The sequence below is a fragment of the Pinus tabuliformis genome, chromosome 3_2 (genome assembly GCF_031772625.1).
Source record: "Pinus tabuliformis cultivar Carrire ecotype Pingquan chromosome 3_2, CPIR1, whole genome shotgun sequence".
NCBI classification, from domain to species: Eukaryota; Viridiplantae; Streptophyta; class Pinopsida; order Pinales; family Pinaceae; genus Pinus; species Pinus tabuliformis.
This window is the reverse complement of record NC_142302.1, coordinates 248,380,170-248,524,348: the sequence shown is the minus strand read 5'-3', so window position 1 is coordinate 248,524,348 and position 144,179 is coordinate 248,380,170. Positions and strand designations below refer to the sequence as shown.

The window sequence follows — 144,179 nt, the reverse complement described above, 5'->3', positions numbered from 1 at the left end:
AAGAAATGGGCCCTAGTTTCTTGGGATAAAATCTGTAAACCCATAAGTCATGGAGGCCTAGGCTTAGACGATTAGGAGATTCTAAGTAATGTTTTAGGAGCCAAACTCTAGTGGAGATGGGTTAAAGAACCAGGGGCGCATTGGGCTAAAACCTAGAAAGAAAAATATGCAAGCTCCTGGCAAACGAGTGATCTTAACAGAATGTCAGGAAACATAAAAGGCTCTCACATCTGGAAGAAAGCCTGGGATAACAGGAGCCTAGTACAAAACAACAGCTTCTATGAAATCAGAGCATGAGAACAAGCTCTCTTCTAGGAAGATAAATGGCAACAAGAACCAATTTTTTTAAGGGAGGACTTTATGACCATCAAGCAGGAAACTGATTTCCATGTACTAATAAAAGTTAGGGATTTTTGGAATCTTCCTCATGACACTGAGAAATGGAGAAGCTGGAGGAAACTAAAATGCAGAGAGGACGGCCCCATAAAAGCAAAAACAGAAGAACTCATGAAAATATTAGAACAGAGGAAGATCTTGGTTACAGAGGGGCAGGATTAGTTAAGATGGGGCCAAAAAAATGAATGCATCTTTAACATCAAAGAAGCAAAAACAATTACCCTTAACCTAGAACCCTGCGTTTTCGCTAAGTCCTGGAAAAACTTTGGAGCCACCAAGGATGGATGAAGATCAAACTATTTATGTGGTTAGTTCATCACAATAAAATATTAACTTGGGAGAAAATTCATAAGAGGGGGGTTATGGGACCTTCTAGATGCCAATTATGTGAGGCTCAAGAGGAGACTATGGAGCATATTCTCAACAACTGCACCTATACCATCTGGTTATGGGATTCTTTCAACATCATTTTTCAACAAACAGACAGAGACAAAGGAAGCATCATTAACACCCTGAACAAGTGGAGAAAAAACTTTTCAGAGCATGAGATCCTTAATTTAGCCTGGACCTTGACACCAAGCTTCATTATCTGGAATGTTTGGAAGGAAAGGAATAAGAGAATTTTCAAGCATGGAAAAACTACTCCTCTTTGCCTGATGGAATTGATCTTAAAGCAGATTAAGGAGAACGTTTCCACCACTGTGCATAGTTATCCCTCGAATCCTCCCACTGCACTTGAATTGAGAACTCTCAAGCAACTGGGAATGTAGGAGATCATCCTCAAGGGTCTTAGAAAAAAAGAAAGAGTGTTGGAAAGGGAAAAGGAGTACTGGCATCCTCCACCAAAAGGTTATCTGAAATGCAACATTGATGGGGCTTCAAAAAGCAACCCGAGGACTGCAGGTTATGGAGGTGTGTTAAGAGATGAAGAAGGAAAAATAATTTTCATTTTCCACTGTCATTTAGGCAAAGAAACCAACAACATGGTTGAATTAATTGCTTTTGAACAATGTCTTGAGATTCTTAAACTCAATCACAGCTCAAACGTTCTCATCGAAGCAGACTCCGAGATTTCGATAAATGCAGTTAAGAAAATCAGCTTTGGAACAGCGCCTGAAAGGGTCTCAAAACAATGGAGAATTATACAGGTGTACCATAGAATCCAAAAACATCTCCAAAGTCTACGAATGATTAGCTTCAATCATGTTCGGAGGAAGGCCAATAAACTTGCAGATCTACTGGCCAACCTAGGAGTTATCAATCCAGACTGCAGGATTGAAATGAATTGGCAGGAGTTGCCTCCAAGCAGGCTAAAAGCTCTCTGGGAGGCTCAAGCCGTAGAGGAAAAAGAAATTTTTGATTTTTGGGCAATAGGCAGGCTATGATTAAAGCTCTCTTATGCCTGTTCTTACTCTTTTCGGTGGTCGGCTCTTTGAAACAGGGCTTACTCTGCTTGGTGATAACTGCCTTGGGGGAAAGGGAACTTATCTCCTTCATGTCTGGAATGGCGACACAAGGTTTCATTTACAGTTTCAGAATGTCTCGGTGGTGAGCTCCATTTTCAGTTGCAGCAGTATCATAGGCTGGAGTGATCCCTCAAAGGAAATTCCAAGGCACCTTTCTTTCGGTTCGAAAACCAGGCGTTAAGAGGTCTTCTTTTGATCGCTAGGGTCACAAATGGTAAGTGGTTTTAGTTCGTTGAGAGCGATTCCACCCATGGCTGGGGTGGGGGTTGCCTTACCACCCTTCATCGCACCTTAAAAAGCTCACATCTTGGCTCTCCGATATCTCTCCACGCCATCCTTTTTTGCGGGGGAAATCGACGGTTAGATCTAGTTGGGCTAGTTTGTGGGGACGCGAGTTTGTTCAATATTTGAGAGTTTGGCGGACTTTCACTTTCGGTTAACTTGTAATCGCGGGGATAATTTGATCGATTAGTTTGTCCCTTAGTTTGTTTAGTGGGTCACATCCTTGATAGTACGATCTCATTGGTTTCGTAGGCCTTGATATTTTCAGGCCTTTTGTACTTATTGTAACTTTACTTTTGGGTTTTTGAAATAGAAGGAAAGTCTCTTGCTTCAAAAAACAAAACAAAACAAAAAATGTAAATTCCACTTTTGAATGTTAACAGGTCATTTTTATTTAATGCATATTCTGATCTTTCTATTTCACTAGCTTCATTTATGATTTTTTCCTATATTTGTCTACATATCTGATCCTATAAGGTTTTTGTTTTTATTTTCTCAACAGAGTCTATTTTAACACTTCTTACAGAAATTTCACAAACCTGTTTACACTTTTGCTTGAAGCGTATGCCACTTTATTTTCTTTTCCTTTAATATGTTTTATAAAAAAATCAAACTCACTTAGAAAATTCATCCATCTACCATGTCTTTCATTTTAATTAGGTTGGCTGAAAAAGTATTTCAGGCTGATACGATCAGTAATCAATGTAAATTTCCTGCCTAACAAATAATGGTGCCGCACATTTAAAACATGTATTAACATGGCCAACTCTAAATCATACACAACATAGTTATTATCATGATCTTTTAACTTCCTAGATTCATAAGCTATCACATGGTTATCCTACATCAACACCTCACCCAATATTTCTAGGAAAGAATATGTACATAATGGTGCATTCTTTATTAGGATCATTAATTTTAAGTGTTGTTGCTACAGTTAATCAATTTTTCACTTGTTCAAAACATTCTTGTCATGTCTAAGTCCACACAAAGTTGACTCCATTTTTATGTAAGGAGGTTATAGTGTAGGCCAACTTAGAAAACCCTTCAATAAAACTATGGTAATATCCTATAATTCCCATGAAAGATATGATATTTTCTACATCTTTAGGTACATGCCAATTAAGGATTGCTCTGAAATGTTTGGGGTCTACTGCAATTCCTTCTTTGAAAATTACATGTCCCAAATATTGAATCTGGTCCTGGTAGAACTCACACTTACTGATTTCGCATAAAGCTAATGTTCTCTAAGTGTCTACAACATTATTCTTAAGTGTTTTTCATGTTCTTCTAGCATCTTAGAATAAATCAAAATGTGATCTATGAAAATCATCACAAATTTATCCAAATATTGGTTGAAAATATTGTTCATTAGACACATGAATGTGGCTAGAGCATTTATGAGTCTAAATGGAAGGATAATGAGTCAGCTTTGTAACGCATGCTTACTAAATTTGGCACTGATTGAGGAGCATCCAATTAGGGAGGTGATAGATGGACAAGCTGTTAAAATTAAATTCACTTTTAGTTTAATTTTATTTTATGTTTAAAAGAAGGCTTTCATAGCCAATGTTTTCCTTTAATTTGAATAGTAGTTATATTATAAATTAGTTTTAAATAAGTTAGGAAACAAACTGCCAGAAACTGAAATGTAACTACATTGTAATTGTAGGTAGTTCCTCAACAGAATGAGGCTACCAGCAACTTAAATAAGCAACCCAAAGATAAAGGTGGGGTTGCTGCCATCCAGAAGAATAGAGACCAGAGAGCGTAGCTCTGAAATATATTTTTAAAAAGTAAATTGAAGCTTACAGGTATCTAGTATTGTTTTCCATAAATGACAAGAATTATGTACTGTGCATAGAAATTAATGACAAAATTGAATGACTATTAATCAAATTGCGCATCAAACAAAAGGAGCCAAACACAGCAGAAGAAACCATCCAGGAATTTCACAAAAGCATGTTATTGATTTAAAAGTGAAAATTTACAATATGTGTGTGTGTGTGTGTGTGTAAACATTTGTCAAAGTCCACGGTAGCACAAAAAGATAGCATTTTGTAACCCAACACAGGTCCAAGGCATAGAGCCTTCAAAAACCATCCATAATAGTCCTCATACAATTGACACAGGCCGAGGGTTCCATACAACCCAAAAAAAAAAAATTGAGCAGAGACCGAAGCATTACCAACAGCTAGAGACAGGATACATAAACTTTTTCCCAAATTCATAAACAAAAGTTACAGCAGAGAACACGGTGCACAGGAGGCCACCTATTGACAAAGCAACTAAGACCAAGAGCAGACAAAGGCATAGCCTAACTGCTACCAAAAAAATATATATGAATGCATAGTGTAAACAGGAAGGACCCTACCTGGTTTGTGTAAAGTCGGACCAGAAGGACGAAGACCCCAAAAATTTCCCAAAAGGCCAAACCCTTGCAACCACCGTGATGAGGGCCGAGTACCTGCACAGACAGATAGAGAATTAGTGAGGCAACATAACCATAAACCCATGATAAAGAACATAGAGAGGGTAGGATGAATACCCACAGTGGATACCTGAAGAGGAGGGCAGGCTCCATAGCCAAGCCACAAAACTAAGACCAACAGAGCATAACCAACGACACCAGAGCCAAGGAAAGTCGAGACACAAAAGATCGCAACCAACGGCCAGAGGGCCAGCAAATACCGATACCCAACAGAGCATAAACCATGGCTACAAAGCCACAAGATCGCCGCCTACTCACCAGGAGCAAAGCTCTCAGCGAAAGTAAAAACAAACGGAGAATTGAAACTGAAGCAAAGGAATTACCTCACGTAGAAGCTATCAAGCCATCGCCGGGAGAGTCGGGCAAAGGGCCTAGTAAAACAATGCAACCACTGAACTTTTTAAAACAATGCCATCAACCTGGTAAAATCAAATATCCGTGAACAAATACAGAGAATCCAAGGCGTACCCAGGGCGACCACAGAGCCTAAAACCTCCTCGAAAAACCATGCAAGAAGCAACCACCAGGTCCAACGAAACACCATCACATAGTTAACAAAACGACAGAGGACCATAGCCGAAGAAGGACCCAGAAGACAGCAGGAGATAGAGCGCCATCCTTTCCTTACAGACCACCCAGGTAAGAATGTAGGGGAGAAAAACCAAAATGGTGGAAACATAACCAACTCAACCACAACAGACCGTGCCATAGAGCCGTGTCACACAGACCGAGACCACCTCGGGATGGAGGATAATTAATTGCCTATTAAAACCTTACCTAAAACCCCAAGCAAATACGAGCGCGGGAAAAGTTGAACGCAGGCCAACCGCCACATAGGCTTGCCACCTCGGTGTCTCGGGGATTGTCACCAAGCATGAATCTAATGTTCTCTCAGTTCCTGAAACGCTATTATTAATTTTTGTTCATGTTCTTATGGCATCTTAGAATAAATCAAAATGTCATCAATGAAAATCAACACAAATTTATCCAGATATTGGTTGAAAGAATTATTCATTCGACACATGAATGTGGCTAGATCATTTGTGAGTCCAAATGGAAGCATAATAAACTCATAATTCCCATATTTGGTTCTAAATGTAGTTTTATGTATGTCAACATCCTTAATCTGCAGTTAATGATAACCAAACCTTAAATCTATTTTGGAAAAAAATAATGGCTTCTCTTGATCAAACAAGTAATCAATTCAGGCAATGGATATTTGTTTTTTATTTTAGCTTATTTATCTACCTATAATCAATACACATTATGAAAGAACCATAATTCTTCTTCACAGATAGTATTGGTTCTCCCCATGGTGAAACACTTGGTCTAATATATCCCTTATCCAATAGTTCTTGAAGTTGCATTTTCAGTTCCATCAATTCTGGTACACTCGTTCTATAGGGTGCCTTAGATACCATTATGGCTCTAGGTACCATCTCAATAGTGAAATCAATATATATTTTGGGTGGTAACTTGAGAATTTCATCTGGAAACACATCCTTAAATTCTGGTACCACCTCCAAATCATCTAAATTTCTTTCCTCAAGCTCTTGTGAGAAGTCTTCTAACTGTACAACAAATAATTTACAATATTTTATGGCACATATTTTTAGTTGTAACGCTGATATATTCTTGGTAGAAATTGGTTTGGATATACCCTTAATACTTGGTACCTCTCCCTCATCTGTGGTACATGTGACAATCTTGTCTAAGCAATTAATAATTGATTTGTGCTTTTCGAACCAGTCCATTCTTGCCAATACATCATAATATCCTAGGGTTAAAACATTCGGGGTCACTTTTATTTTACACCCATTCAAATTAATAGGACAGACTTTAACCTAGATGGTAACTTTCCTTTTGGTACTAGTGGCTAGTTGGACCAACTAAGAGTTTTTATATATTTTCTATGCTTAACTTACATTTTTCCACTATTTGTCGACTGATATAACTTAAACTAGGCCCTAGATCTATTAAAATGAACACAAGTTGGTTTAGGAGATTACCTTCTAATTCAATCATGGTAGACTGGTGCTCAAATTAACATTTGTACATTGATTTTAGGAATGTTTCTAGCCACATCATTCACTGTGGAGGTTTCTTGAACATTCTACGAGGTTTGACTTGATTTTACATTGTATGGAAATTCTAAAGTAGATGAGGTTCTATGCAACCCCAACACTTCAGTGGTTCCCTTTTTTCCCATTACCTCATTTATTGCTCAAATCTATTGGTCTAGACCATGTTTGAGATTGATGCCTTTGTTGTTGATTATTTTTCTTATTAAGATTTTGGTTCTAGTGATTTTTACTAGAATTTTTAAAGGAGACAAATTTATACCCTTTGCTTCTTTGCATAAATATTTCCTTTTTATTGTTTGGCTAAGATTTCAAATTTTCACTTCTTCGTTTAGATTGTTGATAGAAAATTTTGGCTTTCTGAATTGATTCATCCATGGTTTTAGGGTTGTCATACTCAATTTTTTCTTTAAATGAAAGGGGAAGGCAATTGATAAATCATTGTATGTTAAATTTCTCCTCACGGATGTAGGGTACATATCACAGAAGATGAGTAAATTTTGCAACAAGTTCATCCATGGTCATTTGACCAAGTTTTAACTCATGATTTAATTCCTTTTCTTTATCATCATAGTATCTCTCTGCCATATTTTTTTTTTTAATTTTTTTTTAAACTATTCCAACTCATAGTCTTGTCCTCTATATTATGCACAATTCTGATCTCCTCCCACCATAATTTTTTTTTTTCCTTGTAGTTGATAAGTGGCTATTATAGCTTTTAAATTGCTAGGATACTCATACACTTGAAAATATATGCTTATGTTGAGTAGCCACGCTATTTATGCTTCCTTTGACTCACAATCAAAGGTTGGAAATCTAATGTTTTTAAACTCTCCTTGCAATTCTACCATATGTTTCTTTACTTGATTGGATACTGTTGGGAGACTTTTCACTGAACTATGTTCATTTTCCTCTTCATTTCAAGTTTAACAATCTCACTCTCATCCATGTTTTTTGGATTTTTTTTGTTTATAGGACTCATGTATGTCTTCTCCCCTGTATTTAGTTCTACTATTTTCATATTTGACTTATCAGTTAAATTTTTATGACCCTTTATTTCTCATCACTAACTTTCAATAACTTTTCATTTTCTTCTCTAATACAAGCTAATCCATTAAATTCACCCCTTTAACCATATCTAACAGCTCCACTGTATGAGGTGTTGTTTCACCTCATAACTATACCCAAATTTTTTCTCCTCCAATAGGAGACCTTGCATATGGTTGTACCATCACTGATCTTAATTATATTCCTTACTGTGTAAAACAAAACATTTATTTTGTTAAACTTAAGCTATGATCTGGCTCGTAGGCCACAATGTTGTAACCTACAACTCTATTACCACATGAAATATACCCCAAAATTCAGATAAATATTTTTTATTATTATTCTACTATACACTCTTACTTGATTCCTCATCACATACGTGTACATTTATTAACTTCACTATTGAATAATTAGTTAAATGTATAGCATGCTTCGTTACTCTAACTTTAAATTGCTACCTCAAAATAATTTTTTCCTTTCACCTTAAGAGAACATAGTTTATCTTAATATCATCTCTTTTCTAAGGATATTACTTGTCTCATTGTGAAAACATATGTTTTTGGAGTAATAAGGTAGCTTACCACCATACCTTGCATCTAGGGTAATGTTGGTTCATGTAATTTTTTCATCGTTGGTTGGGTTACTTACCTAGTTTATAAAGATATTAACTCTTGACTACTTGGTTAACAGTGTGTATAAAATATGTGTAACCTATGACCTTAACTTTGTTAACGAATATACTTTTCCATTACTCTATACTAATACCTCATGTATTGAGATTAATGTGCCTCAACTATAAGGTGTTGAGCCATGTGGCAATCATTATGTGGTTTTGTTTTCCCTATTCGATGTTGACCTGCCACATGATGTTTCAGTAAGCGAACAATTTATATCTTTGAATGGGATCCAATGGTGAAGATATTACCTCAACATTGTGCTAGGGTTATTACACCCCTTTATCTTCAGTCACTTACCCTTCTTGGCTTGGTCGTCAAGCACTCTGCAACTCAATGGAGGGTTTCCTCATCTTTGATTCTCATACCCTTCGAAATTCTATATTGTTCTCTCTTTAGTTGATGTATTTATTCCTTTGATGGCAGAATGCTTCAATTATATAATATGGAGGTTCATAGCAAATTAATCACTTTCCAGACTAATATTTCCATGGAGGCGTTAACAGGTAACAACCATCCCCATAAATTTCACAGATTTTTGATCATTCATTCTTTTCTTTGAATTTTTTCTCAGGGCTTAGATGAAATTTATAACTTAAAAAGTTAAAAATTTCTTGTGCAGGTATGAGGAACTCGAAAGAAGCTCCAACCCTCCTCCCATCGATTCAAAAATTTTCCTATATCGAATAATGGGTTACTCAACATTTATGGTTAAATTTTTTCTATAGAGAATAATTTAGGTTTTGGATTTGAGGTCTAACATAACTATTTGTCATGCGAGGGTTTTTATTTAGGTAATACACAAGGGTTTTTATTCATCCCCTCATTTTATTCATGATTTCACTTAGCTTCTCTGAGGGTTCTTCAAATTGGTTTCTTTTTTACTTTTAACTCCCCCTCTCCTTATGCATACCTATGTGGAATTAAAATGGAGACTCTTGACAAAATCTCCTAGAACGAGTCTCAATAGCGAAGGTTTACAACAAACTATAGTTAATTTAGCCATGTTAGTGTTTATGCCTTTTTAAGTTTTTTTTAGAATAAGTCAACATAATTATTGTGAACCCTCTATGGTTCTTAGTTTATTGCAATGATATTATTCTCCATTTTGATCACCTAACCCTTCCTTAATTGTTACATGTTTTACTTCATTCCTACAGGTTTCCTTATGGCTAGCTCTGAAACAATCCAGCCTTAAAGGTAACAACACCATTCCTTTTTTTTTTAGAAGTCATACTCTGTTTTTAGTTACAAAGTAGGGTTAGTTATTCGCATCCTTCTCCATACCACATTACTTATGAAAAAATTCTTTTAACAAGTGTTGGAAGTCTCAACGGCTAATAAGATTCTCATCAGGTAATTAACTGAGAGTCAATTTTCGTATTTACTGTTAGGGTTTGTATAAAAATGGGTACAAATTGCTAACCAAAACTTCCTCCTTATGTTTATTCCAAGTTAGGCTTACTTCCATCTCGAAATTAATGTAAAATGAATCCATTTCTATATGTACTCTTAATACATACTAGGCATTGGAAAGTCTATTGAACTTTTTCCTTTATGTTGGAGCGTATGTCTAGCCTAAATCTTTTCATCAACCTATTAAGGCCATAGCCTCACTTTGGCATAGTTTTTATCTTAAGACATATTTTGTTATGTTAGACTAAGTTTGTCGATACTCAACTCCATTGATGTATGCTAAAGCGTTTTACACTGAGTCTTATTACTTAGATTAGACGTGTATAGATATACCTATATTCTTATAGTTTTCCACATATTCATAGTGATAAACTACCTATGTTCTATTTCACTTATAGATGCTACAATTGGTTTGTAGCTATATAAAATAAACACTAGACGTGTTATTTTTTGAGTTTTTCTACTTCTATGTTCTATAAGTGAAATGATGTAATTGCTAACAAATAATGTAAATATATTAAATTTTCAATTACTCGTATTTGAATCTCTTTTTTTTTTTATCTTTTTCCTAATATATGAGATTTGCTCAATTGTAACCTTTCTACCAAGAAAATAGGGTTTATTTCGTTCTTAGTTATTTCTTTGTCCCTATTTATTTTTTCATTCTTTCTCTCATGTAAGTCATTTGGTCACATTTAGTATGAATCTGTGCTTATATATTTGCATGATTGCCTAAGAAATAAATCTATGTTCTGTTCTACCCAAATAAAGTCTATTTCTAAGCATTTTCACTTAGTTTATCTTCATCTCAACCTTTTTCAGGTTTATTCCTAGATCTTCCTTATTAATTTTCAGCCAAGCTGAACCCAGAATTCTTGTGAATAATTTATGGTGCAGAAGGGTTAGTTATAATATTCTTGTACTAAGGGTTTCTACAAATATTTTTCAAACGGTTTTCATACATTAGGTAAGAATTGCATATGTTAAAGATTAGTTCAGAAAATATCCATTTGCACTAGCCTGCATCTATGCTAATCCTACTCATTACCTAGTTTTAGTGATATAATATCTACAAGTAAAATCATCCAGAAATTGTTTTTTGCTCTATTTAGAATATTTATGCATAACTACAATTCATATCATAGTTTCAAATATTTACAAAAACCTTTCTACATTTTGAACCACTTTATCTTCTTTTCATTTGAAAACAATCATATTCTACCAATTTCTGGCTAGCATATATTTTTTGAAAAAAAAAAAAAAACAAAACAAAACAAATTTTAAACATTTAAAAGAAAAACAATCTATTCACTTATATTAATACTTGAAAATACAATAGGAGCAAACACATTCCTCCCAACCAAATTAATTGTTTTTATAACAATTCCTCCTGAGACTCAAGCTTCCCTTAACATAGTTACTGAACAAACGAGAAAATGTACTAATTCCCATTTTTTTGGGGTAGCCAAAAATCACCCGATCTTGAAAAGTGGTGATGTAGAATACACCTTTTTTGAGCATATTTTTGGCACTCTAAATTTTCGTGTGTATCAAGTATGAACATTTTTTTTAGATGTTAGTGATTTTCATGTTGATTTTGAAAAGTGTTGATGTAGTATCAACCCTTTTTTTTAAAGGGTTGATTTTTGACATTTTAAATTTTCTAATGCCTTCTTCTTCCCGTAAGTTTTTTTTTAAGTGTATTTTTTGTGTTCGTGTGTTTTCATTTTTCTTTTCAATTTTGTTTGTAATGAAATCTTAATTATTTCGCGTAGTTAAAAATATAAAAAAATGGTCAATATTTTAAAGTTAGTATTTTCTATATGTTTATGTAATGTTAATTAATATTTCAATGGAGATCAAATAACTATCACTAAAACACAATAATTTTAAACATTTGATTAAAAAAAAAAAAAAAAAACACATTTTCTATACAAATATAATAATAAAAAATACACCTTTTCAGAATTTTTGTCAAAAATGACATGTCAAATAAATGATTTTGATGGGAAAATCCTAACAAAAAAACTTTAAAAAATAATATTTCTTTATGAATTTTATGTTAAAAATAATAGCAATCACAGGTTTTTTACGAAAAAAATGATTCACATAAAAATTAAATTGAAACTTAGATAATACAAATATTAAACATATAACAAAATCAAAACATTACAAGTAAAACTAATGAAGATCTCTCAAAATTGAGTTTGATTTGCAATCATAACTTAAATGTCATCAAGAATATCATATAATCCATGTTCATTGTCTTCTTCAGCTTCATTATTTTCTTCTTCCACAATACTTCCTACTTGTGTTTCCTCATTTTCCTCTTCTAATGGATCTTTCATCTCTGCAAATCTCCCAAAGTGTCATTTTCCAATCATTCCATATAATGGTGGTTGAGGTTCATTTGCCTTTTTTGCCACACGTAATTCATTAAAATCTCTTTTCCTCAAAGCAACTTCTTGCATTGCATATGGAATAAATTGAAGAGCATTAATTCTTTGTTGAATAAAATTGCATTGTAGTGGGTATCTTTCAATCGCAATGCAATTTCTGATTTTTTTGTAGGCAACCTAGTGGGTATCTAGTGTTGTACCTAATCATCAAGCACAAAAAAAAATAAGTAGTAAATTAATATAAACACATAAAACAAAAAAATAAAATATTAAAATTCAATTTTATATAATAAAATTTACCAAAACCTGAAAATAAATCCAAAATCCAATCTCCTTCATTTGAACATAAATCTATAATATAGTTAATCAATGTTTGTGGTTTTTGATAAATGTTAACTATCTCTCCTTTTGCATCTTTATCCTCATATGTTAACTTTTTTATGACAACATCATGAACCAGTGCTTGGCTATGACTCTTTCCATCTACTTGGTTCAGAAGAATGGACTTATAACTATCATCTTTTGCCCAACATTCAATATGGATGAACTCACAATCACTTGTAGTTGGCTGGTCTCTAGAAGAAATAAGATTTGACTTTTGCTTGTAACATGACATAGTAAAAGTTCAATCCACTTATACATTAAAAAAATAAAAATTTACATCAATCAAACATACAATTTCAATGTCTTACCATGTAAGTTGCATCCTTGAGTTTGATTTTCCCTTGAAGCTTGTTAATAACATTGCAAATTGTGTGTTACATGAAATGTCACAAATCTCCAAAGTGGTGATGTTGTGACTTTTTGAAAGCCCGTAACCACTTTATTAAAAGCTTGATAAGTGTAAGACTTACTATCATATTCAATGTTTGGGAAATTGAAACCATGAGGAATGTTTGCAATAACCAGGGCATATTTCCTTTTAGGTATGAGTTTTGCAATGTCTTCACAGTCACCTTGTATTATTTGCTATTGGATAGTGTCCAGCCCATTCCAAATGAAACGAGTAAGTGTAGGATCAAGTTCAACATTCCTAAGACGTTGTTTTCTCAGCCTTTCCAACTTAATTTTTTTAATGAAACTTTTGAAAGTATTTGGTACTCCATTTGCATCCTTCTTCAACATCTTTAATGAAATAAATAAATATAAGTATAAGTAATATAATAAAATAAAAAATTATATGAATAAAATGAATGTAAAAATAAACATTTCTTTTTGAATGCAAAATAAAAATCTTTAAGTGCTGCTATAGAACTTGAATACAACATCATTCCAACTCTCTTCATTCAACATTTTAACCATATGTTCTTGTATTTTCATATAAATCTTACGACTAAATAAATAAAGTAAAAATTGTTAATATAGTGATATGTATAACAAATAATACCCAACAACATGTTATATTTAAAAGAAAATTATAATCCAAGAAAAAGTAAAAGTAATTTGACCAACTTACTTTTGAAATTTCGAGCACATTTCCTCCAATGATAATTCACCTAACTTCACACAATAGAATATTGATTTGACTAGTTTGTCATATTTCACACCTTGCAATGTTCTCCAAGGTGTGATAGTCATATCATCTAGAAGTTCGCTTCATTTCAAGACCTATCTTATTGTTTGTACATATTATGGGTTTAGACCTTTTAACCTTCTAATTTTTTATGGCAATATTCTGCCACATTTCAAAATTGTCATCAATCAATTCCCATATCTCCCCTGTTCTAAATGCCAACTGGAAAAAGTTATCTATGCCTCTGAATAGTTCTGAGTTTACTTTGCCACCTTTTGATTTGATTATATCCCCAATTTGATAACCTATTTCTATACAACATTCCTTTCAAAAGCTTAAACTGACCTTTGTCTTATCCCCACCACAATTTTCTAAAAATTCATTATGAATAAATCTGACCCTTTGGATGAAAGCCATAGCATTCTATACTCATTATCTGCATTATGATCCCATGCCAATAACTTTGCCTATGTTTATGTTAAACCAACATAAATGATGCATTTCACTGTTTCAAAAAGATAATTTCTAGGATATTCCTCGATTAATTGTCTTTTGGCCTCTGTTGAATAGTTATTTTCAATTACATAATATCTGTAGTCAAAACATTGTGTCATATCAAATGCCTCCTTATTGGAAACATGATTTGGATCAACAAGAACCACATAATCCACCACATGTGCATATGGACTGTACCTGAAAAATGTTTTCAAATTATGAACATGTAGGTGATGTGCCTTTCTAATTTGATATTGAGATTGTCCTTCATCTAACCTATAGAATTGGGTGACATTAAGCCCAAATGTTTTGTCGCCATTAATTAATTTATTCTTCCTCAAGTGATTCTGAATGACATTTTGTTTTGTTTTCATAATGCCATCTTCTAAATCAGCGCCTGGTGTTATGATTTCTTTGTTGCATTTAGAACTTTCACTTTGTTCTTCACTGTTGCTTATGAATTTAACAGACTCGCCAATTTTTTATTTCTTCTTCTTCCTAGTTAACATATCTTCTTCTACATAAATAATCTCCTCGTCATCAAGTGGAAGAGCGACATCCATGGGAATTTTTCTTTTCAGTTTTTTATTTCTTTTCTCATTTTCAACAATAGTTCTAACCTCCTCCTCACTAATGGAAACATATTTTGAGCTTCAGCTTGAGCTACAACTGCCACATCTTCAAAATAAATATGTTTACCTTTATTAGATTGACCCACCATGTGGATTCTTTGTTGATCCCTACATGTACCATTGCAGTGTCATGGATTGTCGATTTTTGCTTCATTCTCTTTTCTTGTTATGACTCTATATGGAAAGTGTTGATCACATTCATAATATTTGGTTCCATATAATAAATACCCTCCAACATCATTGAAAGACTCTCAGAAAAATCCTATCAAAGAAAATACAATATGTCAATGATCAATCATTTATAAAAAAAATTAATGATCATTACAATAATACATTACACATAAATATAAATAAGCATACTTACAATGTTATTTGAAATGTTGGATGAGATTTCTTCACACAATGGTGTAGGATTATTCATCTCTGTCATACTTGTTCTTTAAGAAACGATATCTAACATTTTCATGTGACTTTGGCAGTTTTGCAAGAACATAAACAGTGCTTGAATTCAGCACCAAACATATGTCTCGTACTCTGCCTATCACTTCATACGGTTCGCCCATGTAAATCATACCACAGTATAGATAGAGATGTGTACTATCATCATATTTAACATCTTTAACATGCCATGTAAAATTTGTTTTATTTATTTCTCGCGAATTCATCCATTCATAAATAATCTTTGGTGCACTTGATGGGCCAGTTGGTCAACTTTTAAGTTGTTTCCCAGTTCTGGTATGTTCGACAGTCTTCAAAGCGTGTCTACCTGCAACATTAGATGATGGAATTGTTGTCTTTATTCCAAACATATTCGTAGAGACCTTCCTTGATGCCATCTTCCTGAAAAACAAATATGTTTATATATATGTGTGTGTGTGTGTGTGTTAATTAAAAAACCACGTACAGTACTTAATTTTTTTTTAAAATAAAATAAAATAATCGACACTATAATTGTTATTCAAATATAAAAATAAGTTAAATTATATGTAATTTTTAAAAACAGTTATAAAATTTATATCTAAAAATTTATAAAAAAAAATTATTATATACAAATTTTAATTATATATTTTTGAAATTATTAAAAAAAAATATTAAACATAAATTAAAAAATAAATAAAAAATAAAAAATATTTATATCTGCAATTTTTAAAAATATAATTATATATTAAATTTTTAATTATTAAAATGAACAAAGTATATATATATATAATTAAAAAAAAAAACATATATATATAATTTTCAATTATTAAAATCAACTAATTATATATAAAAATAAAAAATAAAAAATTGTATTATATATTAAATTTTAAAATATTAAAATCAACATCAATATTAAATTTTAAATTTTATATATATATATATATAATTTTTTTCTTCAAAAAAATATTAGATATTCCATTTTAAATTATTAAAATCAACATATATATATATATATATATATATATATATATATATATATATAATATATATAATTTTAAAATTATATAAAAAGAAATATTAATAAAATTGTATTAAAATTTTATATATAATTTTTTTTTATTGTTTTAAAATTTTACTATTAAAATTATATCAAAATTTTATATATAATGTCTTTTTATTATTTTAAAATTTTACAAAAATTTTGTTATAAAATTATATTAATTTTTTTTAATTAAGATTACAATTTTAATTTAGAAAAAAAAAATTAAAAAAAAAATCGGCTCGGCCTTTTGGCCGCTGTCCGGGGGCCAGGCGGACGGAGGGGCGCCACACGCAACCCCAGAATCGGCATGTGGCCCTTTGGTAGTTGTTCGGGGGCCCAGGTGAGTGGAGGGGCATTCCACGCAACCCCCTCCACCCGCAGGGCACCTGGCCAAAGGCAAATGTGCCAGACCACTTTTTTTTTTAATTAAAATTCTTATTTAAAATTAAAAAAATAAATATAATTATATATATATATATATATAATTATATATATATATATATATAATTTTAATTTTAATTTTAAACAAAACAAAATTAAAATAAAAACAAACAAAAAATTATAAAATTATAAATATAATTTTCAATAAAATAAAAACAAAACAAAGAATCATAAAATTATGATTATAATTTAGAAAAGAAAAAAAAAAAACCAAAACAAAAACAAAAAAAGCACATTTTTTTTAATTTTTTTTTATAATATTTAATAATAAAACAAAATCAAATTAAAACCAAAAACAAAAAACAGAACAAGAAAAAAAAACTAATAATTTTATTTTTATAAATTATTTTTTAATAATTAAAAAACATATTAAAAAACAAAACAAAAAAAACATAATTCTAAATATTTTTTAAAATTAAATTTAAATTAAAACTTTCGAATATTTTCAAACATATATATTTTAATTAAAAAAAATCAATTTAAAATAACAAACAAAATAAGAATAATAATATATTTATAGTGTTTAATAAATATAGTTTCAATTAAAAAAAAAAACAAACAAATAAAAATTTAAAAATTACAAATATATAACCAAAAAAAATGTATTTTTTTTTCTAATTGAATAAATTTCTTTTTCCCATGCAATAATTTTAATGCTCCCCAAACTAAATAAAAAAGGAAAAACAAAACAAAACAAAAAAACACCCATTTTTCATTACAAAAGCCTAAAATTAAAAATAAAAATAAAAATAAAATAAAATAAATAAATAAAAATAAAAATAAAATAAATTCTTAATTTTTCTCCTAAAATTCCTAAAAATTTGTGTTTTTTCCTTTTCGTCCCTATAAAAATATTATAAAAAAAAGAGAGTTTTTTATGTGGTTTTTCCCATAAAACGTAAAATTTCCCCAAATTCATTTCTAAATAGTTGAGATAGAAAGAAAAACTAACCTTTAACATGCATAAAACTCTCGTTGAATGTGTTATCTATGACAATGCAGCTCCTTCGTAGCTCCTCCACAAAATTGCTCCAAACTTTTTAACAAGACCCAGAAGACTTGATGTGATGTGATGAATAGAAACGATGAATTATATTTTATAGTGATGATTGTGGGATTGATTTATCGTTTCTTGAATTTGGGATTAAACTTAGAAAAAAAAAAAAAAAAAAACAAAACAAAAAAAACAAACAAACAAACAAAAACAAAAACAAACAAACAAACAAAAACAAAAAACAAAAAACTATAGTTAATATTATAGTTTTACGTTAGTTTTCATTCATTTTGGAATACAAAAAAAAAAATTATTAATTATAAAAAGTAATTTACTGACATAGTCAATGTTAAAGAATTTAAATAGAAAAATTATTTTGAGTTTCTATAAATATTTTGAATAGAAACTAGGGTGAAATTTTCCAAAACCAAAAGTTTAGTAATGTGTTTTCAAGTAAATTACAGATAAAAATTTTGGAGGGAAAATTTTCAACGAAAGTTTTTGGGGGCAAACTTTAGAGGGAAAATTTTCGGTGAAAATTTTTGTGAGGAAAACTTTAGAGGGAAATTCTCAAACTCTAAGTTATATATTGTCATTGGGAGAGAGTGCATTTGTATCATTTGACATCTTCTAATTGAAGGTCATGGATTCTTCTGATAGCAAAGTTCTTCTTTCTTTAGCATCGACATCTTTGTCATGCAACAACTCTATTCATTTTGATGAATGTAATAGGAATTCCTTCACTTGAATAGAGAGACAAATTTTCCACTTCGTCTTAATCCTAAGGATGATGAGAGCAACATTGATGAAGGGTAGAAAAAATAATTCCCTATGAATATAGAGTCATTTTTTCCACTTCCTCCTAATCCTAAGGATTATGACAGCACCACTAATGAAGGGGGGGATGAAGAATTTCCAGAGTCAAAATTTCCACATAGTCCTAATCATAAGGATTATGAGAGCAACACTAATGCAGGGGGTGATGAAGAATTTCCCGAGTCAAAGTTTCCACTTCCTCCTAATCATAAGGATTATGAGAGCACCACTGATGAAGGGGAGGATAAAGAATTTGCAGAGTCAAAGTTTCCACTTCCTCCTAATCCTAAGGATTATGAGAGTAGCACTGATGAAGGGAGGATGAAGAATTTGCAAATGCAAAGCTTCCACATAGTCCTAATCCTAAGGATTATGAGAGCAGCACTAATGAAGGGGGGGATGAACAATTTGTAGAGTCAAAGTCTCCACATAATATTAATCTTAAGGATTATGAGAGCAACACTAACGAAGGGGGGGCTGAAGAATTTGCAGAGTTAAAGTTTCCACATATTCCTAATCCTAAGGATTATGAGAGCACCACTGATGAAGGGGGGATGAAGAATTTACAGAGTCAAAGTTTCCACATATTCCTAATCCTAAGGAATATGAGAGCACCATTGATGAAGGGGAGGGCTAGGATGAATAATTTCAAGAAAATAGAGATTCAAAGTTTCCACTTAGTCCTAATCCTAAGGATTATGAGAGCACCACTAACGTAGGGGAGGATGAAGAATTTCCATTAAATAGAAATTCAAAGTTTCCACTTGTTCCTAATCCCAAGGATTATGAAACTACCACTAATGAAGGTGAGGATGAATAATTTCATGCAAATGATAATTTGACTATAAATAGAGATTCATATTTTCCACTTAGTCATAATCCTAAGGATTATGTGAGCACCAGTGATGAATGGGAGGATGAAGAGATTCTTGCAAATGATAATTTTAGAGGCACAAATGTCAATAATGCATTTTCTCTAAGTGAGTGTTTCAGAGGTAGTCGTGGTGATGATGAATTGAGTCCTCGAAGGGACGTTTTCAAAAGCAGGGATGAAGATGGTGAAGAATTTCATCTGAGTCAAGGTTTCAAAATTGCAGATGTTTGTAGTGAATAATTTCCTTCATGTGAGGATGGTAATGAATATTTTCCAAGCAATGATGGTGATGAATTGTCTAACTATTTTCGTCGGTATAATATTCCTCCTACTAATGATGAAAATGCTTCCACAGATAATAATGAAATGAGGGAGACGTTGCAAGAAAATATTGTATCTAGGAGTAGGAGTAGGCATTTTCATATCAATCTAAAATATTCCAGTTATACAAGGGTTAGGACAAAATATCTCACAATCAGAAATTCTGTCAATGATCTGATTTCAAGTGAATGTTGTCGAAACGATTGCTTGAAACATATGGATTTCAAGTTTGCTTTGGAGCAAAGGAAGAAATATTTGTCAATGAATAAAAGCATGCAAAATTCATTTTTAGTGGGTTGCATGCAATCTACACTGGTAGGTTATGATTATCATATTAGGAATGTATTGATCTATAGAAAATCTTTCAAAATGTTGCATTCAGTTGGTAATTTTCGTTTGTCAAGAATCCAAGAAAGACTGGAAAAATACCCTACATATTATTCAGAAGTACGTTATAAAAGAGAGGTTGGACCATCAGAATTTACTGCAATGTCATGGATGAAAGATTTTTTTTCAAAGCATGGAGAGTGTATGCCAAATAAAGACGCAATACATATTCCAGATAATTTCTCAAGACGAGAAATCTACAACTTATACAGAGAATATGCAAAAGGTGCTAAAGAAGATGGTAATTTTATTACATATTCATATTTTAGAAGGATATGGAGGAATGAATTCAACAATGTTCGTATTCCTAAGAAGACAAGGACGGGGATTTGCAACACATGTGCTTCTCTTAAATAAAAAAGATATAAATTTCAAGGGGAAGAAAGAGGTATGCATTCATAACATTATTTTTAAAAATTGGATAGTTATCAACTATGAAACTATATTTATTAATTGATTTCTTTTATTTTATGTGCAAATTCCATTGTCAAAGAACTTCAAAAGCATTACAATCAACAAAAAAGTGAAAGACAAAAATTGTATAAAGATAGAAAAAAGTGTTATGATAATCCAAATAAATATTTGGGTTTGATAATTGGTGGTATGGACCAAAAGAAAACACTTCTGCCACATTTTGTTTGCACACCAAAAAATTTACAGGAAGAAAATTAAATTCAGTTTCACTTGGTTGGTTGTATGGTCTTTAATGGGAATATGTTGCCAAGGGTTTACTTCACAACTCCAGATATTCATGATGATGCAAATATTACCATAAACAGAATCCATGATGATCTTTCTCATTGGTCTGGTATTCTTCCTGAAGTTTTGTATCTGCAATTGGACAACACAAGCCGTGAAAATAAAAATCAAGTTCTTTTTGGATATCTAAACATGCTTATTCAATTGGAAATTTTTAGAAAGGTAAAGGTTGGTTTCCTTCTTGTTGGGCACACTCATGACCATATTGATCAGATGTTTAATCATTTTTCAGTAACATTGAGGTGGAAGAATGTTGGGAGCCTTCCATCATTAATTGAATGTATTAAGAAAGCATATATTCCATAGCCTATTTTTCATGTGCTAGAAGAAACTATTCACATGAGAAGGTTTATTTTGGGATCGCATGGTGAGGATAAATGCATTGAAAAACTTAATGACATTAACTTCCAGCATCTTGTATCAAAAAAATTGATGGAAAAACACTTATATGGGGCAAGAAGTATTCAAATGTTGCAGAATGGGGGCTATCATCAGGTTTAGCATTTTTGAAGTTCATTCCAGATCATACAATATTTGCATCAAAGATAATATTATTACAATCAGTTGTTGAACTCAATAATGCACAAAGACATAAGAGAGAGATAAATTATTCTGAATGTCTGGAAGAAATAAAAATATATATATATATATATATTTTAGAGATACATACGACTACTTTGATGTTGCTAATTCAGTTTGGTGGGAGTCTTTTTTCAATGATCAAAGTGATATCATCTCAATATAAGGAAATGAATATACACTTTTGAAGACTCCATTTATTTGGCCTCAAAATATACCAAATGAACAGGAGGAAAGACACATTGTTGAACAACAACAATCTCAAGGCATTATTAATTCTCAACGGGAAGAGAAAAGAAAAATCTATATTGGCTCTAGAAGATTGTTTGCACAATGTGAAGCCATGGAAGACCTTTATAGGGATTCTATGCTAGATGTTAAGGAGAGTTACATGATAGTCGTATTAGCAGATGGATATCCACTTAGATATCCATTTTGGGTTGCAAAGGTTATAAAAGTCATTAAAGAAAATGAAGATATTACAGTTGTTGAGGTACATTGGTATGCCACAAATACCCACCCATTCAATGGTGTGTACAAGCCATAGATGGTAGTTGATAAACAAATTCGCAGAAAGAGAAAAAGAAAGGGTACAAATATAAATCGTCGCCGCACAAACCTATTAAAATTGGAGGATGTTGACATACTTGTCTATGACTTCAATTTAACAAAGAGAGGAACTCTTCACTTCAAGACCATAGATATTTTGAAGAAGTTGCTACTAGAAGGAACAGTGTTGAGATGGGAGTCTACTGAACCTAGTCGTAGATCTACAAGAATTTTGAAACTTGAAATGGTGGGCATGCATGTTGACTCGGATGGGGCTCTAGTTGATGAAAGAGAAGAATATGGGTCATCTTCATCTGCATCCTCTCATTCATATGAAGATGTCGATTTTGATGGTGTGCCAGATCCTATGGATGATTTTGAATAAATGTCTAAGACATTTTATGTAAATGAAGTTTGCATGGTAACTTGAAATAAATATTTTGACTTCCATATGATCTTACATGAAGTTATGAGTCATTTCTATGTTTGTTGGATTTAATGTTTTAATTAAAAGAAATTCATGTCTTTAGAGATGTTTGCATGGTAACTTGAAATAAATATTTTTGACTTCCATATGATCTTACATGAAGTTATGGGTCATTTCTATGTTTTTTGGATTATATGCTTTAATGTATGTGATATTCAATCTACGAAAGTTGATATTTTGATTAAAAGTAAATAAATATTAGAAATTAATATTGATTTTTTAAATTATACAGTGATATTGTCATGATATTATTTATTGTTATCATTTGGTATAAGATAGTTTTAAAATTGTTGAAATTTTAATGCCTCATTAAAAAGAACACTTCATTTTGATGGTTGATTTTTAGGTTTTTCTTACAATAGGATAAGTTGTCTTAGGCTAAAATTTGAAAAGAGCTATAGTTTTAGCCTTTGAAATAAAAATTACTCTTGGAATAATGAATCTTTCATTTACTTGTTCATTTTTAAAAATTGTTTTAGTCATATAATTTGTCCATAATTTCATGGTTGAAATGTGTTACAAACTGAAGGTTTTTAATTACAAGGTTGAAAATTTGTCAAAATGTTAAGGTGTCTCTGAATTATGATATATTTAACGTTATGGTTGAAAACAATTACAATTTCAAGGATTTTTAGAGTCAATATATTTTATCTTTAACAACATGGATGGAAATAGTTGGAATTATCAGGATTCGAGACATGATATTTTATATTTAACATCATATCCGAGAATTTTTGGAATTTTACAGTTTTCAAAGTCCAGATATTTTATCTTTAACTCCATTGCTAAAAATTACTCTTGGAATAATGAATCTTTCATTTACTTTTTCATTTTTTAAAAATGTTTTAGTCATATAATTTGTCCATAATTTCATGGTTAAAATGTGTTACAAACTGAAGGTTTTTAATTACAAGGTTGAAAATTTTTCAAAACGTTAAGGTGTTTATGAATTATGATATTTTATCTTTAATGCTATGGTTGAAAACAATTACAATTTCAAGCTTTTTTAGAGTCAAGATATTTTATCTTTAACAACATGGATGGAAATAGTGTGAATTATCAGGATTCGAGACATGATATTTTATCTTTAACATCATGTCCGAGAATTGTTGGAATTTTACAGTTTTTCAAAGTCTAGCTATTTTCTCTTTAACTCCATTGCTTTAAAATGTCAAAACTGTAACCTGATTTTTTTTTGTAATTCCAGAATAAACACTTTTTTTAAGGGTTTTTTTTCATCCATTTTTCGAAACAAAAATTGTTTTTACTTCCATTTAAAAAAAATGTTGAAAATTTACCCTAAAAGAAAACCATCATTCTGGCATAAACAATTTTCGTTTTTGGGTTTTCTTTTCATGTTTTTTTGGGGTTTTTGGGCTCGAGTACCCGTTTTGAGGTAATAGTTCCCATTTGATTGGTAACTATGTTCCTTATGTCAAAATTGATAACCAAGACATTAAGTTCTTACTCCTTAGCCCCTATCAATGTCTTGCCAATTTAGTGCCTAAAAAATTCTTAACTTTTGTTATGTTCAGTCCTTTCTACTGGAAATCCTTTTTCTTCCCATAGATTTTTCTTTCTCTCCTATAATTCATTTTCCTTCCAAGCCACATGAAATTTTTCTCTTGTCGCATAGTTGTTTGGTGGTTAGGAATCTTGGGAATGTGGGAGCTTTAGATTGTGACATCTATCACTTCAAAACTTCCCACGACTTGGATTTTAATTAATTTAACCCATTCCTAACAACAAGGTAGCCTAATCACTCACATGATCGCTCCCACTATATTTTCAAAGAAACAATATTTTATTTATAATGATATATAAATACTTGCATCTATTGCTGAGAATATCCATATTTAGTTTGGGCTCTGTGGCCAGTATTTTGTTTAACATATTTATAAGCAATGTAAAGTCATTAAGTCTGATAAAGAATAATTATGACAAATGGCACAACAAGAAACTCCTCCAAATATGTGGCAATAACCCAATTTACAATATGAATGAGATCTCAAGTGAATTCTCATCCTTGCCCATGCTAACAATCTACTACCTTAATCAACCATGAGTGATGATTAGGCTAAGATCGAACCCAAATGTGTGCTCTATTTTGCTCATGACTTGCAATTTACATTAAACTTCAAAAGTTTCACACCCCATCCACTATGCTTGTTGAGAAATGAATTTTTTTGAAATGAAAAAATAGCCATGCATTATTAGGTGGTAACAATAATTATGCACATCATGGTTAGTTCACAGTGGTATACTCTACAAGGTTTTCCCCTACCAATATATTATGCATTGGTGTACCAAAAAATATGGTGAGTTTTGGTATTTCAAGTGAGTAAGAATAATATTGTCATCACTGACTCATACTTTAATAGTATTGTATTTCCACTTCTACCAAGATTTATTGAGATGTGATGAATGACTTGAGGCTTCCACTAGGATTTATTATCTTATTACATATGTACTCATCGATGCACATAGTAAAATGAGATGATTTAAGTGATTAGAATGAATTTGACATTTGACTTTTGTAAGAAATAAAATCAAAGACAAATACGACAAATATTTCTCTCACAAGTACCCAATGTAATTATATTCCTTTCCCTATGCATTTCCCATGTTGTAGTTCTACATTTTTCTATTTGCAAATAACTCATACTGACAATGTAGAATAATGTTGTTTGTGATCTTAAGTGAAATGTTTAAAATGATGATGATTCATTTTCATAGTATCTTGACAATGTAAATAAATCATCATTGTTGTTGGGCTATTATTATGATGTAGTGTCATCATTGTCATGGTTGAACTCAAGGTCATAGGTAACACACTGACGAGCCTCAAATTAAATTTGTCTAGATTACTTCTCAAAAAACCTTTGAGACCCATTTACCTCCATTTCATCTTTCATTTCCCTATACATTATTTCTTTTCCTATAAATCTTATGATTTTAACAAAACTCGAGTGCTAAGGTGATTATATATCATTATTACACTTCTTCACTAATTTGGTCTATATTCTAAGTGTAATCGACCACACAATTACTTTGGGACATTGCAGTTTCTTTTTCCAAGTTACACGAAGGATGACCATTGGTTACCAAAATGTGATGATCTTGTGTGTCAAACAACATTTAATAGAAGCAATCATCGATGAATTTACCAAAATCATAAATGCTCAGATAGTCAGAGCTTAGCCTAGAAATTGACGCCAACAATCTGTCCAGCTAAAAACAATCTTGATTTTCGTTGTCTGTGAATCTCTCAAATACCAAGTGACTTTCTTATTTGAGAAGATAATTTTATATATGCCTTGTTAGTTTGATGGTTGCATCCTTTTATTATAATTTTGTAGTAGTTTTCTGTACAGTTACAATTGTGTATTTATTTCCTTCAACGTGAAATTTAGCCTTTTTAAACTGTATATATTTTTGTAACTAGTTGAACAAGGTTAACCATAATAACTAATCTTGAATTGTTGTTGCCACCGCTTTCTATCGTTCTAAAACTCTGTACTTTGCTTTTATATGGTTTAATATATATATATATATATATATATATATATATATATATATATAAAGACATTGTTGTTGGTTTCTATCGCCATGTAGAGTTCATTTACACCTGCAATGCTCCTAGTTAGGTAGGGCCCCCTGAGCTAGTATGGACTTATAGTTTCATAGTTGTTTGGATGTGTGAATAAGCATGAGTTTGTTTTAAGTGTTATATGTTTAAGCTCTTAATTGAATCCTTTTCCATTAGGATTGAAGACTTGTGTTGTTTATGAGTAATTCTACTGTTGCGAATTGAATTGTGTTATTGAATGGAATAAGGCCCGTTGTGTGGAAGAATCACAACTCAGGGATCCAACGGAGGTTGTGAGTGCAACTTTAAGACTCAAACTAAGATTCCTCAATTGAATGGATTGTTTTATAACAAATGTAGTGTGATTTTCTATGCATATGAGTTTGTTGCTTAAGTTATTGGATTGATTGCAAGTCCCTTTGATGCTCATGAATTAAATGAACTTTAAACTTGGATCTTTAATTCTTTCATGCGATATGTGAAGGATGAACTTGTCTTTTGTTACAATAGATTAATGTTAGAATGTTAATACCTTTGATCGAGTATTAACCAATTAAATCTATTTCTGCATATATTTTACAGGTACCTCATTAGTTTATGATTCCCTAGTTGACAATTTAATGTACAAAAATTTAAGCAATTAAATTTCCCGTAATTTTTGGAGTCATTGCCAAAGAGGTGCCAAGGAATTAGATTTTGATTGGTTTGCATGATTAGATCTCTTGGCTTACAATACCTGAGCAACCTTGAACACAGAGTGGAAGGAACTATAAGATGAGAGGTTAGAATGAGAGCATCCACTTTTTTGGGTTAGCCTACCTCACTGGATATAGGTGATGTTGGTACTATATGAGCTGAGGGAAAGGTAAGAAGGATAAGGATGACATAAATTTTAACACTCCAATTAGTGAAGTCAAAATAGAAATACCCCCCAATACTAACTTGGAAGGTAATAGCACAAATAGGAGAGGAAAAGGTGAAGCACTAGAGAATTCAGAGGAAAAGTGGTAGTTAAGAGAGTGATTCACGCTACTACTTCTTCCATTGGTCCTAAAATTGAAACATTACTCAGAGGAGGAGATGAGTCATTACTTCAAAACAACCCAACAATTGGACCCCCACTCCTAGAATCTGAGTATATCTTTTCAAAGGAGATAGAATCACTGAAGGTGAAGGTGATGTTGGGTTGTGTTATATTCTTTCTGCGACTAGCCCCAGTAGTGAAGCTAGGGAGTTAGAGGGGGGGCTAGCGGGGGGGTTACAAGGGGTTAGAAGCCCCCTCTGTCGGGGGGTTTGAGGGGGGTGGTAGCCCCCCTCTACGGGGTCCAAGGTGAACCTACCTATGGTTTTGTGCATGGATTTCACACATGATTTTGGGCATGATGGTTTTCGGTCCATAGTATTTTGTAGATCCAGTCAAGGGAACTATGGTTATGTTCTAATCCAGGGTTAATGGATTGGGGTTTATGCATGCTTTGGCGTGTATATATGTGTATTGTAGCATTGAAATGAACATAATGAAAAATAAATCTAGTAGTCTCGATTTTGGGATCCAGGGGAAAATCTCTGTGTATATATATTTTATGCGATATGCTCTCATCATTGTTTATTTTCTAGTTTTTAGAATTCGTATGCAGGTAATTTTTGTATGGGGTTAAAGCCTACAAGTGAGACCAATGAGCCAAGGAATGAGGATGAAACAACTTTAAACTTTCCAATAGTTGATTCAAATTCCAACATGCATATGAAGAATATTTCTCTTGTTGTACTCGCGTGATTTTAAGGGCTCGTAGGTGAGGATCCTGACACTTTCTTATTTTAATTTGATGTTTTATGTCATAGCATGGATTATTGGACTAACGCTCAGAAGTTGAAGCTATTTCCATCTACTCTTAAAACAATTGCCTTGCAATGGTTCATGGGACTGCTAGAGAATAACACTACAACCTAGGAGGGAAAGAGAAAGGCATTCCTTAAGAAGTATTAGGATTGTTGCAAGACTCGAGAATTGAAAGAGGATATTTTTTTGATGGTGAAAAAGGAAGAAAAAATTATGGAGGATAATTTGGAGAGATTTTTATATAATCTTCAATGTGCCAGGTAGCATAAGTTGGATCTTGACATGAAGAAAAAAAAATTTGAAGGGTGTGATGGAGGAATCAATGAATAGGCTTAATTTTATGGGAGGAGGTGATATATCTATGTTTACTTTTGATGGCATTGTTGATGTTTGCAGGAGATACTCTCGTTGGCAAGGGCCAAATGTTATGCTCTTGACCTGCGACAAATTCTAGAATACCAAATATGCGAATAAATACAACCCAAAACACAGAATAAAATGAGAAAAACAAGAAGCATTTTATTATTCATAGATGAAAGCAATGTTCACTTGCCTCTTCGATGGGGCAACCTCCAGTAGAGTAGAGCTCGATTAAAAAATAAGACTTGATATTTCTCAATGGGGAGTCTCTAGCCTTTATATAGGATTCATACATACAATACCATGGGTCATTACCATCGTTCTCTCAATACATATATCTAATACCATGGCCCGTTTGCAACTAACTGTGGTCCCTTTCTTAAATGCGGGTCAACAACTTACAATTATTAATGTGGGCTTTATTGACTCTTTAACTAACTATGACTATGACTCGACCCTATTGTGTTTATTACATAAATAAAGGGATTAGGGTCGGACCCTAACATGCCCTCCCCCATCAAAATCAACCTTGTCCTCAAGGCTGAAGCTGTGGAAACTAATGAAGAATAGTGGTAGGTTCCCAACTCGCATCTTCTGCAGAGGTGTATTTCCACTTGACGAGGACTTCCTTGATCGTGCGGTCGCGCAGATGTCTTTCGCGAATATCGAGGACCTATTCAGGTTGGAACCAGAGTGAACCTTCCTCATCCAATTCGGGTAGATTGGTTTTAATTTTGCAATTGTTCCCCACCACTTTCTTGTGGTATGATACATGGAAGACTAGATGGCTTTTTGAAGTTGGTGGCAAGGCCAGCTTGTAGGCTATTGCTCCAATTCGCCGAATTATTTGATAAGGTCCCGTAGAATTTTGGAGCTAATTTCTGGAATCCCTTTTCTATGAGCGATGTTTTCTTATATGGTTGCAGCTGCAGGAATACCTGATCCCCTTCTTGAAATGTGCGCTCTAAACGATGTTGTTCTTCATGTTGCTTCATTCGATTATGAGCTTGATGGAGATTATATTTGAGACAAGCTATCATGGTGGCACAATTCTGTAGGAGTTGATCAACTTTTTGCACCTTAAATCATCTAGGAATATAAGAAATAAGTGAAGGTGGGAGTTGGCCATACACTGCTTCATATGGAGCCATCTTGGTGGCTTCATGATAGTTAGTATTATACCACCATTCAGCTAAAGGCAGCCATTGTACCCATTGATGTTGCTTTTCTGAAGTGAAGCACTTTAGGTATGTCTCCAAAAATTTGTTGACTGTGTCAATTTGACCATTAGTTTTGGGATGATAGGTAGTACTTAGTTGGAGTTGGGTGCCTTGTAGCTTGAAAAGTTCTTGCCAAAATTTGTTGGTGAAACTTGGGTCATGATCAGACATAATGGAAGTTAGCATGCCATGAAGTTTGAAGATCTGTTCATGAAATATTGAGCCACCAATGTGGGGGTAAATGGGTGGGGTAGAGCACAAAAATTAGAATATATAGAAATTCTATCCACAACCACCATGATGATTGATTTGTTTCCCGACTTTGGTAGACCAATAATGAAATCCATAGAAACATCCATCTAGACTAAGGCAGTGATTGGCAATGGTTGTAAGGTTCCTGGTGACTTGATTGTTTCCCCTTTGTGGCATTGACACACATCACATTTAGCTACAAAGGTAAGAATTTCATTCTTCATGCCTGTCCAAAAGAAAGAACGACGAGTGTGAGCATAAGTCTTCTGAAATCTTGCATGCCTGGCAATGGGAGATGAGTGAAACTCTGCCAAAATGCAAGTTTTGAAGGTGGATGTCGGCGATATCACTACTCGATACTTGTAGTGAAGAATATCATACTTCCAAGAGTAGACAACTGAGGAATTAGGATCTTCTCTCAAGTTATTAATGAGTTGGGAGAGAGAGGATCATGAAAACCATTCCTTGTAGGCTTCTTCAATCCAATCTGGTATGGGAAGAGAGATTGATAGTAGGGTTCTTTCATCCTCAAATTGGTGAGATAAAGCATCCGCCCTTTCTTGTAAATTATCTCATAATCATATCCCAACATTTTTTCCAGCCATTTGTTTTGTTGTGGCGATGATAGACGTTGCTCCAAAAAATATTTGAGGCTTTGATGGTATGTGCAAATTTGGAAATTTCGTCCCAATAAGTATGGTTGCTAGTATCTACTGCATGTAAGATGGCCATCATCTATTTCTCATAGGTAGATTGTCCAAGATGTTTCCCACTTAGTTGTTGGCTGGTGAATGCCAAGGGTCAACCTTCCTGCATTAATACAATGCCAATACCAGTACTTGAAGATCACATTCAATCACAAAAGATTTGTTCAAGTCGAGTAGTGCCAATACTAGAGTGGAACACATGGCCTATTTGAAAGCCACAAACTCCTGTTGTGCTACATCAGTCTAGAGGAATGAATTTTTTTTTAGAAGATTAGTGAGGGGTCTAGCAATGCGACCATAATTGTGGACAAATTTGTGATAATAGCCAGTGAGACCCAAGAATCCCCTCAAAATCTTCAAGGTTTTTGGTTGGGGCCAATATTGCATTGCCTGTATATTTTTGGGATCAACCCTAACACCTTCACGACCCAAAATGTGTCCCAAATACTCAACTTATTCCACGCCAAAAGATCACTTGGACAATTTGACAAATAATTTTTGATTTCGGAGTAGTTGCAAGATCAGGTCTACATGATGGAGATGTTTTTCCCAAGTTAGGTTGTAGATGAGGATGTCATTAGAGAACAGGAGGGAAAAATTTTTTGAGATATGGTTTTAGCATGTGATTCATGAGGCTTTGAAAAGTGGATGGAGTATTATAGAGACCAAATGGCATGACCAAGAATTCATAATGGCATTCATGAGTGCGGAAAGAAGTCTTGGGAATGTCTAATTCCTTCATGCGGATTTGGTGATAGCCAAAGCGGAGATCTAGCATGGTAAAGAATTGAGCACCATGTAGTTCATCAAGTAGATCATCAACAACCAGGATAGGGAATTTTTCTTTGATAGTGAGCTTGTTGAGGGCCCAAAAGTCCGAACACATGTGCCATTCCCCATATTTCTTGAGCAGCATGACCATTGGTGATGAATAAGGGTTGATGTTAGGATGAATAACACCTGCTTCAAGGAGTTCCTTGATGATCTTTTCAATTTCATTCTTTTGGGTGAAGGGATATCGATATGGGTGCACATTAGGTGGTTGGACCCATGGGACCAAAGTGATGCTATGATCATGTTCCCCTCTAGAGGGTGGAAGCTCTTTAGGTTTGTCAAAAACTGGCTAGTGGTGGTTTAAGACCTGTTGTATCTCAGGATGAATATGAAGAGTAGTGGGTTCTATGGTCTGGATGGCATTAAACTGAGCGATAACTCCATGATGGCCCTTTTTCAACAACTTTTCCATTCAATGCGAGCTGATGATAGACAAAGCACCTGCCTGGAGTCCACGAAGGGTATGCATGTGGTCATTCTGTTTAAAGATCATATATAACTCCTAGAAATCCATTGTGGTTGGGCCTAGTGTGCGAAGCCATTCAGCACCTAAGATAATTCCATAACCACCCATGTTAATCGCAAACATGTGGTTCTTTAGGTGGTAGTCTCCCATCTGAAGTTTAATATTTTCACAGTGGCCTTCACATTTCATTGTCCCCCCATCAACAATTAAGACCTGGAAATTAAAGACTTCCCTTACAAAACAATGAATAGCTTTGGCGACTCACTGATGGATAAACTTATGAGTGATGCCACTATCAAACAATACTACTACAGGGCGATGTTTAATAAAGCCTCTGATTTTGAGAGTTTGGGGCGCAGAAATGCCCGCCAAAGCATGTAGCGAGATAACTAGTTCCTCTGGCATAGTTGTGAGCTCATTGTCCTGTTGGGTTTCCTCAACTTCATCCTCTGGTCCCCCAAGGGGTGGGGCTTCCTCAGATGAGCTGTGATCAGTAACATCAATTTGAAAGAATTTTGGTTCCTTGCATTTATGCGTCGAGAATTATTTGTCATCACAGTAGTAGCACAATCCTTGTTTTCTTCTTTCAGCCATTTCTGTTGGAGACACCTTTTGAACCTTAAGTGTTTGGGTAGGGCCCTGAGCCTAGGTGGGGCATCCCTTGGCTATGAAATTTGGATGAGGAGACTGGGCAGCTAAAGCACATTCCACTTCGATAGCCTTTGTGCAAGCGTCTATCCATGTAGGTGGGTGGTGCATCTGGACATGTGCTTGGATGGCTTCTTTGAGACCACTTATAAAACATTCCAAGTAGAATTCATCTCCTAGACCTTCTGTGTGGATGGCCAATGTCTCAAAGGCTGCAATGTATTCTTTTACTATGCTTGTCTATCGGAGCTTAGTAAGATGACCCAAAAAATTAGATTCTTTGTCAAGGCAGTCACAAAGTGATTTTGAGAACACCTACCAAGTTATGTTCCTGGGATAGCATTTTCGATGCCACTACCACCATTGCCATACCTCTTGGTCCAAGTAAAGGGCTCCCACATGTAGTTTAGTTTGATCCTTTCGCATATCATTCAGAATGAAATATTGTTCCATTTTTGCTACCCATACTGCCAGATTAGAGGCATCAAATTTATACATGTCCATCTTGGGTGGCCAAGGGTGGGAATTTTGGTGATTTCCATGGAAGTGAATATGATGGCTAGATTCTCCTTCAAGGTCCTCATTAATACCATGTGCCTCCAGATGCAACCCTGACATGCTCCTATTGAATTGTGCCATGAATTTCTACATCTGTTCCTCGAAATAAGCCAACTTTTGTTCAAGACACTCGATCTTCTCTTTGGCCATGACTTGAGCTTTGGTTTCTACCATACGTAGATCTTGGTCACTTGACATCACTTTGAAAAAAATTGGGGTCGCCCGAAAATTGAAGGTGACAAGTGAATGGTACCACTACGATCAGCTCGCCGTCTTGAATCTTATGGGCTAAGTCTCTTGTAAGCGTCCCAGGAAGGCCTCAGATTTTTATTTTTTTTACTCCAAACAAAATTTTACTCCTCGCTGATCAATACTATAGTGGCCAAAATTCTAGAAAACTTGATCTGCCCAATGTCCTGTGATAATCGGGCCCAGAATATAAGAGCCACAAGCCTCACTGCGCAAATGGTCAGATCTGCCTGCGAAACCCCAACGACTGAATGTGAGTTGGACTTTGGTGGCGACAGAACCCCAACTGCTATATCTAAATGGTACTATGGCAGTAGAATCTCAACTGGTGGATCTGATTTTTATGGTGGCAACAAAACCCCAACTGTTAGATATGAATCATACTATGACGATAGAACCCCAACTGGTGGATCTGATCTGGCAAATAAGATAATGGGAAATCTTTAGAGAGTCGAGGGAACTATGGTCTCAAAGGAGTGTCAGGTGCTACAGATCGTAATATACATAAGGGTCTAATAACAGTACTCGACCCAATCTTTCAGGGCACTAACTAAGGAGGATCAACCATACCCTTAGTCGTACTACCCAACTACCCTATCGTATGTGTGAGAAATATCCTCGAGTGTTATTCTCAGTGTACTATAACAACAAGACAGTCGACGGCTTATCTAAGGCGAGGTTTTAGATGAGCCTACGATGCTTCCGATATACCTAGAGGGTACGTGGAAGGCACTCTATGCATGGTTCTGTCTAATGCACTACTACTCAAAGGGGTACCCACAAGGGTTACAAGGGAGTCCAAAAAGCGTGACCACCTCTTGTATTTCCTGCGTGCATGCCTCCCCAAATTCGCAGGTTTATGAAGTCGACGACATATCCCATGGTTTAAAGACGTCAAAACACATCTCTAGCCTAAAAATATTTCTACCAAAAATGGAGGTACCACCAGCGCTGGAAAGTGATCTGATACCACTTGTTATGCTCTTCATTTGCGATAAATTCTAGAATATCAAATATGTAAATAAATACAACCCAGAACATAGAATAAAATGAGAAAAACAGCTAGTACTTTATTATTCAGAAATGAAAGCAATGTTCACTTGCCTCTTCAAGGGGGAAACCTCTAGCAAAGCAGAGGTCGATTACAAAATAAGACTCTATATTTCTCAATGGGGAGTCTCTAGCCTCTATATGGGATTCATACATACAATACCATGGGTCATTACCATGGTTTTCTCAATACCATATATATAATACCATGGGCCATTTGCAACTAACTATGGTCCCTTTCTTAAATGTGGGTCAACCACTTACAATTATTAATAAGGGCTTTATTGACTCTTTAACTAACTATGACTATGACTCAACCCTATTGGGTTTATTATATAAATAAAGGGGTTATGCTTGGACCTTAACACAAATAGAATATCTCTTAGGATCTCCCTAAAACTAAGAATTCAGCCTCTAACGGGGTGACTACAATAGAATTAAGGAATATCTTGGAGAATTTTAAAAAATATAAAAGTACTCTCAGTTTGCAGCTTGATACTTTTATTTTTATGAAGAAACAAGAAGAAGAATGTGTTTCCCTCACTACTTTCTGTGCAAGATGCCGAAAGAAGCACCCCATGAAAGACTGACATCTTGATAACATCGTCATTTGGCCATCTATGCAAAAGATCACTCCATGGATAGTTGTCCTTCTTTAATAGGACTTAAAGCAATGTACCATGGGGATGCGAAAACAACTAAGCAGCTATATTCATTAGCAACCAAGAATTCGTGGCAACCCAAGCCTCAAGGTACGTCTTTTGAGCCTGCTTTTGTGAGTTTTTCACATTTTCCTAATCTACAATATGCATCGTGGAATGTCACCACACCGTGGAAGATGTGGCCATAATAACCACTTCAGATCCAATCTTAGCAGCAAGTTTGATGGGGAAAATGTAATGGATCCACCCATATGCTTATCCACCACAACCTCAATAAAATCTCAGCCACTCTTGCAAAGTTACCAAATGCCAACAGCTACATAACAACAACCTCCAAATACCCAACGACAACTTTCATCCACTCAACCCTATAAACCAAACTAGCTGCCTATTCAACCTATTACTAACCCAAATAATAAAGCATCCTAGCATGTCCTACAAGCTAAGTTTTAACCCTTCCTGACCTATGTTATCAATCATGTAGAAGTACAAGATATTCATTTACGATCAAGGAAGGTGTTATGAAAATATGGCCCCATTATTGTAGAAGAATATAAAGAGGAAGAAGCTTATGAAATTTTGGCCCCATTATTTTAGAATAATAAAGAGAGGAAGAATTTTATACCCCTACTAAAAGAAAAAATAGTCCTATAACCCCTCAACAAGATAATAGTCCCTCAAAACAATAGTTATACCCACCTTATCCTAAGAGGCTAAATGAGAATGAACAGGTAAAGCCTCCTGAGTATGATGTGCTAGATGAATTAAGAAACATTTGTGTTAAGATTCCCTTACTACAATCTATCTGGGATATGCCTATTTATGCTAAAACAATGAGGGAATTGTGTCTAAAGAAGCCAAGGAGGAAACAATTAAAGGATCCATCGACTATTCATCGTTTTGGGGAGTGTATTGATGTAATCACTGGAAATAATTTAGCAAAGAAATATATTGATCCTAGAAATCCTATGATTTCAGTGCATATCAATGGAGTATGTATTCCTAATGCTCTAATTGTTAGGTTCCTATAATACTAGTGATTCCCCCATTACTATTGTCATTGTAGCCCTTATTATTATTGTTCTGCCCCTATTGTCCCCATATTGTTATTATTGTGCCCCATAGAAGCCCACTATTGTTATTATAGTGCCCTTATATTATTATTGCTATGTTGGCTTTGATTATATTGTGACCCCTTAGACTCCTATATATAGAAAGGAGGTTCTGTCATTTGTATCATCCAAGAATTGTTCATTTGTGTAATGCAAAGGAGATTGTCCCCTCGAAGAGGTTGATATCTAAGGCGTTGAACTTTCTTTTCTATCTTTTTGTGAGCTGGTTTCATAACATTTGGTATCAAAGCTTTGGATTCTAGGGTTTCACTGCACCAAACATATCATCATGGAATTTTCACTATAAATGTTTTTCTTTGATGTTTCAGAAGCTAAAAAACATACCAATTTGAGCCAAACTCGTTCTGAACCTCAAGTCCGAATTTTAGATCTTGTCTCTCTATATTTTCGGATATATGATCTAAGGAATTTAGGGTTTTTGCTTACTACCAAATCACATTCCAAACAGGTGACCTTGGGAAAAGCATCATAATTGTCTCTATGAGCATCAGATTGCAATTTCGTAAGAAGTTACAAAAAGAGGACAGACGGTAGTTTTGTGTGTATTTTTTTCAGATCCGAAGGTCGAAACAGTGACACGTGGCAAGTCATACAAGTTCGGTCTACTGAAAAACTATATAATCAATTCATCTTGGGATATTCAACATAACTCTTTCTTTGAGAATCCAATTTTGATCAGGCTAGTGGCATTGGAAAGAGGACTCAGAGGGATACCACAGGAAGTAATGTTAGACCTCAGAGATCTACAATTACAGAGATATAACATATTCAATATCAAGCTTCTGCAAATCGAAAAAGCAGGTGTGTAGTCTTTTTAAAATTTTGCATAAGTTTGGGTTGAAAAATTAGGTTGAAGTTCAAAGGGCATAGTAAAGCATAATTATCATTAATTAATGCCCCAAAGAAAGAAAATGGAAACACCTAGTAAGCAACCTAAAATCTCTAGCATGACTCATGAAGAAGAGGAAGAAATGCAACATGATATATCAAAATTACGAGACCAAATGCAACAAATTTCACTCTCACAAAAGGTAAAAGAAGTAAAGGATGAATGGAAGAATGACGAATAAGTTTGGGCACTCATTCAAAAGTTCCAACAAGATCCTAGTACATCTTATACATTTAGCTGGAAAAATGATTCGTTATGGTACAAATATCGCGTATGCCTTTGTTAGAATTCCCAACTCAAACAAAAGATTCTTATGGAATTGCACGCCTCTCCCTTAGGAGGGCACTTGGGATTTTTAAAAACTTACCACAGGGTTAAGAAGGAGTTTTTTTGGGATGGCCTTAAATTTGATATTCAAAATTTTGTGGCAGAATGTTTGGTTTTCCAACAAAATAAAGTTGAAACAATTAAGACCTCAGGTCTATTACAACCTTTATCCATTCCAAGTCAACGTTGGGAGGAGGTTTCAATGGATTTCATCATAGGTTTACCCAAGTCTGAAAGAAAGAGAGTCATCATGGTGGTAGTTGACAGAATTACCAATTATGCACACTTTTGTGCATTATCTCATCCATTTAAAGCCATTATAGTTTCTATTGCATTTATGGAAATTATTCAAAAGCTACATGGAAACCCAAAGATTATTGTAAGCGACAGAGATCCCATTCTCACTGGAAATTTTTGGATAGAATTATTTTCTTGTCTTGGTACTCAGTTAGCTCATAGCTCATCTTATCATCCTCAATCTGATGGGAAAACTAAGATAGTAAACAAATGTTTGGAAATATATCTTCGTTTCTTTGTATCTGATAAATAGACACAATGGGTCAAATGGTTGCCTTTGGCTGAATGGTGGTATAACACTTCCTTCCATACTGCAGCAAAAATGGCCCCATTTATGGCACTTTATGGATATCACCCACCATCTATCACATCATACTTAAGATAAAATTCTAAGGTTCAAGCAATGGAAGATCACATCAAGCATCAACAACAAGTTCTCCAACTCTTAAAGGATAACCTAACTTTGGCACATAATAGAATGAAACAATAGGAATTTCAACATCGCATCGAAAGAAGTTTTGATATAGGTGACTGGTTATTTCTATGGCTAAAACCATATAAACATATGTCCCTCAAGCAAGCTAAGAAGGATAATAAATTACCACCAAAGTATTATGGTTCATACAAGGTGTTGCAAAAGATTGGTACTATGGCATATAAATTGGAGCTTCCTGCAGCTTCCCGAGTGCACCCAGTTCTCCATGTTTCATGCTTAAAGAAGGTTATTGGTGACAAGCTCCCAATTCAAACAATATTTCCAGAACTTGATGAGGACGAAAAAATAATATTGGAACCTGAAGCAGTCACAAAAACAAGAACACAATAGCTGTGAAATCAATCAATTCCAGAGTATCTTGTCACGTGGAAGAACTTACCCACTGAAGATTCCACATGGGAGGATGAGAATTTTATACAAAAGCATACAAAACTACTCAAGCATTGAGGACAACACTTTTTTGGAGAGGGGCATGTTAGGTCCCTATAATACTAGTGATTCCCCCATTACTATTGTCATTGTAGCCCTTACTGTTATTGTTGTGCTCCTATTATCCCCATATTGTTATTATTGTGTCCCACAGAAGCCCACTATTGTTATTATTGTGCCCTTATATTATTAGTGTTATGTCGACTTTGATTATATTGTGACCCCTTAGACTTCTATATATAGATAGGAGTTTTTGTCATTTGTATCATACAAGAATTGTTCATTTTTGTAATGTAAAGGAGGTTGCCCCCTCGAAGAGGTTGATTTCTAAGGCGTTGATCTTTGTTTTCTATATTTTTGTGAGTTGGTTTCATAACACTAATTGACCTTGGCACGACCATTAATATTATGATTGCACATAACATGGAACTGCTTCAATTAACTAATTTCCTTTCTACCTCGAATGTCCTTGAACTGGAAGATAGGTCTAGGGTTAAGTTGGAATGAGCTTTGGACAATGTGATTGTTTGTTTGGATTCATGGAAATATCCAATTTATTTCATGGCTTTTAAAAATAAATAAACAGATGGAGGACATCTTATAATCCTAGGGAGGTCGTGGCTTGCTACTGCATATGCATTCATAGGACGCATGTCTAGTAGCATGTTTATTTTTCATGTAAGAACTGTAAAGTATATTACTTTGTACCCTCCTGTGAAGTCTTTCACAAAACTATAGGAGGTCCCCTAGTTTGATGATTCGGAAAGCAACGAGTAAGTGGTTCATCCCATGTGCATAGCCGATCAGGTACGAATTTCTTGTTAATAAATTTACCGTAGAGAGATAAATTATTACTAAGATTTACCGAGATTGACAGAGAGGAATAATAAAATAACTAACAACAATACACATAATATTTATCCATGAAACCCAAAATCCAAGGAAAAACCCAACCCAATGAGATCTCATTAGCATTAGCCAAAACCCTGGCCAATCCGTCCAAGTGACCCTTCACCACTCACCTCCAATCCTGCATTATAAGGAAGTATCCCCAAACTTTTATAGGCTCCATTATATGCAATACCATGGACCATAATGCCATGGGTACACTATACCACGTGCCCAAAACCATTTCTATTTAACCAGGTAAACCTTGACGCAAACCCTGAGTCAATTTTACCTAACAATTCCCCCCTTAAACTTGACTTGGGGTTCCTTGACTAAATCCATCCAAAACTTACTAAGTGAGACAATCCCGCTCACTCTATTTGTTACCCCCTTCAAAGGTTTTACCAAGATTTGTTAACCGACATCCCCTATTACCATGTCTAACCTAGACTTTACCGGTAATTACCCAGGGGTACGCATGCCTTACCAAGTCTTACAATAGTATGCCCATTTACATCCAAATTAAAATTTTCACTCCATTATAATAGTTCTTTTGTTTACCCTTTTTGTTGTCTTTGTACATATGACATCAATGTCTATATAAAAAGTACCCATCTACAAAACTACATGGACCACCAGCCACTGTAACTACCAGTTATCACATACATGGTTCATCAATTAATTAATCCATGTGCACATATCCTCCTCATCCACTGAATCTCTCATGACCCAATAGTGTGTAGCTTTGCTTCACAATCTATGGATTTTGATCCAAATCTGCAAGAAAAACTTAATTATCTCTCTATATACCAGGCCAATACAAACCCTTGGCAACAAAAAAACATCCTTCTGAAGCCAACTTAGCTCTGATACCAGTTGTTAAGAAATTTACCACAAAGTGGTAAATTATTACTAAGATTTACCAAGATTTACAGAGAGGAATAATAAAATAACCAGCAAAAATACACATAATATTTATCCAGGAAAACCCCAAATTTGAGGAAAAACCCAATCCAGTGAGATCTCATTAGCATTGGCCAAAACCCTGGCCAGTCTGTCCAAGTGAGCCTTCACCACTCACCTACAGACCTCCATTACAATGAAGTATCCCCAGCCTTTTATAGGCTCCATTACATGCAATACCATGGACCATAATACCATGGGTACACTATACCATGTGCCCAAAACTACTACTATTTAACGAGTGAACCTTGACTCCAACCCCGAGTCAATTTTACCTAACATTTCCAGGTTTGTTCTAAAGAAATTCAACTTAATTATTTTTTTATGTAATTTGGGTTCTTATGGTTCTGATAATCATCCATTAGATCATGTTTTAAATCATGATGTACATGAAATGGATTATGTAACACAATTTCCTTCATTATGCAATGATACTAACGTTTCATCACAAGAAATAGAACCATACTATGTTTTTTTTTAAGTTAGTCCTAGTCAATTTTTGAATATCAGTAATGAACTTACTAACAAGTAGTGAAAAGAATTGATGCATGTTCTATAGGAACAAATAAAGGCCTTCGCATGGGATTAATGGGACATGAACAGGATTGATATTGTGGTTTGTTCTCGCCATATTTATATGTACACTGACACTCATCCTATCCATAAACCTCAAAGGCGTACGAATCCAACACTTAAGGAGGTAGTCAAGGAAGAGTTACAAAATCTCCTTGATGCAAATTTAATTTACCCGATATCTGATAGAAAATGGGTTTCCCCCTTAGTTGTGGTCCCTAATTCTTTATGGAAATGGTGTGTGTTTATACTTTCGTGAGTTGAACAAAGCTACTATGAAGGATTATTTTCACCTTCCTTTCATAAATAATGTCCTAGATAGCCTAGCAAGAAATAAATCCTTCTCATTGTTGGACAGGTTCAACAAGCCCTTATCTAGATTCAGATAGCTCCAAAGGACCAAGAGAAAACCCCCTTCACTTGTCCTTGGTGAATGTTTCCTTATCGGGTTTTACCTTTTGGATTGTGTAACACCCTAAACACCTTTCAAAGATAGGTATTAGGAATTTTCTTTGATTTGATTCATGACTACATGGAAGTGTATGTGGACCATTTTATTGTTTATGGGTATTCCTTCAAAGAATATTTGGTAAATATTAAAAAAGTATTGATTAGATGTCACGAAGCACACCTCACCTTGAGTAATATAAAATTTAAAATGATGCTAACTAAGGGAGTATTGCTTGCCTATGTTGTTTTTCTTGTAGGCATCGAGGTTGATCCCGCTAAGATCAAGGTCCTATCTCAGTTACCAATTCCTACAACACAGAAAGAGGTAACTTTTTTCCTTGGTTTTGCAAGGTATTATAGATGCTTTATTGAAGGTTTTATGAATATTTCCTCACATTTGTTGAAATTGTTGTCTAAAGATATTTTTTTGTTGTGGATAAACCAATGCCAGTATGTGTTTAAGACTTTGAAAGAAAAACTCTTAGTTGCCCTTGTTTTTAGAGGGCCCAATTGGGCTTTACCCTTTCACATTTCCATGAACACCTCAGACACATCTTTGGGAAATGTCCTTGGAAAGAAAGATCACTCATGTTACTATGCCATTTATTATACTACTAAAAACTTAACCCCCGTTGAATTGAATTATATTGTGGAAAAGAATGTGTTCCTCGCGGTGGTACATTCTATAAACAAGTTCAAGAATTATGTTACAAGTTACGAGGTTTTCATTCATGTGGACCATGCAACTATCCCATACCTCATGAAAAAACCTATAACTAGCAGTTGAATCAAGAGATGAATTTTGTTACTACAAGAATTTAATGTTACAAATGTGGATTAGCTTGGTAAAGACAATTTAGCTATTGATTTCTTTTCTAGGTTGCAACATGAAGAAAATAATTTTCCTGTAAATGTGGATTTTCCAGATGAACAGTTATTTGTAGCTTCTACTCACCTGTTGTGGTTTATAGATATTGAAAATTACCTAGCTAAAGGTAAACTACTACAGAAGCTACCTTCTCGAGACAAGAACAAAATTATAAATATAATTCCTACTATTCTTCGATAAATGGTGATTTATTTTATACAAGCATAGATCTTATCATCAAAAGGTGCATTCAAGAGGATGAAGTGCCAGATATTTTAAAATCCTACCATAATGAGCCTTGCAAAGGTTATTTTTCAGATAAATGCACTTCCTATAAGGTATTTCAAGCCAAGTATTATTGGTCCAATTTGTTCAAATACGTGAAGAAATATGTGCACCAATGTGACAACTACCATAGGAGAGGGAGTCCAGTTCAATGGGACAAAATTTCCTTACAACCATAGGTATTAGTCGAACAATTTGTAAGGTGGGCCCTAGCTTTTATGGGTCTGATAACACCAATGTCCTAGAAGAAGAAATATATTATGGTGTGCATTGATTATGTTACCAAATGGGTTGAGGTCAAGGCACTGGCTCAAGAAAATGAACAGTTAGTTTCGTATTTTCTTTAGGAGATTTTTACCAAGTTTGGTGTGCCATGGGATATCGTTACTAACAAGGGAATGCAATTCATGTCCAAACTGATCCAAGATATCATGGAACAATATTGGATTAGTCACCAAAATTCTACTCCTTATCATTTGCAAGAAAATAGACAAGTCAAGTCTACCAATAAAGTGTTGGATCCCATCCTCACCAAGATTTTTCAGATTCATCATAAAGGCTAGGTGGATCGGTTAATTGAAGCTCTTTGGGCCTATAGGACAATGTGGATAAGTACTACATGATGCACAATATAAAAGTTTGTTTATGGAAAATGGCACCTTATGCTAACTGAGTTCCAAATCCATACCTTTTGGACCGCTACTCAGTTGGGATTGGATTTAAGTGAATCATAGGAACATATATTACTTCATTTGAATCAACTTGATGAAATCAAGTAAGACGTGATCCAACATACCGTATTCGTGTAGGAAAATAGAAAGAATTGGCATGATAAGTTTATTCGACAGAAACCATTCCAACAGGGGGATTGGGCTCTCCTTTTTTTTTCGAGATCTAAGGATTTTAAAAGGAAAATTCACAACCCATTGGATAGGACCATATGGAGTGGATATTATTTTGAGAATGAGTTAGTTCAAATAAAAACCATTGATGAACAATAGATATATTTTCATATGAATGGGCACAGGCTGAATTTTTATCGAAATTCGATGTCCAAGGAATAATTTGTTAATACAATGGGGTGGAGGTAGTAAAGCAAGGTGATTTTCTTCTTGCCTCTATTTTATCTTCTTAATTCTTCTCTCCTTAAAAAAAATAAAATAGGACATAATTATGAAAACCACTTTGTGGCATGGCTAGGTTGATAGGTTGTTGTTAGTGCTTTTTCTAATCACAAATATTTAAAATTTTTGTATTTTCTCGAGTTAAATGATGAGGGATTCCTTAACGCCCTCCTTATAACAGTCATTTTCCCATCGACTTCATCACACTATCTGGGATAAAAGAATAATGACTATTTAGAGTACCTTGAGTCTTGCAGACATTAGTGGCAAATTCCCTCATCAATGAATAGTGGGAATACATCAATGTCTCCTCATCACTGGATCTTACAGGTGACTTGACTTCAACACATATATTCATACCTAGCAAGATGTACTCGGGTACCTTAGTTCTCATTGAAATTAAAGGTGAGTAGCCTTGCATCGGTTAATGGTATACATTAATGACCAGTAATCTGATGATTCTCTCAGATGCTTGACTTCAACACCTTTATTCACATGATGGGAGATTGTACTAAGATGGATGGGATATAGAAGACTTGTGATTTTGTTTATGATGCAACAACTATTGGATTCATGACTAATGACAAGAATTACTAGAATTCACCATAGAATCGTAAATCAATGCCCTACTTGAAGGAAAAATAGTATATTGTGTAGAAGATGTAAGAAATAGCCAAACAAAGAATAGAAGTAGAGAACTAGAATGAATAGCCAACAAAACCTGGGAATATATTCAGAAACCATCTACTAGAGTTTTCATAGGTGTAGTGATTACTAAATGAAAGGACCTTTTTTACAGTTGCACCCTCCAGTAATCTTATAATAACATGGAACCAGAAGTGGCATTTCATTCTCGTAATTGCTGAGCACATACGAGACTGATGGGAAAAATATTTCCTTTCACGGTAATGGTTAGTACTTCATGCAAATATAGGCACGACGTTTTGGTAAGTGTGACTTATATGGTAATTATGGTAAGTTGTTTTACACTTTAATATGTGACTTATTTGTGAAAAGTGTGATAATTATACTAATCGTCGTACTCGCAGTATTTCATACCCTCTCACCACCACCCTATCAAATCATTTCATGTCACATGTTTGATCCCTCCATGCATTAATATGATTTGAAATTGGTCTCATCTGTGTAATCTCTATCATAAATCATCATAATATAATCATACTATTTTTTCTGCCATTTGAAACTTTTCTCGCCTAGCCTTGCATTGAGATAGGAAATTGAGATTTTGTTGCTCTCCCAACATTGTAGGAAGTATGACAAAACCTCTAGCTCCACGCTTTAAGCCTAGTAATGTTGAATTATTGAATGAGGAACCCCAAGGGCATAAATATTTCAAGGAGGTAGTTTGGTTTCCATTCTATGAAAATTTCTAGGGTCACATTTTTAATATCACTAGAAATATTTGTCTCTAAAGATTCAATTGCATAGTTCACAAACCTCCCTCAACCCAGGGAACATTGGTTTAAGAACACCTTAAGGGAATTTGATTGTAACCAATTCTTTGTACCTGAACAACAGAACCCTAATTGGAACAAGGGAATTCCCCATGCATGGGTGAAAGAAGAATGGCATGAGGCTCTGTACTTATTCCATAAATACATTACATGTGAGGGAAGGTGTGTCATAACCTTCAAGTATAACTTTAGGTTCTTGTTATGTTTCACGAATAAGTGCAAAATGAATATTTTGATTTATTTTTTGAGTCATCTATCTAAGATGGCTAAAAATGTCTAGGCTCTCCCTGAACATGTGGAAATAACTATGTTTCATCACGGTCTTATTAATATTTTGGTGAAAGATGAGTTGAGAAAACAAGGCAAGACATGGGATGATTTTCTTTTATGGGGAGGATTTGGCCAGACAACTCTCTCATTCATTTTTAAAAAGGGGCAAGCTTTTAGGTCTAAAAGGAGGAGGATAATTGCATAATATGAATGTTCCTATGAATATTTGATTTTTGGAGAGAATGAGAAGGGTTCTTGTGAGGTTGAACAAACCCTTGTTTATAAGAAAAATAATTTTTTGTTGAGCGAGGAAGAAACCCTAGTTGGTCAGGAAAAGAAAACCTCTGCTAAGAAGGAAAATATTGTAGTCAACGAAAGGAAGGAGAAGAAGATACAAGCTAGTAAAAATGAGAAGCCCTTACTTGTGAAGAAAAAATTTCAGATGAGGAGGAGAAAAATACTCAGAAAGAGGACCATTAGAAGAATAAAAATAATACAGTATTTGCATAGAAGAAGAAGAAGAATTAGGGAGCATAAAGAAGGTTGAAAATGAGGAAGAATCAGATGAAGTGGTGGTGATACAAAGTTTTCCTCGTCAACTGCATACTCGTTCACTAGATCGTTAAAGTGTAAGATTAGTGGGATCATTTGGATCTACCACCACTCCCTTAAGTACTTCCGTAGGACCAAATTTATTCAACGAAAATTTTGAGGTGTGGCTAAACTAGAAATGACTTTGTTGAGTCTAGTCGCAAGTTAGGATCTAGCAAAAAGCATGGTGGCTCAGGTATGTAAAGTTGTTGATGAAAATTTGTTAAATTTTCCTTATTTAGATTCAGAGTATGAAGAAGTTGAATACTTGGTTATGGAATCTAAGTCTATAAATGTTGTTAAACGTAAGAAGGAGGAGAATGACCTTGTAGCAGATGTTCCTAGATATAAGGTCATTGATGGTGTTCAAGTGGTTGATAACCCTAGAATTAAAACCACTGAGGAAACTCAGGCACCAAGTGTTCTTGAGGTTGAATCAGTGGAGAAAATACTGATGTTAAAAAACAATGGAATTGGTGTGAAAATTGTTGATAACCTTGAAGATAAGAAAATTGATGGGATGAAAGCACTACCTTCAGAGTTGGATGCTTTTAGGAAATATGTTTAAATGTTTCTTGGGGAATCAATGGTGTTGTGTGTATTGTCGCAACTCAATCAAATAGAGTTTGTAAAGGAAAGAGGATCATTAATTATTCCTGAGGGTAAAGATGAGAATCTACTAGATATTCTAAAGGAGTAACGGAATTACAAGAAGCACAACAGGCCCCTGAAACCGAGGGACTGGTAATAACTAGGGAGATAAAAAATAAGCCTAGTTCTAGAAGGTGGTCGAAAACAAAGAAGCTTTTGAACCAGGTCAAAATTTCAAAAACAAATGTGTTCAATTAAACTAGAAAATCAGGTGATCCGTAAAATTCCATGGGTATACCACTAGATAGTTCATCACAACAGATATGGTAATACTATATTAAAAATATAGGATTCTACACTATTACAGTTTTATTAAACTTTAAGATCTGTAAACTTAACTATAATTAGTGCATGCATGCGAATAGAAATTTTGTAGAAAAGTAGATAACGACAAAATAATCTCATGCACACACATAAGCCCAAAGATATGCTCTCTTGGAAACCCTTTCAGGAGAAAACCCAACTGGATCGTGAGGCTGCTTCGCTCTCTTTCTCTATCTAGAAATATGGTTGTAGGTACAAAGAAGTAATGCCTATGGAACGTGGACTTCTACAATGCACATATCCTCTCTGTTTGCTCTACCTCCTATCTCTCCTGGCTATCTTTTCTTATCTATGGAACAAAATTCTCTCGAAAGAATGCAATGTCTCTTCCTCCAAGTGGTCTGATTATAACACAACCCGATAGCCTACTAGTGGTTAATTTTGACTACTCAAATCTTAACTAGAGTTACAATATAGACTCTTCTAGAGTCTTTTACATCATAATAACATGGCTAGCCCATTTTCCATGAATAATGGGGGATGACATGGAATCCTCCCAAACTATAGTTGTGAAAACATGAAGGTCAACTTCCAAGTGGAATAACATTTTCATACGGACTCTGATTGACGTGTTTCTTACTCCGTTGGAAAGATATCTCTATGTAGAATATCATTTAATGGTTCTCCACTAAACAACAAAATATTACCCCCAAAAAACGTCATTTGACGTCTCAAAATGCTCCCGGAAGGTTTCAGACCTCATTTTGCCAAATTAGGTCTCGTCGGTAAAAATGGTCTTGTGAGATGATTCCTCCACTTTTTCTACTCAAAATGCATCAAGATGGATGAAAAACAATATAATGATATAATCTAGGTCACACCTCCCCATGTTGGGAGGCTTTAGGTCCCCAAAAGCTTCTGCTGAACGAGGTGACGAACTTTTTCCTCCACCTTCTCTTTGGTGTACCATTTAGCTTTGCCTGGAAGTTGTCCCTTCAATCCAATTTTCCAAAAGTCATATTGCCCCTGTCTTGTAGTTCTAGACCTCTTCTGCAAAATCGTATCTTCTGTCAACTCTACCTGAGCATCAGTTGCCAAATCCTCCATAGAAGGTAGGACGTGTTCCTCTTCCTAATCTAGCATGGAAGGCTCATAAAGTTTCATATTCTCTACATTCACAACTCAGTAAATGCACATATATGGTGGTAAACTGAGTCGATAGGCATTATCACCCACATTTTCCATTATCTCAAAGGGACCATACCTCAGAGCCTTGATTTTCTTACTAGGCCCCTGCAGCCCCTCCTTGTTCAAATATAATGATACTTTGTCTCCCACCTTGAATGACTTATTTGTTCTATGTTGATCATGCCTAGCGTTATACTTCTCTCATAAATTTTGCAGTGTTTCTTGTACCTGCAGATGGATCTGCCTTATCTTCTTTATAATTTTTTCAACCCTCAAAGCATGTCCTGTAAGATCTTCCCTCACTCCTCCTTGTTGCCCATATGCAATATCCAAATTTGAAGGTGGAAAATATCCAAAACAAACCTCAAATGGGAACTTTCATGTAGAAGTGTGCACTTCTATGTTGTACGAATGTTGTAAATAAATCATATTTTCATCCCAAGTCTTTGGATGCTTCTGGTTGTATCCCCTTAAAAGCTGCACCAAAGTCCTGTTAACTACTTTTGTCTTCCCATCTCTTTGTGGATTGAATGTTGTATATCTCTTCAACTTTGTGTCCATATTCTCCCACAATGTAGCCCTGAATGCACTGGGAAATATTCTATCCCTTTCTGAAATGATGCTCCTTGGTATCCCAAAGTGCACCCATACCTATCCAAAGAACAAGTTTGCTACTTCTTTCCTACTAATGGTATTTTTACCGGGCATCAAAACACACATCTTTCTGAACCTATCAAATACCACGAACATGTAGTTATGTCACTTCCTGGTTGTCATTAAACCTTTCATAAAGTCCATGGAAATGATTTCCCAAGGACAAGTAGGTACAAGTAAGGGATGATATAGACATTGTTTCTAGTTTCTATGCTTGTTGGTACAACAAAGCATGCATCATCTTATGAACCTAGGTACTTTCTCTTGCATCTTAGGCCAATACACATACCTATGAAAGTTAGCCACGGTCTTCCCTGCAACCTTGGAGGTGTGAGCCTCCATGATCAACTACAAACGCTCACCTTTAGGAACACATAACTTATCCATCCTGTAGAGTAACCCATCCTAGAGATGGTAGTCAATCATTAGGGGATTTTTGAGTTCTAAGATGGGCCTCCTAAGGAAATTATAAAATAATAGTGGAAATAATAAAATAATATTAGATTACATCATCAAATTTTAGAGGGAAAAAAAGAAAAAAACTATTTTTTCAACTCGTATTTTCAACTTATCTCCCTATGGGTTTACTCAAATTTCAAGCGGAAACACTCGTTGGATGCAAAATTTGATTCCTCATCCAAGGAGTAACCATGTTTCATACTTTCGATAGACCCTACTACATGAAAAATGAAAAATACATGAAAAACGTGATTGCAATCACATGTTTTCATGTATTTCTCATTTTTCGTGTAGCAGGGTCCATTGAAAGTATGAAACATGGTTACTCCTTGGATGAGGAATCAAATTTTGCATCCAACGAGTACTCCCACTTGAAATTTGAGTAAAACCTTAGGGAAATAAGTTAAAAATACGAGTTGAAAAAGTAGTTTTATTATTTTATTATTTTTTATTATTTTTACTTTTTTACTCCAAAAATGGTGAATCATCCCTCATGGTTGACATCATCATCTTGAATCCTATTAGTTCTTATAAAGTTTAATTTTGTTGTACATTTTTCTTAGGAGGCCCATTTTAGACCTCAAAAGTCCCCTAATGGGTGTTGTCGCCATCGTGCACATGACTCTGACTTTGCAACTATTGATGCACCTCCTTGAAGTCCTCATCTTCTGAATATGCCTCTTTGTATGTGTCATGGGTGAATGGATCCATGTGCATAAGAGTCCCCAAAGTTGTAATCTTTGATGTTGGTGGCCTTGAAAGCATGTCAGCCAACTTTTTTGTGCTTCCCTTCTTATACTTGATCACCAAATAAAATTGTTGTAAAAACCCCATCCACTTGTAATGCCTAGTATGTTTTAGGTTACTCTAGGCCTACAAGTAATATAATGGCTAGTGATCTGTGTGGATTACTGTCTCCTTTCCCATCATATAGTTCTTCCACTTCTTCGCAACTTGCACCATGGCATAGAGCTCCTTGTTGTAGGTAGGGTAGTTAAGAATTTCCCCGTGAAATACTTCATAATGGTAGCTTACAGGCCTTCCTCCTTGCATCAAGACAACTCCCATAGCATACCCACTTGCATTTGTCTCCACTCCAAAAGGTCACTGTAAGTTTGGTAATGCCAAAACAGCTGCTTGGTTGATCTTCTTCTTTAGCTCTTCAAAAGCCCTTTTCTAACCTTTCCCCCACTAGAAACTCTTGCCACTTGTTTTTATGGCATGGAGCGGTGCTGCTACCACTAAAAATGAGGCTATGAACTTCCTCAGGTATTATGCTTCCCCAATGAAACTCTTGTCCTAAAAAACATTAGTAGGCACTGACCATTTCATGATCGCCTACATCTTGGAAGGATCTATCTTCAGTTCTCCTCCACCAATCACATACCCCAGATACACCAAAGGCTGCTACACAAACTCACACTTCTTAAGATTTTATAGCAGTTGATGTTTCTTCAATGTTTCCAGCACCTACATCAAATGTTACATATGCTCCTCCCAAGTAGCACTATATACCAATATATCATCCAAATATACAATAACAAATTAATCTATAAAATGGCGCAATACATCATTAATTAATCTCATAAATGTAGTTTGTGCATTACATAGGCCATATGGCATGAATAACCACTCATACAAACCTTGTCTAGTTTTGAAGGCAGTCTTCCACGTATCTTCTTCTTTGACTCGAACTTGGTGATATCCAACTTCAAGTCCAAATTGGTGAAGTCATTTTCTTGTTGCAACTGATCTAGCATATAATCTATCCTGGGCAAGGAGCGTCTATTCTTGAGCGCGATTTTGTTCAATGCCCTGTAATCTATACACAACTGCCAAGTCCCATCTTTCTTTGGCATGATAATGATGGGTGACCTGCATGGTGATGTACTCGATTGAATGACACGCTTTTCCAATAGTTTCTGCAATTGTTTCTTCACCTCACTTGCTTCTATAGAATACTTCCTATACAACCCAATATTTGGCAATGGGGAGTTCGACAATAGCTAGATCTCATGCTCCACTCCTCTCTTAGGTGGTAACCCTTTAGGATCTCGGAACACATCCTTGTATACCTGTAACAATTCTTCCAATTGGTGTTTATGTTTCTTAGTACACCCCTCCAGGGATGTCTTTCCTCTTATTAACTCCTCTTCAGACTGACTTTTTATTAAAAACAATAAAACATACTTCTTGTTGGAACTGATCAATTTCTTGGCTTGGTTAGCACTTACTAGTGAAATTTTTTACTCTCCTTTGTGCACGTTGATGATGAATGATTTTCCATATTTGATGAGCCAATACTAGTTGGCTCTCCTTATGAATATTGCATCACACATTTACATGTATGGACTCCCAAACACGACTCCACATACATCCAGGGGAACCACATCTAGGTCTACATCAATAAAATCAACATTGATAACAAATCTAATTTTACACTATTTTGTTACCTTCAGTTCTGCATCCTTATTTACCCATCCCAATGGATATGGGTTTGGATGATCATGAACTTCCAACCCAAACTTCTTGACCAACTCTGCTTCAATGATATTCTCCTACGACTCCAAGTCAAACAAAGCATCAATCTTTGTCTTCTCAACCTATATCTTTATGTGGAGGAGTTTGATCATTTATTTCTCTTCCTGTTGTTGAAGGCTACTCATATTCACCTCCTTATGCACTGACGTGCATATGATCTTCTCATCCACATCTAAGTTGCTTTCAACTTGGTTGCTCAAATCAATGGCCGTGAGATTCTCCTTCTTGTTAGCTTTCTTCTTGTTCTTTGGGTTTAGCTCTAGATGCAACTTCCAGCACTTCTTCTCTGTATGGCCATCAATGTTGGAGTGGTTACTAAGATCTTTGCCCTGGTGTGGTGTGGCTTCCGTATTTTTATATTTTCCCCCTTTTCTCTTCTTCTTCTCCTCCTTAGAAGCATCTTGTTGCTCCTTCTGCCTTGATCCACTTCATTGCATTCTCTTTAGGCCTATGTTTTCAGGTACTATTCCTGTACACAAGCCTCGTCCACTGATTTGGGATTGAAAAACATCACTTACTCATGCAAATGGTGGTACACACCCCCCAAATACTTGAGAAGTACATCTGGATTCTTTGGAGAGTTACCCAACATTATAGCCATCTTTTTGAATTATGTGGTGTACTCCTGCATGCTTTGGCCTAGATTTTGCCTGAAGTAATGCCAATAGATGCTCTGGTCCTCCACGTACCCAATGGGATAAAACTATGACTTAATGAGGGTTTGAAATCCTCCCAATTAGCCATTGGAGGTTCTCCCTCCAACCTCAGGATTTTGATGTGGCTCTCCCACAAAGTCAGTGCATGGCCCTCTAATTTCAACCACGCAAATGAGATTTTTTCCCTTCCTCGATCTGATGGACGTTGGAACAAACTTCCAGTTGTTGCAACCAGTGGTTCAACTTCAAAGAGTCGATCTCATCATGGTACGATTTGATATCAACTTTTTCTTCCATTTTAAAAAAGGATTGATTTACAACACTCAAAATGGGTTGATATTTTCCAAGATCTTTCTTCAGCTAGTTCTTTGTTTCTTTCCCATATCCCAATCCCCCTTCTAATTTTTCCTCTATAATCGAACACCCATCTTCTCCAAATATCTCCATATTATTTCTTAGGTACGCCATGGGGAGTTTTAGATTACGGTTTATATCCGTGACGGTTTGTTCCATCTGCAAAAACCTCACCTCTGCAGGATCACAAGGTTCGTTTACAGATTCGTCAACCATGATTAGGGTTTTACGATTTTTTACCATACCGACCTAGGTCCCCTGCAAATATCCATAAATACCCAAAGAAACCTACTATGATACAAAATGATCTGTAAACTTCCATGGGTATTCCATTGGACAGTTCATCACAACATATCTGATAATATTATATTAAAAATCTAGGATTTTACACTATTACAGTTTTATTAAACTTTAATATCTATAAAATTAACTATAATTAGTGCATGCATGTGAATAGAAATTATGCAGAAAAGTAGAGAATGACAAAATAAGCTCTCACACATGCATAAGACATAAGATATGCTCTATGGGAAACCCTTTTGGGAGAAAACCCAACTGGAAGGTGATGTTGCTTCGCTCTATTTCTCAGTTTGGAAATATGGTTGTAGGTACAAAGAAGTAATGCCTGTGGCCCGTGGGCTACTACTGTGCACAAATACTTTGTGTTTGCTCTACCTCCTATCTCTCCTGGCTATATTTTCTCATCTATGGAACAAAATTACCTCGAAAGAATGGAATGCCTCTTCCTCCTAGTGGCCCAGTTATAACACAACCTGATAGTCTACTAGTGGTTAATTTTGACTACAACTCTTAACTAAAGTTACAATATATACTCTTCTAGAGTATTTTACAGCATAATAATGTGTCTATCCCTTTTTCCATGAATAATGGGGGCTGGCACAACATCTTCCCGAACTATAGTGTGAAAATAGGAAGGTCAACTTCTTAATGGCATAACTTTTGCATACAAACTCCAATTGACACGCGTCTTACATCGTTAGAAAGATATTTGTGTGTAGAATAACATGAAATTGTGCCTCACCAAAGAAGTAAACTTTTACCCCAAAAAAGTGTCATTTGATGCCTGAAAATGCTCCTGGAAGGTTTTAGACCCTGTTTTACCAAACTAGGTCGCGTCGATAAAAACGGTCCCATGCATTGATTCCTCCTCTTTTTCCACTCCAAATGTGTAGAGATGGATGACAAACAATAGAATGATCTAATCCATATCATCTATTTTTGACAAAGGATAATGAGCACTTGAGGAAACTTCGAGACTGATTGGTTGTTCAGAATCAGATTCTAGTTGAGAAAGATAAATATTGGTAAACTAAGTTGGAATGCATGATGGAGAATTATAAATAGATGAAGCTTAAGTATTCATAGGAAAAACAAGAGGGGAGTCAAGAAAATATGGATCTTCTGGTTCAATATGCAAAAGGAGTTGAGCATGAAGACATGCAATAATCTAGGCGTGGGGGAGATGACGAGTTTCAAATTCAACCTATCCAGAGTACCTCCCAAACACCCTCTGAGACCCATTTACCTCCATTTCGATTTCATTTCACTATACATTTTTTATTTACCTATAAATATTATGCTTTTAATGAAGTTCGAGTGCTAAGGTGATTATATATCATTATTATGCATTTCTTCACTAATTTGGTCTATATTCTAAGTGTAATTGACTACCTAATTACTTTGGGAAGTTGCAGTTTCTTTGTCCAAGTTACAAGTAGAATGATCATTGGTTACTAGAATGTGATGACCCAGTGCATCAAGCTCCAGTCATTGATGAAGTTACTAGAAGCATAATTGTTCAAATAGTCAGAGTTCAACCTAGACATTCGACATTCAAGCATGTAATTTGTCAAGCTAAAAGCAATCTTGATTTTCATTGTCTAGGAATATTTCAAGTACCATACAATCTTCTCATTTGAGAAGATAATTTTATATTTGTCTTGTTAGTTGGACGATTGCATCCTTTTGTTATAATATTAGTAATATTTGGTCACATAGTTACAACTGTTTATTTATTTCTTTCAACCTAAAATTTAGCTCTTTTAAACTATATATATTTTTGTAATTGGTTGAACAAGGTTAGCCGTGATAATAATATTAAATTGCTATTGAAGCCATTTTTTTTTGTTCTGGAACTCTATACTTTCCTTTCACACACACACACACACAGATATATATATATATATATATATATATATATATATATATATATATATATATATATATATATATATAAAGACATTTTTGTTGGTTTCTTTTGCCGTGTAGAGTCCATCCTGTAGTACTCCGAATCAAGAAGGCCCCCCTAAGCTAGGTTGTACTTACTATTTTCTAGTTGTTTATATGTGTGAATAAACATAAGTTTGTTTTCAGTGTTATATGTTTAAATTCTTAATTGAAATCTTTTTTGTTAGGAGAGAAGACTTATGTTGTTTATGAGTAATTATATTGTTGTGAATTGAATTGTGTTATTGAATGGAATAAGGACCCTTATGTGGAAGAATCAAGACTCAGGGATCCAACAAAGGTTATGAGTGCAACTCCAGGATTCAGACTGAGATTCTTCAATTGGCTGGATTGTTTTATAGCCAATGTAGTGTGATTTTATGTGCATGTGAGTTTGTTTCTTCAATAACTAGATTGATAACATGTCCCTTTGATTCTCATGAATTGAATGGACTTTAAATAAAGATTTTTAATCCTTTCATGTGACATGTGAGGGATGAATTCGTGTTTTGTTACAATAGATTAATGTTAGAATGTTGTTACCTTTGATTGAATGTTAACCAATTAAAACTATTTCTGCATATATTTTACAGGTACCTCACCAGTTTACGAATCCTTGGTTGACAATTTAATATACAACAATTTAAACAATTAAATTTCTTGTCACACACCTTGACATTATAAGTAGTTTTTTAGAGGGTAAAATTTAATAACTTTTTAACATCAATTCGATAGTACAATTCCCCCTTAATATTTATAAATCAATGTCTATAAATCAATTTTGTTTCCTTGCATCAATCTGACCACCTTCCTTAACATTGATATAGAAACATCTTAACCTAGTTTTGATTGCATTGGCATAGAAACTTTGACACTTACATACCTCAATAAAATGATGTTAAGCCTAAGATCCAGCTACCAACAATACGAATTAACAACTTCAAAATCCTTGAAGTTAATGACCTTATAAGCATCATTAAAATGATTTTTTTGGGAGATGAATATCGTACACCAATTAATATATTCAATTGTAGAAATGTAGATAATTGAAAATCTATATTGAGGATGTTGATCTAATCATTTTTGACAAAATGATGTCATAGTTTATATGAATTAAAATAGAACAACTTTCTTGAAAAGCTTGATTTTGACTTATTACAATGTAAAATAGAAACAACATTTGTTGTTTTTGACCCCTAAATATAATAGTGTGGAAATAGTATATATCAATCTAGTAAAGAGGCACAACTCCATCATTTGATTTTTAAATAAATTTTAAATTTACACAAATATTTTTCAATAGCACAATCTTCTAGATATAGCTTCTCATTCCCTGCAAGTGATTTGTATTGTTTCCCAACCCACTTGAATTGAAGCCTTTTAAATAAATAGATGCAAATTTATAATTGCCTTTGAGGATCAAATTAGAAAAAATATTTAAGAAAGTGGGCCTTTTGTCTTAAAAACAAGAAGATTTTATACACCAATTTAATATGTGGCTTAGCCATAACCTTAAAATTAGACTATTAGAATGCAATATTTAAGATTCCTATAAAATGTATAATTAAGTTTTATAAAATATTCTCCACAATAGTCATTCTTTCTAATATTATTAGAGATGTTAAAAATAAGCACATAATCTCTCTCTCTCTCTCTCTCTCTCTCTCTCTCTCTCTCTCTCTCTCTCTATATATATATATATATATATATAATGTATAATTAAGTTTTATAAAATATTCTCCACAATAGTCATTCTTTCTAATATTATTAGAGATGTTAAAAATAAGCACATAATATCTCTCTCTCTCTCTCTCTCTCTCTCTCTCTCTCTCTATATATATATATATATAAAGGGGTGAATGCATAAAGATGGGTTACACTTTTGGGCCAAATGTGATGATGAAATTTTCTCCCCTTTTATCGAATTGAAGCCCTCAAAATTCATATAAGCATTGTGAATTTTGATTCTGATTAAAAAGACAATATGTGAGAATTATGTTGTTGTCCTAATGATAATTTTTTGCAAAAAAAATTGTTGTTTAATCTCTTTATTTCCCATTTAATACAATACTTGTCTTTGCAAATTTTCAAACATCTTAAGAGGTGTGTGTGTGTTAATGTAGCATAACTTAGTCTAAAATATGTAATATATATATATATATATATATATATATATATATATATATATATATATATATATATATATATATATATATAAGCATGATTTGCATGGAGAGAACTAAGTTTTTCATATTAAAAAATTATTTTTTTTGTGCTAAATTTTATTTTTTTTATTATTTTTGAAGTTGGTGAAGTAATATTTCAATTGCATTTTCGAGACACATGTGTTCGCATAAGATATTTTTCAACTTTTCAAATAATTTGAAAAACCTTGTAAACAAATATAGTGGTATTTTTTAAAGTTTTTTCGTTGTGTATATTTTATGTTAATGATTTTTTATTCAACCCCTTTGAAACTGTGGAAACAAATTTCAATCATTATGTTTAAAAGAAATTAGATGAAAAATATCATATGAATTTGAAAGTGTGAAACTCATATGCCATTGGATAGAGGATTTTTTTCACTAATCCAACATGGTCAACTCCACCACTTATGGACAAATTTTGCCCTAAATCCGCTAGGGCACAAAATGGGGTTGCAAAGAAATATGCAAAAAGGGTGTTAAAGTTGTGGTTTTTAGGACCTCAAAAGCTTGATCAAGCGCTTAATTTTGAAATTCAAATAACTCGATCGAGGTTTTATGAAACCCTCAAACGAGCCCTTAACGTGGTTAAATAAACGCTTGATCTAGCTTTAAAGTTCAATCTATATTTAAGGCTAGATCTAGCCTATAGCTAGATCTAGATTTAAGGCTAGGTCTAGCCTATAGCTAGATCTAGCTTTAAGGCCCGATCTAACTTTAAGGCCAAATCTACTTTTAAGGATCGATCGAGCCACTTCTTTTAATTCCATGCGTAGGTTACATTGGCGGGAAATTTCAAAATCATGGTTCAATCGAGCTCCTAGATAACCTTAGGTTACATTGTTTAATCCTTCAAATAGCTCGATCGAGGACTCAAATATTGTTCAATCAAGCACTTAAAATGGCTCAATTAAGCTGTTGTTTTTCACCCAAAACGTGCCCTCTATTACCAAAAAGTGTAACTAATGAAAGGAGAATTTGGGGTAAGGCCAATTTCCCCTTTCATTTAGAAAATTAGATCCTGAGGCTTGTGGGTTATGACCCACAAACCTATTGGAAGCACTAATTATATGCTTTTGGCCTTAAAACCGGGACCATACACTTATTCGGATTTTTCTTTATAAATCGGGACCACAACGCTTTATCGGAAATAACACGAGAAACACAGGAAACCCCGCTCCGAACACTTAGCCAGACTTCAAATAGTATACACTTGATCCGCACTCCATCGCTATCGGTGTTGTCCTTCATTATCTCTTATTTACGATCAAGGATTAGATCGCGACCATCCATTACCTTCCCAGATCCAACGGTCAACATTCACTCTGAATATTCAAACTGGCACATCAATCCTCGACCGTCGATCTATGCTTAGTGGATCCGACGATCCACATCGATTTTGGATGGACAAGTAGCATGAGAATTAACCGCCCGAAAAGCAGTTTGCTCTCTCATCCGAGTTGCTACGTGTCCTCTGCTATATGGAATCGGTTGCTCACCTCTAATACCACTTACCACTTTTTTGTCCGCCCTAAAACCATTTCTTGTTGTGAAACTAATTTTTTTCGCGCATTAACATTCACACATCTAATCTTCGCGATGACCCTTGATCTATGAGATCGACGGCTAAGATCTACTTCCGGTTCTCTCCACCTTCCACCATTACTGTCTGTCGATCTAAACGATCTGACAGTTCTCATTCCTTCTGTCTACGCCATTGATGCTCTGCATATTGATGGATTTTGTGTTAAAACACTGGTTTCTGCCATACTCTGTTAACACACGACATTCATATAACTGACATCGTTGGATCACCATCAATCCTATAGTGATTGATGGTCGATCAATGCACTCTATAACACTAGATTCAAGCCATCGTCACATATATACACAGATAACTCAAAAAGGCCTTATTACATAAACACACACAGAAATCGACACAACACGCATCTATTGATTATGCAATATGAATACAGGCTAAGGCATTTCAGCCTTAGAAACAAGTTCCCTTTGACTACATTGTATCCTATCCCTTCTATCTATTATCTACCTATATCACTCTGTCTCCCAGAACACGTAGGTTCATCATAATTTATAAGCAAAACATTGCATCAGATCACTGGAAGGATCTGATCAAATCCTCTCCACGATTTGCTCAACAACCACTAAATCTCTCTATTCGTATACATATGTGGTAGATTACATTTAATTAGTTCTTCAAGAGACTTTATCCATTCCATCGAACTAGCTTTGTTTATAACAGAATTTCCCTTGTTTTTCTCCGATGGTCCATGTCCTCTCGTTCTTTGCTTTGGATTCCTCTTTTGATTATGAGTGCTCAGATGCTCCTGCATCAGACTCCCGAGGCACAAAAATTTATGACCTGGTCATATGCTTCTCCTTGTCCTTAGAAATTCTACCCACTTCTTAGTGGAACTGCCTTCATGATCTTCTGTGAGCTGCAACCAACCTCTGCAGTAACAGTCTTCCTCTGCTACATGATACCTCACCAAGCTTTCTCCTCTGAGCTTAGTCTTTTGGCATCCTTTTGGTTCTCTCCTCTGGAACCAATTGAGAACTCCTTGCTCTAGGTTGTTGCAAGTCTTCTCACCTTCCGCTGCCGCTATCTGTACAACAGTAAAGACCATAAACTCTCCAGCTTTAAACAATTGTACCTCCTTCTCTTGCACTCTTTCTTCCTTCTCGCAGGAAATCCTTTCCTTGCTCTGATACAAATGATGAAAGGAGAATTTGGGGTAAGGCCAATTTCCCCTTTCATTTAGAAAATCCGATCCTGAGGCCTGTGGGTTATGGCCCACAAACCTATCAGAAGCGCTAATTATATGCTTTTGGCCTTAAAACCGAGACCATTCACTTATTCGGATTTTGCTTTATAAATCGGGACCACAACACTTTATCAAAAATAACATTGGAAACACAGGAAACCTTGCTCCGAACACTTAGCTAGACTTCAAATATTATACACCCACGACTATAATTATCGGCAAGTCGGCACTCCATCGCTATTGGTGTTGTCCTTCGTTATCTCCGATTTGCGATTAGCAATTAGATCACAATCGTCCATTAACTTCCCAAATCCAACGGTCAACATTCACTCCGAGTATTCAAACTAGCGCATCAATCCTCCACTGTCGATCTGCGCTTAGTGGATCCGACAGTCCACATCGATTTCGGGAGGAAAAGTAGCATGAGGATTAACTGCCCGAAAAGCGGCTTCCTCTCTCCTCGGCGTTGCTACGTGTCCTCCGCTATATGAAATTGGGTGCTCACCTCTAATACCACTTACCACTTTTTTTTCCGCCCAAAAATTGTTTCCTATTGCGAAACTGCTTCTTTTCACACATTAACATTCACGCAACTAAGCTTCGTGATGACCATTGATCTATGAGATCGACGGCTAAGATCTACTTCCGGTTCTCTCCACTTTCCACCATTACTGTCCGTCGATCTAAACGATCTGACGGTTCTCGTTCCTTCTGTCTACGTCGTTGATCCTCTGCATATTGATGGATTCTGTGTTAAAACACCAGTTTCTGCCATACTCTATTAACACATGACATTCATATAACTGACATCGTTGGATTTCCATCGATCCTACAGTGATCGATGGTCGATCAACACACTCTATAACATTGGATTCAAGCCTTCATCGCATATATACACAGATAACTCAAAAGGGCCTTATTACATAAACACACACGGAAATCCACACAACACGCATCTATTCATAATGCAATATGAATACAGGCTAAGGCATTTCAGCCTTAGAAACAAGTTCCCTTTGACTACATTGTATCCTATCCCTTTTGCCTATTATCTACCTATATCACTCTGTCTCCCTGAACACGCAGGTTCATCATAATTTATAAGCAAACATTGGATCGGATCACTAGAAGGATCTGATCAAATCCTCTCCACGATCTTCTCAACAACCCCTAAATCTCTCTATTCGTATACATAAGTGGTAGATTACATTTAATTAAGTCTTTGAGAGACTTTATCCATTCCATCAAACTAGCTCTGTTTATAACAGAATTTCTCTTGTTTTTCTCCGATGGTCCATGTCCTCTCGTTCTTCACTTTAGATTCCTCTTTTGATTATGAGTGCTCGGATGCTCCTGCATCAGTAACTCGGCTCCATTTGCTCACCCAAAGCCAACCCATATCCATCTTAACTTTGGATCTACCAAGTATAAAGGGATCAAATCTTTCAATATGCAAACCTCTCTTTCAATGCAAAATTTGAGGGAAGGTTTTCACATGGAGAGGTTTGGTTCCTCTCGATATTTGGTATATCCTAAATTAATATGAATCTATGTTGGTTCTTAATAATATTATTTCTAATATATAAATTTCACATCTCTCTATATAAAAATAAAATAAAATTTAGCTTTATTAAAACTATGATAATATATATCGTTATATATGAGCTTGGCATTTTTCTTTGACATATTTTTTTTTTTTTAATTTAATTTTATAATATGATATGCATAGCATTGGATATATATAAATATATAACATAGAAAAAAATCATTGTAAGATACTAAGTTTTTATATGATTATTAATTAAATTTAAATATGAAAAATTGAAATATAATGGTTATGACTATAAGCCATTATTTTAATTTATACGATAATGTATCTCAATTTATATCTACTATTTATTCATTTTTATATTTTACATCTTTATATGTAGAAATATTCTTATTTCTAAATATATATTTATTAATTCTTCGCATGGGGGGTTTTACACACAAGAGGGTGAGTGGTAGGGCACGTGGCAACACACCCCCTATACATCAGCCTTACTTAGCTCGTTATATCTCGACCTAATCACTCAAGCTTCTCCCATGTAACTATACAAGCAATTTAACCTCCAAAAATGGCATTAAATGCCTTTGTCATGGTAATTCCTTAATTTTTGTTGACCAATTTGGAAAGTAGGTTACTGAGTGCATTACAGCAATTGCAAAGGAAAATCTAGTAGTCTTGATAATTCCATTCCCTCTCAAAGGTGATAGCTCATTTGCTACAAAAAATCTCACATTGGTTCATCCTTACATGCCATGCTCACAAAATTTCATTGCCTCTAGCTATCCATTTTGGATTGGAGAAAGGAAAATCCAACTTGTTAGCAAGCTTTGCATTTCCCCTCTCAGCCATAACTAGCATTTAATCGCTTCCAAGGACAAATCTCTCTATGCGCACATGGATGTCAAGCCCCAAAGTAAGCCAATGCACTCTACAACTGTGAAGCAACTATTTGTCAATCAAGTGACTTTTCCCTTGACATGTTTACCCTTCTCTCTTCCTGGTTTTGTCTCACATTTTCTTCTCATGGTCTTCATGTTTAGTCAGGTACTTCTCTCATCCACTTGACATGCTTTCCTTTTCTATTAATCTTCAACCCTTTATCTCTTTGGAGTGTTACCTCCCTCTCACAGTTTGTTTTCTCTCATTGTGTTCCCTTTTGCTAGCACTCATCTTTGTTGACCCCTCCTTAACCACTCTAGTTCGTGATTGACTCCATTCCTTTGTTCGGGATGTGGATGTGGCCTTGATCTACTTTCTCTATCCTTTTACTTGGCCCTCTTGGTCCTTTTTGGACACACTTCCACCTGCTCCTTAGCTTTGTTCCTTCCCTTGTGTAGCCACCATGCCATGACAACAACCTCGAGTTAGAAGGGGTGAAACATACTATCAAGAATAGGCCAGTCGTGGAAACACACAAATCAACCATAGATTAGGGGAAGCAACAACGCTTTTTCGAGAGCTTACACCGAGCCCCATTCAGAAAGAACTCACTAAGCTGAGAGAGAAGGAACCACCTAGAGGCACTTTCTCTCGAACACTGAGGTACTCACTGAGTTAGATGATTGGGTGATTGACACAGGGCACACACGTGGTCGCTCAATCAATATATGAACATGATTGACCCATATTGGCACATGAAATTTCTTCTTATAAAGATTCTACTAGATTGACAATAGCACATAGTGAACCTCCTCCTCTCCATGGAGCATCTACACTGATGTATGACAACCCGAATCATACACTAGAGTGAATAGAGAAACACCTCGAGATTCCCCCAGTACTGGTAACTCACTAAATAGCAATAAAGAAAAAATTTATTAAATTTTTATATGTTTATTAATTATATGCTATAAAATATTATAATTACAGATATAAATCATTATTATTTAAATTTCATACTCATATTATGAATTTTTGAGTAAACTTTATATATTATTATTATTATTGACTCTAATCTGTTATTTTACTTACACTACAACCGTGTTTTCCATTTCAATACAATAATAATGATTATCATCCATAAAAAAAACATCATTTCTTACTCTAATAAACCCTCTAAATTAATAAATAGTCCACAGCATTCACACGTGAAATAAATAATGACACGTTGATTATAAAATGTAAAATTGAACAAACCGCACTTTATAAATGCAGCTGCACCACCTTCACCTTCACGGGAGGGATGCATTTTCCATTTTAGCTTGTAACCCTCTAAATTAATAAATAGTCCACAGCATTCACACGTGAAATAAATAATGACACGTTGATTATAAAATGTAAAATTGAACAAACCGCACTTTATAAATGCAGCTGCACCACCTTCACCTTCACGGGAGGGATGCATTTTCCATTTTAGCTTGTAAACTTGTAGAACCAGCGTGTTTTCAAAAATCATTTCACTATTAGTTTTTACCTAAATTCATAATTATTCCAACTAGCTATATAGAAGGTTACAAACAACCCCTCTGCTTAGAACTAAGTTAGCTAATATACAATGATAAATGGAAACTGTGGCAATATGTTTATGGGAGAGATGCCAACGTCTTCAAATTGTAAGGAAATACAAAGGGAGGTGTTCCTCTGAAGGTTATATTGGAAATGATCTTGTGCACAAGCGATGTGGGATGATATCCATCGAAGTAGTAATAATGTGAGGAATCAGCACAAACTGAAATACCCTTGTAGCAGAGTCCGAAATTGAGTTTTCCTCCGCAGCAAGCATCATTCTCATTTACAATACCTGCACATTAAATCATTCAACTATTAATTTTTTATATTAAACCTATTCCATACATTATAAACTTTATGAATGTGGATTTAAAAAATTCTAAACTAATATAGAAACTCGAAGAAATGTGAAGTATCTGACCATAATGAGTTGGATTTTTATAAATTTTCAATGACGAATCATAGGTATTGGTGTACATAAAATGACTCTGTGAAAGTTTGGCCTGCAGTTTCTTCACTGTGGAAAATAGCTTTTTGTTGTAGGACTGCGCAGCCTCTTGAAGAAATGCGACGCATTCTCCATTCCAATTTCCATACAGTTCACGTACAAATGGTGTGCACCCCATGATTGGCAGTGAATTCACTGCAAACTTTCTGGCTCCTAGATTATACAGACTCTGCACATATTCAATTACTGTTCACTGTTTTACTTAAAATAAACAGCTATATTCATATTCTTTGGACATAGTATTTAATATATATATATATATTGATCATCCCATAAAGTAATCTCTGATACAAGGAGCATGTTAAACTGCTAATAATTAATTAAATACCTTGACGTGAGTCGTAAAAGTAGAGATGAGAAGTTCTTCGAAGTCCTCAGGGGAATGAAAAAAGTATTCAGGATTCCCTGGCGTGAAATAGTAGGTGAAATAGTCGTTGCTTCCTGTTCCTATTAAAAAAATTGCTCTGGAAATGATTGAGGACGCCATGCTCGTGCCAACTTGTACTTTCAGCTTCTTTTTCACACTTCGGAAGTTTTTAATCTGGTTCCCCAAAGAAATATGTTGTCCCTGAACTTGTCAAGAAAAATGTTAAGAAACCAAATTGATACATAAGATTTGAATTTAAATATATATATATAGTAAGAAGCCACATTGATACATAAGATAGAACAATATTAAGAAACCACATTGATACAGATCTTCTATTTTCAAATCACAATAGCCTTCTTGTACACTGCCCATCCACTAGTTTTCCATTCAGTAGATAATTATAGAGTAGAATGTTTTTAGCTGAAATATTATTAGTTATTCAAAATTCGATATGAAAGAAGGTAATAGAGAAGCTTTTAAAATTTGATATGAAAGAAGGTAATGGAGAAGCTTGGGTATGATGATAGATGAAATTAGAATTACAAAATACATTATTTTTACAAACTAAAATTATTATGATTTTTATAAAATTCACATAATAGATTACAAGTTCCAGATACATAGATACAGCAATATTTGCAAACCAAAATCTCTAAGTATATTAACATATAATCTCTCAACTGAAACTGAAATCTCATCCCATAACCAATTTAACAAGGAAATGTAGAAATATAAGTCTCTGTATCCATACAAAAAGGAATCTTAGAATGAGGTGCATGTGCATGTGAGGAAAAAAAGAAAATAGTTATTTATAAATAATAACTATATTTGAAAATTTATATAGCTTAAAATAATTGGCAAATAGGTGTACTGTTCAGACAAAAATACCGGAAGTGTTCCATCTACCAAACCATAGTCAATGTTCAAACATTCATGCTCTACACAATCCTTTTCCATAAGTGCCCGGAAATATTAGGACAGATTATTGTTTCTCGTTTCTGCTGTTAAGGGCATGTTCAGGATTGTTTTCTGCATTAACTGAGATATGAGTTAGTCTAGGACAATTTTTGGATCATTTATTCTATACAACGCAACGATCATGCAACTTTTCTTTCATGTAACTGTTCTGATTCAGTAGTTCCACTGAGCTATCACTAAGTAAAAATTTCAGTCATTAATGAATTATAATCTGCAATGGAAACTATAGAAAATTTTGGAAGAAATTGTGGATAAATCACAGCATGGGACTTACTTCGAGCTCTCCAGTAGAATCAAGGATGCCAGAGCCACCTGATGCAAAGTTCACTCCATGTTTAATATTACTTCCCATGGCCAATGCAGGTGGAGGGGATGACAGATTTAGCTGTGCAGCTGAAAATTAGAATACCAGAACATTAAGATATCCAGAAATATTGAAAAGGGTGGCTTCAAAATTAATCAAATTTGATGTCAACAAAACAAAACTCACCAAGAAAGTCTGTAGTGACAGGACCGTTGGAAAACCTTCCACCTGATGTTCCAGGCGGATAATTCCCATATGGAGGTGAAGTAGCTTTGACCATTGTAGACAGGTTATTGTTATTTCCTGTGTCCAGCAGAGAGTCCCCAAATACAAAGAGTGCAGGCACTTTACATTCGACCAACTGCACTATACCCAACGCCATAATCATAGCAGTCAAGCTTGCAAAGTAAAATCTCCAAACCATTTTCATTGGCTGGTGCAATGCCGATAACTCAAATGCTAGAAAAATACAATGGCTACCCTTTTACCCCTTTCTACCTCCTGTTGCATTGAGATTCTTACCTGCATTAACATATATATATATATATATATATACACACACACACAAGCAAGGAAAACCGTGAGGGCAATTTAAGGCTTACTTACCAAGCCATTATTTTGGAAAAGGCATGTATCTGGCCCGAGCGCTAATATTTAATGATGAAAATGACGACAATTTAATAGAGGCATGAACGCCATTCGTTCGCTGACCGACCTCTTATTTAAAGTGTGCCACCTCGAACCATAAATTTGACAGATTATTACTGTGGCGGCAACTTCAGATGGAGCATGTGACATTTGAAGATGAAAGATAAAGGATATTTAATACAAAGTCTCTGTTTTTTCAATTTATAAGTTCAAATTTGCGGTGTCTTATAATAATTATTCTGCTGCAGAGCATTAAATATTTTTGGAAAATTTGTTTCAGAAGATTAAATATTGTAAAAATTTAACGACAAAAACATCTGAAGGGATTTTAGATCAATTCTAAAGGGAATCTTTTAAAGCCCGTCAGTCCAAAGGGAATCTTCTAAAGGCCATTGGAAGAGAATTTTAGATCAACTCCAAAGGGAATTTTTTAAAGCCCATCAGTCCGAAGGGAATCTTTTAAAGGCCGTCGGCTAGACTAGCACGGCCTAACCCCAAGGCCGTCGAAGAGAGGGAATCTTTTAAAGGCCGTCGACTAGACTAGCACGGCCTAACCCCAAGGGCATCGAGGAGAATCGACCCTCTGACCTCCCGATCGATGAGGTACTTAACAAAGGGGACTCAACCAGTTGAGGTAACCCTTGGGGCTTGTTTATAAATAGATTTTGTTACAATATTATGGGTTAATACTATGAGTCAATACCATGGATTATCAATACCATGTGTCCAAAAAATAACAGTGATTTATTTGACTTCTTCCATGACATTCTAGAGATATGAAAAAGTTAAAATATTATATATTTTTTTATTTTAATTTGAGTTGTTTTCACATCTAACAATTTTTCACTTGAGAGCTCCTAGGATTAGTTCAATTGGTTGAATCCCCATTTTTAAAGCGCCTTTGTTAATGAGAGGTCATAGGTTCAATTCTCTAGACACTCTCGAGGTTAGGCTCCGTAGTTGAGCCAACAAGAAGTGAACCCTTCGGGTTGATTTGCTTGGTACAAATACTCCATGGACATAGTGGTCACTATTGAATGAAACCCTGAATGTAACATTGCAAACACATATTTGTCTTGTTTTATTCCCAACTCTCGCAAGAATTGTTGCATCCACAATATCACTTTGGAAGCTTCTGTGGTAGCTATGTATTTTGAACAGTGTTGAACTTGCAAAAATATATAAATAATAACTAGTGGAATTTCAAGTGTTCAAATATCCAACCTTATTTTCATATGTATAACCATCAAGCATAGCTTTATTATTATTGCCAAAACATTAACAATAATGACTCTGGTACCCTTGAGATATCTTAAAATCTATTGTACCACTTCCCAACATTGTTTGTCTAGATTTGCAAGGAATCTGCTCACTACTCCCACTGCATGTATAGTATCTGGTCGAGTACATACCATGGCACACATCAAGTTTCCAAATGTTGAAGTATATATGATTTTACTCATTTCCTCTTTGTCATCACAAAAACAAAAATCAACAATTATTTTAAAGTGTGATGCTAGGGGTGTACCAACTAGTTTAACATCCTTCATGTTGAACCTGTTTAACACCTTCTCAATATATTTCTGTTGTGACAACCACAATTTTGTGTTCTTTTTGTCACATATGATCCTCATGCCCAATATTTGTTGTGATGGACCCAAATCCTTCCTTGCAAACTGACTTCCCAAATCTTTCTTCATCATATTGATCATGTTGTTATCATGTCATCCACATTAATAACAATATAATATATTTTTCTTGGTCAAACCTCATGATGTAGACACAATTATTAGCCAATAGCCATATATAACCATGCTCCAATATAAATGAATCAAATTTCTTGTAACATTGGTAGTGTCTCTGTTTTAGCCCATAAAGGTTATTTTTCAACATGCAAACTAGGTCCTCTTTACCTTTTACTTTGAATCCTTCTTATTGCTCCATGTAAATATCCTCCTAGTTCTCCATGAAGGAATACTGTATTTATATCTAATTGTGCACATTAATCTAAGGTAGCAACAAGACTGAGAATAACTTTTATGGATGACATCTTAACAATAGGTGAAAATTTTTCAATAAAGTCAATACCTATTTTTTTGGACAAACCCCTTCCCCCTAGCCTTGCCTTGTATCTATATTTCTTGCCTTCATCCTCATGTTGAATCATGTATACCCATTTGTTTTGTACAAGGTATTTCTTTCTTTGGGAACCTTTATTAATTTCTAAGTTTGTTTTCCCAACAAGGAGTCCATTCTTCCTCAATTTCCTTCTTCCACTCTGTGCTAATCTCCACATTAAAATCCTCTTGAAAATAATGAGGTTCACCTTCATCAGTTAACATGATATAATTTGAGGGTGAATTAATTTGTGAGGTTTTACGAGGCTAGTAGACCTGCAAACTAATTGTGGTGGTGAGTTTTCCAATTGGATCTCTTGTAAAAGTTGTTACAATGTTTCTTCTTGTTGTTGTACACCATTTTCCACTTGTTATCCATTGTGTTCTTGAATTGGCTACCCAATTTCTGGCAATGATGGAATATTATCTTATTATTATGGAAACCTATCAACAATTTTGTTGACATCCATATCAGATATAGGCATTTTATACATCTCTAATTCATTAAATATAACATCCTTGCATCTAACAATTTTGTGTTTAACTAGATCTCATATATGATAACCAAACTCACCATTTGCATATCGATAAAATTACATTTCATTGATTTATCATCTAACTTGGTTTTATTTTCTTTGGGAATATGCGTAAATGTTTTACATCCAAAAAAAATTAGGTCGGAATAATATACCTTGTTACTAGTTCAAATGTATTCATGAATGGTACCATCCAACATTGTAGTAGGACCTCACGATTGATTTATGAGATAATGAGCTATCCTTACTGCTTCTTCCCACAGTACTTGTGCAATCTTGAATTTGAGAACATACTCCACACTTTCTCCATGATTTTGTGATTAATCATTTCTATAGTGCCATCCTTGTGAGGAGTGGCAAGGAAAGTCTTCTCATGTTTTATGTTGAACCTAATGCAATAATCTGTATATGCACTAGAGAAATAGTCTTCATCATTATCTATCCTCAAACATTTGAGTAGTTTCTTAGTCTCTCTTTCATCAACAACATCAAAATTTTGAAATATCTCAAACACCTCACCTTTAATTTTCGTGGGGTAGTTCCAAACCTTCTTAGATGCATCATCTATGAATATGACAAAATATGAGGCTCCTCCTAAAGACCTAACATTTGACTAGCCCAAACACATCGAAGTGTATAAATTTGAATAATGTTTTTTTCTTCATGACCACCTCTCATAAATGAAAGTCTTCCTTTCCTACCATATATATAATGCTCACAAAGGTCAAGTTCATAGGATTCAAACTTGGAAGCATATTTTTGCAAAAAACATTTTTTAAGCACTTTTTGTTCATGTGACCTAAGAACGTATGCCATAAATCAAGCAAGTTTCCTTCTTTTGCAACAACACCCACATACAATATTTGGTTATTTCCCTCAATGTGTACAAGATTCCTTACTTGAATACTCTACCCATGACCAATGGCCCTTTATTAATTTTCTAGCCACCTTTACCAAAGCTTGTCGAGCAACCTTCATCATCTAGTTGTCCCACAAAGATCAAGCCCATATGCATGTCTAGAATATACTTAACCTATTTCAACAAGATATTTTGTGCATCCTTTGTCTTGATTTGGACATCTCCCACTCCAATAATATTATAGAAGTTATTGTTTCTCAAATGTACTCTACGATAATCACTGGCTTCATATGCAGATTTTCTTTTTTGCATGGATTTACATGGTGAGGTGCCCCAAAGTCTAGTGCAAATCAATGTTATTGATAGAAGTATATAAACATGCTTCTTTTATTGAAACAGTAAATAAAATATCACTTTCTGAAGCTACAATAGTGGTCTCGCCTTCATTTTTGTTGCTTGATTTTTTATTTGTATCAGTTGCTCTTTGTTCCTTTTTCTTATTTCTTCAAGACCCAATAATTTTTTTTCTTGTGTCCTAATGTTCCACAATGAAAACAAGTCTTCCTTTCCTTGATTTCGATTTGTCTCTTGATCTTGAATGCCCTTGTCTATTACATTCAATTTTTCTTCCACGATCAACTAAGGCTTGATCTTCTCCTCCCTAGTGTTCTACAATTGATTTGTGTTACAACTTCTCATTCATTAAATTGTTGCTAACGTCATCAAAACTCAAGGTCCCTACAAGTATTGAAGTTCTCATAACTACTATCTATTTGTCATAGTTGTTTAACATCGAGTACATAAATAGGATGGCTTCAATTTCATCATCCATAAGAATTTTTATAGAAACGAGCTAACTTATAATTATATTAAATTCATTTAAATTCTCTACAACTAAAGCACCCTCCTAGCCTTAGATTACACAGTTTCTTCTCAAGGAAAACTTTATTTGATGCCATGTTTTTCTCATAGAAATTGTGCAATTTTTTCTACATACTCCCTTATGGTAGCAAAGGCCTCTTTGTTTAGTAATTTCTCATCTTCATTTGTCATGAATAAGTTTTCTTCCTTAATTAGAAGATATTGATCCTTTAAAATCAATTTATCTTCTATCCATGAGTAAAATTGGCCCCATTCAACTTCTCCATTTCAATCACTCTAATTGTCTCCTTCCTTAATTAGCAAATATTAATCCTTTACAATCAATATATCTTCTATCCATGAGTAAAATTGACCCCATTCAACTTCTCCATATCAATCACTCTAATTGTCGCTTAACAAAACTCCCTTACACCAATAGAAACAAGAACATGTAGCTTTAATACTAGTAGTTAATGATAAAAACAACAAAGACATAAAAAAAACAAAAAACATAGCAAATGATAAAAATTACCAATAGTAAACTAGATTTATGTGGAAAACCCGAAAGTATTAGTAGTAGTAGCTTTAATTTATTATCAAAGTTAAATATGTAAGCTTGAGTTCAACTTCAACTCAACCATACTTCCATATGTGAGTCTTCTCACTCACTCATTTTCACACATTCCCTTATTTCTTGGTCATACTTCCATATGTGAGTCTTCTCACCCACTCATTTTCACACATTCCCTTATTTCTTGGTCATATACTTTGACTATGGAGGATTCCGTAAAGAGATCTTGTCACAATAACTTTGTTACAATATCATGGACTAATACCATGAATTATGTATATCATGTGCCTTAACAATCAACAAGAACTCATTTGACTTTTTGGTAACATTCCAAAAACATAATATATATATATATATATATATAGATATATATTTGAATGGGTTTGGTCTCACATCTAAAATAACACAAAAATATATATATATATATAATTTATTTTTTATGTTATTTAATTTTTTTAAATAAATTTTTACTCTACTAATTTAAATTTTTAATTAAACTTAAAACTATAATTTTTTTATGAGAATATAATTTTTATTATTTAAATTATATTTTTAAATACACAAATAAATTTAGCACTTTAAAAAAAAATTAAAACATTTTAATTATACATATTTAACAACTTAAATATACTATTTTAACAAATTTCTAAATTTTAAATAAAAATAATATATTAAATATATCATTTTAACAAAATTCTAAATTTTAAATAAATCAAAAAATATACAAAACCAGAACCAGAACATAGTTTTTTAAATTTAAATTATTTAAAATACATTTGTCTTTTATTTTTAATAAAATTATAACTTTTTATAATATAATATTATTAAAAAAAAAAAAAAAAACAAATAAAATTATTAAGCATATTCTTTTACACATAAAGATATTATTAATATCTTCTAAACGTACACACTTTAAAATGTAAGAAAACTATAATTTTTTTAAAAGTTAATTTTGTTTATTTATTTAAAAAAACTAAAACGATCCCTTTTATTTATTAAAGAAAAACTTCGCTTTTATTTATAATTCAAACTTGTCGGAACAAAATTTTCGTGAAACTATTGACTTTCCAAAGTAAAGTTGCTGTTAGGTTCCAAAAGAATTTCTACCGAACACGGTAATGTAATGCCTTTTTTTCTCTTATATGAAAATATGACTTTGTCACGTAATGTTCCTGTTTGGGCTGTAAAAGAATTTCTGTCCAACAAAACAAAAAGACAGGCTATGAATGCGTTTTTTTAAAACCTAATTTACTTTTGAGAACACATGACTTGAAAGGCTATGGATGATTTTTTAAAAGAGTTGTTTTTAGTGTGGTTTTTTAGATTTTTTTGGTCGTAAAATTTGGTGATATGAAATTTTGATTTGTGTTATTTAAATTAGTTTTTTGATTATTTATATTCCTTAAGACATTTCAATTGTGTAGAGGATATCCATAAAACTTGTGATTTAAATAAATTCCTATCAAATTTTAGAAAAAATATACTTAAAGTACCCACCATAAATACTTCCAAAAAAATTCATTAAAAACAACTCATTTTTGAAAATTATTTTACTTTTTAAAATTATAATTTATTATAATTTTTATTATTACTCAATAATGGAGTACAAAAGAATTTCAATCAAATTATTACGTATCCATCATAATTTCATATTTATCACGAGGAGAGGGCGATGAGATCTCCAAATGTACCATTTAAAAAAATAAAATTAATTAAAAAACTAAAATTATTATTTTAATCAATTCTATTCCATTTATATTAAATATTGAGGTGTTTATTTTTTCATGATTGGAAAATAGAAAACATTTATTTATTAAATAATAAATCTCTTCCTCTATTCTAGGAAATTATTTTAGTTTAAAATGAAAAAATTAGCGATTAGGGAAAGAATTGAAGAAACCCGAGCCTCCTAGCTAAAGGTTTCATGTTCTAAAAGGTATGATCGTCTTCCTCATTCACATGATTTTAATGTCAGTGCTTTTAATACATTGGTTGTTGCTAGTATGAGGTTCCAACGCTCTAAGTTGAGGTTCCAACGCTCTAAGGAGGGAGAAAGCCCCGCCCAACAAATCAGCAGCTATGAGGATTCGAATACCGCACAAAATAAATCTTCATTTAACAGCAAAGCAGATCTCCTAGACCAAACTTCTTCTCCGACTATCTTCAAAAGGATGAACACAATAGATCACGAAGCTAAGACACCAATGTCCCAAGAACCAGAAGAGATGAAGGAGATGCAAGATAAAGGAAGTTGGAAGACTGTAGAGAAAAAAAAGAAAGCTACAGTACCAATCTCGCCAAGAAAGACGAGGAGCCAGATAACTGATAGACCAATTTGGTCTCAGTGGACGTTAACTACCATCATCATCATCATCATGAAGAAATCAAAGAATGTTATTAAAATTACAGTTATGCTAATCAATTCCACATAATGGTATAATGGCTTTTAGGATAGTAAAGAGAGATCTCATTTCACAATTTATGGGCTTATGGCGAGCTATGCTTTATAAAAATCAGAGACTCATGTTTGAAAGACAACTTTTTGTTTCTTTATGTGGTAGGGGATTTTTTTCTTTCCTCTTTGAAAAGAAAGCAGATCGAGATCTAATTTTTTGAAGTGGGTCATATTTCATGGAGGCTCGGGGTTTATATCTAGATCGATGGAGTCCATATTGCAACCTAGAAAATGATGTTTCATATGTTGTTCCTGTTTGGTTAAATTGTCATATTTTTATCTTCAAAGAAGACAGATTTAGGAACACTGAAAATGTTATGGGCCACTATATCGATTGAGTAAAACTATGAGAAGGTATTCAATATTGTGCCAAGATTTGTGTAGAAGTGGATCTTCATAAGGGACTCCTGACATCAATAAATCTCTACCCGGATAATTGGACTCATTATTAGGAAGTGGATTATGATCAATTACCATTTAAATGTAAGAAATGTTATGAGTGTGGGCATTTTCCGTGAAGATGCCCAAAAGCGGAAAAAATCTAGAAAAATAATGAAGAAGGAGAACAATGGAAGCAACCAAAAATAAGAAAAGGTATTACTTGGTGTTACTTAGTGTTATCAAGAATTACTACTAAGTAACACCAAGAGTATATCTAGCAAGAAAAATCTACTAGGAATATATATATATATATATATATATATATATATATATATATATATATGAATGATCTTAAGCATGTATTTATCAAGTTCGAGATAAATTGAATCTTTTGAAGTATAATTTTTTTTCCAAATAACGTTCTAAAAGGGATTTGTATATCAAAAAATGTTATCCCTCTCGATACTTATATCCATAATAAAAATGGATTTATAATGATTGAAGAAAAATATTTTATTTTATTTATTTATTTATTTATTTTTTAATTCATGAATCAAAATCTTTAAAATAAAAATCACTTCTTCACATTAGATTTGAAGAGACTTTCTACATAACACAACTTTACTTCATCCTTTTTTTTTATCAAGTAAGAGTCGGACCTTCTATTAAACTTAGTCAAATATACATAATTTACAAGGAGCCACCCGCTCTGCGAGAGTTCAACAGTCAATCGGGCAGGCCAAACCACACCAATCTCCCAAAACTAAGAGAACCTAAACCGGAAAACCGGGGAGAACCTCTAAACAAAGTACAAGGAGCATAGTAAACCTTGGAACCACAAGAGGTCCCACCATAAGTCAAACTGAAAACTAACAAACTGACAAACTGAAAAATAGACAAACGGACCCAAAGGAAGTTAAAGCATAACACTCTAAATATTTTTCGGGTCTGACCAACATGCACACACAATCACCACCATTGATCCACTGATTAAGATCCAATGGTCATCATGGATATCGGAAGGACAAGAAGCACTTATAAGGCTGTTTTTTCTCTCGTCGTTCCGCAACGTGTCGCTCAAAGAGTGGAATCGGAGCCAAACACAGCAAAACCGGAAACCGTTGAGACCCTGCCCGATATACCGCTTGTGGTATTGGTTCGGTTGACTCACGTAAAAATCCACCCGACCTTTCGCCACGTGCTGACCCTTAATTCCTTCCAACGGGCAGTACTTGAGCCAATCCCGTTCACCTGGATTCTCTGTCAACCACCACCTAAGCCAAATGACGAGGGCTACCATTCTTCATTCAATCAAAGGGAAACCTGACCTTGGTAAATCACCGAATTGGATTGTATGGAGTTCTCCAACCTCTCGCCTGTCTTTAGGGTTCCTCTGATCCTCCCTGTTTGTCCATAGTTCCATATCCTGGGTAGCATTACATAGACAGTCCTTCCGCAATTTACCTGGGGGAAGCGAATCCCAATCATGCCTAAAATCCCTATCCCTATTTATGACACCATCATTTGCCAATCGATCTGCTAACTTATTAGGCTTCCTTCTCACATGAGCGAATCTAACAGTTTTGAGGGTTCACAAGCGAGAATAGATGCAGTAAAAAACCTGCAGGAGCTTCCAGTGCTTGGACACTTTATCTGGAGAGGTGTCATTACTAATATTCTTAGCCACTCTAATAATTAATTCTGAATCCGCTTCAATAATCACATTGTGTGAACCTGAATTCACCAGGATTTCTAAGCATTGCTCTAATGCCATGAGCTCAGCCATGTTGATTTTAGCCTTCCCCAAGTGGCCATGGAAAATCATTTGTACTTGTCCCTGATCATCTCTTATGGCACCCCCGACGCCCGCTAATCTTGGGTTGCCCTTAGCTGCTCCATCAATATTGATTTTTAAGAAACCATAAGGAGGAGGCTTCTAGATGGTAGCACTTGTGTTTAGAGGGTTCACTATCTTCATTATTCCCAAAGGATTAATAGACTGGAGCCCCACTTGAAGTAAAATTCTCTTCTCTTGGGGCAGGGGAGGATCTTTAGGAAGGGTCCTCAACAAGCTTCTAACTGTGTCTTTGAGCTGCCTTAGAATTTGCTCAATAATGTGTTGGGGCTTGTGATCTTTGTTTTTGAAGATTCGACTGTTGCGTTCTTTCCATACATTCCAGATGACAAAACCTGGAACCAGAATCCAGGCTTTATTGACTATCTCATTTCCTGAAAAGTTCTTCCTCCAGTTCTTTAGAGTGTTGGATATGCTGAGACTGTCCCTATTAGTTTGTCTAAAGATAGCATCCACCCAGTCCCACACCTTTGAAGTCAAAGGATAGAGGTTGAGGAGGTGTTCAATTGTCTCCTCATGCGCACCACAAAGGTAACACCTAGAGGGACCAATGAAGCACTAGCCAAATGAAAAGCTTTATTTTTATCCAATGCTGACTTTGCCAAAGTTTCTTCTAGAGATGATCAGGATTTACAAAGTTAAATCCTGTGACTTCCCGTTTGGCCTCTTTGAGGTTAAAGTTGCCTTCAGTGTTTTTTCCCCATCTTAATTGATCCGTTGAGGAAGAGACAAGAATCCTTCTCTACTCAAGCTCCTGGGTGAGGGCTTCTGCCTTGGTTTTCAGCTAGTTTTCATCACTGTATCCTAGATCCTTCCACTCCCTCCATTTTCCATTGTTCCTTCCCTACTACCAGAAATATTTTTCTAGAACCATACCTTTGATGTCTGTGTCATTTTTGAGATCTACATATTCATCCCTATACAGGTTGGTTTCTTGTTGCCAGTTGTCCTCCCAAAATCTAGCAAGATCCCCTGCTCGAATTTCCAAAAAACACTGGTGCTGAACAATGTTTTTATTATCCCATGCAAGGTTCCAAATATCGGAGCCCCTGATTTGCCCTGACATTCTAATATGATCCTTTTCCTGCCAGTGCTTAGCATATTTTTGTTTCCAAAGCTTAGCTCAGGGGGCATTCGGTTCCTTAATCCTTCTCCACCAAAGCTTGGCTCTCAAGACTTTGTTGAGGGTCTCAGGATCATGAAGCCCCAGACCAGCATGGCTCTTGGGCTTACAAAGCTTGTCCCAGGCTACTAAAGCCCACTTCTTTTTCTCTTCCCCTCTGCCCCATAGAAAATCCCTTTGAATTATTCTTATTAGCTGCTTAATATCGTGAGGAGCAGGAAGAGCTGAAAACATAAAAATGGGAATGGCTTGTAGGACCACCTGTGTGAACACAAGGCGTCCTACCAGATTTAGTGATCTGCATGTCCATTTTTTGATCTTGTCTTGAAGTTTATTTAAAATGTGTTCCCACACTTTCTTGCTTAGCGGTTTGTCAGTAAGAGGAATGCTAAGATATTTGGAAGGTAGCTGTTCTCTTTGAAATCCAAGAATTCTGGTAATATTTCTCTGAATAGAAATATTAGCATTAAAGAAAAAAACTTTGGACTTTCTAAGGCTTACCTCAGTGTCTGCTGCCATGGAAAAGTCATTTAAGATCTTTTTAATCGCTCTGGCCTCCTTGACAGTAGGTATGCCCTGCAACATAGTATCATCTACAAATTGTTGATGAGTGTTTGCCTCTCCATCTACAGTAAGTTTGATACCCTGAATTCTTCCTTTAGCATTTGCCATCTTAATCACTTTTCCAAGCCCTTCCATCATGAGGACGAAAAGGAATGGTGAAAGTGGATCTCCTTGTCTGACCCCTCTAGAGGGAGTGAAGGTCCTAGAAGGAGCTCCATTAAGCAGTATGGAAAAACTGGTTGAGGTAACTAATGCCATGACCCATCTTATCCAGTTTTGATAAAAACCACAGGATTTTAGAATTGCTTTTATGTAAGCCCAGCTCAATTTGTCATAGGCTTTTGCGAGGTCCAACTGAATGATCATGCCAGCTTGTTTGTTGCTTTTGAGAAAGTGTACCACCTCATGAGCTTGGATTATATTGTTGAGGATTTGTCTTCCCTCCACATAGCTTGTTTGTTCCTCTGAAATGAGATAGGTTAGAAGTGGTTTGAGTCGATTGGCTATCACTTTGGAGATAATTTTATACACCACATTACATAAGGCTATGGGCCGAAAACCATTCGGAGTCATGGCCTTTTCCTGCTTTGGGATCAGTGCTATGAAGGATGCATTCAGAGCCTTTAGTACCTTTTTGGATCTTCTTGAGTCTTCCACCACCTCAAGGATATCATGTTTGATAGTTTCCCAACAGGCTTTGAAGAAGTCTACATTGAATCCATCCGGTCCTGGTGCTTTTCCACTTTGCATTTCATTAATCACTTCACTAACCTCCTCTTCCGAAACTGGCCTATTGAGATTGTGGTTGTCCTCTCTAGTGACTAGCTGAGGATATATTGAGTGAAATGTTCAATGAACCTAGATCTGTCCTCCAGAGGTTCCTTTGCAATGTTGCAGAAGTGCTAAACAAGGACCGATTCCATATCACTGTGAGAAACTAGATCAATGCCTTGAGAATCCTTGAACTTTTTGATTCTGTTGTGTGCCCTGTGAGCTATGGTGGTTTTGTGGAAGATTTTTTTGTTTCTTTCTCCCTCTTTAATCCATTGTATCCTTGATTTCTGCCTGTAGAATATTTATTCTTGTAAGCATCAATTCTCCCATTCTTCCTGCAGAGAGTTAGTTAATTTTTGCCTCTCTTCGGTGAAGCCATTGGTGATGATGATTTGATTGATCTCCTAGAGCTTTAGTTCAATTTCTCTTTTGGCTTTGAATATATCTCCAAATTCATTTTTGTTCCAAACTTTAAAGATGAGCTTTTATATGTTTAAGTTTCTGTTGGAGCATATACATTTTTGAACCCTGAATATTCAACTCCTCTCTCCACCATGTCTCAACGTTATTAGTAAAATCAAGACGTGAGAGCCAGGCATTTTCAAACCTGAAAGGTTTGTTTCTCAGAGTGCCCATAAAGGCGGCTTCCAGCTGTACAGACCAATGATCTAATCCTCCAAAGGGCAGAATGGAGGCTGTCATAGCAGGTCCTGAGAGAAAGAGGTCCTCTAAAATCATGAATCTATCAAGATTGGAAGCAACTTGATGGGCCCCTCCCCTTTTGTTGTTCCAAGTGAAGGTTCCATTTATTGTTTCAGTATCCACCAGCCTCATGTTCCTAATGAAGTTCTGGAAGGCCATGGAGTCTCTGCCTAACTGTCTAGTGCCTCCTTTTTTTTTCCGAAAGAGATCTTATCATATTGAAATCTTCTGCAATGATCCAGGGCAGAGTGGGATGTCTCTCTCTAAGTTCCTCCATGGAAGTGAGAAGCTTGAGCTTATCTGCTAGCTTTTGAGGCCCATAAACACTCGTAATCATGTATATCTCCTTGTCCCCACAGGTTGACAAATCAGGGAAAGGTAGTTCCTGGATGCTTCAGCATCCAAAATTCCAAATTTTTGGGGGTCCCACAAAGTGAGAATCTCCCCCGCCGAATGATCTGCCTTGACCTCTAAATACTCATAATTGAATAACCACTTATTTTGAATATCTCTTAGCTTTTCCATTGAACATTTTGTCTCCTGAATAAAAACCATGTCTGGTTTTTCTTCTTTCATTCTGTTACTAAGATTTCTTTGTTTCCTTCTATTACCTATTCCTCTAATGTTCCAGGTTGTGAACTTCATTAAGAAATATTAGTAAAGGAATAACTGGTAAGATCTTTCATCTTACCTGAGTTGATCAACAGTTTTCCACATTTGCTCAGCAGTTCATTTTACCTCTTTCTTCCTCTTTTCCTACCTGAGTTCTTTGGATATTGGGCTTGAGGATTCTCAATCATCTTGACCCCACTTGGCTCCTGGCTTTCATGGTTTCTTTTGACTCCCACTCCCTTTGCTTGTGACCTCCAGATAAAGAGTTGTTGTACTCTATCATAATCCTCTTTTGGTAGGGAGTCCACTTCTAGCTCTTTACCTTGTTCCAAAAATTTATCTAGATCCAGATTTTCCTTATCCAGAATCTCCTGTAATTCATGGTCCTCTGTTCCTGCTTCACTTGGAGTCATCTCCTAGTCCTACTGATCTCCATCAGGCTTGGTAGATCATCCTTTTGCTGGTTGCCCACTATGATATGCTCCATATCAGCTACCCTATCCTGCTCTTTTATTACATTCTCCGTGTCCTGGACTGTCTCCTTGTTCCCTTCTTCTTCCTCGAGGATCTTGAAACTGTTTTGTCTTATGTGTCTGTGCTCATTTTGCTTCTTGTGTGGATGATTTCCTCCTCTTCCTTTACTCCCAACTTTGGTGAAACCCTCGTGATCTCTCTCAACAGTGGTTTTTTTATTATCTTCCCTATTGATTGTAGGGTAGTCTCTATATAGATGCCCATGTTCATGGCATTTGTGGCATTTGAATGGTATGTGCTCAGAGTCCACTATCTGCACCCATTCTATCATATACATCTAAAATGATCGCTCCTGGCAGGGCTCCAGATAGATCCATTTCCATGCATATTCGGGCAAAGGAGGTATATATTTCTTTCAGAATTGCCTCTGAGATTTTTAGAAAATGCCCCAGCTTGTTGCCTATGGTTTTCAAAGAATTTTGCAACCAATAATCCAAAGGAAGGGAATATAGTCTGATCTAAACTGGTACTAAAGTGAATGTTTCACATTCTGGGACAAAGTTCATCATCCATGGCCGCATGTAGAGTCCTGCCGCAGCGTAGAAATAGGGTCCCCCTTCAAACACTCTGTCTTTGTCTTCTAGGCTTGCGAACACAACTGTGAAAAAACCCTTAGATCCCATATGTAAATGTATTTCCCCCTTTGGCTTCCAATGGCTCCTTATCCAGACATGTAAAGCCCTTTCCATCGGCCATAGCCCCATGAACTTGCATATAATTGCATGCTCCGTCATATGATCTCTATGAGCTTGTATCGCTGGGTCGCTTAATACAACCCAAGGAATAATGCTTGATTTGGGCTTGCAAACTCCCGTAGTCTTTCTGGAAGCCGGTTTTTCACTACTGCCTCCAATCTCCTTTCCTTTTCTCGTTTCCTGTTGATCCCCTTCTTGATCCTGATCTTCGCTTCTTCCAGATGTTCCCTGACTTCTGGTTTCTGAGATCTTGTCCAGTGGTTTTTTGAAATGTTTCTTTCCCGCATTTTGACTTCCTCCTGTGACTGTCTGGCTGTAGAAGGGAGCAACACTCCCCCCTACACTCCCCGCCATGGTACCCTAAATCCAAAGCCCTGTCTTCAACTCCAACCCTCTAATTAACCTCCACCTCTAATCTTTTCCTTCATGATTCCATTTTTTCATTCACAACTTTACTTCATCTTAACCATGTATTTATCAAGTTTTGAGATAAATTAAATCTTTTAGAGTATAAACTTTTATTTCCAGATTTACTACTTTAAAAGATATTTGTATATCAATTTTTTTTTAATCTAAATGTTACATTGTTTATTACTTCAAAAAGGCATTACATTAAATATGGCTTGGTACTCCTGGTTTCTAAAGGAAGACCATGTTCAGATATTTGTATATCATTTTTTTTTATCTAAACATTAGATTGTTTATTACTTCAAAAAGGCATTACATAAAATATGGCCTGGTACTCCTGGTTTCTAAAGGAAGACCATGTTCAGAACCTTGAGATTAGATTATCCTCTTTCAATTATGTCATTTAACCAAACAAAAGGATTACAGTGTTTACGGGATGGACAATAGGCATGCAGGCCTATCTCATCATAGCAATAGCAACTAAAATGCAGAGCATCCATAATTTCAGAGAGACATTGTTGGAGTGAAAAATCACTACCATAGAACTTAGACAAGTAAAGCCACATATAAGAAAAATTGAGTTTAGTGAGGCCATAGATTACTTGAAATAATGCAGGTTTGATATCCTTAATTGGCCAACATAACCACAAACCACGAGAACACAAGCAAAAGAGATTGACTTAGAACCCATGTTGTGCATGTTAGGAGCCACGAACCTCTTTATCACGACCACATAATGAGCAAACCATGCAATGAGATGGTGGAGGAACCTTAACACGCCTAACCTTGCTTGAATTACATTACGGATGATGAACCATGCAAATCGAACCAATGCCAAACACACAGGTGATCAACCATCATAAGACATTAGTCCACTGACCGGTCAAATGAAGGACTGTACCGAATGCGAAGGCGTTCATGAGAGGAAAGCCCTAGAGCAACCTTCATACCGAAATTAAGCAGGAGAGCCTGTGCGATAGGAAACTTAACAACAACAAATGAGCACACTCGATCCCCATAGCAGCCATGAGAATTCGTTGGAAGAAAGGATGCCTGCTAACAAAGACAGAGCCACTGAAATTATCCATGCACGAGAATGCCAATGAATTTCTATGGCTCGTCTAACCAAAGCATGTATGAAGGGAGAGATAAAAACCGACATGACTATTAGAGCTCGCAACAAGGGTGACAGTGCCATTTTGAAATTACAAATGATATCTATGGTGGGAATACACCATCGGATAATGATGAGCTCTGTCATGAATGAAGCATCGGAAGAAGTATCATTTATCTAAGCTGCAGTACATTACCCTTCCAAAGAAAATCGATGGATGGGGCATCCTCAATCTTTGCCGCTTTGGGAAAGCTCTTCTCTTAAAATCCATATGGCGCGGGATTTTTGGAAACAGCATATGGAGCCATATTATAAAAAAATACCTTAGGAACATAAAACTTAAGCTTTGGATGAGAAATGGCCATATCGGCAAAGTTGCTGGCTCTGCTATCTGGCGCAACTTCAAAAAAATTGAAACCACTTTTATTAAAATGTTGGCTTGGAAACTTGGCACTGGGCATCATATAATTATAGGACACGACCACATTCGAGGTCTGTTAGACATTGATCCCCTCCCGGATCGCATCATAGAAATATTCCATCGAAATGGAACCTTCTTCTGGCACCAACTAATCTCTGCTTGGGAAAACGACTGCCCAATCTGGAAAAACGCAGCTGATTTAAATCTTTTGGGCCCTGTTGTGGATGAATGGAAGCACATCTGCATACAAATGAGGCTGGTGGGTCTCTATAGAGAAGCGACATCAGACTCAATTACCTGGAATGGTAAAATGTTGGAAAATAATATTGTGGTTGTTGATGCTTACTATCAACTGTGCTCTCTGCAAACAAATCACCCGGGGAATGGATGGTTCGCTAATTTTTGGAGCCCACTGCTTCCCATCAAAAACACAATCTTTCTCTGGCTTGTTTGGAGGAATAAGAACTTGACCTGGGAAAACCTCCAAAAGAGGAACTGGTCTGGCCCAAGTTACTGTGTTCTTTGTGGGAATGTTGCTGAGGATAATACTCACCTTTTCAGAACATGTAATGAGGTCTCCATCCTATGGAATCATTTGGAGCACAAAATTGGCCACCTGGGGCCGTACATTTGTGACATAGAGCTTTGGTTGAAATGGTGGAGCAACCAAGCTAGCCCGAGAAGACTCATCCCTGCTATTTTCATTTGGGAAATATGGAAATGGTGCAACAACATTATCTTCAACCATCACAGGGACCTCGTGTCGATTGTGCTGACGAGAATTCTTCAAAAGTCTGAATCTGTTTTACAATCCGCTCCAAAACAACAGCCTACTCGCCCATTGGAAATTCTGGAGATGGAGATGGTATATTCGACTGGCTACTTTGATGGGGCTTCACAGGTGTTACAAGGAAAAGTGTCTATGCAGAACTGCTAATCCCACTAACGTGTGGTAGCTACCTTAGAAACAAACAAAGTAAAACTACTTTCGTTTTCCTTTATGAAAGATAGATGAGAGAAGAATAAAGGAGACCAACCTTTGTCTTGCGCTTGGCTCCTAGTTCAATTCCTCTCTCTTCTGATAGTCCTTTGCTACTTGCTCCCTTGTACACCCAGCTTCATAGAGTACCTGTAGAATCGAAGCAGCATAACACTATACAAGAACATGGATCTATTATCATAAACAATCTAGGATCAGATGTAAATTGACCATACAAATGCATAAAACATAAACGACACAAGAGTATGGAGGAAAACTTGAATAGCTTTATTGATAATCAAGAAAGAGCCAAGAGAGTTACAACCAGTTGTTCTGACCCAGCATCATCCTCTCAGCAAGTAAGCCCTTCTTCACCTCATGCAAAGCTTAGATCACCCAACACTATGTTGTTGCCTCAAGAAACCAACAGCAATTCCTTACAAGATGCAAAATTCCAGCCTCTGGATCTCTGGGATGAGGGATCCATATATAGATATCTGTAAGGGAAATGAGTCAGCTTGTGATTTGATTAGTGTTTTCCCTCTGATAGTTCTTGCTTCCACTTGGAGATTGATGATCTCTTACTCATCCTTAGTCGAATTCAGAGAGGCAAGTGTCACAGGAGAAGTTTATGGAAGATTCCATGCCTCTCCACCTCGCAGATTGACACTGCCATTTGTCACTTCTCGCCCATGGCACCCCATAGAAGGGCTTTTTGAAATGAAACACACCCACAGAGTGTACTTAGGTGAGATTCAACGCACTTTGCCTATGGAGCAGGTGAAATGATCTTGTTTTGACCAGTTCTGAGTAGTTTTTCATGGAGAACTTCTAGGAGAAGTTGTAATCAGTTGACGTTGTTCCTTTAGAGGTAAGAACAACACTTTTAGGGACTTAGGAGCCCTTGGTTTATGGAAATTTTATGATTAGGGTTGCAGTGCCCAAAAATGTCTATAACAGTTGCCCCCTAAAGCATGAGGTCGTTAATCTTTTTGATGTCGGGTGAAATGCTTTATCATGAGGATCCGAAGTTCTTTCAAGCTGGGAGGAGACCTGTAATAAGATACAATACAATACATTATCTTCATAATATTTTCATGATCTAGTTGAGGCGGGCATTCCCATGCTCAACTTTATAAATTCATTTTCATGTACATAGGACAGACAATCGTCTGAGTGTAGACTGATGATTCTGGTAGAGCCATCATCCCTTTGATTGGATGATTATCTGTGCAGCAATGATGTACATTCGATGTCTTTATTTCCCTGAATATATATCGCAGCCCGGATGGATGAAACTAGATCCGGGGTCTTCAATCTCATTCGATCTTCACTCGAAGTACAAGTCGATCCATGTGAGAGATGTTCTGGAGTCGAACATAGAAAGGCATCGCCTGATTACGAGCCAATGATGTATGCTGTTAATAGGCGCGAGAGGAATCACCGATAATGATAATGACCCTCAAGGTACTGCAGTACAATTCACGCGGTGTGAATAAAGGACTTGGCGTCGAACACCACGCAAAATCTTTCAGTCGAAGGCCATTGATGTAAACCTGTCGCCGGAAGTGAGAAACTTGCCATTGAGGCATGCAAGCTTCAAAGTACTGAAAGGGGTGTCCCTAGATCGACTTCTTGGATAATGAGCTGATGTCGACAAGAAGCGATCCGTCATAGGAGGGTCTTAATGAATCCCACATCAATGACACGGAACGGAGCAAATGATTTTAATGGAGGTGAAAAAGATCTGGTGATATAAGGTTCAGGGTGGCGGTCATGAAAGAATGGAGCGTAAATGTATTACAGCGGGTGAGACACAGGGGAATTCTCTGAGTGACTTCTCTTGAACATATCGGCGACACTGACGTGATGGATTGGTAGCATTAACCCCAAATGTGGATGGTGTGATGTGACCATGGTGATGTGACCGGTGAATGAAACAACCCAACCCGACTTGGATGCGGAGTGAAAGTGTCATGTTCAAGAGCGACTTGCTACCAACAAAGTTTCTTCAAGTTTTCTTTCCAATTTTTCCCCAGTCATTGTTGACCAGTACCTCTTTATTTTTGTCAAGCTTTAGGAGGATAACATATGCTTGTTCTATAATTTTCCCTTCGGGCAAATCCATCGCTATGTTTTAACGAGCTTAGCGATAGTGAAACTCGTTCTTGTCTGCTATGGACAAGTTTACCGCTATTAGGTCTTAACGAGTTTAACGACAAAGATAACTTGGTCCTTTTCAATTTTAGAGAGTCTGAAAAGAGATGTAAAGGAAACTCCAAATTTTTTTTTTTCGTCATCTAATCCCTTAAGTCCGAAAAAGTATAAAACAATACAGAAGGGATGAATTTTCGATACTTTTAACGAGCCGAACAAAACAAGCGCTTGATCTTTTTGTGTAATAATCCCTCAGGTCCAAAAAGATTAAAATCTAAAGGAGGGATAGCACTTCCGGTCCCTTTAACGAGCTGGAGAGGCCAATGGCTCGGCAATCTTTTCATATTTTACGAGTCAGTTGAAAAGAGCTTAAAGGAGACTCGTTTTTGAGGAACGAGTGATCAAATTGGGTATCAGCTGATTCTAGGTAAGGTTTTGAATTTTCCAATCACGACGTGTTACACAGATGGCTAGCGGGATCACTCTTCGCAGCTGTTCTTCAAAAGGGGTAAACAATCAAATGGATGTGAATGATCGGCCAATAGAGAGTGGAGGTGATGATGGGAACACGACCAAGGCTTTAAAGGCTGAAGTACTACATTCACGATGATTATTTACCGGGAATTGGTTCATTTTTTATTGAGCTTAAACACTGGGGGAAACATTTTCTCATTGCTTATGTTTATTTTTTAACGAGCATGAAGTCCGCGTTAAAACTGCTTGATTAATCCAGTTGTATAATAAGAATGTCTCATATATGAAAACGACAATTTTTCAAATCTTTGCCCCACATCCTTTCTTTATGCAAGTTAGGAAATGACCAATCCTACGGGTTTAAAGGGTTAGAGGACCTACAAATTTAAAAAATAAATGGTCGCTCTTCGCTTGCACGCCAAAAGGTTTGCATGCCCCCAGGTATAAAATAAAGCTTCAAGGTCACCTTTTATTCTACCGACAAAACATTTGTTTTATCAGGAAAGGTCTACCTCTTTCAGGTTACCAAAGATTGTTCTATTCACACTGCAAACAAAACACTTCTTCGGCGATGTCTACCGAAATAGACAAAGGCGAGCCAATCCACTCACATAACTTTGACGAGGGAATCTTATTCCAGTCTAACCCCCTTTTCCAATCACGGACGGGAGTACAGACTAGTCATATATCTCTCGCGGAAACCTACCCTATACCCAAAGTTTTCCTGCCGAAGCAGACCAGGGTGCATGCCCCCTGGGTTTCAGTCATGTCCCCCGAATCACTCACGCTCATCAGGTGGATGGGCTGGAGATTGATGAGACATTCCTTGTGTGAAAAGACCATTCAGGGATGGTATATGACTATTTGCTATATGTGATCTGGGAAATGAAAGCTGGTCTACGAGCTTGACCACTCTTCCTTCGTGCGGAAAACACATTACTCTAAAGAGTGATGAGACAGCGGCTCCCATGCAATAAATATAGTCTCGTCCAAGGAGTAGATTATAATACAGGGGTACTTGGACTACCATTACATTCATATGAACGGTTTTCCCTCTCAATGTTATGGGCACATTGGGAAGGATCCCTAACGGTCGACTGGTTCCTTTGTCAAAGCCTATTAGATTTCTCATCTCAGGCAAAAGCGATGGCGAACCAAGCGCTTTCCAAGCAGTCGAGGAAATGATACTCACATAAGCTCCTTCATATATGATGGTACCGGCCATAACCATTCTATATATTTGAGCAATGATTCGGAATGGTACACTAGCCGGTAAACGGGGTCTGCCTAGTTGATTCCAGTCAAAGGAAACAACTAGGTTGCTTGGAGGTGGGACCGAATAGACGGCCGGGTACGACTCTGACGAACTTCCTTCCTGCGGTAAAGGAATGGGTAAATTGCCCCCTTGTTCATTGGAGTCTGTGCTTACGAAAAGAATTTGGACGGTGTCATCTTTGTTCTCTTCGGTGACTGTATCATCTGAAGATGGAACCTCTGAAGGCAAGACCGGGTCAACTGCCGCCTCGACCTTTTGACTTTCGTCTGGTATGGGTTCAGATGGTTTGTATTCAATGATAGATGCTTCGGCCGACCACCCGGGCGAGTCAGCCGGATTTTCAACTAGTGACGGACTCGGCAAGAGTTTTTTATATCCAGGAAGAAGTCGTAACGGTGAAACCGGACGATCGTCCAAAACCCTTTTAGCCCCGTCTAAGAAGAGACAACGGTGGACGACATGATCACCTTCACACAGTTTACAAGGAAATCTATATTTTCCTTTTTGTCCTGGGCTTCACTTTCACTAGTCGACGGTGTGTTTTCAACATGATCATCAGAGGTTGACGACACCGGGTTGTGCAAATGAGGAGACCAGTCCCTTAAGATCTGAGGGATGCAGGGACAATCTCTATGATAGTGGTCTCCTTTGCAAATGACACATGGCGATTTAGGCCTGGTCGGTGCAGTGTGTGGATTTTCGCTAGATGACGCTTGGTTGCCCCCTTTCGCTTTTGGCTCCTTCTTCTTCTTCTCTTTCTTCTTCTTTTCCTTCTTCTTCTTAGGTACTTGATTTTTGGCTTTATCAGCCCCATCAAGCGAAGAGGAAAGAGGAGAGGAAGAATTGGAGGAAGTAGAAGGTTGGTGGGTAACTCTGGAATCGTCTAGTTGCTGACTCGATTGTTCAGGAATTGCGGTGTTCTGAACGACAGAGGTTGAGAAGAGACATACGGACAAGCCGATTGTCAATCCTGGAAGTGACAATGTGGCCATATGGGGTGCACCAACATCTCCCCAAGAGGAGAAGGGACTAGGATTTCCTCCAAGAGGAATTCCTTGGTTGGTGGACTCCATTCTCTCAACCTAAGATCAACGTAGGAAAGGTGATGAATATTCCGTTTAAAATAAATTTTAGACGCTTTGGCACAACTTTTTTTTTCAATTTTAAAGAGTCGAGAGAAACCAAAAGATGACTCTAGTCGCCTTCGATTTTTAATGAGCCTGAACTGACAAGTGCTCATATGGACCTTTTCCGTTAAGGAGTCTGAAAAGGAACGAAAGGGATTGCTCTGGAAATCTAGGTAGAGGGATTACCAAACCAATCGCAAAACTGCAGAATACTTTTTACGGTACGGCAGTCAATCTTCCTGAATGCTGTGTTCAGTGCATTGTGATCGATAGGGCGACAGACACGGCTTCCTATGGATAAAGGATTAAGCCTATTGTGGTCTCCCAAAATATACTCGATGGTACGTGGGAGCACAAGTCCGTACTGGCACTTATCGTCTCAAAGTGGAGGAATCACCCAACCAACAGTGAGAACCACAGTTACCAGACTTTACGATGCTGGAATACGTCTCTAGCCTAGACTTTTAGATGTTGTGCGTTAGGTTTCAAAGCGTTGTTAGATTCATTAAATTTATTTTATAGTTGATATTGCTTAAGAAATTTGCCTTTCAGGTTCACCGCGTGATGTAGATGTACAATTCCTAAAATGCAATCTAAAATGATAAACAGTCTTTTATCTTCTTTGTGCAATGAAAATCCTAGCTACTAAGGAAAGAAAGACAAAATTCTTTCAACAGAGAGCAAAGAGAACACATTATATGCATTGTCCTAAATCAAACCAATCAAACAGTCTAAATGCAAATGCACATGCATGTATTTGTTTTCAGCCTTCTTAATATGTGAATGATAATAAGAAAGCTAATGCGCAAATCTAAATTACTTTCAAGCGACAATTACTAACAAGTTTCTTTTCAAATTCAAAATGAAGACTTGCTTTCGACACTAGAAATACTACTAATTCAGATCAAATACAATAGTAACAGAGTAATCGACTATCAAGAGCAATCAGACTCTCTTCTATGACTGAGAACGACACTTGCGACACTTTCAAATCAAGAAACGACAGTACAATTACGTTACTCTTTTGCAAAGGAGAACTGAAAATGACTTAACAAATACGCAAAAACATTTACAGTTCTTTGCACAATGGAGGCGGAATATCAACAAGGAAAGGGGTTTCAAACAGAGGTATACTGACTACAAGCAGCAAAATTCATGAATAGAACTAAAAAGAATGAACACAGAAACCAAAATTGAGGAACAATGTCTATTCTGATCAGCGCACCTGTAACACAATGAATTTGAAATGCAGCACACCTACTACACTCGGGAAGTGCGCTGAAGTTCAGATTCACAGAACAGAGAGTGCGCTGGGCCAGGGACGAGACTTTGCTTGGGTTCCGGGTCACAGTTTGCAGTTCAGTTCAGGGGTTTTGGCCGAGAAAGTGTTAATCAGTAAATCAACAATAGGGGTAGACCTAAGGAGATTACTAGAGCCACCACAAGGGCAATTAGAGAGTTTGTAAATCAGTTGTTTAATTCATAAACAAAACCCGGAGATTGACTGAAGCAGAATTTATCTACTTTGCATTTGCATAGCAAATGCAGTTCGAAAGCTACCTGGCTCAACTTCGGGCTCCATCTGTAAGTTTATAAAGTAAACAACAAGGTAGATAAACAAACAACCTAGTCGCTCCCCAGCGGAGTCGCCATTTTGTTATAGGGAAAAGTGTCTATGCAGAACTGCTAATCCCACTAAGGTGTCGTAGCTACCTTAGAAACAAACAAAGTAAAACTACTTTTGTTTTCCTTTATGAAAGATAGATGAGAGAAGAATAAAGGAGACCAACCTCTGTCTTGCGCTTGGCTCCTAGTTCGATTCCTCCCTCTTCTGATAGTCCTTTGCTACTTGCTCCCTTGTACTCCCAGCTTCACAGAGTACCTGTAGAATCAAAGCAGCATAACACTATACAAGAACATGGATCTATTATCATAAACAATCTAGGATCAGATGTAAATTGACCATACAAATGCATAAAACATAAACGACACAAGAGTATGGAGGAAAACTTGAATAGCTTTATTGATAATCAAGAAAGAGCCAAGAGGTTACAACCAGTTGTTCTGACCCAGCATCATCCTCTCAGCAAGTAAGCCCTTCTTCACCTCATGCAAAGCTTAGATCACCCAACACTATGTTGTTGCCTCAAGAAACCAACATCAATTCCTTACAAGATGCAAAATTCCAGCCTCTGGATCTTTAGGATGAGGGATCCATATATAGATATCTGTAAGGGAGATGAGTTAGCTTGTGATATGATTAGTGTCTTCCCTCTGATAGTTCTTGCTTCCACTTGGAGATTGATGATCTCTTACTCATCCTTGGTCGAATTCAGAGAGGCAAGTGTCACAGGAGAAGTTTCTGGAAGATTCCATGCCTCTCCACCTCGCGGATTGACACTGCCATTTGTCACTTCTCGCCCATCGCACCCCATAGAAGGGCTTTTTGAAACGCAACGCACCCACAGAGTGTACTTAGGTGAGATGCAACGCACTTTGCCTATGGAGCAGGTGAAATGATCCTGTTTTGACCAGTTCTGAGTAGTTTTTAATGGAGAACTTCTGGGAGAAGCTGTAATCAGTTGACCTTGTTCCTTTAGGGGTAAGAACAACACTTTTAGGGACTTAGGAGCCCTTGGTTTATGGACATTTTATGCTTGGGGTTGCAGTGCCCAAAAATGTCTATAACAACAGGACCACAAATGTGGATGCGGATTCATCATTCATATACACTCTGAGTTATCATACCATGTTCACTGGGGAGCCGGCTTTGGAACCAACACAAAAGCGGAAGTGATGGCTCTGTGGGGACTTCTATGATTCACTTAATTTCTAGACATACAAAACATTCATATTTTAGGTGACTCCAAGACTGTGATTGATTATGTTGGATCATATGATAATATTCAAAAATCCTCCCTACAAGGTTGGTTACAGCAAATCAAGAAAATTTGGAATTCCCTCAATCACCCCACAATACAACACATAAGCAGGAACTTTAATTCTGAGGCAGACAGATTATCAAAACTTGGTTTGAATGCGGAACTTGATGGATTTCATGTGATCATCAAAATGCAGGAGATATGGCACGAAGCTAGGGTATTTCCAATTCCTGGATAATACTTGGGTTAATCCTTTGCTGCTCCCAAAATTTCTTTTTTTGTTTGCAAGATAGAAAGATGAACAATTTTCATATAATTTCTTTTTGGGGAAATCTGCGGGAAAACTTAAACTCAGTGGGTTGTTTCTGCTAATATTTTCCTACGTTGTATTAGCAATGATTTTGTTTGACGAAAGAAAACTCTATATTGTATGATGATAGAAAAATCTATTTGCAGTTTCTATATCTATAAACTTGAAAAAAATTTCCTCATTAATGAATATATCACTGCTTAAAATTTCCTCATTAATGAATATATCACTGCGTTTTTCATCTGGAAAAAAAATGATGAGCTCTATCACACACGTGAGAAGACCTTCCTTGGAATGATTCTCAGCCATTATGAGACTGCGCGCCCAAGAGTACTCGCACCTACACATTGCAAATGCTCGCTTCACCCGGGAATTTAACGATGTGTACCATTTGTTTCGCAATGTTGCATTGGCATTGGTACTTGATAAGTAGAGACTCATATTGGAAATTGTATTGACCTGGAAATAAAACCTTATATTCGAAAATTGTATTAAATGTTCGATCAATCATCTCTGTGCAGGTCGAAGGGCATACCCCTCCAAAATTTAAAGATTAACTTCATAGTAGTGAATGTGAGGAGCCACGATAATTTTATGTGTAATTTTTATATGTTAAAATTAAAATATATATTTAAAAAATAATCATTAATGGTAAATAAAATTAAGTAAGATATTTTAGTATCTAAAAAAATCTAATATTAAATTAGATATGGTAAAAACAATAATTAAAAAATCTATATATATATATATTTCTGAATATATTGTTTTTAATAATAATTTTTAATCTAAAGTTTATAAGTAAAAATTAAAATTTTGTTAATAATAAAAAAAATATTTCAATATCAAATAAGTAAAATAATTCAATACTAATTATATATTTATCAAACCAAAATAAAAAAATGTTTTATGGGTAAATAATTGAATAGTGAATCACTAAGTATAAAGAGATATGTAATTCATTTTATATTTAATATGAAATTGATACATGATATGTTAAGAATTAGTGTAAATGCATCTTAACTTCGAATTTATCATTCACTACTATAAATCTAAATTTCACAAATAATTTACATCTTTAAAAATTTGATCATATATATATATATCCTCCTTATCTTAAATTAATCTATATTTCCATAACTCATTAGATTTCCTCTCCTAAACCTCGAAGAACTTTGTCTCATGGCCTCTTACTCTACCGCATGGATTCATACATTTGAAAAAATCAAGTAAAATAATGTTCTTAACTCAAATAATATAATGATTTGGACATCAATGATTGGGCTTCCATTTTATCTCTATGACACAAAATTATGCCTCTCCCTTTGTTTTGTTTTGTTTTGTTTTGCTTTTCCATTGCATTGCATAGTTCAAAATGCAAATAAATTTCAAGATGGAGGATCAATTTTGTACAGCATGTGAGGACTAAAAACTACATTGGACCTTAATTATGGGATCTCATATCCACAAGGGCAAATAGGATGATACAAGGGTAGGTGTGCATAAGAAATTGATTCACGATGGATAAAGAGAGTGAAGTGTGGACAAAGACAAAGAGGACAATTGAAAAAAAATAAAACAAGTTGAGAATATGATGACAGAATGCATATTTAATTTGCTGGACTAAAAATTCATGTAGGCTTATAGTGGAGGTGTAATTACACTACATAAGGTGTGGTAACCAAAACCACCACCACTAGCATGTGTAAACACCCCCTCCCACATTTACCCAATTTCAATGGTCTACCAAGGTAAACATGAGAAGAAAAGTTACTATGACATGACCTAAACTTCCAACTCCAGTTAAGGTAGTGGGGCCTACAACTGACCACAAACTAGCAACTCACAACATCTCTCAGGGCTACAGGGCACTCAAGGGCCAAATAACTTTTGGCTTGTGTTGTATTCTTTCCACGACTAGCCCACGTAGTTAACTAGGGGGTTAGAGGGGGGGTAAAGCCCCCCTTTCATTGTGTCGATTGTGCAGTGGGGGCATCACAGCGGTTTGAGGGGCCCAGTTAGCCCCCCTCTACGGTGTCTGGGGCAGCGCCCCGGGGAATTTTTTTTTGGACTCTATATTAGGTTGGGCAGACCTACCTATGGTTTTGTGCATGGTTTTCACACATGGTTTTGGATGGGATGGTTTTCAATCCATGGTATTGGATGCTTCGGCATGTATAAATATATATTGTAACATTGAAAGGAAAATAATGAAAAATCAAGCTAGTAGTCCCGGTTTTGGGATCTAGGGGAAAACCTCTGTGTATATGTGTTTTATGTGTTATGCTCTCACATTGTTTATTTTCTGTGTTTTAGAATTCGTATGCAGGTAATTTCTGTACGGGGTTAAAACCTACATTTGGTATCAGAGCTATTTTAGCTTCAAGGGGACGCCTTTGTTGCCGAGGGGTTTCACTCGAGCCTGTGGTAGACCCTGTTCAGTGGGAGATCTGCGGGATCGATTCTAGTGGTGAAAGAAGATGGCGAGCAGTGGAAAGGTAGAGATTAAGAAATTTAATGGTTAGATTTTTGAGTTATGGAAACTCAAGATGGAGGATCTGTTGGTGGATAAAGATCAGTGGATTGCGTTAGATCCAGGTACTAAACCAATAGGAATGTCCGATGAAGAATGGAAGAAGTTGGATTAGAAGGCAAAGAGCACAATAGGATTGTGTGTCTCAGATTCAGTATCGCTGAATGTATTAGGGGAAGCTATGGCGAAGGCTTTGTGGGACAAGTTAGGGACTTTGTACCAATCTAAGTCTCTAGTGAATAAACTATTCCTACAGAAAAATCTGTATAACCTGAGGATGAAAGATGGAGACTCGGTGACAGAGCATCTAAATGCATTTAATACTATGGTAAATTAGTTATTGTCTGTTGATATTAAAATTTTAGATGAAGATAAGTGCATTAGTTTTTGTGTTCTCTACCATATTCGTGGGACAATTTGGTTATTACAATAGGTAGCAATGCAACTGCCTTGCAGTTTGATGAAATAGTCTCATCTTTGTTGATGGAGGAGATGAGATGGAAAAATATGGAGAGCCAGAATGGTGATGCATTCTCTATACGAGGATGGTCCCAGAACAGAAACAAAAATAAGCCATCGAGTGGGAGATCTAAATCTAGAGGGAGATATAAATCTCTAAGAAAAATTGTAAAGGTGGTGTGCTGGAAATGCGGAAAGGAAGGGCACTACAAAAGGGACTGTAAATCTAAATCTCCTGACAAAGGAAAGGGGTTTGATGATGCTCCTTCTGTAGAGGCGAAAACCACCTCAGATGAAGGTGGGGATGTGTACTTGGCTTCTTCAAGTACACATGTAGATCATGAGGCATGGTTGATTGACTCAGGTGCATCCTTTCACTTGACTCCCCATAGAGAGTGGTTTTGCAAGTATGAGAAATACGATGGTGGTGATGTCTTCTTAGGGGATGATAGGAAGGCTAGAATCATTGGTCGCGGAAAATTAAAGTTGAAATTGCAAGGTGGAAGGGTTAGAACGCTTCCGGGTGTTCTGCATATTCCTGCATTGGCAAGAAATCTGATTTCCATAAGCAAGTTGGATGATGCAGGTGTAAAAACTGTGTTCGAGAAGGATACCTGCAAGATGGTTCGGGGAACATTGGTATTGATGTGGGGAGTTCGGATCAGAACTCTGTACAAGCTAAAAGGTAGCATTGTTTTTGATGGGTGCAACAATTCTGTGGTTCCTGAAAGTGGAGCAGAAAATCTAGTGGTCTCTGGAGAAAATACCATGCTATGGCATCAAAGGCTTGGACATATTGGAGAGAAGGGCCTTCAAATACTTCATGGTAAAGGTATGGTAGAAGGTACGACTAATAGCTCTCTGAATTTTGATTTCTGTGAAAATTGTGTATATGGGAAACAGAATTGGGTGAGTTTCCCCTCTGGTGGTAAGAGGGCGAAATAGATATTAGAGCTTGTGCACAGTGATGTGTTTGGACCTGTGAAGGTTCCATCACTGGGTAAGTCCGTGTATTATGTATCATTTATAGATGACTTCTCAAGGAATACATGGATACATTTCCTCAAGAAGAAATCTAAATTCTTTGACAAGTTTAAAAAATTTAAGGCTCTAGTGGAAAACCAGATAGAGAAGAAGATAAATGTGCTAAGGACAGATAACAATGGAGAGTTTTGCAGTAAGGAATTTGAAGAATTTTGTAAGAAGTGTGGTATACCACGGCAAAAGACTACTCCATATACACCTGAGCAAAATGGAGTTGCATAAAGAATGAACAAGACATTGATGGAAAGGGCAAGAAGCATGGTCAGCGGTGTTGGGCTAGGACAGGAATTATGGGCAGAGGCGGTGGAGACTGCATGTTACCTGGTCAATAGGTCACCTTCATCAACGTTGGAGGATAAGACTCCACAAGAGGTATGGACTGGTAAGAAACCCTCTCTTTCACATTTGAAGGTATTTGGATGTGATGCATATGTACATGTTCCAAAGGAGAAAAGAACAAAATTGGATAGTAAATCTGAAAAGTGCATCTTTATTGGGTATAAGGATGGTTTAAAGGGTTATAAGCTTTGGAACCCAGTAACAAGGAAGGTTGTGTACAACCGAGATGTGGTGTTTAGAGAGGTTAAAGATGTTATTAAACATGAAGTCTAGCCAAAAGAACCTGAGAAGATAGAGTTTGAGCTAAATGAGGAAGAATCAGACTCTACAGAAGAAGAGGAATCAAAAGATGAAGAGCCACAAAATCTAAGTGTGAAAAGATCAGTTCGAGAAATAAGGTAGGCAAAAAGGTATAGTCCATCTTCTTTCTGTTCAAATTTTGCTCTATCTATTACTGATGATGATCCCAAAACTGTGAAGGAAGCAATAGATTTAGAGGATGACAAACTCTAGAAAGAGGCCATGGTTGATGAAATGGAATCTTTGCACAAAAATGAGGCATGGGATCTGGTGGAGTTGCCAATTGGAAGGAAACCCATTGACAGCAAATGTGTGTTAAAAAAGAAGACAAATGCATAAGGAAAGGTGGAGAAATACAAAGCTCAGTTGGCAGCAAAAGGTTATTCCCAAGTGTCAAGAATTTATTTTGGTGATATTTTTTCTCCTATTGCCAAGGTAGCTTCTATTAGATTACTTTTATTTGTTGTTGCTTCTTTTGATTTTGAGGTATAACAGATGGATGTGAAGACAACATTTCTTCACGAGGATCTAGAAGAGGAGATCTACATGAAGCAACCTGAAGGCTTTGTAGTGAAGGCCAAGAAATAACTGGTATGCAAGTTAAAGAAGTCTCTATATGGGTTAAAACAATCAACAAGAATGTGGTATCAGAAATTTGATACATTTATGCAGGGACTTGGCTTCACCAGAAGCAAAGCAGATCACTGTATGTATTTTAAATTAATTGGTGACTGTGTTATTTATCTGGTCTTGTATGTAGATGATATGTTGCTAGTTGGAAATGACAAAGAAATTATTCAGGCTTTGAAGACCCAATTGTCCTCCAAATTCGACATGAAATATCTTGGTGCTGCAAACTATATTTTGGGCATGAAAATTAAAAGAGATCAGGCAAAGAGGAAACTCTGGTTAAACCAGAGGAAGTATGTCGAGACAATATTGTAGAGGTTTAATATGCAGGATAGTAAGTCGGTGAAGGTTCCTATTCTTGTAGGTGTAAAGTTATCTGCTGAATAGTGTCACAAGACACAAGAAGAGGAAGAGGACATGTCTCGTGTTCCATATGCAAGTGTAGTCAGTATCTTGATTCATGTGATGGTTTGTACGAGACCAAACATTGCACATGCAGTGGGAGTATTCAGTGAAGCGAGTTTTCAGGTATTTGTGTGGAACTAGTGATTATGGCTTGTGCTACCAAGGAAGATCAGGATTGGACAAAGTGTTGGATATTCGTGGCTTTGTTGATGCAAACTGGGCTGGAGATATGGATCAGAGAATATCTACAAGTGGGTATGTGTTTAACCTATTTGGAGGTGCAGTCAGTTGGACGCGTAAGAAACAATCTGTAGTGGCACTATCAACTACAGAGGCAAAATACATGGCAGCCACTCATGCAAGCAAGAAAGTAGTTTGGTTGCAGAGATTGTGTTCAAGTATGGGGTTAGTACAGGGAGCTATAAGGATAGACTGTGACAGCCAAAGTGCAATTTTCTTGGCAAAGAACCTTGCTTATCATTCAAAGACAAAGCACATTGATGTTTAGTATCACTTTGTGAGGGATATGATAGAAGACAAAAAGGTGTTGCTGGTAAAGGTGGACACTTTGAAGAATACTGCAGATGCATTGACAAAATCTATGAGCTCTGAGAAGTTCTCTTGGTGTAGAGAAACAATGGACATTGCAGGGCTAGATAAATGACTAAGCTCTCCCGTGGCCCCCTGTGGAAAGAAAACAACAAGTGGGAGAATGTTGGGTTGTGTTAAATTCTTTCCCCGACTAGCCCATGTAGTTAACTAGGGGGTTAGAGGGGGGGCGGAGCCCCCTTTCGTTGTGCCAATTGCACAACGGGGGGTCACAAGGGGTTTGAGGGGGGCAGGTAGCCCCCTCTACAGGGTCTGGGGTGGCGCCCCAGGGAAATTTTTTTTGGACCCTATATTAGGTTGGGCATACTTACCTATGGTTTTTTGCATGGTTTTCGCACATGGTTTTGGATGCGATGGTTTTCGGTCCATGGTTTTGGACGTGATGGTTTTTGGTCTATGGTACTGGATGCTTCAGCATGTATACATATGTATTGTAACATTGAAAGGAAAATAATGAAAAATCAAGCTGGTAGTCCCGATTTTGGGATCCAAGGGAAATTCTATGTGTCTATGTGTTTTATGTGTTATGCTCTCACATTGTTTATTTTCTATGTTTTAGAATTTGTATGGAGGTAATTTCTGTACGGGGTTAAAACCTACAGGAATCACCCCAGATGACCAAACCTTGAGCTGGGGCTCCTTTTCACTGACCTAGGCTCCCAGAATGCATGCATGAAAAGGCCTAGGTGTGGATGAAGGCCCCCAACCACATGCACAACACTGCTTCCATGCAATTGTGACCTAAGTTTCCCAGTTTAGAGGGTGTGGTCCCAAGAACTTAGCAAAAATTTCAAGTCAGCCTCCATACCACTGCCCAGAACTTTCTAATACTTTCTAGAATCATAATCGACATGAAAAAAAAGCTAAACATTCAAACTTGAGTCAAAAACTTGACCTAGACTACTTAGAACACGCTACACATTTCGTCAAACACATGACAAACATGTAAGCTACAAGTCATGAATGCATATCTGATCATATTGGTGAGCCCCAGTATTGCAGCAATAATGCTGCAACTCCTGGAACTCCCTTATTTAATTTTATCAATCTGGTAGTTCGTAACAAACTTGGAAGCGACGGTGCTGTATGCACAAGTACTAGCTCTTGCCGCAGCTATCACTTGGTCAGCTGGCACAAGTCTGCTAGGAGCTTAAGCCAACTTCTATGAGCTCTTGGAAGAAGCTTTTTAACTGATGGATGAAAGCTAACTCAAAGGAGGCTAATCTACTTGCAGAAAGGAACTGAAAGCGGAAAGGAAACGCAAACCCTAGCAAACCCTAATTTTACTCACTAACCTTACTGGTGCAAGAAGAATGATGAAAGCTACAGAAAGAGATGCCATTGACTTCTAGAAAGGTAAAATGCATGTGTCTAAGCTACTTCTACAATAACATCTGAAAAAAAAAAACATCTTTTTGTATTTTTGAATAAGTTGTTAGAACTATCATGCATGTGCTTTTAACTGGTTTTTGATTGTGCCGAGGTGGATTGGCGAGAGGAAATGCTTGCAGAAGGCTGGGAAGGTTCAGAGAGGGCCTAAGGGGTCCCTAACACCCTTCCAGAGAGTTTCACAGAGTTTGGCTATCAAGAAATCTCATTCGTGAGCTTCTACAGGAAGTCTGCAGGGGTTCTACAGGATGTTCTGGAATTTTCTACAAGATGTCTGTAATTTTCTACAGGATGTTCAGAAACGGGATTTGGAGGATGGATGGAGGAAGAAAGATGAAGGAGTGGGTATGGAGGTGAGATAAGAGTGTGAGGAGGTCTAGGACTCGGGGAATGGAGCTGAGGAAAGATGTAGATGGCTGGATTTGTTCAAGGAGGACTGAAGTAATGATGCAGAAAAACTAGGGTTATGTGAGCAAATGGAAAATGTAAGGCAAGAAGCTGAGTTGTGGGATGGAGCAGATGGGTTTGATGGAGCATGGGCAGGTAGAGAAGTGGTACAGGTGCTCTGCAAGTCGTTTTTCCAAATGAACCAACGAAGACTTGTAAATTCAAAGACCTAGTTACATTGACCTAATATGTGCTAGCTGTTAGTAAAGAGAATGAACAGAAGTTTGACCTGAAATGAGACCATGTATACTAACTTATGCAACTAAGCAAGCAAAAATCTAAACTTGTAACCAAATTCTACAAATGAAAATCAAACACTAGTGATTGCATGGCAAAGCAAAGTCAGTGTTTTTGTGGGCAGTAAGGTCACCTTGATCCCAACTCCTGATCCCACTGAGGGAGAGGTGAAATCAGAGGTGTTTGATGGCCCTTTTTTTAAGATTTTCCTGTTAACAACCTATCAACTAAATCTGAACATCAAAAGCCTTTTTAATCATCAAAAGCAATCTAAATAACAAAGCAAGATTTAAATCTAAATAGCAGTTTTTATTGTAAGAATGTAGCAAAAACACATAAAGGTAAACAAAGGAGGTATTGGGCACTTGAGATGGGCCCAACCCCAAGAGCTACAGCCTCCTAAGAGAGATTTAGAGCTGGTGCAAAGTTGGATTCATCTTTATAGATCAAAAGAATAGTTACATTCCAAAAACTGTCCACAAGGAAAACTTGAAAATGTGCTGAAATGCAGAGCTAATCTACTGCCTAAAAAATGACTAAAATCGAACTACAAACTAGCTAACTTCTGCCTACAAAGTGACTAACTGAAATGAGGCCCTAATCCCTCTTATTTATACAAATTGAGGACCCCACAGCCCTCCTAAACTTTAGGAACTCGGTTGCCAAAACTTGTAGTTAATAACACTTTCTCTGGCACTTACTCGGCTGCCCTTGTGATAATTGATTTGGTGGCCCTTGAACTCCGAACTGATGGTGGAGAATTCGAGGTAAGGGCCCATAAATGAAGGGGACATCTTCCTACAAATCCTCTCCCTTGTTCTTCCACGAATTTGGCTGCCAAGTGCTCATTAAAACCTTTGATTTTGTCTCAAAATTGACTAAAAATCTGCACAAAGCACCCATTAGACTTGTTGGCATAATGACTAACCCAATTCACTCTATTAGCATAAATATAATAAAAAACATGCAATAAACTAATGAGAATGGTGGATTAAGTCGAATTAGGAGGTTGAATGAGCCCATATAATTATCCATTTTTGGGGCTCATCATCACCCCCCTACTGAAAGTGTTGCTCATCCTCTGAGCAACTAATCTATCTCCTCATCTTTGATGGCCCTGGTGGCCTCCTTGTCATGCCAAGCTTCTGAAGTGATGTCATCTTCTCGGTCATGAAACCATGCTTTTCTCTCTGCTTCTTCCCACTACCTGTGCTCCTTTTCCTAGAGAATTCTTAGCTTCCTGTAGAACTATCTCAACATCCTGTAGAGAGGCCTTTGTGTCCAACATTTTCATTCTTTCTCTCTAGGTGGATGCCTTCGGGCTTCCCCGTTCATAGTTGATGGATATCTTTGAAGGAGGCTCCTCCTTTTGTTTATCTTTTGTGTCCTTAATGACAATTTGCTCCTTTGACTGTGGTTTGGGTTTGCCTACTTTTATCCGTGTGCTCCTTTTTCATTTTAAAGTACATGGAGGTTTACCTCTTTCTCTTCGTTTTTGGTCTTGGACGTGTTCTAATGGTGGAAAGAATGGCTGCTACCTCCCTGGCCAAAATCTCAGGCGATTTTCCCTTTTTTTTCCTCTGTTTCTAGACTTCTTGTAGAAAGTCCTGTGTTGACTGTTTTCTGTCTTCCTGTAGAAGCATTTTTCGAGCTTCTTGTAGAAACAGTTTTCACTGTTTGGCCTGCTTGGCTGGGGGTGTCTTCTCCCTCAATTTTGTTGTGGTTTCCTTGGATGTGCCCTCACTTGCTTGGACCTGTTCAGTTCTTTCTGCCTTGATTTGCAACCGTTTCTCCCTTGGTGTTTGTGCTTTTATTTCACCCACAGCTTTGGCCTCAATAGCTTGACCTTTTTCTTGTTTCTCTTTTTGCTTTCCTTGTGGTGGCCTGTATTGGGTTTTCTTACCCTTAATTTCCTTACCCTTAGTTAGCTTCTCTGCCTCAATATGTTCCTTTTCCTCATTATTGGATGAAGTGAGTTCTTCGGCCAGAATCCGGATATCATCATCCTTGGTCATATTGCGAAAAATCTCCTAGGAGAGAGGGACAGTATAAGTATGGAGGGCATCTTCTACTAGAAGCTGGATAAGCCCATGATGGGCCAGCTGGTCTGGTATCCCTTCCTTCAGTTTTGTGCCACACTCAATCAATGACTGTAGGAGGAAATATGGGAGGCTTAATTTATGTTCAGTTGGTAAATCCATCTTATGCCTGAGTTCAGTTAACAACCGAGAGTGATAACCATATACAATACTGAACCGCCAATGTATTTCATAATCTGAAGGCTGACCTCGCTCCAAAATGGATGTAGGCTAGCTCTCCAGACCCCATTTTTATCCTCTGAAAACTGTTCTTCTGGTAGGAAGAATTCCTTTTTGGCCTTCTGGCCCAATTTCCTTTCCTCTTTATCCCAGGGTATCCCTAATGGCAAGTCAGTGACCCGGCTAATGAGTTGGTGGGTGAGTCTTAAGGTCAATCCTCGGAAATTTACAATGGCCAGTATCTAGGATTTAGGCTGCAGGGACCTTAGGAACTCCTCTGTTATCTCATCATCGTGACCTTGAATTATGTCACAGAAGGTCATCCACTTTGAACGGGTAAATAGGTCTACCACCTCAGGATTTTCTCTCAACTTCTTGGGATCCGAGGGTTCCTTTCTGATAAACCCTCCTAGCATGGTGAAAAATACTCAAATACTCCGTTTTGGCTTGCTATGATCAGAAAGGGAATTCTATTTAAGGTTTCCTCCTTTGATTCTCAGAATAGGGTTTTTCAGATGTTTGTATCTCCCTTTTCACCAATTCCCTGGTTATGATGTTGCTGCTGCCCTAAAACTTTGGCTGTCAAAATGAATTAGGCTCCCACAGACAAAGTGTAGAGCTTAATTTTCATCCCCAACATGCATACAACCACATAAAATTCACATTCTTCATGCACATGTTAGTCCTCACAGTGCTTTAACTTTTGTATAGGAGAAATTTTTTAATAGGAACCGTGGAGGGGAATGTGATGCAGAACCAACTGAAAAATTTCGTGTATCACACAGGAAAACTACCATTCTTGACCCACAGGCAGATTTGCTTCTAATTCTCCTACTCCAGACAGTTTTAATTCACCACCTTTCGAAATATATCATGCAGGGAAGAGTGTTTTTCGAGCCTACCTCTTTCGGGACTCCCAATTTGTCGAAGAAAAATCCAAGCTTTTTTGCTCTGGAAGGCTATGTTGTACTTTCCTGTAGAACGTCTTCCTGTAGAACGTTGGCCGGCTTCTGTAGGATGTCTCTGCGCCTCTGAATGATCTTGGTATGCGGGGGAATTTTGAACAGGCTGAAAAACTTGGCGAAGGACGTCGGTTTAACAGAATTTAGAGGCAGAGGACGTGTACTTCGGCCGAAGAGGTTTGCAAGTGTAAATGAACAGTGGTTAACGTGAGTCTTCAGCCGAGCATTTTGAATTACGGCGCAATTCGTGGCGAGGGGATGAGGTGGCAAAATGTGTGTTGTCTTTATTCGAACTGCAGTGATGTTATGAACTGCATGTTCTCTTCTATCTGTTAATCATTTGATGTTCTGTGCACTGGAGTTCAACACGTCTACCACTACCTGTTTTTTTTTCAAATTTCACGTGAACGACTATACACGTATGCTGCGTGATTTTTTCCTGAGCACTAGAGAAGGCAATGTCGGGTTAACCTTGCTAGATTCTTGACTTAATCCCACCATTCCATTCGTTCATGCAGTTCTTAAATTAGATTTATGTAATAGAGGAACGAGTCTTAGTCACATACCTGGAGGTCGAATGGTTGCTGTGAGGTGCTGTGGCCTTTCATTTGCTACATGCACTGGTTTCTGTGGTTGCATGCTGGCTTGGTTGCTGATTCATGACATTTTCTCTTGTGCAGGTATCCTATGGCCGGATCCATGCTGTAGGAGCTGGCTTCACGTTCAGATCTGCACCCTCAAGTTGCTGCTGCTGAATTTTCACAGGACCGAAACTTGTTTTCGCCATTTCTCCCGAACGATAGACCGGATTGATCTGAAACTTGCTGAGCATGTTCCTATCATCATTATGCACCTCCCATAGAAAAATTGCGATCAATGCATGCACAGATTTCGAGAAAAATGGAAAATGGCTGAAGATTATAGAGATCCATTTCTTGGAAACCGTGCATCGGAATCGGCTGAAACTGATTGGGTAGGTTACTATCACCCATGTGCATCTCCCCATGAAACAGGTTTTGAAATGGATGCACGGATATGGAGAAAATGCAAAAATGGCTGAAGGTGATGGAGGCTGATTTCTTGGAAATCGTACACCGGAATTGGCTGAAACTGCTCAGGCATGTTGCCATCATCCCTGTACAACTCCTCGTGAAATGATTTTGCAAATGGATGCACGGTTTTCAAGATAGGGAAAAAACAAATTTCAGCACTAGGTATTTTTTCTTCAAGGCATTCTGCAGTTTTGTTGCATGGTAAGAAAAATGAGCTCGGGCTATAATGCAGACTTGGAATTCATTGATACAGAGTCTAGATGGATCTTGGACAGGTAGAGCGTGCAAGACTTCGTTGCTTGACTTGTCACTTAAGAATTCTTGTTGTCAATCTGAGGCAAACAGGGTTTCTTGTATGACTGTGCAGGAACACATAACCAGGTGGGTGCAATGGAGGTGGAAAGAGATGGAACAGGGTGCCACATGGTGTTGGATTGCATAAAGGTGTGGCTGTAGGCCTAAAAAATTGATCCCAACCATTAGATTCCCTTTCAAAATTGAATTTGGCTCGTCCGAAGGTTCTACAGGATGTTTCCTGTAGAAATTCAAAACTTTCTGTAGAAACGCTTGGAACTTCCTGTAGAAAGCCTAATCTTGACCTAAATGTGACCAAATCCTAGGAGAGGTGAGTGGCCATGGAGGGAGTGTCTGAAGGGATGTCTTGGAGCCTGGTACGGACTTCTTTCCTCGTTTTGCGCACCCCTCTTTTCCTGCAAAGTATTCACTGCAACTTGCAATTTTTCACAGAGATTAGTCCTGCTTTCTTTTTTCTTTTCTTTTTTTCTCTTTTTTCCTTTTTTTTTTTTTTGAAAACAACTAGGGCGCCTCATGGAGGTTTTCACCCTAATTGCCTGCCCTAGGCGCCTCCAAGGGAGGTTTTCACCCAGGGATCTTATTCTCTTTTTATTTCCTCTTCTTTCCAACCCACTTACCGCCTCATGGAGGTTTTCGATCAGTGAGCCAATCTGAGGTGCCTCCGAGGAGGTTTTCACCTTAGATTTTTATTTTTCTCTTATTTTCATTTTTTTCTTCTACCCTACCCTACTTGAAAAACAAAATCATTTTCAAGTGTAATAATACTTCCAATGGAGCCATGTGCACATCGAGATAAGAGACAAAATTATGTGGAGGCTTGAAATGCATGCTTTGACAGCTATCTAGATTTCAGAGACCAAATGATCTGACTTTGAAGGGATCAAACATAGCTGAGGAAGAGAGTACCGCTGCAACTTAGTGACGATATGAAACCATATCTCAATATAGCTCTGATATCCTTGGTCCTTATGCTGATCTGGATCATGTTTCATGTCACCTTCTACCATGACTTTCTCATCTTCTTCTTTTTGCTGATCTTTCTCTTGAATACATGGAAGATTTGGTGGTAATCATGAGGGAACTCTCTCAATCTCTGATTTTGATTCCTTCTCTTCATCAAGTGCAACCCATGGTTCTTTGATCTCCTCTTTTGAATCTTCTTTTGCCTTTGGTCCTTCAATATTGTCAATATAATCTCTGTTTTGCAACACTCTTGCTGAGCTATGGTGAAGATCATCGAGCTCAAGAGGAGTCATTTGGACATGTTGTGCCTCAGCTTTGTAATTGTGTTAAGCTGCTCCAATGGGTAGGTTTGGGAATGGTGGTATGGGTAGTTGAGTGGGGGTGTATATTTGAGATGGAGGTGGATGGCGTTGTGGTTGGGCAGGTGGTGGAGGCAAAGGAGTGGGAGGAGAGTTGTACTGGGGCCTCCACCCTTGATGAGGTGCATTCCACTAAGGCTGTGGCTGAGCATAAGAGTGAAACGAATGAGCAACTAGTTGGGCATAATATGGATCTGTGAAGGAACAAGGAGGAGATGTGAACTAGGAAGGATGAGCAGGGGGACCCCAAGAAGGCATGAAAGTGGCTTGATAGGGGTCATAATAGGTCTCGGATGTCCCTTGCAGTTCCTGCTGGTAAGATCTAGGTCCATGTGGCCTCCTTTGGTTCATATAATAGAGTGGTTCAGTGGCTCCTTTGGCCCTCTGATATGCAGCTTTAATTCCGGGCAAGGAAGGGCACTGATTCGTAGGATGGTATTCTTCGCAGATGAAATACACTTCTAGGGAGTGCATTGAACATTCGTTCCTAAGATGCTTTCTAGCGCACCTAGAACAAAATATGTCCAAAGCCCTCTTGGCCTCCTCTTGCTTCCTTTGGATCTGCAAGGTATCCAGTTGCATGGCAAGAAACTGCCTCATATCGCTCTTGAAATCTTCCATCTGATTTGAAAATTCGTTTTTGGACAAGGTACTTCTCCCAACATTTCTATTTGTAGCCATTTTCTCCAGAGGAATGTTTTCTTCTTCTTCTTCCCTTGAGGTTCTTCAAATATGTCCTGCTGTCCACCTAAGGGTTCTTTAATCACAGCCATTGAAGAAGAGAGAAGGTTGGTTGTGTGAAGCAGTGGGGGTGTTGTGCAATCATTTTTTCTGAATTATCTCTACTTCTACAAGGTATGAAAGGGAATCTTTTTGGTTGATTTTGCTTTTTTCTGCTTGTACCTACAAAACTAAAATAGATTGAACTGCAACTAACTATCTTACTGAAATGAAAATGCAGAATTGAAATGAAAGCAGGAAATGACTAATCTATTTTGCTCGAATGAAATTGCAGGAATGAAATGCTAGTCTACGCTTGCAGAATTGAAATTGCGGAATTGAAATGTTAATCTACGCTTACAAAACTGAAATTGCGGAATTGAAATGCTAATCTATGAAAGTGAGAAATGTTAATCTACTTTTGCAGAAACAAAATTGCGGAATGGAAATGAAATAAACTACTTAGCAGAAGGTTGTAGTGGAAAATAGAAGAAAAGCAGCAATCACCAATACTCTGACGCTTCCCCGGCAACGACGCCAAAAAGAGTAGTGAGCCCCAGTATTGCAGCAATAATGCTGCAACTCCTGGAACTCTCTTCTTTAATTTTATCAACCCGGTAGTTCGTAACAAACTTGGAAGCGACGGTGCTGTATGCACAAGTACTAGCTCTTGCCGCAGCTGTCACTTGGTCAGCTGGCACAAGTCCGCAAGGAGCTTAAGCCAACTTCTATGAGCTCTTAGAAGAATCTTTTTAACTGATGGATGAAAGCTAACTCAAAGGAGGCTAATCTACTTGCAGAAAGGAACTGAAAGCGGAAAGGAAACGCAAACCCTAGCAAACCCTAATTTTACCGACTAACCCTACTGGTGCAAGAAGAATGATGAAAGCTACAGAAAGAGATGCCATTGACTTATAGGAAGGTAAAATGCATGTTTCTAAACTACCTCTACAGTAACATCTGAAAAAACATCTTTTTGTATTTTTGAATAAGTTGTTAGAACTATCATGCATGTGCTTTTAACTAGTTTTTGACTGTGCAGAGGTGGATTGGCAAGAGGAAATGCTTGCAGAAGGTTGGGAAGGTTCAGAGAGGGCCTAAGGGGTCCTAACACCCTTCCAGAGAGTTTCATAGAGTTTTGTTATCAAGAAACCTCATTCGTGAGCTTCTACAGGAAGTCTGCAGGGGTTCTACAGGATGTTCTGGAATTTTCTACAGGATGTCTATAATTTTCTACAGGATGTTCAGAAACGGGATTTGGAGGATGGATGGAGGAAGAAAGATGAAGGAGTGGGTATGGAGGTGAGATAAGGGTGTGAGGGGGTCCAGGACTTGGGGAATGGAGCTGAGGAAAGATGTAGATGGCTGGATTTATTCAAGGAGGACTGAAGTAATGATGCACAAAAACTAGGGTTATGTGAGCAAATGGAAAATGTAAGGCAAGAAGCTGAGTTGAGGGATGGAGCAGATGGGTTTGATGGAGCATGGGCAGGTAGAGAAGTGGTATAGGTGCTCTGCAAGTCATTTTTCCAAATGAACCAACGAAGACTTGTAAATTCAAAGACCTAGTTACATTGACCTAATCTATGCTAGCTATCAGTAAAGAGAATGAACAGAAGTTTGACCTGCAATGAAACCATGTATACTAACTTATGCAACTAAGCAAGCAAAAATCTGAACTTGTAACCAACTTCTACAAATGAAAATCAAACACTAGTGATTGCATGGCAAAGCAAAGTCAGTGTTTTTGTGGGCAGCAAGGTCACCTTGATCCCAGCTCCTGATCCCACTAAGGGAGAGGTGAAATCAGAGGTGTTTGATGGCCCTTTTTTTAAGTTTTTCCTGTTAACAACCTATCAACTAAATCTGAACATCAAAATCCTTTTTAATCATCAAAAGAAATCTAAATAACAAAGAAAGATTTAAATCTAAATAGCAGATTTTATTGTAAGAATGCAACAAAAACACATAAAGGTAAACAAAGGAGGTACTGGGCACTTGAGATGGGCCCAACCCCAAGAGCTACAACCTCCTAAGAGAGATTTAGAGCTGGTGCAAAGATGGATTCATCTTTATTGATCAAAAGAATAGTTACAATCCAAAAACTATCCACAAGGAAAACTTGAAAATGTGTTGAAATGCAGAGCTAATATATTGCCTAAAAAATGACTAAAATCGAACTACAAACTAGCTAACTTCTTCCTACAAAGTGACTAGCTGAAATGAGGCCCTAAGCCCTCTTACTTATACAAATTGAGGACCCCAATAGCCCTCCTAAACTTTAGGAACTCAGCTGCCAAAACTCGTAGTTAACAGCACTTTTGCTAGCACTTTCTCGGCTGCCCTTGTGATAATTTATTTGGTGGCCCTTGAACTCCGAGCTGATGGTGGAGAATTCGAGGTAAGGGCCCATAAATGAAGGGGACACCTTCCTACAAATCCTCTCCCTTGTTCTTCCACGAATTTGGCTGCCAAGTGCTCATTAAAACCTTTGATTTTGTCTCAAAATTGACTAAAAATCTGCACAAAGCACCCATTAGACTTGTTGGCATAATGACTAACCCAATTCACTCTATTAACATAAATATAATAAAAAACATGCAATAAACTAATAAGAATGGTGGATTAAGTCGAATTATGAGGTTGAATGAGCCCATATAATTATCCATTTTTGGGGCTCATCACATATTAGTCTAAGATTCATTTGAGAATCACAAAGAAGGCCCTATTCCTTCTCCATATAGGTGCAATAACACTTATTAGTCCATACATTCATCAACTAATTGATAATTAAACAATTCATGACATGATCCATAGATGGTACATATCATATAACCAACATATAACCAGAAATTAACCAGCATAAAAACCATGGCAACTAAGCCATAATATCACCAACATAATCGCTACAAATACTCATATATCACAATAGAAAAATGTCTCATATTAAAATATGAAAATACCAACCAAGTCAGGGACTTCCACTAACCACTCGACCATAGATTGGGCTGAACCAAATCTCTCTTTCAACCAATCACCCCCATGCCATATTTCAAGCATGAATGTGGGATCTCATGGAATGACCAAAACAAAACCAAATAAGGGCTTCTAGAATCCAAACCACCTCAACCCTCATCCACAGTGATTCCACCTCCATGGTCAAACATCACTAACACCAACCATTTTGGTCTCTACCCATGTTTTCCAGGGCTCTAGGAACTAGTAACTCAACCGAAAATCTTCCAGAACTCCAAATCATTTGTCCAACCCGACTCCAGGGATTAGCAACTCAACCCACCAAGGGTTCCAGAGTGTTTGTCCCAACCTAGGCTCCAGGACTAGTAACTCAACCCAATATGTTCTAGGGCTTCAAGATTGTTTGTTCCAACCCACAACCATAAGGTACCTAAGCACCAATTAGAGAAAAAACAAGTGGAAGAAACCCACAACACCATTTCTATCTAGGAAATGGAAAGGCAAGGCTAAAACCACATCAATCCAAGAAAATTGTCATGCCAATGACAACACATAACTAGAAAATCATATGCATATACCATGCAACAATAAATCAATAAGGAAATCACACATGCAACCTGGTACCTGCAAAGCAATCCAGTTGTAGTTGTTGATCCACATGTTCCCTTGTGATTTCCTACTTTTCCATTGCCTTCTTTATCCAAATCCAATGTATGCCAAAGAGTTCCAATAATTCTCCAAGAATACTCTAAGTGTGCAAGAGTATAAGAGAATGAAAGAGAGCTCCAAAGCTAAATTGACAAAAGTTGTGAACTCATCCTTAGAAGTCTTTTTATTATTGAGGCCTCTACTTTCTTCATTTTCCTTCTATTTCCCTCTCATGAAAATATGTGTCTCTTCACCTTCCTTTTTTCCGATTTTCTTTTATTTTCTTAAATAAATGTCAATTATGCCACTTTTCATTTGCCAATGCCTTTGCCAATTTCCATATCCATAAATTAATCGCCAGTGATATTCATCACTATATTTTTCCTAACATTTAGATTGGAATACATGTCTCATGACATTGGTCTTATTTTATTTACATGGAAAATCAACCAGGGGCTATTACAAACCCCTCCCCCTTAGGGGAACACCGTCCCTAGTGTTCATTGACACCTATGACTAGCAGACCACTGAAAACAGAACATACTGCCCATGGAGCTTTATAACATAACTCTATATAGTATTTAGAATGACATCCTGTAAACTATGACACACATAAAAATCATACCACTTATTGGAGCTTTATAACACATCTTGTTGTGGTATCTGCTACAACATCCACATCCACATACATATACATATACCAAAAACTCATTTGCTTGAACCAACGAATAATGAAGGATAAATAGCCCGCATCTAATCCACTATCTCCCATGTAGCTTCATTAAGCCCAAAGTGCTTCCACTAGACTTTAACCTGCTCGATTGCTCTGTTTCAGAGCATGAGTTGTTTCTACTACAATATGCATTGTGGTTTTGGTTGGAATTCTCCCTTTAGTTCCACCTGCAATACAAACAAGTCAATCACATGATCAACATCCTGAACACACTTCTTAAGCAATGAAACATGGAATACATCATGGTCTTTCATTGTCAGAGGCAGTGCAAGCTTTTAGGCCACTAGTCCAATCCTCTCAAGGATATCAAAAGGCCCGCAATACTGAGGTGCCAACTTGGCACATGACCCAATCCTCAAGGATATCATCTTCGGCTTGATGTGCAAGTACACATGTTCCCTAACTTGAAACTCCATAAACACTCTATGATGATTTTCATAACTCTTCGGCTATCATGTGCTACCTTTAGATTCCCTTTGATAATCTACATTCCTTATTCCATCTCTGCCAACATGTTCGGTCCAATCAGTACCATGTTCATTGATCACTCTAGTTGATAGGAATATTACAACTCTGTCTATAAAGTGCCTCAAACAGAATCATCTTCAAATATTCTTGATATCCATTGTTATATGCAAACTATACCGATGGAAGATACTCTTCTCACTTCCTCTGCTAATGCATAATGTACATCCTCAACATGTCCTCAAGAATCATGTTGACCCTCTCTGTCTGTCCATCTATCTACAGATGATAAGTTGTATTGAAAGCTAACGTTTTCCCCAAGCTTGCAAAAAACTCATTTCAAAACCTAGAAGTGAACCTTGCATCTCTTTCAGATACAATCTTCTTAGGAACACCATGCAATCTGACTACCTCCCTGATAAAAATCTAAGCTAACTCGCTAGCTGAATTCGTAGACTTAAGTGCAATGAAGTGAGCTACCTTACTTAACTTGTCAACCACAACCATGATGGAGTAATGTCATCTCGATGTCCTTGGAAAACATATAATGAAGTCCATGGAAATGACCTCCCATTTCCACTTTGGAACCAGAATCAGTTGCAATAAACCACGTGGATGCTTACACTCTGCTTTTACCTATTAACAATCCAAACATCTCGCAATAATATCAACCACCTTTTTCTTTAAGTTCAACCAATGATATAAATTATTAACTATTGTCAATGTATTTTGATATCCTGGGTGACCTGAATACGCCTTAACATGAAATTCCCTCAAGATAAGCTTCTTGAGCTCACTGCCATCTGGTACATAAATCTTGTCCCTAAATCTGACCAAGCCATCTGTCTTGAGATGATAATCCACATCATAATCACATGCACCATGTTTTTGTAACATGTGTCTCAATAGTTGATTCTTGTCATCATGTTGTCCTGCGTGCAAGATCCACTCCTGCAAGTCTGTCCCATAAGAACTCACTTCTGCAATGTGATTCACCTGCGCTCTCTAGCTAAGAGTATCTACAACCTTGTTCTCCTTTCCCTTGATGTACTTGATCTCGAAGTCAAACTCACTTAGAATAGTCAACCATATAGCTTTCTTGGAATTCATATTAGGTTGATCAAATAAGTATCTCATCCCACTTTGATCACTCATTAAGAAGAACCTTCTGCCAAGAAGATAGTGCCTCCACATCTTCAAGGGATGGATCATAGTTGCCAACTCAAGATCATGAGTCACATAGTTTTGCTTGTGCTCATTCAACCTCCTTGACTCATGGCATACCACCTATCCTTCTTGCATCAGGACTCCACCAAGTCCTATCTTGCAAGCATATGTATATACCACAAAGTCTTTGTCTAGATCTATAATCTTCAAGATTGGAGCATTTGTAAGCAAATGCTTCAACTTCTCAAAACTAGTTGCACACTCCTCAATCCATTCAAACTTCTTTCCTTTTCTCTACAAAGATGTAAAAGGATAGGAAATCCATAAGAAGTTCCCAATGAACCACCTGTAGTAACTTGCTAGTCCCATAAATGATCTGACCTTATTCACATTCCTAGGGGTTTCCCACTCCATGATAGATCTAATCTTTTCCAACTCCATCATTTTACCTTCATTGGAAACAACATGTCCCAAGTAATGAATTTATTTCTGCAAGAAACTGAACTTACTAATCTTGGCATACAACTGATGCTCTCTTAACAATTTTAACACTATTTCTAGATGTTCTACATGCCCTTTATGATTCTTAGAATATATCAATATGTCATCAATGAACACTATCACAAAATTTTCCAGATAAGGATGAAACACACTAATCATCAAACACATGAAAGTATATATAGAATTAGTAATACCAAAATGAACCACAACAAAATCATAATGCCCATACCTGGTATGGAATGTGGTTTTTTAGATATCCTCTCCTTTGAAGCATACCTGATGATATACTAATTTCAAATCAATCTTTGAGAACATTGCTGCTCCCTTCAACTGATCAAACACATCATCAATCCACAACAAAGGATACTTGATCTTGATCGTCACCTTTGTTCAACTTCTTGTAATTAATGGAAAACTTGAGAGTACCATCCTTATTCTTTACAAATAATACTGGTGCACCCAAAGGTGACACACTTGACCTTATATATCCTTTATCAATCATTTCCTTAAGTTGTAACTTTAGTTCCACTAACTATGGAGTGCTCATCCTGTAAGGTGACTTCAATGTTGGTGATGCTCCCGACATCAACTCACTAGAAAATTACACTTCCATTTGAGGCGATAACTCTGAAATCTTTGTTGGAAATACATCCTAAAACTACTGCAAAACTGAATACCTTTTCAAGACTTCATCATCTTCAGCATCCTTCCCTTTGTCACTAGAAATATGAACTGCAAACAATACACACCCTTTCATGCTACTGTGATTTTCCTGCATGGTTGTAACCATTCTCATTGATGTAGGATTCTTCTTACCTTGCAATATTCTCCTCTCTCCATCATCATCCAGGCACTCAATAGTCTTCTCATAACATTCTACCTTAGTCCTGTGAATGTCCAACCAATCCATACCCAACAACATATTGTATGATCCCAACGGAAGTACATTTAGATGCACTAAGGTAAACATACCATTAGGCTCAAATGCACAAGATCTCACCCAACGATGAACTCTTTTCTTGGTACCTATAGCCAACTGCACCAACCAAGACTTTGCACGCACTTATTTATTCAAGCAACACTTATCCACCAGGTCAAGATTAGTATAATTATAGTTAGATCCAGGGCCAATCAAAATAGGAACAATTTGATAAAAAAGCTTACCTTCCATCTCAATAATAGATGCCTGATGATCAGCCTACCTATTATCCAATGCTGCATAAATTTGAGAAATACTCTATCCAACATCCCCAATTGTCTATGCCTCCTTAGCACTATAAATCTAAGGTCTTCCACCTTGATGTTGTGGATAATCTTTCCTACGATGATCCTTGCTACAAGTCCAACACTAAAAATGCTTCCTACCATCACCCTTGTTCTACTCCTCGGATTTAAATCCTTTTCCTCTATCAACTACATTATATTTCTTATATGGTGTTGCATTTTCATTGTTACCTGCATCCTAAGATCTTCCTCACTTCTTATCCCATTTTCTTTTAGTTTTTTCATTACCTTTCCAACACTTCTTAGGCTTCGACTTATGCTTAGACTGCTCATAACAATGTTTCAACTTCCCAATGACTTCCTCCAATGTTTGATGCTCATCATACTCGATTTGATCCTTAAATGCTAATGGAAATCCACTAATGAATCTGTGAACCTTAATTTTATCATCCTTAAGATATGGTACATACCTCAATAACTCCAAAACTTAGTCTTGTATTCTTTGTCTGTCATAGATCCTTTTGGGTAATTTAATTGACTGTTAAATTACTTGCATTTCTATGTCAATCCGGGTACGTGAGCTTGCAAATTATACATGCACTGTATGTGCTAAGAAATTTACTTTCAATTCAAAGAAATTAATCTAATTAAAAATGAGGATTTAAACATGTTTATGACTAAGTTTTGATAAGCATATGCACATGTTTTGTCTTAAAAGGCCAATGAATTCAAACTCAAAACCTCAAAATTTAAATGAACTTTTAAACCAAACTATACTATTAAAACTTTGACATATACTCTAATTGGAAAAGAAATTGAAATCTATTATACTAAAAAATAAAATAAAAAATGAAATCTATTCTATTATACAATGAAAGGAAATCTAACTATCAAATTAAAAGCACAACTATTCTACATAACTTGGAATTGGAAACTATTTTAGAATGCAGTGAAAAATAATGATATGTTGACAAAATTTCAAGTGCAAGAGCCTCCATGTATTATCAAAATGATGGCTAGAAAAAACATGAAAATGAAGGCAATTCTTTGAAAATAATTCAAGGAAATTGTTTTGACTAGAACAAACATGAAAATGAAGGAAATTCTTTGAAAATAATTCAAGGAAAGTGATTTTGGATTTTTAAGTTTATATTGAGTACTCGACTTGTAACAGATAGAAAAGAACAAGTAATATAACTATATTGAAAACATAGAATTCAAACATATAAAGAGATTAAAAACTAAATCGAAGCAAATACTGAAAAAATGAGATTAAAATGACAACTATACTATCTCACAACTCCATATGGGGCCCTCCTGGTGAGTGTGAGGAATTATGAACTCAGATCACTGATTTAAATCACCAATTTCATTTAGAGCTGCATCATATCAGAGATTACATTCACTGAAAAAAAAAATAAAAAAAAAAATAATATATATATATATATATATATATATATATATATATATATATATATATATTTACAATTTAATATCATCATTGACGTCTAAACGTCTAATCCCTCCTCTCATCAAAGAGACTGCAATTTATAGAGTTTTGAGAAAATTAACAAACTCAGAATTCTCTTGCTTGAGTTTTGGTCATGAGATAAGTTTTGAAAATAAAATCCAATCTCATTTGATGGATCCTTGGATCAAAGATCTACACATATATGGTAATAATTATCTCCCTGCCACAAATGTGCTAAATAACAACTCGTTCCAATCGTTTTGGTGATTGTGCATTGAATGATGAATTGGAAAACTGTTTATCCACATAATCTGCAAAATAGGACCAAAGAACATGGATCATATCCCAAATAGTAACAAATTTGAGGAAATCACTCAAAGGAACCTAACTGGGCCCATGCTGAAAAAAATCCATATTTTCATTTTCTGAAATTCGTTTTGATTTTCTCAGAAAAACGCATTTGAAGTTGACTAGTCAAAACTGCTACGTATTTCCTTTGATTTCTTGCTGGAGGTTCACACATGTGAGTTGGGTGGAATTTGACCAACATAAATCCATATTGGAGCTTCTAGAAACCAAGTCCAAGTGTCGATTTTCCTTCTAGAGTGGTGCTACTACCTCAACCATGGAGATAGCTACGGAAACTTGACTAAACTGTAGAAACTTGAATTGGCCAAACTGTCATTAGTAAACCATGCATAATTCTTCTTAATCTATTAAAAATAAAGGAAAATGATGTTAATTAACCACTTAGACATATAGAGGCACATCATGAAGAATTATGGTAAAAATGGTGGCAAGTAAGTGAAATGGTGCAATGGATGGTTGGAAGTAATGGCTTAATGAATGACAAAGACAAGTGAGGATGATGACAAATCAATGACCTAACATATCCCCCACATTGAGATCTTTGCATGTCCTCATGCAAATTGAGTCCCAAAAACGGATTCATATACCTCTTTTCGTTCTTAGAGAGTGCTGCTTTAAAAGGTGTTAGTTGATGTTATCAATGAATTTATTCTTATATCACTTGTCCTTTTTCCTTGCTAACATCATGAGAGCATGTATCCTTGATAATTTCTTGATTGCTTCCATAAAATAAATATTTTTTATTTTTTCTTTACACTTTACTAAAGTCCAAACCAAGTCTCATCTCCATGGAATAAAGCTAATTTCCAGAACCCCTTTCTTTGATGCCTAAATCTGAAAGTTGGATGTTTCAATGGAAAAGGAAACATAAAAAAAAAAAGAGGAATGCACACCATGGAAAATACAACTCCCAAGAAGTTATATCTAATCCAAAGTAGCTTCTCCCAATATATACTATTTTTGTATTTTCCTTTTATTGTATTCATTTTAGAATCCACATCGCCCAGTTATGTTGCGATTAGACCATAAAGTGTCCAAGAAATGGAGTTGAAACAATAAAACCATCTCCACCGTACAAGAATTTTCCACCAAAGAACAACGAACCCATAGAAGAGATTCGAAGAGGAATAAAAGGTTGATGAAATGATTGAAGCAATATGGTAGCTTGGACTAATAACAACTGGCATCATCCCAAAGTAGGTGAAGTAGAGGAAAGTGAAAAATATGAAGAAGAGGAACCATAAAATTTTGGCAAATGTCCACTCAAGAGAAATCATGGCGCTGACTCAAAACGGATTTTCATTAGTAAAAATGAGTAACAACTTAACAGACTTGTTTTTAAAATTTCCCTCAAGTGGTAAATCATATTCTCCTAAATTTTTTGAGGTTGTTACTGTTAATATTATGCATATTCCCACAAAAAATCTCATGCAATGGGTGCACAAATCTCGAGAAAACTGAGAAATGGATGTAGGTGAAAGCGGCCAATTTCTTGAAGACTATGCACTGAAATTTCTTGAAATTTTTTCTATTTATTTACCCTACCTCAATGAATTTACCATAAAAATTTCAGGACCAACAGATGCACGGTTTGTAAGTTATGATCAAATCAATGTTTGCCTTGTTTCACCCTTCACGCTGCCTATTGTTGCAACAAAAACATATGACACAAACTCATTTTAAGGCCAAATTGAGTGATTCAAAAAGGAAACAACGTATTTTTACCTTTTTTACCACCACATGCCTTCAGGATCTACTTTTAATGACAAAAAAGAGTTGTTGTGCAAAAATACCAAGTTCTATCTTGATGTGCGCATAGTGGTGAAAAATGAAAATCTGCCTTAGAACCCACTTTAAATGTCCTAGAAAATTGCTCTTTTTTTGGAATTATGCCCATGTGTTACTCAATTTATCATACTTTGAGAAAACCCAGTATCTCATATTTTTTTATCTCTGCTCCAATTTCTTGTAATCTTTGTGCCAAAACTACCTCTAGAACAAGCAACTATAGCAAAAAAAAACGTTGCTACAACAATAATTGTAGAAACTGCAACTTTCCATAGTTGTCTCTGTTTTTCTTTGGAAAATTGTTTTCTCTGAGTCTAATCTTCCAATTTGGATTGTGTGATGTATGTTGAAGTAGAAACCATGAAACATAATGCATGATGACTTGAAATTAATGTAATTTGCTCGGAAAATGAAATGAAATGAAGAAGAGTTGTAGTGGTGCCATCATGTTGTTGTTGAATGTTTGGCGCTTCATCTCCTAGGGTTATGTTTTTGGATTTTTATGGTTTTACATTGTTTCTCAATAATAAATAGGCCTTTGACGCTCATTGTAACACATTTCATAGGCATGTAGCTGCCACATCTCTTCTCAGAGATAAGCTATCATCGCCCAAGCTAGTTTATTTCCATTATGTTTGTAAGCATATTTCAGTTCTTTGATATTAATGAAATGAGGTGTTATTTCTTATGCATCTCTATATTTGTGGTTATATCTGTAATTTTTTTCGTTCCCATTTAAGTTTGGATCATTCTGGTGGGTATATTTTGTTTGCGTAAAATTATTGGTCAAGGGAGTGGACTTCCAACCTACTAACTAGTTGGTGGTGAGATTCTAAAGAATTCAGTGAGGTTCCACCTAATGGTGAGAGGCCTCAAGGGCTCTTGGATTTGGAAATTTTCCTACTTTATTTGGGGATATTTAGGTAGAAAAATTACGTTCTTGGAAAATTTTCGATCGAGGGAGCTGACAATGAGCTTGGAAATTTGGTGGTTGAGGGACTATGACGAATGTGGGGTGTTTCCACTAGTTTTCTCATTGGGCTTGGTGAGAGGTCCCAGGGGATCTTGTTTGATACAGTTTCAAACCAATTTCTATGGGCTCTATGTCCCTCTTAGAACATTATTCAAAAAGCTGAATCGTTGTATTTTCTACTTGGTGAAAGTCATTGTTGTTGGACATAGTGTCAGTGTAATCATGGGATGCAACCATAAGAAGGTGATAACACAACTTGCAAAGAAGATAAATTCCATGCAATTAGACTTCATGAATCTTAAATTAAAACACAATGACCACTTTTCTTCAACTTCCTGGCTCATGGAGGATCTACAAGGAGTGAAAACAAAAGTAGCTAAACATGAAGAGGAAGTGGATGTTTTTCATAGACAATTAAGGAGCTTCAAGCACAGGTCAATAGTTTAAATCTTAGTCTAAGTGACATTACTAGTTTAAGCAATCCAAATCTATTAATTTTACATACTTAAATGAACTTGTTTAGGACTGTAGCAAGTTTATAATGGTAAAGGATCATATGATTAATCAATAATGGATTAATGCTTTGTAATTTTTGTTTTTTGCTGGGGCAATTATGTAAGGTGTACACCTACAAAATCCCCCCTTTGATATTTAGACTAGTGATCTTGTAGATGATATTGTAGTACCCTTACATCAGATGAATCTATATGAAATTTTGTAGACTCATATATTTACTTCCTAATGTATTTGTTTTGATCCATGCGCATAAAGAAATAGACATCTCCCTAATATTGGGAAGTAAAAGAACTCGTCCAGTGAATAAGAATTATGTGTGTAACTCTCTCTCTCTCTCTTTGTATCCAGTAGATGGGTGTTTTTCACTTTATACATATGTGTGTGTGTGAGAATTATCTTTATATTCCATATGAGGAATATGTTATATTCCTCCCAACCATCAGAGATAAACCCAATGGACCATTTGGACCATCCATTTATATAAACACACACACAAACACCAACCTAGATCCATCTTAACTCTGGATCTATCAAGTGCCGAGAGGGATCAAATATCTCAAAGTGCAAATCTCTTTTTTGAGTGCAAAACTTAACAGATTTGATGCCCCTCAACCATTGATAAATCTAGAGTTAAAATTGATTTAAATTGATAAGTAATATTTAATATTTATATTTATATTATTAAGATAATATATTATTTAATATCAATGTTATATTTAATATGATGATATAATAAGATTATTACTATTTAATATTAATATGGTTAATAAATAATATTATGCTATCAAGTATTGTTTTCATGAAGTATATTCTTTAAAATTTTAAAATTAAAATTGTTTGACAAAACATAAAAGAAATAGCAAAGTAATTTGTTTATGAAACCAATTAACCAGTGAACTAAAATATATTAAATAAGGAAAATATAATATTAAGGATCCACTTTTTGAGATCTAGCGATTTGAGGGAAGTGGAAACTCACAAAGTGAGCTTGAAGACTCTCAAAGAGAGCTTGAACATTGCATTCAACATAAAACTATTTATACAAGTGACAGTCGTAGATTCTACAACGATTCACTGCCTGTAATTTATTGTCTAATGAGTTTTGCCTACTCCCTGCCGACTGCCACCAACTAGTCGTCATGGGAACAGGGATGGATGATGTGATTATTCTAACAAACCTTCCCTTAATCATGAGGACCTAAATTTTAAGGTGCCTACAGGTCTTAGTCCTAGCTAAGGCTTAGAACATAAAAAAAAACTTGATAAGGGGGCTTTCATTTTGTTGTTGCTTTCACACAACACAACTCTCTTCAGCGAATACGGTGTTGCAAACATTCCTATCTGCCGACACTCCACTTGAAACTCTCTGCGATCTACACCACATAGGCGTCACAGTCGACACAACCTTCTTTAGTGGACACTCTATTGTAGACACTCCTATCTTCCAACACTCCACTGGATATTATTTGTGCCACACAGGCGTCACAGTCGACACAATCTTCATCAGCGGATATTCGGTTGCAGACACTACTATCTGCCAACACCTCATTGGATATTATCTGCGATCTATGCCACACAAGCATCACAATCGACACAATCTTCATTAGCGGACACTCGCTTGCAGATACTCTTATCTTTCAACACTCCACTAGATCTATGCCACACAGACATCACAATCTTCATCAGCGAACACTAGTTGCAAACACTCCTATCTACCAACACTCTATTGGATACTATCTGCGCCACACAAGCATCACGGTTGACACAACCTTCATTAATGAACACTTGGTTGCAGACATTCCTATCTTCCAACACTCCACTGGATACTATTTGTGCCACACATGCGTTACAGTCGACACAACCTTTATTAGTGGACACTTGGTTGCAGACACTCCTATCTTCCAACACTCCACTAGATACTATCTGTGTTGCACATGCATCACGGTTAACACAACCTTCATCAGTGGACACTCAGTTGTAGACACTCCTATCTGTCAACACTCCACTGGATACTATCTGCGCCACACAGGAGTAACGGTCGACACAACCTTCATCAGTGGACACTCATTTGTAGACACTCCTATCTAACAACACTCCATTGGATACTATCTGCGCCACACAGGCGTCACATTTGACGCAACCTTCATTAGTGGACACTCGGTTGCAAACACTCCTATCTGTCAACACCACTCCACTGGATCACTCTTTGTGCCACGCAGTCATCACGGGCAGCACAACCCTTTTTAGCAGGCACTCCATTGGAAACAACACTCTCCAATAGCATCAACAGTAGGGTAAACTCACTTTCACTTCACAAACACTGAGCCCTCCTCTGGCTCTTCACACCACAGAGCCCATAGCTCTGCACACCATCGAGCTTACAACTTTGACTCTGAGATCACATGCTCCTAGGCTCACCCTTATGCCCTCTTCTGGACAATAATGGACCACACAAAACTCCACATGCTTTTGCAGTGAGTGTCAGCACAGAAGGTGTCCTTTCAACAACACTCTTCTTAACAGCACTCTGTCCCATGGTCTACGATGGCTGCTTCTCCAGACAACTCGACACCTCTTCCTAGGGTATCGTTTTCTAATAATTCCACACGACACTAGCTACGGTGTCCTTTTCGGCCTTCATAAACTTCTTGAAGCTCGGCCTGACGGCCAACGCTCCTTAGCTCCACAAGCTCTTTCCTTTACACGATCTGCTGGCACTTGTATCGCGCTGTGATATACCTTAAGCTGTGATCTTCCTTTATACACAGAGATGACAGCCATAACTGGATCTCAAGGGATGACATCTCTTATGCTCCCATGTTCTCACACTTACATGTTGCATATGCTTGTTTGCAACAAAATCAGACATGTATTAATGCCTTTGATCTCTGCCTTGCATGCTGGCAATATTCCCAACGATGATCAAACACACAGATCTTCTTGCTGCAGGCTCTTGGTCGACCAAGCAGCATATAGGGCGGCGCAGTAGTGTGATCTCTCCTCCACAGGTTCAACGCACGACAGTATTCAATCTCTGACTTGGCGTCCAAGTGTAGGTCAGGCGTCCCCTCCAAGCTGCTCCTTCACGCCTCTTTCAATGGTGTTCAATCACACACTTCACTTTGGCGTGGGCCTCTCACCAACAACCTTGCTCTCCAACAGTTCCAACTGAGGCCACCCAAATATTCTGGTCAGCTCCACGGTCGTCCTCACACAGCAGGGGCGTGATAATAACATTCTCATCCGAGAACAACTACCAGTCATGCAGATTTTTCCTCAATCCCCGTTGGCCGATCTTCTACGCTGCTCCTGGTTTAACCACCGCTCCAGAGGTTACATTACCAACACTTCTCGGTTTCCTCCGCCACAAGGAATGCCTCACGACATCATACTGTGACACGATAATGCAGCTTCACCCCTCTTCCTAGCTTGGAATGCAGCGCCCAACAGTCACGCTTCTTTTCGAACACCGTGCACCACCAGCAATTGACTTAACGGCCTGTTGCAATGTAGCTACAGGAGGTGAGTTGTCTTCACACAACAAACATGCCCAGCACACTTCCTCACCACAGTCGCTTCAACTCAAAACAGCAACAAGGCTTAAAGCCTTTCCTCCCATACACTCATTTGATCGGTCATCGTCTGTCTTCCAGAGGTCTCCAACAGATAACGACACTTTGCCAAGAACGCAACCAAGAGAGCCATGTCTTCCACCTTCGATGTATAATTCTGGCAGGGGCAAATCTCCTGTGGTGGGATCATAGGCTCTTTATTTTATGATACGCCCTCTCTTGCAGAATTGAACAAAATCGAAATGCTCAGCGATGTGCCCCAGAAAATCGCTTCTCCAATCAGCTCATCTGCTCCTCCACGGCTCATCCATCAATTTCTTCAAGGGATCGGACAACGAACAAAGTCAGTGTATACACATATACTGAATTTACAAACATTTAGCTATACTAAACTGTAAAACACTTCTCTCTTTATCTTTCTCTATATATATATCATAATTTTTTTTTTTTTCTTTTAATCACTTAAGTTGTGTTTGAATGGGTGCACTTTTAAGGTACTCCTCCGGATAGGGATAGGTCACTGGTTCAAATACCCTGTGGGTGTTTACCTACCAAAAAAAATTATATTAAAGAATTATCCATCCCCTTTGTGATGGAAAATGGAAATCATATTTTAACATTTCTCTCTGTATAAAGGTGAATAAAATTATTTTAATTAAAGTGGACATCTAATTTTTTATTTCTGTTTGACTTTAAAGATTTTTTTGTTATTAATTTTTCTTAAATGACTCATGTAACCCTATGGAAGGAATTACACTTCTCCCTCATACAAGGCTCTATAAAGTTTCTTTTGGCACAACAAGAAGGAAGGAGAAAGTGGAATTACATTTCAATTAAAAAAAACATTGAGATACCTAAGGGAGAGGAAAAGAAGAAAAACATCATAAGTTTAATTATGACTTTAATCTTAACTAGTGTAGCTATATAAATGTCAATAGGCATCAATTCATAAAAAACATCAAAACACTTACTTCTTAAAACATCTCACCTCATTAAAATTTAATAAATTATAACTAATTAAATTATAACTGTATTTTAAATCAGTATTATTATTGTTAATCAAATTAATATATAAATTAAACATATATACATTTTTAAAAACATGGACTAAGATTCATATTCATGAGAATTACCCCATTTTGCCATAAAGATTCTTAATTCATAAATACACTTTGTTCAATACAATAGGCCAATAACATGATTTATGAATACCACAAATTCTAACTGATTTCATATAATTTTTTTTATTAATCAATTTCATTAAAAAAATAAAAATAAAAAACCAAATAAAACATAAAACCAATAATATAGGTTATGAATACCACATACCCAAACAAATAATAACTCATTTCATATAACTTTTTTAAATTAATCAATTTCATTAAAATAAAATAAAAACAAAAAAGACCCAAGTAATTATGCAGTAATTTCATTAAAATAAAATAAAAACCAAAAAGACCCAAGTAATTATGCAGTGATATAAAGCAATTAAGGTTACCTGAACTAACTTAGCTTATATACAATGATACTAAATCAGGCACTCAGTGCTAGGGAAATGAAAACCATGGCAATATGTTTATGGGAGAGAAGCCAATGTCTTCAAATTGTAAGGAAATACGAAAGGAGGTGTCCCTGTGAAGGCTACATTGGAAATGATCTTGTGCACAAGCGATGTGGGATGATATCCATCGAAGTAGTAATAATGTGAAGAATCAGCGCAAACTGAAATACCCTTGTAGCAGAGTCCGAAATTGAGTTTTCCTCTGCAGCAAGCATCATTCTCATTTATAATACCTGCACATAAAATCATTTAACTATTACTATTTTTTTAATAAACCTATTCGTACATTATAAACTTTATCAATGTAGATTATAAACTGATATAGAAACTCAAAGCAATGTGGAGTATACCTGCACATAAAATCATTTAACTATTACTATTTTTTTAATAAACCTATTCGTACATTATAAACTTTATCAATGTAGATTATAAACTGATATAGAAACTCAAAGCAATGTGGAGTATCTGACCATAATGAGTTGGATTCTTATAAATTTTCAAGGACGATTTATAGATATTGGTGTACATAAAATAACTCTCTGAAAGTTTGGCCTGCAGTTTCATCACGGTGGTAAATAGCTTTTTGTTGTGGGACTGCGCAGCCTCTTGGAGAAATGCGGCGCATTCTCCATTCCTATTTCCGTACAGTTTACGCACAAATGGTGTGCACCCCATGATTGGCAGTGAACTCACTGCAAACTTTCTGGCTCCTAGATTATACAGACTCTGCACATATTCAATCACTGTTCACTATTTTACGTAAAATAAACCGTTATATTCATATTCTTTGGACATAGTATTTAATATATATATATTGATCATCCCATAAAGTAATCTCTGGTACAAGGAGCATGTTAAACTGCTAATAATTAGTTAAATACCTTGACGTGAATGGTAAAATTAGATATGACAAGTTCTGCGAAGTCCTCAGGGGAATAAAATAAGTATGCAGGATTGCCTGGCGTGAAATAGTAGGTGAAATAGTCGTTGCTTCCTGTTGCTATTAAAAAAATTGCTTTGGAAATGATTGAGGATGCCATGCTCGTCCCAACTTGAACTTTCAACTTCCTTTTTACACCTCCGAAGCTTTTAATTTGACTCCCCAGAGAAATATGTTGTCCCTGAACTTGTCAAATCCATAAGATAGAAAGATATTAGGAGACCACATAGATACAGATGGAACTTTTGAGAAATATTTCTCTATAATTAAAATTTTAAACTAATAAATAACTTATTAAAAATATAATAATATTATTTTTTTAAACTTTAAAACATTAACACCCTAACAGGTCAACGCCACCTTGTATTTTTAACCATGTTATCAATGTTCGAACATTCATGCAGCTATACCAATCTTCTTCCATAAATTACCCAGAAATATAGGTACTTCTAAATGCAGGTATAATCCATCTTGAGGAACAGAGGGATAGTGATTCAAATTTATCTGGTTTCTACAAATTTGTTCTGAAAACATGTCTTGTGTTTCAAGTGAGGATTTTATCTTGATGAAATATGAATTAAATCTGTTTTTGTATTATAGGGTAAAAATGTGAATCTGGTATACTTTTTCTTTTTGAAGTAGTTTTGCATATCATATTATTTTTTCATAATTTTTTGCAGCAGTATTAGTTCTCTGACCAAGATCAATAATCTACCAATGTTCACAGGTGATCAGGGTACAATGAAATCTGTAATGTATCTTTGATTCAATCATGAATAGCAAGATACAGTTTCTTTTTTTTGTAAGAAAAAAAATGTACCTAAAAATATAGGACAGATTATTGTTTCTAGTTTCTGCAGTTAAATTGATGTTCAGGATTGTCTTCTGCATTAACTGAGATATGAGTTAGTCTAGGACAATTTGTATACCTTATTCTATACAACGCAACAATCATGCAACTTTGTTTTCATATAGCTATCCTGATTCAGTAGTTCAACAGAGCTATGACAGTAAAAAATTTCAGGCATTAATGAATTAAAATGGGAAGTGTAGAAAAATATAGAAGAAACTGTGGATTAATCACGGCATGAGACTTACTTGGCGCTCTCCAGTAGAATCAAGGATGCCAGAGCCACCTGATGCAAAGTTCACTCCACGTTTAATATTACTTCCCATAGCCAAAGCAGGTGGAGGGGATGGCAGATTTAGCCGTGCAGCTGAAATTTAGAATACCAGAACATTAAGATATCCAGAAATATTGAAAAGGGTGGCTTCAAAATTATTCAAATTTGATCCCAACAAAACAAAACAGAACTCACCAAGAAAGTCTGTAGTGACAGGACCGTTGGAAAACCTTCCGCCTGATGTTCCAGGCGGATAATTCCCATATGGAGGTGAAGTAGCTTTGACCATTGTAGACAGGTTATTGTTGTTTCCTGTGTCCAGCAGAGAGTCCCCAAATACAAAGAGTGCAGGCACTTTACATTCGACCAACTGCACTATACCCAACGCCATAATCATTGCAGTCAAGCTTGCAAAGTAAAATCTCCAGGCCATTTCCATTTGCTGGTGCAATGTCGATTACTCAAATGCTATAAAAATACAATGGCTACCCTTTTACCACTTTCCACCTCCTGTTGCATCGAGATTCTGATCCGCATAAGCTATATATAAGGAAGGAAAACTGTGAGGGCAATTTAAGGCTTACTTACCAAGCCGATATTTTGAAAAAGGCATATAAGCGGCCCGAGGTGTAATCTTTAAGGGAGAAATGACCAAAATTTAATGTAGGCATGAAGGCCATTCGTTCACTGACCGACCTCAAGGTGTTGTCGCCTCGAGCTATAAATTCGATCGATTATTAATATGGCGGCATCTTCATATTGAGCGTGTGGTTGGTTAATCAAAATGGAAATATTTCTTTGGCACGTGAAAAAAAAAAAAACTCAAATGCTCTAATTTAGATATAACGTTTTTTTATTTTTTTATTTATAATTTAATAATTATTTTGTTGCCGAGCATTAAATATGGGATAATTTAAGAATTAAAAAATCATGAAAAATGATTAATAATTTTAATTATTAGCAAAGCTAAAATATAAATTTAGGTGGATCATAAGCGAGTTTTTTTACCCATATATTTTTATTAATTTATTTTGGCTTACACAATTTAATTATAAAATATTATTAGTTTCTAAATAGACTTGGTTACATTACTATGAGTCAATATCATTAATTATCAATATCATGTATCCAAAAATTACAGTAATTCATTTGACTCCTTCCATAATATTCCAGAAGCCGGAAGAAGTTAAAATACTAGCACTTGTACCTAGGGGTGCAAAGGAAAGCCCATAGGAGCAGTGGGGGAATATATGGACATTGAAATATATATCTTCTAAAGAATGTAGAGGGGGTTAAATTTAAGAAGAAAGTTACAATAACATAAATGTCTGGGAATAATGGCAATCGTTGCATGCACAAGGTACATAGCACAGGAGTTCAATTTCTTTGAGGTTTTTTAAAATGGCATGAAATAAATTATGAACACCGAAATTATCAGGTATTTATAAGCTGAAGATATCACTGGCACTTGGAAGAAACGACAATAAGTTGTTGTAAAGATGAGCAAATATAATTTCTATATCAATGAATGTTGTGAAAGTACTCTGTGATCAGGACAACTGAGTCATGCCTTTTCAAAAATCTTAGGTTACCATCTCTGTGAAAAGGTTGTTGGATGCATATGTCATTTATATATAGTAGTCCTTTGCAAAAGGATTGAAATAATGGTTGAGATGGCTCTCTTGAAATCCACAAATGGTTCATCATCTTTGACAAGTAAGAAATGAGACACTTGCTCATTTAAATTGATCTCCAAGCATTATGTTGCCCACTATTCTATTTTGTACTCTAGTTTGAAGAAACAATTTTGTGGCATAGCTCCTACAGTCATTTATGTTGTCTCAAAGAATTATTGAGATACAATAAGCACATCTTGATACATATATTTTTGCACTTCAATATAATGAAAATCTTTGCAATATTTTGAGTATGTGTAGCATTCCTCGTTTTTTGTTTATGAGTATCCAAGTGTTTTTATTTTGAGTATGTGTGGCATTCTCTCACCTATATGAATCTGTTTCTCGTTCATATAATAGCTCACTCCTTAGGTCACTTTAATATTGAGTATGTTTGGCATTACTCATATTATATGTGGCAATATAATGAAAAGCTTTGAAATATTCATATACGTGTTTTTAGTTTTCATTAGGTGAGAGAATGAAAGTGACCTAAGGAGTGACCTATTATATGAAGCTTTGCAATATTTTGAGTATGTGTGGCTTCATCTTGTCCAATGTTGGTAGGATGGGATTCCTAAATACCAAAGTCCATGTCCTCTATCATTTGATGCACAATTTATTCTTCTTTGAGATATTTTGAAGCCGAATTAATGAAGGTTCTAAAATTGGAGGCAACCGAGTCTAAGCCTTTACCGAGATTGTAGATCATTTTTCTTTGCATGGGGAATTTAGCTTTCAAAACTTGAATTTGCCTCTTATGTTGAACTAGAGTGTCCATTACCAAAACATTGTAGGATATAGATTGATGTTCATTCTCATGAACCTTGGTGGCCATTAAGAAAATTGATGTTTTGTTAATATTTATAAATCCTTCATGTATGAAAAGTAATCTATCTATTTGATGGACTTCTTTGTATTCCATGTTTAGGAGCTTCACACACTAGACAAACCTTCTACATACTAAGTTCTTATCCCACCAGAGTCTTGAATTAATTGAAGGCATGATTCAAAACACTAGTTACGAGTTATCGCTAACATGTGTGGGGTTTGGCAAATGAGTGGTGTCATTCACATTCTATCACCCCCTTATTATCACTTGACATTTTGATTGCATTGACATGTGTTGGTTGCTGAATTCGTAACATGCCTAATTTTAGACTTGCACGCAATTGGTGTGTTTGAACGTTGATGTACCAACATGATGATCTCTAGAATAAATAACACTTCTCAAGCCCCTATTACCTAGTTAAGTGGCTAATTCTTTCATTTTCCTTTCAACTGCTACTCATCATCAAACATCAATTCTTTGCTTGCAACCATGAATTACCCATTTTCTTGGAACCTCTTTCCCTATGGCTATACCTTCTGCTTCCATGGATTCTCAAGTTTCAAACCATCATATGTTACACTACCATGCCCTTTCTCTATCACACTCCTTGGACATAGTGCTAAGGCTAATTTATCATCATCTGCATCCGCTTAATCATTTGAGGAAGATGACTAATGGGTTCCACCCATTAGAAGTATGGCAATCAAGTCCTTGATGACCATGCTGGACATAGTAGACATCGAAGAGAAGAAGGAGCCAAAGATCTCCAAGGCCTCGAAGCCTAACAGGAATTTGATAGACATATGGAGATAAATCCATGGATCCAACAACTAGGAAGGGTTTCTTTATCCCATGGATGACATACTATGAAAGGATATCCTCAAATACAGAGAGTTTTTATAAGCATGTTATGATGCTTTTGATTTTGATCCCTTCTTCAAGTACAGCGATAGATGCAAGTATTATTTCAGTAAGCTCATCCAAGGAAGTCAGATGTCGGAATACAACTATGAAGTGACCAAGTATCTCTACGCCACTTCCAACATCAATCTTCCTGGTCTTTTCCAAAATCCCTGTGTGAAAAAGTTGTGGAGTACTCATGCCAACTAGATGGGTTTCATAGTCGCAGCCATGGACGAAGAGGAGATTAAGAGGCTTGGACAATGAGATATCATAATTGCATGGAGAGGAATGGTGACAAATCTCGAAGAACCACAAAGCGAAACAAAAAATATGGAACCCAAAAATAAAATTATAGAGGAAAGGCCAAGTGATCAGAGTCCATGTGTCAGATTTCAATTTGACGGAGGCTAACAAAAATAGGCCTTTGTGATTGATTGGATCTACCCATCCCAACCCTAGAGAGAAACACCTATTGACACAATTATATATATATATATATATATATATATATATATATATATATATATATATATATATATATATATATATATTTTAATTTGAGTTGGGTTCATATCTAACAATCTCCCACTTTATACCAAATATAATCTTGAGATCCTTGCTACTAATCCTTTCCCAATATTTATTTCATCACTTTTGCATCAACCCATCCAAGGTTATGCAAAAATCTTGCTTATCCCTTAACAATTTCTTTGTTAACATATAGGTTGGATTATCTTAAGTATGCATTTTCTCTAATTGTAGCGGCCCATTATCTAGAACTTTATGAATCTAATGATGTTTCACATCAATGTACTTTCTCTTAGAATGATATGTTGGGTTTTCCGCTAAATTAATGGCGTTATGACTGTCACAGTGCAACACATATTTGTCTTGTTTTATTCCAAACTTTTCCAAGAATAATTGGATTCACAATATCTCTTTGCAAGATTTTGTGGCAGCTATGTATTTTTGTCTTTGTTGTGGAGAGGGTTACTACTACCTACAAACTATACACCCAAGACACAATTGTACCTTCAAAAGTTTATAAATAACCAGTGGTGGACATTCTGGTGTTTAGATCTCTAGCCATATATTTGCATCTGTGTAACCTTCAAGTATAGAATTATTGATATTACCAAAACATAAACAATAATGACTCTAGTACCCATGAGATATCTTAAAATTTAGTTTACCACTTCCCAACATTGTTTGTATAGTTTTGCAAGGATTTTTCTCAGTACTCCCATTGTATGCGCAATACTTGGACAAGTACATACCATGGCATACATCAAGTTTCCAAATGTTGAAGGATATGAAATTTTACTAATTGCCTCCTTGTCCTCACAAGGACAGAAATCAACAATGAGTTAAAGTGGGATGCTAGGGGTGTACCAACTAGTTTGGCATCCTTCATGTTGAACATGTTTAACACCTTCTCAATATATTTTTTTTGAAAGCCACAAATTTGTGTTCATTCTATCACGTATGATTCTCATTTTCAATCTTTGTTGTTTTGGACCTAAATCCTTCATTGCAAATTGACTACCCAAATCCTTCTTCAAATTATTGATCATGTTCTTATCATATAATCGACATATAATAATAGTATAATATGATTTCATGGCCACACCTTATGATATAGACACAATGATGAACCTATAGGTTTTTAAAACCATGCTGCAACATAAATGAATTAAATTTCTTGTATCATTGGCAAGGTGCATGTTTTATCCCACAAAGGTTCTTCTTCAACTTCTAAACTAGGTTATCTTTACCTTTTACTTTGAATCCTTCTAATTGCTCCATATAAATCTCCTCCTTCAATTCTCCAAGAAGGAATATTTTCTTTATATCTAACTATTCACATTCAAAACCTAAAGTAGCAACAAGGCAAACAATAACTCTTATGGATGACATCTTAACAATAGGTGAAATTATTTTAGTAAAGTCAATACCTTTTTTTGGACAAATCCCTTTACCACTAGCCTTTCCTTGTCTATTTACATATTCCACTCACCCTCATGTTTAATATTGTATACCCAGTTTTTATAGGACAATTCTTCCTTCAAAAATCTTTACTAACTTTCAAATTTTATTTTCCAACAAGGAATCCATTTCTTTCTCCATTTATTTCTTCTCTTGTTTGTTAATCTTCACATTAGAAGCTGCTTGAAAACAATGAGGTTCACATTCATCAATTAAAAGAATATAATTTGAGGGTCAACACCTTTTTGAGGGCTTATGAGGCCTAGTAGATCTATGGACATATTGTGGTGGCGTATTTTCTAGTTATATCTCTTGTAACAGTTGTTGCAAGGTTTCTTCTTCCTTTTGTCCATCATTTTCCTCTTGTTTTCCATCATGTTCTTGAATTGGTATCCCAATTTTTGGCAATGATGGGATATTTTATTGTTTTTCTATGAACCTATCAACAATTTCCTGTTAGATGATCCAAAATACAAAATTCATAGTTCACAAAGTTAGGATAGAATATTTAATTAAATATTGGAGACACTTAGAAATAGAATATTGTTGTAAAAGATATGACATCTAGAATAATGTTGTATATTAGGCTCCAATTTAGGAGTAGAGTTAGTAAATTGGTTAGAATGACATTTATTGTAAATGGACACTTGTTAATTTAATAAGTAGTCCATAACTAGAATAAGTTAGGAAATTAAGCTTATATATAGTTCATTCTCTTGATTGCAAGAGTGTAGGAATGCGTGTGTAAACTCTTGCAAAATTAATATGTAATTTCTTTTCTGATTAATAAAATTGTGTCTCTGAGGACACTTCTACCATTATTGTGGTATCAGAGCTCCAGTAATGCAGCTGATGTGAGGAGGAGATTCTAGCTCTACAAGTTCTTGGAAAACTCCATTGAATTGATCAACAAATGATTGGTATGAAAATTGTCCAGTTTTTGTTCAAAAGAAAAGAAATTTTATTATTTTATTGATTTTAAATTTTTAAATCTAAAAATCAAATTTTGTATTATTATAAAAAAATTGTTGTGTGAATTGTTCATCCACGAATCCCTCCTGAAAAAGAGAATTAGTGAAATTAATGTAACGCTGCTACATCTGTGAAACTGCCATCCCTCCCTCTGCTACCTCTTCTTCTTCTTGTGGGCTAAATTAAGGTGGAGCCTAAAAGATTCAGAGAAATAAAGAACATGATCTCGGATCTGTCTGGACTGTTCACGGGATATGTTCCTTTGATATTCGGATCTGTATGGATTGTTTACGGGATATGTACCTTTGATCCCAATCCCTTCAGTCCAAGAAATTCCAATGATGGTTTCCCCACTTTTCCAATTATGTTTTTGGATGGAAACTTCTGGAAATTTTTGTATTATTTGTACAAGATATATAGCATATAAACATATACAAAAGCTCCAAAATAACACATTCAAATAAGTTATCCTTATAGCTTCATGTCAAATTGTTGTGAACGAAAACGAAAGCCTAAAATTTTTGTATTATTCGTATAAGACTGTTTATACAAAAAGCAAAATTGTTGTTGAAAATAGAAAGAAATTGTTCCTAGTGTCGATAAATCCTCTTCCAAGTTAAATGAAGCCATGTTTGTAGCATAGCTAAAGTGGAACTTTCAGGCTTGTAAAGTAATATGAAGCTACTCTCAAGCTATATTTCCTTGCCAACCTCCTCAACATGACTACGTGGCAGAAGCCACCGTGAAGCACACAATAGAAGAAGCCAGCATGAAGCACACAGCAGAAGAAGCCAACGTGAAGAAGCAACATTATTCCTTGGAGAGTGGAAGCTTGGTAGCACTACGTAAGTAGAAAAAGGGAATTTTTTGTGAGAGGCAGCACACATTTCTAGGAGAAGGACGCAGTGCTGAGCTAAATGCAGTACATAGATAGTGTGGCCTTTTTTACATTAAATGTGTTCTTTTATATATCTGGTTTCTGGCATATCTGCAATTTGATTCCAATTGAACTTGCATGTAATGGTAATTTTTGCTATGGTACCATGGTTGGAGGAATGTATTGTTATTTGTAATATTTTTTTAGGAGTAATAAGGTGTGAAAGGATCATTTGTAAGTTCTGTGAAGTGGTAAAATTTTGTAATTCTTGGAGTAATAAGGAGATTCTATCTTTGGTAATTTTTCATTTTTTATTTTGGAGAGATAAGAGTGACATTGTAACTCAAAGTAATTTTTTACTTTGAGGGGGGTTAAAATATTTCTTGCACACAATTTTGCAAGGGGATTGTAAATCAGTCAAACTTTTGAAAGTTTTCATTGTAAATTCTTAAGAGAAATTGACTAGAGCCAAGTGCAAAGCTCAGTCATTTTTCTCCTTCAACGACTATATGAGGGTCAAGGCCAAGCCCTGATAGATCGTTTTTGCGTGGTGTGTTTCGTGTGACATGTTGCTCATCTTTTTCTTGTGCTTGATTATTTTTTATGCAAAGCTTCAAAACTACAATGTCGAAGTTAATTAATCTGTTCTTTGATTCTGATAAGCTTGAAGGGGTAAAATCATACAAAACATGGAAATGTCTCATTGAAAGTACTCTAATATATAATGAATTGTGGCAAGACATATGTGATGGAGACATTAAGCCAAATAAACCCACAAATGTAGCTTCACTTGCAAAATGGGAAGTTAAAAATGTCAAGGCACTAGCTCTTATAAAGTCTTCAATTAATGATGAGATGTATATTCATATTGAAAATGCTTCAGATGCATGGTCTTCTTTGCATACTTTCAAATATCTATTTGATACACAACCTGAATCAAAAAAGGTTGATCTACAACTTAAGTTTCTTCAACAAAAACTAATTGAAGGAGGAGATGTCCTTGAGTATATCTCCAGGCTTAAAAATATTAAGCAAGAAATAGTAAAAGTTGGATTTCCACCAGTAGATGACAGTTTCATGACCACAATTCTAATTGTTGGATTGCCTTCTTCTTACATGCATTTTTTGGAAACTCTACAAGTGACTGGAAAGTTAGATAAATTAAAATTTGATGAGCTAAGTGAGATGTTAGCTCAACACGACAAAACTTTTGGGAAGAAGAAACAAGGGGAAGATGTCTTCTTCATAGAAGCCAGCACAAGTAAATCATCAACTGACAATTCTAAAGGAAGAGGACATTTCAATCCACATCCAGTAGCACATAGTGGACAAGGTCATGGAAGAAGCCAAAATAGAGGAAACTTTCAAGGAAGAGGAAACAGTGAAGGTAGAGGAAACTTTCAAAACAGAGGCAACTTTCAAGGCAGAGGAAACAATCAAGGAAGAGGTCAAAGTCAAGCCAGAGGGACAAATAAAAACAGAGGTCAAAGCAGAGGTAGAGGACAATATCAAGGAAGAGGCAGAGACTTGAATCAAATGCAGAAGATGTAACAAAGTGGGCCAATTTGCAGAAGTTTGTAGAACTTCCATTGATAAAATTCCAAAGTTCCATCAAAACACAACTCAATTTTCCATTGATCAAGATAATGATGGTTCGGAATATGTCTTCACATCAAGTCAAAGATCAGAATTAGTAGCATTAGTTTCCACCTTTTTTCAAAGTGATTATGAAGATGCATGGATTTTAGATACAGGAGCAACTCAACACATGAATTTTCGACAAGACTTCTTTTGGAACTACCAACCATGCCACCTTAGTTCAATCTTTCTTGTTGATGATACAAAACATACTCCTTATGGAAAAGGTGTTGTTAAAGTTTATCTTCCTAACATTGGAGAAAGATTGATTTCAAATGTATGGTATGTACCCACCTTTAAAAAGAATTTGTTGTCTTTAGTCTCGATTCGACAAGCTGGACATCAGGTGGTTTTGGAGGATGGCCTAGTTAAAATTAATTCAATCAAACAGAACATGAAAACAATGATGACAAGATATGAAGATGGAAAACTGTTACGAATGAAAGGAACAATTATTCCAAGGAATTCTGACTTTGTAGGGGCAGCCAACACAAACATTTCACCTATCAGATTATGGCATGTGAGATATGGACATCTAAACTTTGACAGTCTCTCTCAACTGCAAAAACAAGGAATGGTTAAGGGACTTCCTACCTTTAAGAAAGAAAATGCAAGATGTGAAGCTTGCATTTATGGAAAACAAAGTCGAGAACCTTTCCCAACAAGCTCATGGCGAGCAAACAGGCATTTGCAATTAGTACACAGTGACATTTGTGGACCCTTGCAAGCCTCTCTAGGAGGTTGCAAATATTTCTTACTCTTTATTGATGATTTCAGCAGAATGACATGGGTTCACTTCTTAAAGCATAAATCAGAGGCATTTGAAAAGTTTAAAACTTTTCGTCAACTTGTTGAAAATGAAGTCAAAGAAAAGCTTGGCACTCTTAGAACTAATAATGGAGGAGAATTCACTTCAAACAAATTTCAAAGTTATTTAAGAGACAATGGGATCAAACAACATCTTACAAATGTCTACACTCCACAACAAAATGGAGTAGTAGAAAGAATGAATCACACTTTGTTAGGAATGGCGAGATCTATGTTAACTTTTAAAAAGTTAAGTCCTATTTATTAGGCAGAAGCAATCCATACAACTATTTATTTAAGGAACATGTCTCCCACTGCTTCTTTGGATGGAATCACACCTTATGAAGCATGGTTTGGTTTCACACCTAAAGTTAAACACCTTAGAGTTTTTGGTTCCATGTGTTATGCCTTAGTTCCAAAAGAAAAATGAACTAAGCTTGACTCACAAAGTTTGAAATGCACAATGATTGGATATTTGGATGAAAAGAAAGGGTACATGCTTCTGTCAAATGGGAAATTTATTGTCAGCAGAGATGTAATTTTTGATGAAATTGAGAGTAAGAGTGCTAAAGAAATATAACATCTTCTTTAAAAATTGGAAACAAAAGGAGATAAAAGAAAAGGAAACATTCAAAGTCAACCAAATTCACAAAATTGGTATGAACTTGATTTTCCTTCCTCTGAAGATGATTCATTTAGTCCATCTACTTCACCAACACAGTCTTCTGGTAGTTCATCAGAATCTCCTAGTAGCAATAGTTCTTCTGACAATGATTCTCTGCCCCCAGAATTTGCAGTTGATAAACATACCTCTGTTTACATTAATCCTCTTTATAATGATGGCGACTTTTCAGAATCTCAAACAAGTGAACATCAATTGCCAAAATGGGTTGTTAAACTTTTGAAAGATGGAAGGCCCGATGAGAAAAATAAAATAGGAACAAGGGGGTCCACCAGGAATGAAGGAAATTTTGCCTTAATCACGATTCTTTTACTGAACCCTCCATGTACAAAGTGGCAGTAAAATATACAGAATGGCAACAACCAATGGTTGAAGAATATAAGGCAGTTCAAGACAAAAACATTTGGAAACTTGTTGATTGTCCTCAAAGTGTTAAACCCATTGGATGCAAATGGGTTTACAGAATTAAGTACAACCAAACTGGAGAAATCGACAAGTACAAAGCTAGACTTGCAGCTAAGGGTTTTGTGCAGTAGGAAGGCATTGATTATGAGGAGACTTTTGCTCCTACATCCAAATGGAACACCATCTGCTTAACACTCGCACTAACAACACAAAAATGATGGAAAGTTCATTAGATGGATGTAAAGAGTGTTGGACACGCATTGTCATTGATGTCAATATGGCAATATTCAAGGAGTAGACAGAGCCACTAGAGGAGCAGATGGAGGCGAGAGGAGCAGACAGAGCCAAAGAAGAGGAGCAAACGGAGCAAATAGAGCAAACGGAGGAGCCATATATATAACATATATATGTGCCAGAACAGAGCATATATATAGCAAACAGAGCCATGGGACGCAACAAACAGAGCTATTGGAGCCACAAAGGAAGCATACACAGCTATCGGGAGCCATATAGCCACAGATAACACTATCGGGAGCCATTAGAGGATAAAACACATATATATGCATGCATTTAAACATTATCGGGAGTCCATAACACTATTGGCAGAAAAAACCATGCATATATGTGTTTAACACTATCGGAGGAGTAGTGGACGCGTTTAATAGCAAACAAACATGCGCCATCAGATTTCCAGTGAAAAGATCCGACGGCTACCGGGCGATAAAGATGCACGGGAGATAGCGAGCGGGGACGACGGTAAACGGTATTGTTCACACCGCCTTTGGAGGGTGCGCGGTAATCGTACACAGGCGAGCGATCACAATCACCGGGAGATGCATGGCAGATGGGACAGGGCAAAAACCGCTTTATTGCGAGTTAACGGGCGGGCGGTTCGCGGGATTAGGAGGAGCGAACGTCGTCGGATCACCTGATGAATGATCAGACAGCCAGGTTTAACTTCACGTGTTTCTTGACTAATGTGACAGGTAATCGTACGCGGACCTGATGCGGCAATGTGTTATGGTTGAATGCTATATCACATCCGCTGTGTCACTAGTCTCGAAGGGATGTTAAATCCGTCGATTGCGATAGAGGTATGGATCCGATGGACTTATCAAAAATAGTTTATATAATATCGCGTCCAGCAGGAGGATCGGCCATCGGCCATCGGCGATGCCATGGGCTCGATGTATAAAGGACCCCGGAAACCTTGATTGCCGATTGTGATATATGTAGCGGACCTGATACGGAATAGATGCGAGTAAAATAACTCTTGAAGTCCGCCCTTTAGCCTTTTCGCCTGTTTTTGCTCATATTTCCTGTGTATTTACATATTTGCCTTGCACGCGGTTTGAAGGGCCAAAATGCATATGATAATGGTTCCGATAGTTCAGAAGGCTAGAATCAAGCCAATTGCGATTGCAATAGGATGTGGCATGTCTGTTAAATGAAACAGTCTCAGTGGATGCCTGTTATCATTGAAAAAAAAGGGGCCTGGATTATAGTTTTAACACACAGTGACCGTAAAGCCAAGAAGTTGAATGGAAATCCAGCATTGAGGAAGCCACAACGACTAAAGAGGGAAGTTGAAAGATCAAGCGAGTCAGAGGAAACAACAGCGACCGAGGAGGAAGCCAAAGAGGCGGTGGAAAGCGGAAACGAATGGACAAAGGCATGAGAATGTATAAAACAATAAAAACAAAGAACTGTTGGTGTTGTTATTGTGGTGAAGAACCAGAGGGTGAGGTAGTAGAAGTAGCAGAGGTAAAAGAGGCAGAAAAAGCAGCGGAGGCTATAGAGGTAGCAAAAGCAACAGAGGTAGGAGAGTAGGAGTGAGTGAACATCAGCTGAATAGAGTGCAGCAGCATACTAGTGTATATCAAGATTGGGTTGGAGCCTCAGAACTGAACAGGACTGAAGTCATTGGGGGTAGGTGCTCCTAAGTGCAGAACCATTGTAAAACAGAGTTGGTGCTCTGGAGGTTAGAGCTTCGCTGAAGTCCAAGTTGGAGCTTGGCAACTATTCACAATCAGATTTATACTTATATTGTATTTATTTCATTGCACTATCTTGAGTTTTAATAAAAGCATTAATTCCAGTTGTTGATCTTTGTGTTCTGTGTATACATATACATATCTATATATGGTTTTTGCAATCACTAGAACAATTATAAAAAAAATAATAAGAAATACTGATTCCCCCCCCCCAGTATTTCCAACAATTGGTATCAGAGCAGGTTTCTTCATACTAGCCTAACAGCTTGAAGAAGGACCTACAACCATGATGAGAAATCACGAAGCATCAGGAAGACCTCCTTTGTTCGATGGCACTAACTTTGGTTTTTGGAAGAAAAGAATGACCTACTACTTAATGTCCCTTGGACCTGAAGTCTGGCATTTTGTTCAAAATGAATACAAAACTACTTCCACTCTTCCAACAAACCAAGACGAGAGGAAAGCCTACATCGCAAATTCAAAGGCCATGAACTCCATCACTAGTGGAATCACTGATTCTGAGTTTACAAAAATCATGAACTGTACCTCTGCCAAAGAAATGTGGGAGAAGCTAGTTGGCTTGTACGATGGAGACTCAAAAGTCAAAAAGGCAAAACTTCAAACTCACAGAAGACAATTTGAAAGTTTGAGGATGGAAGATGAAGAAGATATTGCAGCATACCTCCTCCGAGTAGCTAAAGTGGTAAATTCCCTGAAAGGATTGGACGAAAAAGTGGAGGAAAGTACCATTGTTCAAAAGGTATTAAGGTCTCTTCCAGACAGATTTGACTCCAAAATAAGCGTTATAGAAGAAGCAAAGGATCTAGATACCCTCAAAATTGATGAACTCCATGGAATTCTCATTGCCTATGAAATGAGGAAAGGTGGCCCAAGCTCCAAAGATGTAGCATTCAAGGCCTCAAAGTCAAAGAAGGGGAAAGAAAGGAATGACTATAGTGATGAGTTAGATGTGGAATCTGAATTGGCTCAATTTGTACGAAAGATGAAGAGAGGATCTAAGCTTAAAGGCAAGTATCCTCTTATCTATTTTAAATGTGGTAAAATAGGTCATTATGCAGCAAAATGTCCTCATAAACATGACAGTGATGATGAAGGAAATTCTAAAAGAATGGCACATAAAAAGAAAGGGTTCAATAAGAAAAACTTCTTCTCCAAGCAAGATGATTCTGATGAGGATGAGTTTATGGTCATCAAAAAGAAATCAGATGAGGAAAGTGATCATGATGAAAGCCAAGAAGCATTATTCATGGCACTTGCAGATGATGATGACTCAGGGCTGGAAGGAAATGTAGATGAACTGTTAATAAGCGCCATTGAAGAAAATGAGAAATTATGGAACAAAATCATTTCTCTCAAAGTGGAAAACGAGGAAATAAGGAGGAGAGAAGATCTCTTGGAAGCAAATCTTAAAGGAAAATAAGAGACTTGTGAAAAACGTGAGACTAAAATAGTGTCCTTGAGAAAGGAGTTGGAGCAAATTAAAAAGGGTTGTAAAAGCTCTCAGAATCCTCAAGCACTAAGAATAATGTGAAAAGCTATGCCGATGCACTTTCCTGCAATCCAAAAGATGAAAAAGTATGTTATCAAAAGTGCATCCCAGATCCCAAGAATGAAGAGAGAATTACTCCAAAGAAGAATGTGGAATCAAATCATGGACACTACAGCAAATACAAACCTGTACTCCACCAAGGGCCCACCGCAAATCCAAAGAACGAGGGAGGAGTAATTCCCAGGAAGGAAATCAACTCAAACCGTGGTTGCTTCAACAAGTACAAAACCATCTTTCTTGGACACTGCTTTCACTGTAAAAAATTCGGTCATCAAGCCAGACATTGTATGGTTCGAAGAAGTGAAAGGACAAAGCTAAAGGACCGAATAATCAACTCATATGCCCCCAGAAGGTAGGGACAAATAAAAACCTTCAATTCATTTGATCCCTTGACCAAATTTGATCTGATTTGCTCTTTCTGCTACAATAATGGACACTATGAACAAGATTGCCCACTCAAAGGAAGAAAGACGAGTAGCAAGAACTCCAGCATGGACAAATGCGGCCTGGCTCTATATGCTCAAAATAATGAAAACTGGTGGTTTGTAGATAGTGGGTGCTCCAGACACATGACATGAGATAGAAGGAAGTTTGTCTCACTAAGTAAAAAGGAAGGGAATGTGTCCTTTGGAAGCGGATCAGGCAGAATTGCAGGAAAAGGAACAGTTACTCTGATCAATGGAAAAGGAAAAGCTCAAGATGCTCTGCTAGTTGACGGGCTCAAACACAACCTCCTGAGTGTCAGCCAAATCTATGATCAAGGACATAAGATCGTTTTCAGCACCAAAGACTGTGAAATAAGGAACTCTGCCTCAAGGAAACTTGTGGCAAAAGGGGTGAGAACACCAAAAAACATTTACATTCTGAACAAGATTAAAGAAAATGAATGCTACTTGAGTCAGACAGATGAGAGTTGGCTGTGGCACAAGCGACTTGGACATACAAGCTTCGAAAATCTGATCAATATCAGCAAGATCAAAGCTGTACGAGACATCCCAAGGCTGTCCAAACCAAATCAAGCAGTGTGTGGTCCATGTCAACATGGAAAGCAGACCAGAACCAGCCACAAGACAAAGGAGCTCTATACATTGAAGCCCTTGGAGATCATCCATGCTGATGTGTGTGGTCCAACTAGAAATCAAGCACTCCAAGGAGAAAGGTACTTTGTGTTATTTGTTCATGATTATACTAGAATGATGTGGATATATTTCATAAAGTATAAATCTGAAACTTTTGAGTGTTTTAAGAATCTAAAAGCCCTTGTAGAAAATGAAAAAGATTCAAAAATTAAGTGCCTCAGAACAGATAGAGGAGGAGAATTCACATAAAACGAGTTTAGTGAGTTCTGTAATATTCATGGAATTAAAAGGGAATTCTCAGCTACCAGAACACCTCAGCAAAATGGGGTAGTTGAAAGAAGAAATCAAACAGTCCAAGAAATGGCAAGAACTATGCTATTAGCAGCAGACTTACAACCTAAATTCTGGAGAGAAGCAGTAGGAACAGATGTCTATACACTGAATCGAACTCAATTAAGTCCAAATTGTGAAAAAACTCCTTATGAGCTATGGAAAGGAAGACTTGCTTCGGTGAAGTACTTCAAGATATTTGGAAGCAAGTGCTTCATAAAAATAAATGATGGCTCACCCGGAAAGTTTGATTCTTGGGTTGATGAAGGGATATTTCTTGGATACTCTACACGGAGCAAGGCTTACAAGTGCTACAATTATCGATTGAAGAAAATAGTGGAAAGCATTGATGTAAAGGTTGATGAAGATCTTCCAGAAAGGGAAATTGAAGAACATGAAGATGACTCTCTCATTGAAGAAGAAGTAATAGATGAGGAAGAAGAAGAAGAAGAAGAGGAAAGAGAACCACCTAATACCCCTTCAAAGATGAAGTATGTCCAAAGACATCATCCAGAAGAGCAGATCATTAGCGATAGAGATGAAGGTGTGCAGACCCAAAGAAGGATATCAATCACACCCAAGAGAAAAGTCATTGCCCTCCTATATATGATAGAACCAGAAACATTTGCAGAAGCAAGTAAGGATCCTCATTGGGTAAAAGCCATGGAAGAAGAATTGCCCCAAATTGAGAAGAACAAGACATGGGAGCTGGTACCTCGTCCAAAGGACAAA

At 36.3% G+C, this 144,179-nt stretch overlaps 2 protein-coding genes across 2 annotated transcripts; both read right to left on the bottom strand.

Moving 5' to 3' along the window:
• Positions 1-63,875: 63,875 nt before the first annotated feature.
• LOC149180616 (GDSL esterase/lipase At4g16230-like) lies at positions 63,876-66,717 on the bottom strand. The gene is made up of 5 exons (XM_089418205.1): positions 66,402-66,717; positions 66,186-66,304; positions 64,892-65,131; positions 64,477-64,732; positions 63,876-64,347 (listed from the first exon to the last, which is right to left on the bottom strand). Exons 1-5 carry the CDS (start codon positions 66,643-66,645, stop codon positions 64,130-64,132), a joined length of 1,077 nt encoding a protein of 358 aa, XP_089274331.1. The 5' UTR covers positions 66,646-66,717; the 3' UTR covers positions 63,876-64,129.
• A 16,060-nt stretch (positions 66,718-82,777) lies between these two features.
• LOC149180615 (GDSL esterase/lipase At4g16230-like) lies at positions 82,778-128,170 on the bottom strand. Its single transcript, XM_089413928.1, has 6 exons — positions 127,892-128,170; positions 127,671-127,789; positions 126,514-126,753; positions 126,103-126,358; positions 125,690-125,865; positions 82,778-82,963 (listed from the first exon to the last, which is right to left on the bottom strand). The coding sequence occupies exons 1-6, from the start codon at positions 128,133-128,135 to the stop codon at positions 82,778-82,780; spliced, it is 1,221 nt and encodes a 406-aa protein (XP_089270054.1). The 5' UTR covers positions 128,136-128,170.
• Positions 128,171-144,179: the final 16,009 nt, after the last annotated feature.

What these genes read in the sequence shown, in the direction of transcription:
- LOC149180616 (XM_089418205.1), bottom strand. Translation starts at nt 66,645, where the DNA reads ATGAAAATGGTTTGGAGATTTTACTTTGCAAGCTTGACTGCTATGATT. An exon ending in ATTCTACTGGAGAGCTCGAA is followed by an intron (nt 65,132 to 66,185) that starts GTAAGTCCCATG and finishes TGACAAGTTCAG; the next exon opens with GGACAACATATTTCTTTGGG. An exon ending in CTTTTACGACTCACGTCAAG is followed by an intron (nt 64,733 to 64,891) that starts GTATTTAATTAA and finishes GAATATGTGCAG; the next exon opens with AGTCTGTATAATCTAGGAGC.
- LOC149180615 (XM_089413928.1), bottom strand. Translation starts at nt 128,135, where the DNA reads ATGGAAATGGCCTGGAGATTTTACTTTGCAAGCTTGACTGCAATGATT. An exon ending in TAAGAATCCAACTCATTATG is followed by an intron (nt 125,866 to 126,102) that starts GTCAGATACTCC and finishes TTTTATGTGCAG; the next exon opens with GTATTATAAATGAGAATGAT. An exon ending in TCACAGGGACACCTCCTTTC is followed by an intron (nt 82,964 to 125,689) that starts GTATTTCCTTAC and finishes CTTTGTTAGCAG; the next exon opens with GCATCCTTTCTTCCAACGAA.